The sequence below is a fragment of the Salvelinus alpinus genome, chromosome 6 (assembly GCF_045679555.1).
Source record: "Salvelinus alpinus chromosome 6, SLU_Salpinus.1, whole genome shotgun sequence".
Classification (NCBI taxonomy): Eukaryota; Metazoa; Chordata; class Actinopteri; order Salmoniformes; family Salmonidae; genus Salvelinus; species Salvelinus alpinus.
This window is the reverse complement of record NC_092091.1, coordinates 55,981,603-56,125,781: the sequence shown is the minus strand read 5'-3', so window position 1 is coordinate 56,125,781 and position 144,179 is coordinate 55,981,603. Positions and strand designations below refer to the sequence as shown.

Below are 144,179 nucleotides of genomic sequence, written 5' to 3'. Positions count from 1 at the left end.
TTCAAACTGTAGAACCCAGTTCCTATATTTGAATATAAAAATTGATTTTATCAAAAACGATGCTTTATTTTATCTCTGGGACCCTCATGATGACAAATCAGAACAAGATTACAGAAGTGAATGTATCAAACCAGTTGCCGTGATACATTTTTTGTTGTTGTTATGCACTCTCCTCAAACAATAGCGTGGTATTTTTTCACTGTAATAGCTAGTGTAAATTGGACAGCGCAGTTAGATTAACAAGAATTTAAGCTTTCTGCCCATATAAGACATGTCTATGTCCTGGGAAATTTTCTTGTTACTTACAACGTCATGCTATTATAGCACATTTTAGCTCAACCGTCCCGTGAGGGGGACACAGATCCTGTAATAACTTCCATCACAAAATTCTTCATAACTATCTTCCACAGTGTAAGAGGTGCGTATCTGGCTGCAGGGAAGTCACGCGCAGGAGAGCAGAACTGGGTAACAACCAGAGCAGTTTAATGAGAAAAAACAAACTGCACCCAGAACAACAAAATACGGGTTGAAATAAACTGTAGCAAACCAGTCTGAAGTGCACAAACACTTTACAACAAACAATTCCACACACAGACATGGAGGGAACAGAGGGTTATATGCACATCAAGTAATGAGGGAAAGTAAACCAGGTGTGCGGGAAAACAAGACAAAACAAATGGAAAATGAAAGGTGGATCGGCGATGGCTAGAAGACCGGTGACGTCGACCGCCGAACGCCGCTCGAACAAGGAGAGGAACCGACTTCGGTGGAAGTCGTGACACACAGATGCATCCCTTGGTGCATTTTCCAATAACATGCAGATTTCAGAATTGCGGCAGATGAACGTCAATGTTTCCAGAATAGGAATATATACAAACTCCCAACACTACTTCTACTGGCTCCACAACAGCCCATTTTTGGTTGAAGTACTTTGTTCTCTTGGTTTCTGTGTTAAAACTGACAAACGGGTTTTCAAAGTTCTCAAAACTATAATTTACAGCAGATAGAGGGGAGGGGTTATCCATAGGTGTAACTGACAGATTTTGTTTAATCTGGGAGTGCAGCCCAGTAGTAAGCTTTTCTAAATCACACACTACTGTTGACACAACACTATTTGCAACACCACTAGCTTGCTATTTGGCAATGATGGAGAAACACATATCTTTATCAAGACTGTCCATTCTTCTCAAAACAATCACTTTGAGTGTTATCATGTGGGACACCAATGTCGCCACCCATTTGTGGAGCTTCTGACTGGACTGGAGTATCAGCAACATGAGAGCCCTTCTAAGCTTAATGCATCAACTACTTGACTAATAACCTATCCTGAATACTATAAAACAAAATACTGAGAATGTTGAAAACTGCCATCTACAAGCATCTTGAGCACAGACCAATCTAAACTTTGTGGAGGGATAGAAGCTATGCTCAATTCTCAAATGAGATATCAATGACTGTCTGTTTCTGTGCAACGCTTGACAACAAAAGCACCGTAACATACATTTATCTAGTTAAGAAGTTTTGTCCTCAACTCTATCAAGCTAGGGGCCTCTCTTGTTTTGCCTACATCAATGTTGTAGATGGTTGTCTGCACTAATGTGCAGAAGTTGACAAGAGCATCATCATACGTCAGGTTAAAGACAAAGTGGGCTTTGAACAGTTCATCAAAAGCACTCAGAACACTAATTTCCTGGCAGGGAACAAGCCTCTTGTTCACCACGATGTAGTAGTTGCCAATCTTGCTCTGTCCTCTTCCGACGGCAAGGAGGTATGGCTGTCGACCATGGCTCCCATCAAGATGGTCTTCAATGCTGCAGCATGACTGCAACACACAAAGGGCCTTTTTAAGTCACTCTCAACATGTTAAGACAATGAAGAGAAACCCCACAATGACTGTATCATCTTACCTTATGAAAGTGTACAAGCACTGGTACTGATCTTGGTCCTCTTCCCTCCTGCTGGTGGTGGGAGATGAAGCAGCAGGGAGGACATATCATTGTCCCAGTCTGAGGGCAAGAAAAGGCAAATCACATAAAACAATATCGCTGAGTTTGAAACATTGCACTACCCATGAGAGAATCCACACACTGGTTTCGCTGTCATTCTTTGGCAGTTTTTCTGCAGACTTCAGGAAGTGACGCAATCGGTGAAAAAACAATTCAAGAGAGACCTGGTCCAACAAAGAGAGCAGCAGGGGGGAGCAAGGTTTGATACAAATAACAGACATATTGTAACAAGTTACAGACGTAGACACACCCATCATTGTTTTTTTATACGTAGACAGACATACATTTCAATTACAGAAACACACAATCGTCAGAGATAAAAAATTATATATGTACCACCGCATCAAGTCTGAATGACAATCACATTCCTTAGTAACATGTGAGTCAACCAAACGTTTAAACTCCTCCAAGGAAACAAGATCCTGGAGATTCAAGCTGGTCTGGAAAGAATTACAAATCCATGGAGCTCAGTAACCTTAAAAAGTAAATAGTGAGACCGTAACTGGTGTTTATTTCCTGACCAAAGAAGAACAGTCAAAGAAGAACAGTGACAAAGTGGCATTTTTCCCTAAACGGCCTCATAAATCATAGTATAACAATGTGTAAGCGTAGTAGAGTCCACGACGACCAGCCAACAGCACTATAGAGATCACAGTGATGTCAAAATCAATTGCCTTCAGAGTTGTGCTTGAGGTCTGTTTATAAATTACATCACTATAGTCCAAGACAGACAGGAATGTACACCGTACCAGCTCTGTTCTGGTCCCCAAAGAAAAACAAGCCTTATGCCGGTAATAAAAAACTATTCTCAACTTGATCTTCTTTACCAGGTTCTCAACATGATTAGTGAAGCTCAGCTTCTCATCCAACCAAACTCCCAGATATTTGTACAGCTTCACTTGCTCTATGGAATTTCCTTCCAAGGAAGTAATGACATGGTTTTCAGAGTATTTAGTATTGGAAAAGACTATCTATTTTGTTTTAGAGGAATTCAGAAGAAGCTTCACATCATACTGATTATGTTGAAGGATGTTAAAAGCTGTTTGAGCTTTTTCAAAAGCCAAAGTCAAACTGCTGCCACTTGAATAGAGAACAGTGTCATCCACAGAGAAATGTACTGTACATCAAATAAAATGTATTGGACACATACACATATTTAGCAGATGTTATTGCAGGTGTAGCGAAATGCTTGTGTTCCTAGCTCCAACAGTGCAGTAGTATCTAACAATTCAGAACAATGCACAGAAATCTAAAAGTAAAAAAATAATGGAATTAAGAAATATATACATTTATCACAAGCATTGACATAAAATACAGTAAAATACAGTATGAAATTTGTAAAACAGTATGTAAACATTATTAAAGTGACTAGTGTTCCATTTAAAGTGACAATCAGCTGTATCAATGTCTTCCAATGTTGTTGGGTCCATCAACAAAATGAAGAACCCTTTGGATCAAATTAAAAGTATGGCAAGTATTTAAGATGCATTTTATGGTGTCAAACTGTTGTTCTTTAAAAGGAAATGTCTGTCACATAGAGAAGCTAGATAGCAAAGCGATAGACAAGTGGTTGAGGAAACAGGCAGTGGGCTTCACGTAAAACGTCAATGTGGTCAGAGCAGTAAATGAGATGGGGAAGATGGTTGAGAATGCTGTGAATGTCTCAATAATGACACCGTTAAAGCGTGAGAAGAAAAAACCTGTGGGTTATGAGGGTGTTGCAGTTATCATAGTGTCATAGTTGAGTGTCTGAACGTGGTGAACTGTTCTTGTTCTGGTTAAAAACACTCCCGTAGAACAAGAAAAGAGACTTCTTTAGTGCCATTAGCACATCTGAATGAACTGACAACTGCTAAATGGTTTAACTAGCTAACATAACCCTCATAAAAATAGATTTCTAACCTCAAGGGTCTGTTTAAAGGATAAATAAATACAATATTTATCTCTAATTGGTAATATGTTTTTCATAAATGTGTTTTTCTAGAGATGTTGTAATGAGTCAATATAAAAACTGTTTACTGGCAACATATCCATGTTGCATTCAATGTAGCCTAGTATTTACCAACTATTCTGTATGTGAATGATTACCTTGGATGTCAAAATGATGGTGGTAATAATTTCAAGATTCAAGATTTTAAAGGTTCAAGATTTAAATGAATAGGGAAAAAAATATACTATACAATATCCCTATACTAACGTCACAAAAGTTGAGAAAACCAATCAGAATGCAGGTGAAACATGTCTGTCCAGCTAACCTTCACAAATGTGTCAGTTCAGGTGATATAAGAAGGTATTTAACGAGCTGTGAAAATGTGAAGAATAAATGAACGTGTCTGTGAGAAAGCTTATCTAGGTAAACATATTTGCTTGACATGCATATTATTTAAGAGTAACAGTAATCAATAATAATACATTTAGTTTCTTAACCTGCTTTCAATTAAAAACAATCGCAAAGTGCTAAAAAGTAAGTATATTGTTACTATTGAGTGTACAGTGTACAGTAACTGATTTTTATTTGTTATTATTAGCTTTAGGTGTTGGTGTTAGGTAGTTTTAGTTTTTACAGGCTCTGATTCAGACTAGGATAAATTTACAAAAAATTCACTTTAGTACAATTGGGGGGCTTAAGTTCATGTTAAATCAACATATCTCAAGTCTACTAAAATGTTGTTGTTGTTTTTTTACCTTTATTTAACTGTGCAAGTCAGCAACAGTTTGGTAAAATGAAATTAACAAATCATTTAAATGACTTAATACACTGCTCCAAAAAATAAAGGGAACACTTAAACAACACAATGTAACTCCAAGTCAATCACACTTCTGTGAAATCAAACTGTCCACTTAGGAAGCAACACTGATTGACAATAAATTTCACATGCTGTTGTGCAAATGGAATAGACAAAAGGTGGAAATTATAGGCAATTAGCAAGACACCCCCAATAAAGGAGTGGTTCTGCAGGTGGTGACCACAGACAACTTCTCAGTTCCTATGCTTCCTGGCTGATGTTTTGGTCACTTTTGAATGCTGGCAGTGCTTTCACTCTAGTGGTTGCATGAGACGGAGTCTACAACCCACACAAGTGGCTCAGGTAGTGCAGCTCATCCAGGATGGCACATCAATGCGAGCTGTGGCAAGAAGGTTTGCTGTGTCTGTCAGCGTAGTGTCCAGAGCATGGAGGCGCTACCAGGAGACAGGCCAGTACATCAGGAGACGTGGAGGAGGCCGTAGGAGGGCAACAACCCAGCAGCAGGACCGCTACCTCCGCCTTTGTGCAAGGAGGAGCAGGTGGAGCACTGCCAGAGCCCTGCAAAATGACCTCCAGCAGGCCACAAATGTGCATGTGTCTGCTCAAACGGTCAGAAACAGACTCCATGAGGGTGGTATGAGGGCCCGACGTCCACAGGTGGGGGTTGTGCTTACAGCCCAACACCGTGCAGGACGTTTGGCATTTGCCAGAGAACACCAAGATTGGCAAATTCGCCACTGGCGCCCTGTGCTCTTCACAGATGAAAGCAGGTTCACACTGAGCACATGAGCACATGTGACAGAGTCTGGAGACGCCGTGGAGAACGTTCTGCTGCCTGCAACATCCTCCAGCATGACCGGTTTGGCGGTGGGTCAGTCATGGTGTGGGGTGGTATTTCTTTGGGGGGCCGCACAGCCCTCCATGTGCTCGCCAGAGGTAGCCTGACTGCCATTAGGTACCGAGATGAGATCCTCAGACCCCTTGAGACCATATGCTGGTGCGGTTGGCCCTGGATTCCTCCTAATGCAAGACAATGCTAGACCTCATGTGGCTGGAGTGTGTCAGCAATTCCTGCAAGAGGAAGGAATTGATGCTATGGACTGGCCCGCCCGTTCCCCAGACCATAGGTTGATAAATTTGATTTACATTGATCATTTGTGTGTGATTTTGTTGTCAGCACATTCAACTATGTAAAGAAAAAAGTATTTAATAAGAATATTTCATTCAGATCTAGGATGTGTTATTTTAGTGTTCCCTTTATTTTTTTGAGCAGTGTATATACGCTTTTTAAAATGTTTGTTTTTTTTGATTACATTTCAATGCTGTCTGCTAGACCATAGGCTCTGTATGTCACGTTGTATAAATGATTGGAGACCAGCGCAGGAATATGTAATAGGGGACTTTAATACTCCACCCAAAGCCCAAAACAAACAAGTATACAAAACACACAGGGATGTAACCCAAACAAAAGAGCCAGGTTAAACTTCTAATAAATGCACGGGACGAGACCCGTAATAACAATTGCACGAAACGCGCAGCACGAAAGCCAAACCAACACAGGTACTCACAGGACCAACAGACATGGTAACAATAACCAACCAAACAATGGTGAACAGAGGGCATATGCATATATACACACATATACATACAATTACTAATCAGGAGGAAATATGACCCAGGTGTGCGTAATTAGACAAGACAGTCTGGGGTTGGTGGTAAAGGAACCAGTTCAGTGACACCTAGAAGCCAGTGAAGTAGAACTCCGGAACTGGTGCACTGAATGAGCGGCAGTACCGGAAGGATCCGTGACACTGTATGACTTGCATACATTTTTATGAATTATATGTTTTTTTTAAACATTTCAATTCACCCTAGAATAATTTCTTAGTGTGGCTGAGAGGGTAAAATTCCCCAAAAAGGTACCATCTTACTGCCCCTCCTGTTTCCATTGTCTAAATAAACCATTGAAAAATAAGTGGAATTCCACAAAAAAAACAGAGTTTTTATGTTTTGATGATGCCTTTTACATGCACTGATCCATAATGTCTAAATACACATTATATATATATAGTACCAGTCATAAGTTTGGACACACCTACCTATTCAAGGGTTTTTCTTTATTTTTATTATTTTCTACATTGTAGAATAATAGTGAAGACATCAAAACTATGAAATAACACTTATGGAATCAGGTAGTAACCAAAAAAGTGTTAAACAAATCCAAATATATTTGAGATTCTTCAAAGTAGCCATCTTCTGCCTTGATGACAGCTTTGCACATTCTAGTAACCTTCATTGTAAATGTACATAAAACCCCTTCAGTAACCTTCATTGTAAATGTACATAATACCCCTTCAGTAACCTTCATTGTAAATGTACATAATACCCCTTCAGTAACCTTCATTGTAAATGTACATAATACCCCTTCAGTAACCTTCATTGTAAATGTACATAATACCCCTTCAGTAACCTTCATTGTAATCTACATAATACCCTGGCCTGATACCCTGGTCTTCAGGCAGTTTTCCTTTCTATCTAATGCATCATATTTCATAGGCTGATTGAAAATATGATGCAGTAGATAAGCAGCAGGTGATGGCTTTATCAATCTGTCATCTAGAGATACACTGGAATAACCTGTTCTGCCATCAAAACACCATGATATCATATTCAATGTAAACACATTAGATCAACCACAACAACTTACAGTGTAATTATAGTGGTATGAGCTCAGAGCTGATTGCAATAATGGATTATATGATTTCTCACACCTACGTCTTCTCCAAGTCCTCCATCTCCACAGGGTTGTTTGATGTTGATGGTGATGATGTGATTACTGACAGGGTTGGCAGCAACACCACTGTAGATGGAGTTGTAATCGTATCGCTCTACCTGCTGAGGGTAAGACAGGCTGGTGATGAGATCGGGTGTAATCATTAGTCCAAACAGTTACAACTAAAACATCAGGTTCTATTGAACCTCTCTGTTGCAAAAGATTTCTGAAACAGAAGCGAACAGAGGGCTGCTGGTCTGGTTGAGTATATTCTCTCCTCTGTACAAGGACAAGGTCACATATTTCCGGTTCTTCACAGTGCAAACCACTGAACAGCTCAAGCTTTAGAGCAATGAACCATTTCTTCGGATTTAGAAGTCTTGCCAGACTGACGTTCATGCTGCTATATTTTGTCATTGAAGGTATGTTTCTTTAGTTGTTCCTGATTTGCTGCACTAACCAAAAGTGTATGTGGTTATGCTGCTCTGTTTCAAGATGACTTTCAAAAAGCGTGGGACAAAAAAAAGCGGTGGTTTTTAGGGTGTAAGTGTCTCGCTTGAATGTCTTAACTTCTTTGGGGTAGGGGGCAGTATTTTCACATCCAGATGAAAAGCGTGCCCAGAGTAAACTGCCTGCTACTCAAGCCCAGATGCTAGGATATGCATATTATTAGTAGATTTGGATAGAAAACACTCTGAAGTTTCTAATACGGTTTGAATGATGTCTGTGAGTATAACAGAACTCATATGGCAGGCAAAAACCTGAGAAAAAATCCAACCAGGAAGTGGGAAATCTGAGGTTTGTAGGTTTTCAAGTCTTACCCTATCCAATATACAGTGTCTGTGGGGTCATCTTGCACTTCCCAAGGCTTTCACTAGATGTCAACAGTCTTTAGAACCTTGTTGCAGGCTTCTACTGTGAAGTGGGAGAGAATGAGAGCTGATTGAGTCATGGGTCTGCCAGAAGGCCATGTGCTCAGTCAGGCGCACGCCGGTGAGAGTTAGCTCCGTTTCCTTTCATTTCTAAAGACAATGGAATTCTCCGGTTGAAACATTATTGAAGATTTATGATAAAAACATCCGAAAGATTGATTATATACATCGTTTGACATGTTTCTACGAACTGTAATACGACTTTTTTGACTTTGTCTGGACCTAGTGCCTGCGCATTTGGATTACTGTACTAAATGCACGGACAAAAAGGAGGTATTTGGACATAAATGATGGACTTTAACGAACAAAACTAACATTTATTGTGGAACTGGGATTCCTGGGAGTGCATTCTGATGAAGATCATCAAAGGTAAGTGAATATTTATAATGCTATTTCTGACTTTTGTTGACTCCATAACATGGCGGGTATCTGTTTTGGTCTCTGAGCGCTGTACTCAGATTATTCCATGGTGTGCTTTTTCCATAAAGCTTTTTTGAAATCTGACACAGCGGTTGCATCACCCTCCCGGATCCGGGATCCTCCTCATCAAAAAAGCTGACTAGCATAGCCTAGCCTAACGGGACAGGGATATCATGTAATATAATTTTCATGAAATCACAAGTCCAATACAGCAAATGAAAGATAAACATCTTGTGAATCCAGCCATCATTTCCGATTTTTAAAATGTTTTACAGCGAAAACACAATATGTATTTCTATTAGCTAACCACAATAGCCAAACACACAACCGCATATTTTCACCATGTTTCCACCGCATAGGTAGCTTTAACAAAATTAGTCACTAACCAATAAACAACTTCATCAGATGACAGTCTTATAACATGTTATACAATACATTTCTGTTTTGTTCGAAAATGTGCATATTTGAGGTATAAATCATAGTTTTACATTGCAGCCACCATCAAAAATAGCACCAAAGCAGCCAGAATAATTACAGAGAGCAACGTGAAATACATAAATACTCATCATAAAACATTTATGAAAAATACATGGTGTACAGCAAATGAAAGATAAACATATTGTGAATCCAGCCAATATTTCCGATTTTTTTAAGTGTTTTACAGCGAAAACACAATATAGAATTATATTAGCTTACCACAATAGCCAAACACACAAACACATTTATTCACCGCAATCGTAGCTTTCGCAAAAACCAGCAATAGATATAAAATTAATCACTAAACTTTGGACAACTTCATCAGATGACAGTCTTATAACATCATGTTATACAATACATTTATGTTTTGTTTGAAAATGTGCATATTTAGAGCTGCAAATCGTGGTTATACATTGTGAATACGTAGCAACATTTCCCCAGAATGTCCGAAGATATTTTGGACACTCACCTAATCTGACCAAAGAACTCATCATAAACTTTACATAAAAATACTTGTTGTATGTCAAATGAAAGATACACTGGTTCTTAATGCAACCGCTGTGTTAGATTTTTAAAAATAACTTTACCACAACATACAGCTTGGGTTATTGTGAGACAGCGCTCACCAACACGGCGGAAAATAGGCATCAACATATTACAATGAAATACGAAATAACATCATAAATGTTGTCTTACTTTTGCTGATCTTCCATCAGAATGTTGTACAAGGAGTCCTATTTCCAGAATAAATCGTTGTTTGGTTTTAGAATGTCCATTTCTTCTGTCGAATTCGCGCCACAATGCTAGCCAAGGTTGCTAACATTCCCATCCTCTCTTGGCGCAAAGAACAGAAAACTCCAAAAGTCCCAATAAACATTGAATAAACTGATAAAACTCTCTTATAAAATGGGTTAAAGTTATGTATAGTAACCCTAGGTGTAAAATAGTAAATAATGGCTACAACTCAGAAAGTTTTCAACTATCTAGAGGAGTTTACAAGGTTGTCCACTATCGGCATATCTATTTATTATTGCCATCAAAATGTTAGCTGTTAAAATTAGATCAAACAATAATATTAAGGGATTAGAAATCTGTGGCTTAAAAACTAAGGTGTCATTGTACGCTGACGATTCATGCTTTCTTTTAAAACCACAATTATAATCTCTCCACGGCCTCAGAGGTTCTAGATACTTTTGCTATCCTCTCTGGATTAAAACCAAATTATGTTAAGTGTACTATATTACGTATTGGATCACTAAAAAAATGCAAATTTTACATTACCGTGTAGTTTAACAATTAAATGGTCTGAGAGAACCCGAAAGCAAGTCACAAGGACAACAAATCCTCAGCACCGCAATACTGGTAGCACCCAGGTTGGTACACTGTCACAAGTAATAAAAACAAGGACACAACTCAAACGATGGCACAAGCGACACCTAGCGGGGGGACAGCAGAGCACCCTGATGGAGGCTAGCTTGCTTGCTGCTCCAAGCTATTGAATAGATGCCGGTAGCCTATACTTCTGCGCTAACATTGAGCTCTTACCAAGTGAGCCCTTCCTGGAATGTGCAGGAAAAAAAGGAAGAAGTGGAAGAAGTGCAGCGGCTGCTATTTACCAGGTGCGCATTTTTAAAAAGGTTTTTAATGCCTTTAGGGGGTTGTGAAGGAGTGAGGTAGGGGGAGGTGCATCTGCAACGGCCGAAAGTCAGACACTAATGTAGTTTTCCAACCACAAACCTCAACTCAACGTGGCAGGTTGCCATTGTTTATAAATACATTTTTTGGGGGGGAGGACGACTGGCGCCGCGGTCTAAGGTGTCACTACAGACCCAGGTTCGATCCCGACTGATCGGGAGTCCCTTAAGAACAAATTCTTATTGACAATGACGGCCTAGGAACAGTGGGTCAACTGCCTTGTTCAGGGGCAGAACAACTGAGTTTTAACCTTGTCAGCTCTTGGATTCAATCTAGCAACCTTCTGATCTGGCAACCTTCTGATCTAGCAACCCAACATACCCTTGCGCAGTTTTCAAATTTTGCCTCCTTAATTAAAAATAAAAAAATCACTGATCTACACAACCTACAACACATTTTCAAACTAACAATTGTAGAAATGTGACAATACTTTCCGTCCCCTAAATTAAGGGAACTATGTACAAGAAGTGCTGTAATTCCTAAACGGTTCACCCAATGTGGATCAAAATAGACAGCTGACTGTCTGCACACACAGACACTAAACACATTACGCCCTGTTCAAATCGATCATTATTGTGTCACCTGGTCAAATTGTTCACAAAGCAGGATGGTAAATCCTTCACAAACATACAATATCCTTTAAATAAATTCACATCCCTACACCCGCAATAATATCTTCTAAATATGTGCATGTGACCAATAAAATGTAATTTTATTTTATGTAATAAAAAAGAAAAAGGTTAAATCAAGAATGATTAGAGTGTGTTCCTGGCTGTTTTCTCTCTCTCCTCCCCTCTCTCTCCCCCACCCCCTCTCTCTCTCTCTCTCTCTCTCTCTCTCTCTCTCCCCCTTCTCTCGCTCTCCCCCTTCTCTCTCGCTCTCCCCCTTCTCTCGCTCTCCCCCTCCTCTCGCTCTCCCCCTCTCGCTCTCCCCCTTCTCTCTCTCTCTCCCCCCTCTCTCTCCCCCCTCTCTCGCTCTCCCCCTCTCTCTCGCCCCCTTCTCTCGCTCTCCCCCTTCTCTCTCTCTCTGTTCTCTGCTTCAAAATGGAATGCTCATCCACCATCACTCAACATTCAACAATTATCTGGGCTAGAAAGAATGAACACAGGATAAGTTCATCTATAACAGTCTTTTGAGAGACAAATGAACAGGTGTTACCTTTGATGTGGTTTCATCATATTGAAAAACAATGCAAAGACTCCTGGGTACACCACCAAGGCTGCTGCTCAGATAACAGGATAATATCTCCCTCCGTGCCCCTCCTCTTTTTTGTGTTGTGTGTGAAAAGCAAATACAGCTGTAGATGGAGTGGTAGTGGTTTCAAACTCCGCCCACCCGGCCCCTGGGACAGCTTCAACTAACAAACTCAATGTCTGGGCGCTCTTGTCGAGTATCTCAGACTATGTCATGTTATTTCTAGATGATGTAGTGGAACCAGTTGGATGGACTGTAGGCTACAATGCTGTTTTCTAAAAGAAAAAAACTGAAGGTGACGCTACTGCATCTCTTCGGTATGTGCCCCTTGATTATTGTGACTGTGGTTGTAGAGACTGGAGACTAGAGACAGCTGTGTGTAATCTCATTTGTGACACCTTTAGACATTTTTCCATGTGATACAGAAATGTCAAATATATATATATATATATATATATATATATAGGTAAGCTGTACATGTAGGCTTATTAGTCTTATTAGTTATGTTCCCAAATGTAAATACTATATCTACAGGCTAGGCTACCTGATGCTTTATACAATTTTATGGGACTTCCACTGTTGTTCCAGACGTAGCGTACACCTTCAAGTTACACAACTGATATAAAAAGGAGGCATTTACCCATTTGATAATGTTGTAGGGAGATATTATGTACAAAAGCAATTAGACAAGTATAGCCGCAGAAAGCAGTTTGATGGTGGGGGCCGGGTGCTGTTTTTGTTAGTTTTTTCCCTTCTTTTTTAATTTTTCAGGGGGTGCTATAGCACCCCAATTTTGCGTGGCTATGATCACAAGTGTTGATGGCTACACCTAACAACAGTTGTGTGATAAAAAATTGTGCAGACAAACTCTGTTGTATCTCATAGAGAAAGCGAAGTTGATCAACGTGAGTAACTCATTTTAACAGGTAGATGACTTTGTTATCTATTTCTCTGGGACTAATGATCTGACTGCAACCAATGTGCCTCTTATTTGAATGTTGGGCTTGAATGTGAGCTCACACAAGTCATTCCCCTCTGTGTTCAGGATGGAGAAGAGAGAGCATTTCCTCTTGGTAACAAGATTTTATCAACTCACTGCATTAGATGTTTGTCCAACTTGCCTAAAGCGCTGCTCTTGAACAACTTCCCTTTTCTGAAACTGTAATATGAACAACTGTGTTAATGATTTGTATGACATTTTAAAACATTATTGTCATGATAAGAACTAGAGTTGGGAATCTCCTCCATGGTGTTGTATCATTGAATGACAATGAGCCCAGGTCCATCAACAAAATGAAGAACCCCGTTTATCAACTGTTTCCTGGACACAGATTAAGCCCTGGACTAAAAAGTATGCACAATGTAGAATCTTCTTTAAAATAGGCTTTTAGTCCAGGACTAGGCCTAATATGTGTCTGGGAAACAAGCCCTCAAAGTATTTAAGATGTAGTGTGAGAAGGAAAAGATGTGGGTTTTCAGGTTTTGGTTTTGTCTGTCAGATCTATCTTGAGTTTCTTGACTGAGGCGCTTGTGAACTGAAGGGGCAGTATTGAGTAGCTTGGATGAAAGGTGCCCATTTCAAAACACCCTGCTCCTCAGTCATAGTTCCTAATATTTGCATATTATTATTAGTATTGGATAGAAAACACTCCAAAGTTTCTAAAACTGTTTGAATGATGTCTGTGAGATTAACAGAACTCATATTGGCAGGCAAAATTCTGAGTTGAAATCGAAACAGGAAGTCAGAAATCTGAGCTTGTCTGTATTCACCGGAGTCCCTTAAGAAATCCAATTGAGTTAGGAATGATGTTGCACTGCCTAGGGGTTCCACTAGATGTCAGCAATCAATAGAAATTCCAATGAGACTTCTATGACGTTGTGGGAGAGAATGAGAGCAGAATCAGTCAGGTGTCCATCAAGCAGCCATGCCCTGATCATGCCTTTTATTCATGCAAGGCACTGACGTTCCATTGCTCACGCAGACAAGAAGGAATACTCCGGTTGGAACTTTATTGAAGCTATATGTTAAAAACATCCTAATGATTGATTCAGTACTTAGTTAGAAATGTTTCTTCGACCGGTAATATCACATTTTGAAGTTTTTGTCCGATATAACGCTGACCAGAATTAGCGTTTAGATATGTAAACCAGACGCGCTAACAAAAGAAGGTATTTGGACATAAATAACGGATTTTTTCGAACAAAACAAACATTTATTGTGGACCTGGGATTCCTGGTGTGCTTTCTGATCTAGATCAACAAAGGTAATGGAATATTTATCATGTATTTTATTGTTTATAGTGACGCCATCTTTGCAGCTGTGGTATGCTACTATTGAGCGCCGTCTCAGATTATAGCGTGCAATTATTTTTCCGTAAAGTTTTTTTGAAATCTGACACAGCGGTTGCATTAAGGAGAGGTATATCTATAATTACATGTGTATAACTTGTATTATCATCTATATTTATGATGAGTATTTCTGTTGAAACGATGTGGCTATGCAAAGTCTTGATGTTTTTGCAACTAGTGAATCTAGTCGCCTCAATGTAAACTCAGATTTTTTGATATAAATATGAATTTAATCAAACAAAACATGCATGTATTGTGTAACATGAAGTCCTATGAGTGTCATCTGATGAAAATAATCGAAGGTTAGTGATTCATTTTATCTCTATTCTGGTTTTTGTGAAGCTATCTTTAGCTGGGAAAATAGGCTGTGATTATTTTTGGTTTTGTGGTGACCTAACATAATCGTTTGTAGTGCTTTCGCTGAAAAGCCTATTTGAAATCGGACACTTTGGTGGGATTAACAACAAGATTACCTTTAAAATGATATAAGACACATGAATGTCTGAGGAATTTTAATTATGAGATTTCTGGTTTTTGAATTTGGCGCCCTGTACTTGGACTGGCTGTTGTCATATCAGTCCCGATATCGGGACTCCAGCCATAAGAGTTTTTTAAGGGACTGTAAGTTATTTATAATGAGGGATACCTGGAGAAAATCGGACCTCTCTGAAATTAATATGGATGACCCTTCAGAAAAATATATTGTTACACTCCCTGACTGCTTGAAAAAAGACAAGTGACCCTCCTCTGTACCCAAAATGAAACGAAGTGGATAGCAGAGAACATGCCTACCGTTTACCCTCAATACCAGGACAGACCAGAGCCTTTAGATATGTAGTTTTAGAAACTGGTCTTCATTTTGTAAGCATTAGCCTACATGCCAAAGTTGTCAGAAGGTTGTAGATTCACATTCCACGCGGACAACAGTAGGGGGGAAAAGATCTCCATTATAATAAAATCACTGCATGAATCTATCATCTTATTTGAATTCTGAGAATACATTGCCTTTTTTAAACACATTTATGCAATTCTACTTCATTTTACATGACTGGAGACAAGCAGAATCTTTTAATATCACACCAGAGCAAGACAATGAATGAGCGCCTGCTGCAGCACCAGAGAGGTTGTGATTTCAATACAGGCTGTTAAAAAAGAGGATTAGGAACAGTGCTAACAGTGTAAAAAGGAACCAGTTACATCTGAAGTATGTAATCGTCGTATTTGAGGAAAATACATTTGTTTTAACACAGAGCCGCATATCATCAGGTAGGCCTACAGTATATGCACTTGTAACTTTTTTTACACTCTGGAAACTATCTACAAATGTATTATATTCCATGATATTGTTGTTACAAAATAGATTTGTGTTGACTTTGGTCATGGGAATATAAGAGCATCTGCTATGCTAAAATAACAAACTGCATGCATAGCTCACCACGTGATACTCAAACCAAAGACTGGCCAAACTCGTGTTTCTTAAAGTTAATTCAAAGGCACGGTAGAGATTAATAAAGCATTTTTTTGTGTCATTATTGTTTAATTCTAAGTAATTGTTATTGGAAATGTATATTTATACAGCCTAAATGCAAAATGCATAGGCATGTTGCTAAGGATTGATTTTCTCCTGCAATGGAATACCCAAATCTAACTGCCTATAGCTCAGGACCTGAAGCAAGGATATGCATATTCTTGTTACCATTTCTTGTTACCAAATAAACACTTTGACGTTTGTGGAAATGTGAAAGTAATGTAGGAGAATGTAACACATTAGATCTGGTAAAAGATAATACAATCAAAAAACCATGCAAGGTCATACATTGAGATATGACTCTATGTGTAATTTAGATGTTGTCTTCAACATGCCAGCAGTGTGTGTGCAAAGTTTCAGACTGATCCAGTGAAGAATTACATCACTACACAAAATGTGGCATCAAGTTTGCTAGGAGTTGCCGTGATAAAAGTTTGCCGTGATAGCTACTGTAAATTGGACACTGCAGTTAGGTTAACTTCTTACGGCTGAGATCCCGTTAACGGGATTGATATGAAAACAGCCAGTGAAAGTGCAGAGCGCCAGATTCAAAACAACAGAAATCTCATAATTAAAATTCCTCAGACATACAAGTATTTTACACCATTTTAACTTCTCTGGGGCAGGTGGGACGCACTCAATCGTCCCACTGGCCAATAGCCAGGGAAAATACAGCGCGCCATATTCAAATAAAATTATATAAATATCAAACTTTCATTAAATCACACATGTAAGATACCAAATTAAAGCTACACTCGTTGTGAATCCATACATAAACCATCATGTCCTTAGCCAAAGTGGGCCACCAGTACTTCCAACTCAGACAGCGCACCGTCCGACCAATGCATGGATGACCATAGGAAGATGACGTGTGGGCCCAATAGATCAGCCGGTCATGGACAGCAGACGGAACGTACAGATGCCCAGCGGGACACTGGAGAGGAGTGGGCTCTGCACGTAACGTCTGCTCAATGTCCGCGTCCAGCTCCCACACTACCGGTGCCACCAGGCAGGAGGCCGGGAGTATGGGGGTGGGATCCATGGGACGCTCTTCTGTGTCATACAGCCGGGACAGTGCGTCTGCCTTCACGTTCTGGGAACCTGATCTGTACGAAAGGGTGAAAACAAAACGGGTGAAAAACATGGCCCACCTGGCCTGGCGAGGGTTCAGTATCCTCGCTGCCCGGATGTACTCTAGATTGCGGTGATCAGTCCAGTTGAGAAAAGGGTGTTTAGGCCCCTCAAGCCAATGTCTCCCCGCCTTCAGAGCCTTGACGACAGCCAACAGCTCCCGGTCCCCCACGTCATAGTTTCACTCCGCCGGGCTGAGCTTCTTCAAGTAGAAGGCACAGGGGCGGAGCTTCAGTGGCGTACCCGAGCGCTAAGAGAGCACGGTTCCAATCCCAGCCTCGGATGCGTCCACCTCCACTATGAACGCCAAAGAGGGATCCGGATGGACCAGCACGGGAGCCGAGGTAAACAGAGCCCTCAGGTAACCAAAAGCCCTGTCCGCCTCAGCCGACCACTGCAAACGTACCGGTCCCCCCTTCATCAATGAGGTAATGGGAGCCGCTACCTGACCAAAACCCCGGATAAACCTCCGGTAGTAATTGGCAAACCCTAGAAATCGCTACACCTCCTTTACCGTGGTGGAAGTCGAAATACGCACGGCTGAAATGCGGTCACTCTCCATCTCCAACCCCGAGGTGGAAATGTGGCACCCTAGGAAGGAGACGGACTGTTGGAAGAACAGGCATTTCTCAGCCTTGACGTGCAGGTCATGCTCCAACAGTCGACCAAGCACCCTGCGCGCCAGGGACACATGCTCGGCGCGTGTAGCGGAGTATATCAGAATGTCATCAATATACACCACTACACCCTGCCCGTGCAGGACCGTGAAAATCTCATCTAAAAAGGCTTGGAAGACTGATGGAGCATTCATCAACCCTTACGGCATGACGAGGTTCTCATAGTGCCCTGAGGTGGTACTGAACGCCGTCTTCCACTCGTCTCCCTCCCGGATACGCACCAGGTTGTAAGCGCTCCTGAGATCTAATTTGGTGAAGAAGCGCGCCCTGTGCATTGACTCAATCGCAGTGGAGATAAGAGGTAGCGGATAACTGTACCTCACAGTGATCTGTTTAGGCCTCGGTAGTCATTACACGGGCGCAGACCTCCCTCCTTCTTCTTCACAACAAATAAACTTGAGGAGGCGGTTGAAGTGGAGGACCGAATGTACCCCTGACGCAGGGATTCGGTGACATATGTTTCCACCTGTGTTCCATATGTTTCCAACTCTGACAGGGGATACACGTGGCTCCTGGGAAGTGCGACGTCTACCAGGAGATTTATCGCACAATCCCCCCGTTCTTCTTTTTAGAGAAGGCGAGAGCCAAATCGGCATATTCGGGGGGAATGCTCAAGGTGGAGACCTGGTCTGGAATTTCCACCATAGTAGCACCAACGGAAACCCCTAAACACCTCCCTGAGCACTCTCGCGACCACCCCGTGAGAGCCCTTTGTTGCCATGAAATGGTGGGGTGATGACGAGCTAACCAGGGAAGGCCTAGTACCACGGGAAACGCAGGAGAGTCAATGAGGAAGAGACTGATTCTCTCCTCGTGACCCCCCTGCGTCACCATGCCCAGGGGAATGGTAACCTCTCTAATCAACCCAACCCAAGGCGACTCAAGCACAACACTATTATTCATTGCTTCCACACAAAATGCAAATGCTCAGCACATTTTTGCAAAACAGTAAACACAACTCACTAAAAAAGACGGAAAACATTTGGTGACAGCCGATACAAATTACTCTCATGAATGTGAACTTCTTCTGCATGCGTGCACACTTTACACAGTTGTTCACTGAGCAATCAGTCCTTATTCATGGATTAAAGAGGTCACTCACCTCTGAGTTGCTATTTGCAAGAATGGACCAAGTAAGAGGCAGAGGGCAAGGACAAAGGAGAGGTAGAGGGGCCCATAGACGAAGAGTGGTTCAGATGTGTGGAGGTGGAAAGTTTATGATTACCGTCCACATGACCAGATGTCCCTCCTAGAGACAATGAATGTCAGTTGTATGGCAATCACTGCAGAGGACTGCCAAGTGTGGATGTGCCATGCAAGGAGATGTTTTCCTCGCTGCATTGCAAGGGAAAACATCCAGTGTGATGTTGATGAAAACATGTGGCCTAATCGACATAAACGAATAGACTGAATGTAGTGTATACTGTATTGGTGTGGCCTTTTTTACATTTCTTTGTTTTTGCAGTGATTTGTTAGCTTGGTGTATTTTATTTGTTTTCTCTATATATACTGTACAGCATCACTGAATATTGTAAAGGACAACATGGAAAAAGGTGAAATAAAGCCTTTTTGTTTCTAGATATTCATGTGCTTGAGTGACATTCTTTCTGCATCGGTCATCTTTGGCCAAATTATTTTAGGAAAAAAGAATACAGCCCATGCTCTTGTATGTTTAGTTGTCTTTTATGGTGCATACTATAATTATAGTATCAACAAATGGCACAGAAATATAAAAGAGGGTTAACCATGTTTGGGTATATTGATAGTTGTAGTTAGTATTTATTGTGCCATTTGAAAAAACTTTTCAAAAACGTTTCATTAGTTAACAAGTTATATGTTTTGATGGAGGTAGTTGATTTTATGTCATGTGTTTAATGTTTTGAGACATACTGCATTTGAAATGTGTCATTTTGGCCGACGTGTTTCAGTTTGGGTCTACATGTTAATTGTTTAGAAAAAGTTAATTCTGTTTGGACACATTCTCAAGAAATCGGGAAACTGTAATTTGCTACATTGCTATGTTATTAGAGAAGAACTATGATATTTAAATCCATGCGTTGATATTAAGTCTCTCTTTCTCTCCACAGTTCTCTGCTCAGCACAGCATTCAGCCCAACCTGAGACTTGGCAGGTGAAAGGCATCGTGGGAAAGTCTCTCTCTTTTCCAGTGGTGGTGTTGAAGTCTGGCAGTTTACTTTATGGAGACCTTGGCAGTATTGCACACGTGCACCCTGGTAAACAAAGTAATACCAACCTTGTGAAGAAATTTAAAAACCGCATTCACTGGAACAATGTTACTGGATTCTTCACTTTGTCAGACCTACAAATAGATGATTCTGGGGTTTATACTGTGGAGAATACAGATGGAGGTGAAGAGAAGACGACACGTATATTTCAGCTGACTGTGTACTGTAAGTGTGTGTGTGTGTGTGTGTGTGTGTGTGTGTGTGTGTGTGTGTGTGTGTGTGTGTGTGTGTGTGTGTGTGTGTGTCAGCAGTAGAAATCAGCAGTAGAAACAATACTAAAGTGGTCACTTTATTGGTTCGGGAAAAAGCTGAGTGATTGGGCTGGAGAAATGTAACCACTCAAATTCATAGACAGAGCTATGCATGCAAGGACTGATCAACCATTATATAACAATTATAGTTCTAACCATGTTTTTAGACTATATAGTGTTTGTTTACAATTTATTTGTTTACAAACACTGGATTAAAACAAGCTGATGGGTTTTCTGACGGGGACTAAGCTCATGAGGCATTTACAGTTGAAGTCGGAAGTTTACATACACTTAGGTTGGAGTCATTAAAACTCGTTTTTCAACCACTCCACAAATTTCTTGTTAACAAACTATAGTTTTTGGCAAGTCGGTAAGGATATCTACTTTGTGCAAGATTATTTCACTTATAATTCACTGTATCACAATTCCAGTGGATCAGATGTTTACATACACTAAGTTGACTGTGCATTTAAACAGCTTGGAACATTCCAGAAAATGATGTCATGGCTTTAGAAGCTTCTGATAGGCTATTTGACAACATTTGAGTCAATTGGAGGTGTACTTGTGGATGTATTTCAAAGCCTACCTTCAAACGCAGTGCCTCTTTGCTTGACATCATGGGAAAATCATAAATCATAATCAGCCAAGACTTCAGAAAAATAATTGTAGTCCTCCACAAGTCTGGTTCATCCTTGGGAGCAATTTCCAAATGCCTGAAGGTACCACATTCATCTCTACAAACAATGGTACGCAGGTATAAACACCATGGGTACTTTGGTGCAAAAAGTGCAAATCAATCCCAGAACAACAGCAAAGGACCTTGTGACGATGCTAGAGGAAACAGGTACAAAAGTATCTATATCCACAGTAAAACAAGTCCTGTATCGACATAACATGAAAGGCCGCTCAGCAAGGAAAAAGCCACTGCTCCAAAACCGCCAGAAAAAATAGCCAGAAAATGGTTTGCAACTGCACATCGGGACAAAAATCATACTTTTTGGAGGAATGCCCTCTGATTTGATGAAACAAAAATAGAACTGTTTGGCCATACTGACCATTGTTATGTTTGGAAGAAGAAGGGGTAGGCTTGCAAGCCAAAGAACACCATCCCAACCGTGGAGCACGGGGGTGGCAGCATCATGTTGTGGGTGCTTTGCTGCAGGAGGGACTGGTGCACTTCACAAAATAGATGGCATCATGAAGCAGGAAAACTATGTGGATATATTGAAGCAACATCTCAAGACATCAGTCAGGAACTTGAAGCTTGGTCGCAAATGGGTCTTCCAAATGGACACTGACCCCAAGCATACTTCCAAAGTTGTGGCAAAATGGCTTAAGGACAACAAAGTCAAGGTATTGGAGTGGCCATCACAAAGCCCTGACCTCAATCCTATAGAAACTTTGTGGGCAGAACTGAAAAAGCGTGTGCGAGCAAGGAGGCCTACAAACCTGACTCACTGACAGGGAATTTTTATTAGGGATAAATCTCAGGAGTTGTGAAAGACTGAGTTTAAATGTATTTGGCTAAGCTTTATGTAATCTTCTGACTTCAACTGTTTAAGTTATATTCTTCAAGAATCAATGGCTGCAAATCATTAATGTATAAGTCCAAAAATGGATGTAGCAACTGCTCTTTTCCAAAGATAAGTACCATTTCACCAATTCCCATGTATTCATTATTTTTCTTCCAGTTTTGTCCAAACCTCAAGTGACAGTCCATGACAACATCTCCTGTAGCGTGGTGTGTTCTGTGGAGAATGGGAGAGATGTGACCCTGTCCTGGTACAGAGTGGAGATACTCAACCAGACCAGCAGCCCTGACCTCAACCTCACCCTCTCTCTACCTCTCAAGGTGGATGTACAGACCAGAGACTCTTACAGATGTGAGGCTGCCAACCCAGTCAGCAAGGAGACAGCTGTTATTCCACATTCCTGTATAGAGAGTGATCCCTCCAAGGTGGCAGGTAAAAACATGTACAGTAGCAATGTTAAATTGCTGATATCCAGACAATACCAACTTGTATATGAAGCAATAAGTATGGTAGAGCTCATTTTATGAATCCCAATGTTTAAATTAAAATATTGTTTGCTCTCTTTTTACGTTAGATGGTAATGAGAGGACTCGAGGTTCTCTTATTGCTGTAACCTGCGTTTTGGTTGCTTCAGGACTTGTTGGACTTGCAATATATCTTAAGAGGAGGAGAAACGGACACTTACATACAGGTATTAATCTTGTAGGTGGGTGAGGTAATACTCCTTGTGCACAACCTTTTTTAATTATCAAGGATCGTGTTTTGGAATAGGTAGGAAATGTTTGCCTGAACAACGGATGCAGGTCAAATGAAGTGGCGTATCTTCCACACTTCCTCTGCTTGGTCAGACAGTTGCATTAACTCAGACCACTTCTCTAAATGTTGAAAATGCAGAAGGCACATACACACAAGCACACTCTGACAATATGTATAGCTTCTCTGGTGCAAAAAGAGTCCTTAGTGTTTGTAGAACCTGTCTTGGGCGTGAGCATTTGTACATATCTGTCAGTTACTCCCACCCACACTGTATGTTTAATTTACTTTATTTGCCTTTATAGATTCACCTGAAAGAAAGCAAGATGTCATTCAGTATGCAGAGATAACTCACATTAAACCAACAGATAACCAGGTTAGTAATAATACTACAGGCTGATAAACATAGGAGATGTAATACAGCAGCTTTGGCAGCCTCATGGCTACAACTGTTGGCTTTAGCTCTGTGTCAGTGGGTTAATGTGGTATTGAGTTGCACAGACCACTTGAGTTTGATAACCGGCCTGATGTCACTGCAACCAGTTTTGCCCATATGATATGGTTGGGTTGCACAATGAGAAGCCACACTTCATATTGTACATACAGTACCAGTCAAACGTTTGGACACACCTACCCATTCAACCGGCCTCACAACTGCAGACCACATGTAACCATACCAGCCAGGACCACCACATCAGGCTTCTTCACCTGCAGGTCATCTGGGAGTGGTGGGAGGGTTGGGCCTGGCTCCCAAGTGGGTGGACCTATGCCCTCTCTGGCCTACCCATTGCTGCGCCCTTGCCCAGTCATGTGAAATCCATAGATTGGAGCCTATTGAATTAATTTCAATTATTGATGTCCTTTTATGAACTGTAATTCAGTAAAATCTTTGAAATTGTTGCATGTTGCATTCATATTTTTGTTCAGTATAGTAATGCCTTTGATCTTCCTGTGTCTTTAACAGTATTTGTCAAGTCAGTGGACTTTTAAGCTTGGCTTCTTGGTTCCTCCCACTAGATTTAGGAATGGTTCTAGATGTGTTGACTGTTGAGGTACATAATGCAGAACAATGAGAATAGGCAAGAGAGCATCAGACGTGTCTTGTTTCCTTCCTCTGGTACAAAGTATCTAATAACGAAACACATTATTTTTCTTAAACTTTTTTGCTACACCTTTTCTTCCCCACGTCTCTGCCCCTCTTTCCTTGTTCCTCTCAATCCTTCCCTCCCTACCTCTTTCCCTCTCCCTGTCTAGGAGGAGCGAAGAGGTATACCAGAACTGGATCTGCTTAGAGACAACCCTAACCTGACATTAGTTTATTATACACTCCAGTTACATCACATCGCTGCCAGCGAGGATGTTAACACAGCATGAAGGAGAGAGAGAACAGCAAGTTACTGAGGGTGACATGATCATTCACATCCAAGAGAAGGCATTACATCTTACAGTGGACTTTGAGACAAAATTATAGTAAATATTCATATTCATAAAACAAATGGAACCTCTTTTAATACAATCAATTAGTGTGCTTACTATACTACTGCTGTGCCAAAGCTTCTTTCCAGTATTGTCTGTTCTGTTGTTTAAATGTAGGTGCCTCCCCTGTATATTTTTTTATAACTGGTCATTATTTAGCTTGCCAGTGGATAGCAGCTGTGAACATAAAAAGCAGATGTTTGGTGAGATAAAGCCACCTACTCCTCAGCACAATGGCTATTAGTGTAATGGCTTTCGTTGGTGGAAGAGAGGAGGACCAAAATGCAGCATGGTACGTATCCATAATATCAATTAATCGAGAATGAATACAAAATACAAAAGAACAAGAGAACAAATGAAAACCGAAACAGTACCGATTGGTACTAACAAAACACAATAGAAAACAGGCTACCTAAATATGGCTCCCAATCAGAGACAACGACTGACACCTGCCTCTGATTGAGAACCATACTAGGCCAAACACATAGAAATCTAACATACAGAACAAAACATAGAAAAACAACATAGAATGCCCACCCCAACTCACGCCCTGACCAAACTAAAATAAAGACATAAATAAGGAACTAAGGTCAGAACGTGACAATTAGGCTACGTTGGAAACCACCATATAAATTCTGTTGAAACATTTCTGAGTGGTAGATCTTGATTTGCCTTTTGACTCAGAAAGTGATCTTTGGTGACATTTTACTCTTATTGCTTTTCACAAAATGCAGACATGATTAAGTGTAGTTCAGATCTTGCTTTGACAATAACTGTGTTCATGCAGTTTGAATGTACGTTTCAATGTTTTGTGTGGACCCCAGGAAGAGTTTTGTGCTCTGAGCCAGTGTACACCAATTTGTACTCTGAGCCAGTGTACTGTATATTGTAAGTGTAACTTAAATCATGTGTCAGCTAAATGTTCTCAAACCGTTCTATGCTTTTACGTTTGGACTGTGGTCATGCATTATTGTGCCAATTTATGTTTTATATAAAAACATGTCTTGTAAATTATTCCATGCCAAGTATAATTTTAATCACATTTGGTCAGAAATGTATCATTTATCATTCTGTGATTTATCATTTATGTGATGTATTTTTCTACAAAGTTCAGATTGTGCAATATTGTGACTCCAGTGTTTTGTTACAGGAAATTAGCAACATTACTGTATAAAAAACAGATTAGCCATACACTCTTTCAGTCTGCACAGCATGTACAAGGTAGCGAGTACCTTTACATTTTAACTTTGATTCCTGATCTTTAGCATTATGGTCAGTGTGAAGAGCTGTCTTTGCCTCCTCCTAAAACAGATGTTTCTGCAGCCCACACTGACAACCCCTCCTTCGGTGCACAGTTGTCAGGGTGTTGAACTTTTTCACCAGAAACCAGCATATATGTATAACTAATTAAGTGTATAAAATATATGTAGTGACAAAGTGAAAACCAAATTAAATAGAGTCTATATGTTGTGATAAATGTTAAATAAACATTTCATCTTAATATTGATTAATTGAATGAAGGCACTGTGCAAATAGTTTTCTAACATGTATATTTAAAAATACTTTACAATAAAGTGGTCTGACATAACATCACCATCTTTTCAAATCTCTGATCAAGGTCGATAATGCTTGTTTAGCCAGCTACACCTGTGCAATGTTGCCCTTCATAAATTAACTGCCCACTTCCAAAACTTGCTCTTTCACTTGCTGAGTTTCAGACTGGGCTGAATGCTGGGCTTCACAGAGTAGATAGCTTAGATATCTCAGTATCAACACACTTGTCACAAAGTACAGTATATATTATATACGTAAGCTACAAAATTTAGAGTCTGTTTTTTACAGTTCAGACCCCCAAAAACGGCAGTCTTTTTTTGCTCATGCTGCAACACTTCTCTTGAAACTAACTGCAGCATTTTCACCCATCTCACTTCTCTGCCCATGATCTATTTAATAAAGCACATGCCCTGTTCCTCAACCACTCGTCTTTCACTCTACCATCTGGCCTCTACATGACAGATAGACACTGACCACGTAATCACAGGAAACCACCAACATTTACTGTTTAGAGTCGAGCAGTCTAACTAACCTTTAACATGCCTACTTTGGATAAAACTCATGAATGAAAAGCTGATCGGTATTACATTTGAATATATTGGTTGGGCACATCCTCTATAGATAGTTACATCATCATAGAAGGAATTGTCCTCAAACTTCATTGAAATTGGAAACTCACAAGGATTTTCAATCCCAACGATGATAACCATCACTATAGCTTTGGCCAATTCCCCCTAGGTTGTAAAGCTTGGGTTAATGAGAATTAGGCAAAGACTCAGATTCTGCAAAAGGTCCATTATAGTTTATTCATGAGAGCTCTAAAGTCCACCAAAATGTGAGCAGTCTTTATAACCCCCTATACACACACAGAAACACACACACACATAGAGACAGTTTTATCACTTTTCTACCAGCCTTGGCAGTTTCTCGCCGTTCTTTTCCTCCCCAGATAAAAGAGGCCTTGGAAGGGCCCTCCTGTTGTCAGCTTTGTCAGAGTTATCATGTGTAGTCTACCAGCCTCTGTTTTCTCCACATATTTCTCCCTCTTAACTTGTCCCACACATGTATTATTGGAATATAGTCTTATACGTTTCAGGGTGGAATTCTTTAGTCATTACCTTAAACATATAAATTCCCTTATCAGAAACACAAACAAGTCTATACTGTTCCTGTATTAGTATGAGAAAAGTAGGAAAGTCATCTTTCAGAGGAAAATACCCTTTAATTAACTCAGATCAATTCTAACGAGAGATGAATCAATTAACAGACACAGACACTTGTAAATGTGGAGTTTATAATCATTGTTCCACATGTCTTATGAATCAAAACAACCAATCAAGTGTTGGCATACTCGGTAGTTATGGACTCAATCGACAGATGTTTGGTATTTTATGTAAATCTTTTCACCTCCAATAAGTAGTATTGATTACAAAAACAGAAGGTTACTTAAGACAAAAAAAATAGGAGTGAGGTTGGTTGGGGAGGATGGGTAGGGTGTATATCGCGACCGTCTAGCAATCCAAAGGTTGTGTGTTCAAGTTGCATCAGGGTGAACTGTAGCATTTTAGCTTACCCTTCCCCTAACCATTATTCTAACCTTATCCCAATTCGCGTAACTTTTTACGTAAATTATTCTAAGCTTTGTTGTTTCTTTTCTTAACCGCTAACGTAAATTCTCCACATAATTCTTCTTTGTTGTTACAACACAACAAGCAACCTGGTCTCAGAGAAAGACGTATAATACTATACAGTGCATTCTGAAAGTATTCAGACCCCTTCCCCTTTCATTACATTACATTACAGCCTCATTTTAAAATGGATTAATGTACATGTTTTCCTCATCAATCTACAAACAATAACCCATAATGACTAAGTGAAAACACGTTTTTTTTACATTTAAATTCTTTATCTAAATAAGTTTTCAGACCTTTTGCTATGAGACTCAAAATTGATCCTGTTTTCATTGATCATCCTTCAGACATTTCTACAACTTGATTGGAGTCCACCTGTGGTAAATTCAATTGATTGGACATGATTTGGAAAAGAACACACCTGTCTATATAAGGTCTCACAGTTGACAGTGCATGTCAGAACAAAAACCAAGCCATGAGGTCGAAGGAATTATCCACAGAGCTCAGAGACAGGATTGTGTTGAGGCACAGCTCAGGGGAAGGGTACCAAAACAATTCTGCAACATTGAAGGTCCCCAAGAACACAGGGCCCTCTCTCATTCTTTAGTGGAAGAAGTTTGGAATCACCAAGACTCTTCCTAAGAATGGCTGACCAGCCAAACTGAGCAATTGGGGAAGAAGGGCCTTAGTCAGGGAGGTGACCAAGAACCCGAGGTCACTCTGACCGAGCTCCAGAATTCCTCTGTGGAGATGGGAGAAACTTCCAGAAGGGCAACCATCTATGCAGCACTACACCAATCAGGTCTTTATGGCAGAGTGGCCAGACGGAAGCCACTCCTCAGTAAAAGGCACATGAAGCCCGCTTGGAGTTTGACAAAAGGCACCTAAAGGACTCTCAGACCTTGAGAAACAAGATCGAACTCTTTGGCCTGAATGCCGAGGAAACTTGGCACCATCCATACCGTGAAGCATGGTCGTGGCAGCATCATGATGTGGGGATGTTTTTCAGCAGAGGAGACTGAGAAACTAGTCAGGATTGAGGGAAAGATGAATGGAACAAAGTACAAAGAGATCCTTGATGAAAACCTGCTCCTGAGCGCTCAGAACCTCACACTGGGGAAAAGATTCACCTTCCATCAGGACAACGAGCACACAACCAAGACAACGCAGGAGTGTCTTCAGTACAAGTCTCTGACTGTCCTTGAGTGACCCAGCCAGAGCCCGGACTTGAACCCGATCAAACATCTCTGGAAAGATCTGAAAATAGCTGTGCAGTGACGGTCCCATTTTCAACTTGACAGAGCTTGAGAGGATCTGCAGAAAAATTTGGAGAAACTCCCCAAATACAGGTGTGCCAAGCTTGTAGAATCATACCCAAGAAGACTCAGGGCTTTTATCGCAGCCAAAGGTGCTTCAACAAAGTACTGAGTAAAGGGTCCGAATACTTGTGATATTTCGTTTCTTTACATTTGCAAAAATGTCTCAACTTATTTTTGCTTTGTCATTGTGGGGTATTGTTTGTCGATAGATTTTTTTAAATCAATTCTAAAATAAGGCTGTAACATAACAACATTTGGAAAAAGTCAAGTGGTCTGCATGCTTTCCAAATGCATTGTGCGTCCCCCAAAATGTATGATAAGTTACATCATCCGATTCGGATGAACTATGATACCGTCCTCTAATTCGTGTGATAATGTGCACACGCTATTCCATTCATAATGTAACCTAACAGAAAGTAATGTATCATACTAAATGGTGGGGAACATAAAATCAGCAAAAAAAGAAACGTCCTCTCACTGTCAACTGCGTTAACATGTGTAAATATTTGTCCAAATCAAAAGTAACAGTCAGTATCTGGTGTGGCCACCAGCTTAATTAAGTACTGCAGTGCATCTCCTCCTCATGGACTTCATCAGATTTGCCAGTTCTTGCTGTGAGATGTTACCCCACTCTTCCACCAAGGCACCTTCAAGTTCCCGGACATGTCTGGGGGGAATGGCCCTAGCCCTCACCCTCCGATGCAACATGTCCCAGATGTGCTCAATGGGATTGAGATCCGGGCTCTTCACTGGCCATGGCAGAACACTGACATTCCTGTCTTGCAGGAAATCATGCACAAAACGAGCAGTATGGCTGGTGGCATTGTCATGCTGGAGGGTCATGTCAGGATGAGCCTGCAGGAAGGGTACCACATGAGGGAGGAGGATGTCTTACCTGTAACACACAGCGTTGAGATTGCCTGCAATGACAACAAGCTCAGTCCGATGATGCTGAGACACGCAGCACCAGACCATGACAGACCCTCCACCTCCAAATCGATCCCGCTCCAGAGTACAGGGCTCAGTGTAATGCTCATTTCTTCGATGATAAACACGAATCCGACCATCACCCCTGGTGAGACAAAACCGCAACTCGTCAGTGAAGAGCACTTTTTGCCAGTCCTGTCTGGTCCAGCGACGGTGGGTTTGTGCCCATAGGTGACGTTGTTGCCGGTGATGTCTGGTGAGGACCTGCCTTACAACAGGCCTACAAGCCCTCAGTCCAGCCTCTCTCAGCCTATTGCAGACAATCTGAGCACTGATGGAGGGATTGTGCGTTCCTGGTGTAACTCGGGCAGTTGTTGTTGCCATCCTGTACCTGTCAAGCGAGTGTGATGTTTGGATGTACCGATCCTGTGCAGGTGTTGTTACACGTGGTCTGCCACTGCGAGTACTATCAGCTGTCCGTCCTGTCTCCCTGTAGTGCTGTCTTGGGCGTCTCACAGTACGGACATTGCAATTTATTGCCCTCGTCACATCTGCATTCCTCATGCCTCCTTGCAGCATGCCTAAGGCACATTCACGCAGATGAGCAGGGACCCTGGGCATCTTTCTTTTGGTGTTTTTCAGATTCAGTAGAAAAGGCCTCTTTAGTGTCCTAAGTTTTCATAACTGTGACCTTAATTGCCTACCGTCTGTAAGCTGTTAGTGTCTTAATGACCGTTCCACAGGTGCATGTTCATTAATTGTTTATGGTTCATTGAACAAGGATGGGAAACAGTGCTTAAACCCTTTACAATGAAGATCTGTGAATTTATTTGGATTTTTACGAATTATCTTTGAATGACATGGTCCTGAAAAAGGGACGTTTCTTTTTAGCTGAGTTTATTTATATAGTAGTCTTACGAATTCCCCTGAGGCCATGTTAGAGACATTGTGCAGACCACAACCTGTAGTAGCTTCCTTCTCCCATGAAAAAGCTCTATGCACTAACCTATTCAACTCTCTATCTTTCTCTCTCTCCAACAGAAGTAAAGACAGGAATGGCATGCAGTGATGCAAATAAAACACATTGTTTCAAAACAACAAACCAACAACCTATAGTTAAAATAGAAGGAAACGTTAATGACGTAATGAAATGAATTCCCCTATCGGGACTACCCCAATCAATAAATCATCCATATCAAGGGCCTATGCAATGTGCTTTCATTTTAATTATACTATTAGGACATACAGGATTACACTTAAGGTTTAGATGTAGCGGTAAAATAAGCTACTGGTATGTTCAGCACAAATAGTTTCTCTAACATAATTCCCACCATGTTAGGCTGCAATCAATAAACCAAATGCACATCATTTAAGTAAATAAAGGTAAACATAGGCCGACATACCAACAAGACATAACAGCCTCAACTTAAGTTTAGCCCTCCAAGCATGTCTTAATGGTTAGGACCTTAAAGGTGCATGTGAGATCTCAACAGACCTGATCTCACAACCAAAATAACCTCTGATTCCCTCTGGAGGTAGAGAGAGAACATTACAACTCCATTTACAGCTGGTTAGCTGCCAGCCCTGTTAGTAACCAGACCGTCACTGTCAACATCACTACACCCTGTAAAGATTGAGGCCTTGGAGATGAGCAAGGTAAAATAAATCATTATCCTTTATTGCCATCAGCTCTGAGCTCAATACACTATTGTATAAATCTCTCTTGAGACGAGGGGTTAATAGACTTGTTGTATTGGCACTCACGAGAGGCGCAGTGGTCTAAGACACAGCATTTCAGACTGCATCACATCCGGCTGTGATTGGGAGTCCCATAGGGTGGCGCACAATTGGCCCAGTGTCGTCCGGGTTTGGCCGGGGTAAGCCATCATTGTAAATAAGAGTTTGTTTGTAAATGACTAGCCTCGTTAAATAAAAGTTACATTTAAAAACAATTAAATTGCCATTAACATTAGATTGGAGAACATTTTGAATTTCACTGTGAACTTATACAATTATATACTTGCGCTTGTGGACCCCAGGAAGAATATCTGCTGATTCTTCAACAGCTAATGGGGATCCGAATAAAATCAAATCAAAACTGTTTGCAAATTGCAATACCTTGTATGCTTCTGTGTTCTATTTATGTGAGGTACACTATGTATGTAATGTATTGTATTTGTTTTTCACCCACACAAAGATGAGAGGCATGGATGAACATACTCTTATCCCAGCAGCAGCCTTTGTGGTGTACTCAGAAATCTTTGCAGTGTTCTTCAAAAGACAATTTTAAAACCGTCCCTGCACTCCTGCGGTGTCTACAGACATCCCCCAAATCAGGGTTTGTCATCTAGGTTTGGCCCTGGGCCAAATTGTGTCGGAGCCAAAAGTCGTCGGGCCAGAACATAAGTTGTAATATAATATTAGCACAATTCATTGGCCTACACTACAATTTGAACAACATGTTTAACACATCTGATTAGTACATAATGAATCCATAAATATGCTCACAAAATCACATCTCTATTCAATACTATTTTTGTCTATTTCTCTGTGCGTTAATTGGTGGGAAAAACAGGTCTATGTAGCCTACTGTAGGCTACAATTCTTTGTTATACTTCAACATTTGTTCAGAACAATTAGTTGGATAGCAAGAGAAAAGTATCAAAAGAAAGGTGGATAATAAAAATCGAAGTTTCAGGGAAGATTGTACAGAGATAGGTTCATCTTTCCATATTTTCTAAATCCCGAGCCAATGTGTCTTATTTGCAATGAAAATATCCCTGTTTACAAATAATTCAATCTCAGACGTCATTAAAAATCCAAGCATATAACTTTCAAAGTGGCCTTCCCGCCCCAGACAGAGGCCGGAGCAGAAACATTGAAGCGTTAATAACTGCAAGCTACACACAAGGCTTTTTTGGCGGACATATTATGTCACTTACACGGGTTTAATCTGCAGTTTTTACTAGGCATCTTGAGTAGTTCGATTTGGACTTGTCATCTGGAAGGCTGCTGCATTTCAGCACACTGAAGAAACGACAGGAAGAGGGACTGTAACGGCAGTCTAAGTCGTCCTCCTCATCGGACGAGGAGAGGCGAGAAGGATCGGAGGACCAATATGCAGAGTGGTAAGTTTCCATGGTAATTTAATGAACACGAAAACAATACACGATACAAAACAATAAACGAACATACCGTAACAGTCCCGTGTGGCGAAACACTAACACAGGAACAAACACCCACAAAGCATATGTGAAACCCCGGCTGCCTAAGTATGATTCTCAATCAGGGACAACGATTGACAGCTGCCTCTGATTGAGAATCATACCAGTCCGAACACAAAATACCAACATAGAAAAACACACATAGACAACCCACCCCAACTCACGCCCTGACCATACTAAATAAATACAAAACAAGGGAAAACAGGTCAGGAACGTGACAGAACCCCCCCCTCAAGGTGCGAACTCCGGGCGCACCACCTACAACTCTAGGGGAGGGTCTGGGTGGGCGTCTGTCCGCGGTGGCGGCTCTGGCGCGGGACGTGGACCCCACTTCAACAATGTTTTTGTCCGCCTCCTTAATTGCCCCCGTGGCCTCTTCCTCTCCGCCGACCTTGGCCTGGGGACCCTAGCTATGGGTCCCGAATGGACAGGATACTCCGGCAGCACCGGAGTGAAAGACGACTCCGGCAGCGCCGGAAAAAAGGCAATTCCGGCATCGCCGGCTTGACAGGCAGCTCTGGCAGATCCTGGCTGACTGACAGCTCCGGCAGGTCCTGGCTAACTGACAGCTCCGGCAGGTCCTGGCTGACTGACAGCTCCGGCAGGTCCTGGCTGGCTGGCTCTGGCAGGTCCTGGCTGACTGACAGCTCTGACAGGTCCTGGCTGGCTGGCTCTGGCAGCTCCTGGCTGACTGGCTCTGGCAGCTCCTGGCTGGCTGTCTCTGGCAGCTCCTGGCTGGCTGGCTCTGGCAGCTCCTGGCTGGCTGGCTCTGGCAGCTCCTGGCTGACTGACGGCTCTGGCAGGTCCTGGCTGACTGACGGCTCTGGCAGGTCCTTGCTGACTGACGGCTCTCGCAGGTCCCGGCTGACTGGCGGCTCTGGCAGCTCCTGGCTGGCTGGCTCTGGCAGCTCCTGGCTAGCTGGCTCTGGCAGGTCCTGGCTGGCTGGCTCTGGCAGGTCCTGGCTGACTGACGGCTCTGGCAGGTCCTGGCTGACTGACGACTCTGGCAGGTCCTGGCTGACTGGCGGCTCTGGCAGCTCCTGACTGACGGACGGCTCTAGCGGCTCCTGACTGACGGACGGCTCTAGCGGCTCGGGACAAACGGGCGGCTCTGACGGCTCGGGACAGACGGGCGGCTCTGACGGCTCGGGACAGACGGGCGGCTCTGACGGCTCGGGACAGACGGGCGGCTCAGATGACGCTGGGCAGGCAGGCAGCTCAGACAGCGCTGGGCAGGCAGGCAGCTCAGACAGCGCTGGGCAGGCAGGCAGCTCAGACAGCGCTGGGCAGGCAGACAGCTCTGGGCAGGCAGGCAGCTCAGACAGCTCTGGGCAGATGAGAGACTCTGGCTACGCTGGAGAAGAGGAAGGCTCTGACAGCGCTGGACAGGCAGGAGCAACTTTAGAGAGAACCCGAAGAGACAGCCTGGTGCGGGGGGCTGCCACCGGAGGACTGGTACGTGGAGGTGGCACCGGATATACCGGACCGTGAAGGAGTACAACAGCTCTTGAGCACCGAGCCTGCCCAACCTTACCCGGTTGAATGTTCCCCGTAGCCCTGCCAGTGCGCCGAGGTGGAATAGCCCGCACTGGACTATGCTGGCGAACCGAGTACACCATTTGTAAGGCTGGTGGCATGTACGCCGGCCCGAGGAGACGCACTGGAGACCAGATGCGTTGGGCCGGCTTCATGGCACCCGGCTCGATGCCCAAACCAGCCCGGCCAGTGCGGCGAGGTGGAATAGCCCGCACTGGGCTAAGCACGCGTACTGGGGACACCGTGCGCTCCACCGCATAACACGGTGTCTGACCAGTACGACGTCCTCTCACTCCACGGTAAGCACGGGGAGTTGGCTCAGGTCTACTACCCGGCTTAGCCATACCCCGCGTGTGCCCCCCCCCCCCCCCAATACATTTTTGGGTCTTACTCTCGGGCTTCCAACCGCGTCGCCGCGCTGCCTCCTCATACCAGCGCCTCTCTGCCTTCGCTGCCTCCAACTCTGCCTTGGGACGGCGATATTCCCCTGGCTGAGCCCAGGGTCCCTTGCCGTCCAGGATCTCCTCCCAAGTCCATGAGTCCTGTGTCTTTCTCCGCTGCTGCTGCTGTCCTTTCCCACTCTGCTTGGTCCTTTGGTGGTGGGTGTTTCTGTAACGGCAGTCTAAGTCGTCCTCCTCATCGGACAAGGAGAGGCGAGAAGGATCGGAGGACCAATTTGCAGAGTGGTAAGTTTCCATGTTAATTTAATGAACACGAAAACAATACACGATACAAAACAATAAACGAACATACCGTAACAGTCCCGTGTGGCGAAACACTAACACAGGAACAAACACCCACAAACCACACGTGAAACCCCGGCTGCGTAAGTATGATTCTCAATCAGGGACAACGATTGACAGCTGCCTCTGATTGAGAATCATACCAGGCCGAACACAAAATACCAACATAGAAAAACACACATAGACAACCCACCCCAACTCACGCCCTGACCATACTAAATAAATACAAAACAAGGGAAAACAGGTCAAGAACGTGCCAGGGACCAGGCATTGTCACAGAGGTGATGGAAGATTTCACCAAGCAGCTGAGGGACAACTTCTCCACCAGATGGGAAGACTACAGCATGCCCAAGGATATCATTGCGTTTTTACGTGTTCCTCTCACAGTCCGCCCAGGTTGAGAATTATCCTCCCTTGCTAAGAAAACGACACCCTTGCTGGATTAGGCCGCAATTCAATTCAAACTGAGCTGATTTGAATTCCAGGCATCGAGCCAAATCAGGAATGAGCTCAGGAGTGCCGAATCCTTGTCTGCGTTTTGGGTGGCATGCTCAGAATACAGCACAATAAATAACCTTGCATTTTATGTGCTAGCAATGTTTGGATCGACTTACACCTGCGAGTCCTCATTTTCCTCTATGAATGCAATATAGACTCACCACAGGATCCGGGTTTCACATAAGTTAATTGTGGACTGCCTGCGCTTCTCTCACCCGACATCCACAAGATCGTGTCCGAGGGGAAATTCAACCTTTCCCATTGAGTAAGTAACTTAGTGGCCTATATAACTGTATTTAGTAAATACTAACATTATTGTGAGTGCTTATCCAGGGATATTTAGGTATCAAGTTGACAGTATTTTCTGTGTTCCGTTATTACAAGAGCAGGCTATCCCGATACAGACATTCGGACACAAATGTCACCTTTTTTTCTTTAAATGATTGTTTTTTGAAGGATGCTACATTTTTGGCCAGTTGCAATTGTAATTAGGCCTAATATAAAAATGTCACTTCTATTAGGTCATGTATTCTTTCTATTGTGAAAGATTCTGTTAAGCCTCATAGCCTACCTCAGCCATTAAAGGTATTGTCACGGCAGTCTAAGTCGTCCTACTCCTCAGACGAGGAGAGGCGAGAAGGATCTGAGGACCAATGTGCAGCGTGGAAATTTTCCATGATTTAATTAACACAAAACAAGACACTATACAAAATGACAACACAAACTAACCGTCACAGTCCTATCTGGTGCAGACCACAAACACAGAGAAAGGAAACAACCACCCACAATCCCCAACACAAAACAAGCCACCTATACATGATTCTCAATCAGGGACAACGATTGACAGCTGCCTCTGATTGAGAACCATATTAGGCTGGACACAGAAACAGACAAACTAGACACACAACATAGAATTCCCACCCAGCTCACGTCCTGACCAACACTAAACAAGCAAAACACATAAGAACTCTGGTCAGGACGTTACAGGTATATTTTATATAGGCCTAGGCTTGGCAGAAATAGACTCCAATTAAGCCATCTTGTTGTTTGCGAAATCAAAATAAGATTATTGTTGAAATGAATTACTCGAATGGGGTATGATTTCTCTATTTATTGCTGTGCAACACTTGCATAGAAAGTTAGCTATATTTTCAGCACCAGGCGCTGTTCAGCTGTTGCATCTGTTCGTTTCAGCACCACAAAATGGTCAACTGCATGCTTCATTAGTTGACTGCCTCCTGCATTCTCTCTCCTGATGAATGACGTTGGCTGACATATCCCAGTAATACATAATAAGGGAGAATGTGAGAATCTCTGGTAATTGAACATATTTCTTAAGATATTTTTGCAAATGCAATATTGCCTAAAGGACGCAAAATTGCTGGGACCGTGGCTGGCAAGTAAGCTGCATCACATACACCTAAAATAATATTGCGGTTGGGTTTAGGAGTCAGACAGAAAGCCAGCTGGTGCGCAGACCTCTACTGTGCACCATGACAGTGAAGCCTGTAATGTTACAGCTTTTTATTACTGTGTCAGTGTGAAAAGTAGGGAATTAGCTTGGGAAACTGACAGATCAATAACATTACATTGCCATAATGACTAATAAAATTCACATTGCAGTGAAAAAACTTCAGACTATCAATCTTTGGCAGATGGTTTCATCATTTGATTCAGGTCTTGTGTGATTGAAGCTAAAATAATAGATAACATTAGCCATCTTTTGGCCAGCTTTCTCTCTAACGGTACATCAACTGGCGAACGCTAACCAAGTTAATTTACATCTAAAACGGGACAAAACAAAGACTACAAAACATTTCCGTAAAAACAACAGCTGTTAGACAGCTATTATTACTATCTGACAGATAACTAGAAGCTAGAGCTGACCTGGCTGAGGTAGCTACTGTAGCTTATAAATTCACCTCAGTCGAGGGGATGAAACATTAGCTAACGTTACATTTCAGTTACAATACTAGCGCAGCACTACGAATAAACAGTAGTTTTAAAAAATTATGTTAATTTAAACAGTAGTTACCTTGCCAGCTACATCAGTCAAATAAAGAGTAGGCAGTTTCTGCTCTGCTTGCTTTTACAACTTGGTGAAAGATTGCAACTCATACACACTGAATTATGCTCAAGTCTCAGCTTTGCCTTCACACAGCCTGTCAGCCCACTCTGTGGTGTGCCCTTGGTCCTAAATCCAGCGGTGCTAAATCCAGCCAGCTGAACACGCCAAACAGCCCGACCGCTCGGAGGCGTCCGCAAGGTCCTAAAGCACACCGTTGCATTTTTTTGTATCACATTGCAATTATAAAACTGGGGGGGACAAAAATGCAATTTCAGAATGTGCAGGGGACATAACCCCTATCCACAGTGAAATTTGCACCACTGGTATAAAGTATGCTGAAATATAAAAACATTCAACCACTAGATGGGTAACCTAACATAGCGCTAGTTGGGGAAAAGACATCGGAAGAAAGGCCCAACATTTATCAAAACAATGCTTGCAATTTTATAGGATTTTTTAAATAATAAGTTAAACATTTACTGTTTACAGTCATTATTGTTTTTAAATGTTTTAATGTAAAGCTGCATGTCATGCAAATGTCACACACTTAAACTCAATAAATAGAGAAACACTTGAAATTCACCAAATAATACCCTGGAAGCATAGGCTACAGTATCTCCTGGTCGCTGAGCCTAGCCTACTGTCTCCTGTTCGCTGAGACAGTGAGAGGTTGCCAAGCCTATTGTGATTAGTACTGTTATTTCAGGGCATTGTGCTCTTGTCTCATTGTCTATTAATTATAGAGTTGATCATAGTTCAGTGTGTATGTGTTGCACTCTTTCACCGAGTTGTAAAAGCAAGCAGAGCAGAAACTGACTACCATTTTATAGACAGGGTTCTCCAAATGGCTACCCGTCGGCCAAATCTGTCCCGCCAGCAATATTATTTGCCACCCAAGGCCCCCCAAATGAATTATGCAATGTCCCAAGAAGGAAGTTACCTTACCTAAATAATACAAAGTTACATTTGAACTTAATTCATGAGGAGAGAGAATGCAAGCCAAACCTTCATATCATAACCGCTAAATGCTACACACTGCCTACATTGTTTTCACCATATTAGCTAGCGTCAAGTCAACATAGCTACTAGAACTAATGCGTTAGTAAACCCATTACGATCGTGCAGTACAGTGTACAGTTAGCAAGCAGTTTAGCAGTTACAATTTAGCAGTTAGACCGGCGGGCCCCTGTTCAATTATCGTCTTTCTCTCTCTTTGAGTCAATTACTTAGCACATTTTATCCAATGCAGTGCTAGCTAGCTGCATCTCATGCTTTCAGTACTAGATTCATATTCTGATCCTTTGATTTTAGGTGGACAACATGTCAGTTTATGCTGCAAGAGCTCTAACAAGTTGGAGAACGTCCTCCGGAAGTTGTCATAATTACTGTGTAAGTCTATGGAAGGGGGTGAGAATCACGAGCCTCCTAGGTTTTGTGTTGAAGTAATTGTACCCAGAAGAGGACAGAAACTAGCTGTCCTCCTGCTACACCATGGTGCTACCCTACAGAGTGCTGTTGAGGTTACTATAGACCTTCATTGCAAAACAGTGTGTTTTCATTAATTATTTGGTGACGGGAATATATTAAGTATAGTTTTATCTAAAATGGATAACTTTTTTAATGTTTCACTATATTTATTTCCATAAAATTCACTGAGGAGGACAGTCCTCCCCTTCCTCCTCCGAGGAGCTTCCACTGGGAGGTTGACCTGCAAGAATTTGGGATTTTGCTTCTTGCTTCTTTCATTGAAAATCCTATTTCTTCTTCTTCTTCTTCTTCTTCTTAGAGATTTGGTTGGTGGATCGCATCCAACTTTTAGGTGCATACAACGCCACCTTCTGTACTGGTGTGTGAGGTCACTCATCACCTACCTACATTATATTATTTGATATGACAATACAAAATTGGGAAATTTGCCGTGCCAACTCCAAACAAAATACGACTCATTCCACTATTGAACCCTATCCAGTCCTACTCCAGACCAACAGTCTGAGAGGACATAACACTACCACTCAACACCTCCTGCAGCTGTCTGCAATTAATCCTTGCAATCTCAAATACTCTGCCTCTGCCACCACAACCTCTATTTTCTGTGACTTTCAATCCATTTCTGCAGTATAATTGACAACCATGGCTATAAATGCTAAAAATTCCACCTTACTGAAGCTCATGTTCTTCCCATCACTCTCTCTTGGTCTCTGCCTACTCACAATAATCCTCTCAGGATCCCTCACCCTGTACACATCATCCTCTACCACTCTCTTCACTGCTTTGGCATAATACATTTTCTGTACTACTCCAACCCTGGCAACCTCAGTCTCCCTTTCGCTCACTGGACACCTCCGATCTCCAGCCCCCACAGTTAACACACAGAACACTTTCTCCACCGGTACCACACAATCCTTCACATTGACAATTCTGGATGTGGGAATGGGTGCTGTCCTCATTGAACATTAATCTGCCTGATGGTTTCATCATGGTCCATTACACCATTGCAAGGCACTCTTCATATAATTTATCAAAATGTTTTTATTTGTATGGCATGTTCAATGGAAACAAAGATTACAAACTTTGGCTGCATGGCCTTCGTCAGGGAGTACAAAGATACAATAATACAATTTCCTCTTTAGAACAGCATTTTCCAATCAATCCTGATTTGAAGAGGGAGTGGTTACAGAATTCAATGGACAACACCTTGTAAGCAATACTATACACATTAAAAAATAAAATGCTGTAGATATGTTTTCAAAGTGCTAATCAAGGCTAGAACCATCAGAACCCCAAGAAAAACAAAGTTCTAACCTTGAATATGACTGGGAAAAGTGGTAAGAATAGGAGAGACATCTATTTTATAGTACACTAGACCACAGCAGTCTAAACATAGCTGAGGGCAATAAAGCAATATGTCCACTAGATGACAGCAAAGGGACCTCTCACAACTCTACAGGAAAGTTGAGAAATCCATATCTTCATTTAAACCAGGATACTTAACTTAGTGACCTGTAGTATGTAAATCCCAAAACTTTCCCTTCGGTTTAGCTGTTTAGGGTGGTCCCCTTTTCTAATTGAGGCCGGAACATGATCCATACCCATAGCTCGTATGGAGGCAGGGTCGCCATGGTGTAAATACTTGTAGTGCCTTGTCATAGGGTAGTCTTCATAGCCTCCCTATATGGTGTACTTGTGTTCCGCTAAGCGGTCTCGAAGGCGTTTCTATGTCCGTCAAATGTAGAATACCTTGCACTGTGGACATTCCAATCGGTAAATGACATGAGTGCTGTTATAGTTAATGAAATGCTACCCTGATACTCCGTTTTAGAAGCTGTGTCAACAAAATATGTTTTATGTGCAATGTTTCTGCAATGGTTGCACTGGTTGCATTTTAAAAAGCCCCTGGGTTTGTGGTGTAGCCAAGATTTTTGAGAGTCACCTGAGCCACGGCATGTTCACCCTGCTACCATCTTGAAGGTTCAGACAGTACAAGTGCATCAAAGCTGTGAATGAGAGAATGAAAAACAACTTCTGTCTCCAGGTCATCAGACTGTTAAATAGACACCACTAGCTGCCCTCCACCCTGAACTTAGTCACTGTTACTAGCCGGCTACCACCCTGTACCTACCCTGCACTTTAGAGACTGCAGCTCGTGTCGCACTTCATATGCATGTACTGTGATCTGTGCCATAGATACCAGTGATACTGCATATGCTGTTTATAAATCTCAACAGACCATTATATACATATATATTTATAGTTCCAGACTCATAACATTGTTCGTTCTCATATACATTATTCCTCTCTCTAAATTGTGTTATATTCCTGTATATTGTTTTAATTAGGAGGTATTATATTATACAGTCATGTTACACTGTTCTGTATGTATAAGTGGGTAACCTGTGCAAGTGTGAGGTGTGTAATGAAAATGTGTAATTGTTGCATGTCTCACTCCCCCTGAGACACTCTGACAGAGGGGAGTCACAGATAGGTGGTGAGCCACAGATTGACATGCGACCCTGGAGCAATCAGGAATTGAACCGCCGATGCTTCAGTGGGAAGAGGGGTGAGATGTGTAAGCCAGGTGCGTTACTGGCTCAACGGTTCAAACCGCCAGGCTACCTACAGTATTGCTCTGTTGGAGCTAGAAACATAAGCATTTCACTGCACCTGTGATAACGTCTGTAACGTATGTGTATGCTGTCGATAATACTTCGATTCATGCTCAGATTAATTTGATTAGTAGAGCGGCTACTGTCGCGTCCTGACCGTAGAGAGTCCTTGGTGTTCTCTATGGTGAAGTAGGTACCGAGCTTGACTAGGCCGGCCTGTTTCTAGTACGTATATTTCTATGTTGGTGTGAATATGGTTCCCAATTAGAGGCAGCTGATTATCGTTGCCTCTAATTGAAGATCATTCTCAATGTAGACCTCTTCCACCTGCATTTGTCGGATATATGTTTTGGCTTCAGTTAGTGCCTTAGTGCGCTCATGTACTGGACGTTCGTTGATTCTTTGTTGATTTTGTGATGCTGCACTTTTGCAATAAAGCATGTGGAACCCCATTCAAGCTGCGCCTTGTTCCGCACCATTCTACTGAACGTGACAACTACTCCATGGTTTCATTCCACGACCGATGCTGTTTCAGAGCACTTTCTTATTTCACAATGTAGTGTTCGCAAAGCAGCTGTCCACTGGGATCTATACTGTATACGACTCCACAATGGGCAAGACACCAGATCATCGAGCTTACTTCCTGCCCTCAAAAGGTCACATCATATACAGCTAACACTACTATATTTGGCATTAGTCACTAGGAAGGCCACACGTTAAGACCTATCAAGGATCTAGGATCAAGTTTGAACAGGTTTTTGGTGCTTGTCACCTTGGCCATGTGGTTGATGATATCAGTCAGAGATGGTGTTTTTCTCCAAGCCCCCGTATTCTATAATCTCTGTTTCTCTGCAGCCCCACCACTTCCTGTCTAGCTTAGAGACAGAGACCCTCACTGCACGTCTCCATAAAGAGAAATAAACATCATTTATCATACTCCTTGTATCTTCAATCAATCAAATTGATTTAGAAAGGCCTTTTTACATCAGAAGATGTCAAAGTGCTAATACAGAAACCTTAAAATGTTCTTATTAGCATTTAATCCAACTAAGATGCTATTGATGAGTTTGTGGTTGTGTATTTCACAGCAAGAGGAAGAGTTTAAATCCTGAACAAATCTCAAACACCAAAACCCCGTCCCTCTTGCCCTGCTATCTGTGCAAGGCAACCACACTTTCCAGTTCCGACTAAGCCTGGCAAGTCATTATTACCACACGATTCAAGTACTTAACTCTTTTCCCCAATGGCTAATGCATTTTTTATTATCATGATTGTCTCCATATAGCAATTTTTCTTACTGCACTCTGTATTGCCTTACTGATAGTGCTCTATATCTGACTAGATGCTTCAGAACTCTATAACCACTCTTGTGAAAAACAAAATGACTCCAGCTGTCCATCACTACTGTAAATAAAAACACAGAATATCTAATGCATTCATGAATTAAATTAATTTAGCCGACATGTTGCGGTTCATCTGATGAAGGTGTATATGGGACTATTTATATAATGAATATGAAATCGGAGGGCAGAAATGATTAGTGATTAATTGTATCTATATTTCTGCTTCTTGTGACTCCACTCTTTGGCTGGAAAAATGGCTGTGTTTTTCTGTGATTTGGCGGTGACCTAACATAATCGCTTGTGGTGTTTTTGCTGTAAAGCCTTTTTGAAATCGGATACTGTGGTGGGATTAACAACAGGATTACCTTTAAAATGGTATAAGATACTTGTATGTTTGAGGAATTTTAATTATGAGATTTCTGTTGTTTTGAATTTGGCGCCCTGCAATTTCACTGGCTGTTGGCGAGGTGGGACGCTAGCATCCCGAACGATCCCAGAGAGGCTAAATGGCCGCACAAACCGCGGACCCAGCTTCCGGCGGGGCAGGCGGAGGGGCAGGTTTCGGGTCGAGAGGCAGACTCGGTCCCGTGGTGCGAACACCGGAGCCTCACTGCAGTGGCGGTCTGCGTTCTCTTTCTGGCGCAGGTGAACACGGACAGCCTCCCATGTCTCCTCTGCGCGCTTGAACCAGTCGTCCACCACTGGAGCCTCGGTCTGGCTCTGATGCCAAAGCGCCAGAACCGGCTGGTACCCCAGTACGCAGAGAGGTTAGTGGAGGAGTGCCGAAGCGAGTTCTGTGCCATCTCGGCCCAGGGCAAGAATGCCGCCCACTCCCCCAGTCGGTCCTGGCAATAGGACCACAGAAACCTGCCCACATCCTGGTTTACTCTCTCCACCTGCCCATTACTCTTGGGGTGAAACCCTGAAGTAAGGCTGATCGAGACCCCCAGACGTTCCATGAACGCCGTCCAGACCCTAGATGTGAACTGGGACCTCGATCAGACACTATATCCTCAGGCATCCCGTAGTGCTGAAAGACGTGCGTAAAGAAGGCCTCCGCAGTCTGAAGGGCCGTAGGGAGACCGGGCAGGAGGAGATGACAGGACTTAGAGAAACGATCCACAACGACCAGGATAGCGGTGTTACCCTGTGAGGGTGGAAGATCAGTCAGAAACTCCATCGACAGGTTCGACCAAGGCCGTTGTGGAACGGGTAAGGGGTGTAGCTTACCTCTGGGCAGGTGCCTAGGAGCCTTACACTGGGCGCACAACGAGCAGGAGGAAACATAAACCCTCATGTCCTTAGCCAAGGTAGGCCACCAGTACCTCCCGCTCAAACAGTGCACTGTCTGACCGATCCCAGGTTGACTAGAGGAGGGTGACGTATGGGCCCAATAGATCAACTGGTCACGAACAGCAGACGGGACGTACAGACGCCCAGCGGGACACTGGACGGGAGCGGGCTCTGCACGTAAAGCCTGCTCAATGTCCGTGTCCAGCTCCCACACTACCGGCCCCACCAGGCAGGAGGCGGGGAGTATGGGAGTGGGATCCATGGGCCACTCCTCTGTGTCATACAGAGGAAACAACCCCGGCACCGATCGGCAGTGTGACCTCCGCGGCCACAGATGGTGCACGAGCTGGAACCCCCTCCGGTCTCCCTGCGCACCGCCCCTCCCAGCTCCATGGGTAACGGAGAGGGGGTGCGGGGGGATGGAACCAACAGACGCGGATCTGAACGTCCGCGGGTAGCCAGCAGGTTGTCCAGCCGGATGGACAGGTCCACCAGCTGGTAGAACGTGAGGGTGGTGTCTTTGCAGGCCAACTCCCGACGGACGTCATCGCGCAGACTGCAGCGATAACGGTCGATCAAGGCCCTGTCTTTCCATCCCGCGCTGGCAGCCAGGGTCTTAACTCCAGGGCGAATTCCTGGGCGCTCCTCGTCCCTGTCACGAGAATCTTTATCTCTATGTTCTAACTGAACTTTCTTTATACTCCATCTGTATCTTAGAGGTTGTAAAGCTCTACGTTTTAATAAACAGACAATGTCCCATCATACAAAGGTTCAATACTTTATTCAGAGAGCGCTCTGCCCCGAAAAACAGAGCCAGTCTTTTATACACACACAAATCCTTATCTTAGGCTACTCCCTGTTCAAACAAACAGTATTTTCCCACTGACCACAGAATAGAGAAAAAACTATCAATCTTGTCACGTTCTTCAAGTCTTTCACTTCTCCTCCCCCGTTGGTTGAAAAACCTCTAATGGTTTTCTGTTTTCTGTTTTACAACTGCACCCTGCCTGCATATCTATAAAATAATATAATGCCCTAGTTCTAGAATTCTAACAGAGCTACACACATTCTCAGATTATATTCTTATGATTCTAACACATTTCACACAGTTATACAATTCTGGGTGGAATCCTTTAGTCATTACCATTAAACATTCAAATGATTATATCAGTCCCATGCCTCAGATGGAAGAGGCATTCACCTCTAGGTGAACACCTCAAACTGGTCCAACGCCGCATCTCCCTCTCTCCACACAGAGTTGGCCCATTCCAGGGCTTTCCCGGTGAGGCACGAGATGAGGGCGGACACCCTTTCACGGCCCGAAGGAGCCGGGTGGACGGTGGCCAGGTATAGATCCAGCTGCAAAAGAAACCCCTGGCAGTTCGCAGCCTACCCATCATATTCCTGGGGCAGGGAGAGACGAATCCCACTGGAACCAGGAGAAGGGGGGGCGCTTAGTCGAGACCCCGGTTGTGCTGATGGAGGCGCTGGGAGAACTCCCTATCTCTCCCAGCAGTCCATTGTCTGGACAATGCGGTCCATGGCGGTGCCAAGATGGTGGATCATTGCTGCGTGCTCCCGGACACACTCCTCCACCCCTATACCCGGGACACCTGCTCCTGCTGACTCCATAGAGTGGTCCGGAATTCTGTAATAGGGTGCGTACTAGCGGTAGAGAAGTCAGGCGCAGGAGAGCAAAAACTGACTTACAATGGTGTCTTTTAAAACCTTTCAGTGATACCCATCCCGGATCCGGGATCCTCCTCATCAAAAATCTGACTAGCATAGCCTAGCCTAACGGGACAGGGATATCATATAATATAATTTTCATGAAATCACAAGTGCAATACAGCAAATGAAAGATAAACATCTTGTGAATCCAGCCATCATTTCCGATTTTTTAAATGTTTTACTGTGAAAACACTATGTATTTCTATTAGCTAACCACATTAGCCAAACACACAACTGCATATTTTCACCATGTTTCTACCGCATAGGTAGCTTTCACAAAACAGACAAAATAGAGATAAAATTAGTCACTAACCAAGAAACAACTTCATCAGATGACAGTCTTATAACATGTTATACAATACATTTATGTTTTGTTCGAAAATTTGCATATTTGAGGTATAAATCATAGTTTTACATTGCAGCTACCATCAAAAATATCCCCAAAGCAGCCAGAATAATTACAGAGAGCAACGTGAAATACCTAAATACTCATCATAAAACATTTATGAAAAATACATGGTGTACAGCAAATGAAAGATAAACATCTTGTGAATCCAGCCAATATTTCCGATTTTTTAAGTGTTTTACAGCGAAAACACAATATAGAATTATATTAGCTTACCACAATAGCCAAACACACAAACGCATTTATTCACCGCAAAAGGTAGCTTTCGCAAAAACCAGCAAAAGATATCAAATTAATCACTAACCTTGAACAATTTCATCAGATGACAGTCTTATAACATCATGTTATACAATACAATTATGTTTTGTTCGAAAATGTGCATATTTAGAGCTACAAATCCTGATTATACATTGTGAATACGTAGCATCGATTCACCAGAATCTCCGGAGATATTTTGGACACTCACCTAATCTAACCAAAGAACTCATCATAAACTTTACATAAAAATACTTTTATGGCAAATGAAAGATACACTGGTTCTTAATGCAACCGCTGTGTTAGATTTTTTTAAATAACTTTACCATAACATACAGCTTGCGTTATTGCGAGACAGCGCTCACCAAAACGGCGGAGAATAGGACTCAACATTTTACACAGAAATACGAAATAACATCATAAATGTTTTCTTACTTTTGTTGAGCTTCCATCAGAATGTTGTACAAGGAGTCCTTGGTCCAGAATAAATCGTTGTTTGGTTTTAGAATGTCCATTTCTTCTGTCGAATTAGCAACCTTGTCTAGCCATGTGGCGCGAACATGCCCATCAACTCTTGGTGCAAAGAACGTAAAATTCCAAAAGTCCCAAAAAACGTTGAATAAACTAATAAAACTCGGTTGAAAAAACCTACTTTATGATGTTATTATCACATGTATCAAATAAAATCAGAGCCGGAGATATTCGCCGTGTATACGTAACGCTTTTCAGAAGCCAATGTCGAGCTCCGCGGCGCGCCTTGGTAGACAAAGAAAATTCCTGACCTGCCACTCCAAAAGCTCTTGTTCGGCCTCAGATCAAGTTTAATAAACATAAAACCACCGTAAACAGAACAATGGGTCAAACAAAAACCGGTATACACCAGCATAACGTGCACAAGCCCTACAACAAACAATTCCGGACAAGGACATGTAGGGGAACAGAGAGTTAAATACATAACATGTAATTGATGGAATTGGAACCAGGTGTTAGGGAAGACAAGACAAAACCAATGGAAAATGAAAGGTGGATCGGCGATGGCTAGAAAGCCGGCGACGTCGACCGACGAACTCCATCCGAACAAGGAGAGGGACTAACTTCGGCGGAAGTCGTGACAGTAAGAGTACATGGCCATAATGGCTAGATAATTTTTCAAGCTGTTCAAACATTTATAGATGACCAGCAGGGTCAAATAATATAAACAGTTGTTATAGAGGGTGCAACCAGTCAACATCTTAGGAGTAAATGTCAGTCGGCTTTTCATAGCCGAGCATTTAGAGGTCAAGACAGCAAGTGCGTGTACGTGAGCAGCGTGTGAGAGAGAGAGAGTGGATCGAAACACACACACACACACAGTAACACGTGTTAATGAGTTATGAGAGCCAATCTGTTATCCATCGATTAGTTTAATAGCCCGGCTGCTGTAGGTGTGAAAATCCCCCATATTTGCAATGTATTCGATGCTTAAGTACTCTAAAGTTTTACACAGTATCTGTTCATCAACATCTTTTTGCCTTCGTTAATAAAATAAAAAAAGACTTCCAAAATGCAGATGTTTATTTCAACTACTGTACAGTACATCTCAGCTACATTTTAATTGCACTTACCCCCAGCTCCACGACCACGGGTAAAACCTTGCTGAGGTGATCAATGTATTTGTTGCATTGTTTTATCGTCAGTTTCTTGCTTGTAGGCTTGGAAGAGTTACACATATATATTTTCACAATAAAGTTGGCTAATGAAGGCAACAAATTGTTGCTTACTGGAACACCAACAGTCATCTAATTGTTATAATAAAATTTGAAGAAATAGCCTACCCAAGTGTGGTCAACTATTTCAGCACCGTTTCGTGCTGCTCTGAGACAACCATGGGGACTGGTCTTGATAAATCAATTAGATTTTTATTTCCCCTGAATCTCTGTTTGGGTATTGGTTAGCCTACAATTATGGGGTGGAAATGTTAGGAATATTTTGCTCTTAGTAGCCTACTCCCAACCGTTCACGTTAGACAGCGCCATATGGAAACACTGAGGGTTTTGTTTTTTGTTTCTTGGAATAGAAACACCATTATTTGAGTCAAATTAATTTACTTCTCTGGGATATGTGGGGCGCTAACATCCCACTTGGCCAAAAGCCATTAAAAATGCAGAGCGCCAAATTCAAATAAATTACTATAAAAATCTAACTTTCATGAAATCACACATGCAATACACCAAATTAAAGCTACACTTGTTGTGAATCCAGCCAACATGTCAGATTTCAAATAAGCTTTTCGGCGAAAGCAAACGATGCTATTATCTGAGGATAGCACCATGGTAAACAAAGAGAGAGAAGCATATTTCAACCCTGCAGGCGCGGCACAAAACGCAGAAATAACAATATAACAATAACAATCACAAATGGTCCTTTTGTTCGAATTAATTCCGTCGATATATATCCAAAATGTCAATTTATTTGGCGCGTTTGATCCAGAAAAACACCAGTTCCAACTTGTGCAACGTGACTACAAAATATCTCAAAAGTTACCTGTAAACTTTGCCAAAACATTTCAAACTACATTTGTAATACAACTTTAGGTATTTAATGTAAAAAATCAATAAAATTGAAGACGGGATGATCTGTGTTCAATACACGATTAAAACAAACTGTAGCTAGCTTTCTGGGCATGTGCATCTATCTAACAGTACACTTCAAGTGACCCTTGTTCAAGATGGCCGTACTTCTTCATTACACAAAGGAAAAAACCTCAACCAATTTCTAAAGACTGTTGACATCCAGTGGAAGCGGTAGGAACTGCAAGAAGGTCAATTAGAAATCTGGATTCCCAATGAAAGCTCATTGAAAAGAGAGTGACCTCAAAAAAAAAATCTGAATGGTTTGTCCTTGGGGTTTCGCCTGCTAAATAAGTTATGTTATACTCACAGACATGATTCAAACAGTTTTAGAAACTTCAGAGTGTTTGCTATCCAAATCTAATAATAATATGCATATCTTATCTTCTGGGGATGAGTAGCTGGTAGTTGAATTTGGGCATGCTTTTCATCCAAACGTGAAAATGCTGCCCCCTATCCTAGAGAAGTTAACCTCTAAAGGATCGGTAGGTCCCCCGCGGGACGGTTAAGCTAATGTAGGCTAATGCGATTAGCATGAGTCTGTAAGTAACAAGAACATTTCCCAGGACATAGACATATCTGCTTTTGGCAGAAAGCTTACATTCTTGTTAATCTAACTGCACTGTCCAATTTACAGTAGCTATTACAGTGAAAGAATACCATGCTATTGTTTGAGGGGAGTGCACAGTTATGAATTTGAAAAGTTATTAATAAACCAATTAGGCACATTTGGGCAGTCTTGATACAACATTTTGAACAGAAATACAATGGTCCATTGGATCAGTCTAAAACTTTGCACATACTGTGCTGCCATGTAGTGGCCAAAATCTAAATTGCGCCTGGGCTGAAATAATACATTATGGCCTTTCTCTTGCATTTCAAAGATGATGGTACAAAAAAATACAAAACACGTTTTTTTATTTGTATTATCTTTCACCAGATCTAATGTGTTAAATTCTCCTACATTCATTTCACAGTTCCACAAACTTCAAAGTGTTTCCTTTCAAATCCTATCAAGAAAATGCATATCCTTGCTTCAGGTCCTAAACTATAGGCAGTTAGACTTGAGTTTGTCACTAGGCGAAAATTTAAAAAAAGGGGAGGATCCTTAAATTAACAACAATTTGCTGACACATGATTTAAGTTACACTTACAATATACAGTACACAGGCTCAGAGTACAAAATAGTGTGTATGTACAGTACACTGAAATATAAAAACATTCAACCACTAGATGTGTAAAATACATTAGAAGAAAAACGAATTGTTTCCTTGAAAGCAATGCTTGAACTTTAATAGGATTAGTCATCATTATTTTCAAATTAGAAATGTACAGCTGCCTGGCAATAAAAGTAACAGGAAAGAAGGTCTCAAATACACTTAAACTCACTAAATCAAGAAACACAGTTGAAAACCACCCAACAATTACAGTTGTCCCTCCAAATTTGACCCAAGAAGTAGGCTACATTTGGTATCTGGTATTTTATTAGGATCCCCATTAGCTGTTGCAAAAGCAGCAGCTACTCTTCCTCAGGTCAACACAAAACATAACATATTATACAACGGGTGGGTAGAATCCTGAATGCTGATTGGTTAAATTAACATTCCAGACGGTGTCTATTCCACAGGTTCCCTCCAGCTAAATCTATGACGTTAAAATGCCTATTTACTCTGTTCCATCTGACTGCGCAATCCACTGTCTCATCAGCCCATGCAGGGAAGTTATACATTTGATTTCTACTACAAAAAGTATCTACAGAACAGACAATACTGAAAAATAAATGTCACTAGAAAACAGCTTAAACAAATGCAGCTACTGTTGTTATTCTGTCTGCAATGTTTGACGTGACTGTAAGTTAGCCGTAGTTGGCTAGCTAGAAAGCAAGGGATAAGAACGTTGCCAGCCAGTATGGCAATGGAACATTAAGAACGAACGACTGGGTCGCGTCAATAGATACAGAATGAAAAGACTGAACGACTGGGTCGCATCTGTGACAAATGAACCAATAGAATGAACGACCAGCAACCCTAAATTTGTTTCGGGACTATACCTTGTGGAAGGATGAAATAGTATGAATAAATTCATCAAAATAACATATGAAAATATGTCAATCAATATTTGAATATGTTGGTAACCCGTTGTAAAAAAGTGATAATGCCCTCAAGCCTAACACCCGTGCAAATATATCCTCTAAACACCGGCTTTTCGGGCATTATCACTTAAAAAAACAAAAACATTAATAGACAATATAGACAGCTGAACTACATCAATGTACATCAAAAAAAGGCACATGTAGCTTACATATTAATACATACACACAAACTATCTAGATCAAACTTAAAATCCAGAATCTGGAGGTTGTGTGTTTCTGGAGAAATGTCTCTGAAGAAATGTTGCCAATCTTAAACTCTTGAATGCAGCTATGGCTGCAACGACTGACAGTTTTCAGAGGTATGTTGTAGCAGTACATTCTTAGTTTACAAAAATAAAAATGACAACAAAAATATAAACAATGGAGTAAACTTAAATAATATTTTGGGTTGTGATAAGGTAAGTGTATTTTTCAAGCATGAATGGGTGATTAACGACCACTTAATATTAGGAAATATCCCAGATTGTATACCTTACTGAAGAATGGCTCCGAAGGAGATGGCTTCCGTTTTACGATCCAGTTACCAATTGTGCTATTTTATGTTTTTTTGTGTTATTTGTAAGTTATTTTGTACTTATTTTTCCTCCACTGTCTTATGACCGAAAAGAGCTTCTAGATATCAGGACAACGATTACTCACCCCATACTGGAGGAATACTTTTTCTTCAACGAGTCGGACGGGGGGGGATTTACATCAGACGCTCGACAGGGCACTCATCCCCGTCATTCGCAGGAGAACGGGATGGAGGTATCGTGGACGAAGATCCGGGTGCCTTGTTAGGATATGTCGCCGAGAGGGTAATCTACCTTTACAAAACGGTCCTTTTAGCCAACGTACAATCAATCGATAATAAAATAGACAAACTACGATCATGTATATCCTACCAATGGGACATTAAAAACTAATATCTTATGTTTCACCGAGTCGTGGTTGAACGACGACATGAATAACATACAAATGGCGGGTTTTAAGCTTTTTCGGCAGGGTAGAACAGGCCTCTGGTAAGACAAGGGCTGGCGATCTATGTATATTTGTAAACAGCAGCTGGTGCACAAAATCTAAGGAACATTCAAAGTTTTGCTCACTTGAAGTAGAATATCTTATAAGAAATACCGCAATGCCCTTAGACAAACCATCAAACAGGCAAAGTGTCAATACAGGACAAAGATTGAATCGTACTAAACCGACTCCGACGCTCGTCGGATGTGGCAGGGCTTGCAAACTATTACAGACTACAAAGGGAAGCACAGCCGTGAGCTTCCCAGTGACAAGAGCCTACCAGACGAGCTAAATTACTTCTATGCTCGCTTCGAGGCAAGTAACACTGAAGCATGAATGAGAGATTTAGCTGTTCCGGACGACTGTGTGATCACGCTCTCCGTAGCCAATGTGAGTAAGACCTTTAAACAGGTCAACATTCACAAGGCCGCAGGGCCAGATGGATTACCAGAATGAGTACTCTGAGCATGCGCTGACCAACTGGCAATTGTCTACACAGACATGTTCAACTTCTCCCTGTCTGTGTCTGTAATACCAACATGTTTTAAGCAGACCACCATAGTGCTTGTGCCCAAGAACACTAAGGTAACCTGCTTAAATTACTACCGACCCGTAGCACTCACGTCTGTAGCCATGAAGTGCTTTGAAAGGCTCGTCATGGCTCAAATCAACACCATTTTTCCAGAAACCCTGGACCCACTCCAATTTCCATACCGCCCCAACAGATCCACAGATGATGCAATCTCTATTGCACTCCACACTGCCCTTTCCCACTTTGACAAAAGGAACATCTATGTGAGAATGCTATTCATTGACTACAGCTCAGCGTTCAACACCATAGTGCCCTCAAAGCTCATCACTAAGCTAAGGACCCTGGGACTAAACACCTCCCTCTGCAACTGGATCCTGGACTTCCTGACGGGCCACCCCCAGGTGGTAAGGGTAGGTAACAACACATCTGACACGCTGAGTGCTAAGTCCCCTCCAGTACTCCCTGTTCATTCATGACTGCCCGGCCAGGGACGACTCCAACACCATCATTAAGTTTCCCGATGACACAACAGTGGTAGGCCTGATCACCGACAATGATGAGACAGCCTATAGGGAGGAGGTCAGAGACCTAGCCGTGTAGTGCCAGGACAACAACCTCTCCCTCAATGTGATCAAGACAAAGGAGATGATTGTGGACTACAGGAAAAGGAGGACCGAGCAAGCCCCAATTCTCACTGACGGGGCTGTAGTGGAGCAGGTTGGGCGCTTCAAGTTCCTTGGTGTCCACATCACCAACAAACTGACATTGTCCAAGGACACCAAGACAGTCATGAAGAGGTCACGACAAAACCTATTCTACCTCAGGAGACTGAAAAGATTTGGCATGGGTCCTCAGATCCTCAAAAGGTTCAACAGCTGCACCATCAAGAGCATCCTGTCTGGTATGGCCTACTGCTCAGCCTCCGACAACAAGGCACAACAGCGGGTAGTGCGTACGGCTCTGTACATCACTGGGGCCAAGCTTCCTGCCATCCAGGACCTCTATACCAGGCGCTGTCAGAGGAAGGCCCTAAAGATGGTCCAAGACTCCAGCCACCCTAGTCATAGACTGTTATCTCTGCTACCACATGGTAAGCGGTACCGGAGCACCAGGTCTAGGTCCAAGAGGCTTCTAAACAGCTTCTACACCCAAGCCATAAGACTCCTGAACATCTAATCAAATGGCTACACAGACTATTTGCATTGCCCCACCCTGCCCCCTTTTACACTGCTGCTACTCTGTTATTATCTATGCATTGTCACTTTAATAACTCTACCTACATGTACCTAAAACCTCAATTACCTAGACTAACATTGACTCTGTACCGGTGCCCCCTGTATATAGCCTCGCTAATGTTATTTTACTGCATTTCTTTAATTATTTGTTATTTCTTATTCATATATTTTCTTATGTATTTTTTTGTTATTAGAATTTTTTTCTTAACTGCATTGTTGGTTAGGGCTTGTAAGTAAGCATTTCACTGTTGTATTCGGCGCATGTAACAAATAAAATAAGATTTGATTTGAACTTCACTTAATCACGTCTGCATTTTGCGAAAAGCAATATGAGTAAAATGTCACCAAAGATAATTTTCTGAGTCAAAAGGCAAAAAGATCTATCCCTCTACATGGTGAAAGGAAAAATTTCCATGTGGACTTTGTTTCCAACGTAACCTAATAGCCATCGCTTCTAAGGTGTAGGTGGATTTATCTCACCAAACATCTGCTTTTTTATGTACACAGCTGCTATCCACTGACAAGCTAAACAATGACCAGCTATAAAAGATACAGGGGAGGCACCAACATGCAAACAGAACAGACAGAACTGAAAAGAAGCTTTGGACCAGCAGTAGCATAGCAAACACACTAGTGAATTGTATTAAAAGAGGTTCCATTTGCTTTAACCTATAAATTGGGACAATGGGCACTTGAAAAGAGGGATCATCCTACTAATAACCCTAGGCATAGTTATTGAATTTGTCTGCATCAGTGAATCTCATCGAGGCCCCAATTCAACAAAAGACTGTGATAACGACCAACAAAGGAAGTCTGAAATGATAACAGCACAATGGTTAAATGGGAACTTTTCAAGATGAATATTTACTATAATTTTGTCTCCGCTTTCACTATAGGATGTAACGCCTTCTCTTGGATGTGAATTATCATGTCACCCTCTCAGTAACTTGCTGTTCTCTATCCTTCATGCTGTGTCAACATCCTCGCTGGCAGCCATGCGATGTAACTGGAGTGTATCATAAACTAATGTCAGGTTTGTGTTGTCTCTAAGGACATCCAGCTCTGGTATACCTCTTCGCTCCTCCTAGACAGGGAGAGGGAAAAAGGTAGGGAGGGAAGGATTGAGAGGGACAAGGAAAGAGGAGCAGAGAGGGGGGGCGAGAAGAGGTGTAGGAAAGCACAAAAATAAATAAAAGTAAAAGGATCATGTTTCGTTATTAGATACTTTGCACCAGAGGAAGGAAACAACACAAGTCTGATGCTCTTGTCCATTTTCATTGTTCTGAACTAGGGAACTCAGTCAACACATCTTGGACCATTCCTAAGTCTAGTGGGAGGAACCACGAAGCCAAGTTTTATAAAGTCCACAGACTTGGAAAATACTGTTAAAAACATGGGAAGATCAAAGGCATTACTATACTGAACAAAAATATAAATGCAACTTGCAACAATTTCTAAGATTTTACTGTGTTACAGTTCAAATAAGGAAATCAGTCAATTGAAATAAATTCATTAGGCTCTAATCAATGGATTTGACTTGACTGGGCAAGGGCGCAGCAATGGGTGGGCCTGGGGGGCATAGGTCCACCCACTTGGAAGATAGGCCCACCCACGCGGGAGCCAGGCCCAGACAATCAGAATGAGTTTCCACACAAAAGGGCTTTATTACAGACATATATACTCCTCAGGGCATAGGTCCACCCATTGCTGCACCCTTGCCCAGTCATGTGAATTCCTTACATGAACTGTAACTCAGTAAAATCTTAGAAATTGTTGCAAGTTGCATTTATATTTTTGTTCAGTATAGTAATGTCTTTGATCTTCCTGTGGCTTTTACAGTATTTGCCAAGTCTGTGGACTTTATAAAACTTGGCTTTGTGGTTCCTCCCAATAGATTTGGAAATGGTCCTAGATGTGATGACTTGAGTTACTTCCTGCAGAACAATGAGAATAGACAAGAGAGCGTCAGACTTGTCTTGTTTCCTTCCTCTGGTACAAAGTATCTAATAATGAAATGTGATCCTTTTTCTTCTTCTTTGCTTTCCTACTGGCACAAAGATAAATGCTACAGTTGTAGCCATGAGGGCTGCTAAAGCTGCTGTATTACATCTCCTATGTTCATCAGCCTGTAGTATTATTACTAACCTGTTTTTTTGTTGGTTTAATGTGAGTTATCTCTGCATAGTGAATGACATCTTGCTCTCTTTCAGGTGAATCTATAAAGGCAAATAAAGTAAATGAAATATACAGTGTGGGTGAGAGTAACTGACAGATATGTACAAATGCTCACCCCCATGACAGGTTCTACAAACACTAAGGACTCATGTTACTATGGGTACCTGTGTCTGTGCTAGAGGTCTTTTTGGCACCAGAGAAGCTATAATGTAAATATTGTCAGGGTGTGCTTGTGTGTGTGTGTGCCTTCTGCTTTTTCAACATTTAGAGAAGTGGTCTGAGACAATGCAACTGTCTGACCAAGCAGAGGAAAGGGGAAAGGGAATACCTAGTCAGTTGTACAACTGAATGCATTCAACTGAAATGGGTCTTCCGCATTTAACCCAACATGAAGTGTGAAAGATAGACCACATCATTTGACCTGCATCTGTTGTTCAGGCAAACATGTCCTACCTATTCCAAAACACGATCCTTGATAATTAAAAAAGGTTGTGCACAAGGAGAATGACCTCACCCACCTACAAGATTAATACCTGTTTTTGAGTGTCCGTTTCTCCTCTTCTTACGATAGATTGCAAGTCCAACAAGTCCTGAAGCAACCAAAACGCAGATTACAGCAATAATAAGAGAACCTCGAGTCCTCTCATCACCATCTGAAGTAAAAAGAGAGAAAAAAATATTGGGATTCATAAAATGAGCTCTACCATACGTATTGCTTCATATATAAGTTGGTATTGTCTGGATATCTGCAATGTAACATTGCTACTGTACATGTTTTTACCTGTCACCTTGGAGGGATCACTCTCTATACAGGGATTTGGAACAACAGCTGTCTCCTTGCTGACTGGGTTGGCAGCCTCACATCTGTAAGAGTCTCTGGTCTGTACATCCACCTTGAGAGGTAGAGAGAGGGTGATGTTGAGGTCAGGGCTGCTCGTCTGGTTGAGTTTCTCCTCTCCTCGGTACCAGGACAAGTTCACATCTCTCCCGTTCTCCACAGAACACACCACACTACAGGAGCTGCTGTCATGGACTGTCACTTGAGGTTTGGACAGAACTGGAAGACAAATAATAAATACATGGGAATTGGTGAAATGGTACTTTGGCAAAGAGCAGTTGCTACATCCATTTTTGATCTTATACATTAATGATTTGCAGCCATTGATTCTTGAAGAATATAACTTAAACTGTTGAAGTCAGAAGATTACATAAAGCTTAGCCAAATACATTTAAACTCAGTCTTTCACAATTTCTGAGATTTAATCCAAATAAAAATTCCCTGTCAGTGAGTCAGGTTTGTAGGCCTCCTTGCTCGCACACGCTTTTTCAGTTCTGCCCACAAATGTTCTATAGGATTGAGGTCAGAGCTTTGTGATGGCCACTCCAATACCTTGACTTTGTTGTCCTTAAGCCATTTTGCCACAACTTTGGAAGTATGCTTGGGGTCATTGTCCATTTGGAAGACCCATTTGCGACCAAGCTTCAACTTCCTGACTGATGTATTGAGATGTTGCTTCAATATATCCACATAGTTTTCCTGCTTCATGATGCCATCTATTTTGTGAAGTGCACCAGTCCCTCCTGCAGCAAAGCACCCCCACAACATGATGCTGCCACCCCCGTGCTTCACGGTTGGGATGGTGTTCTTTGGCTTGCAAGCCTCCCCCTTTTTCCTCCAAACATAACAATGGTCATTATGGCCAAGCAGTTCTATTTTTTTTTTATCAAATCAGAGAGCATTTCTCCAAAAAGTATGATCTTTGTCCCCACGTGCAGTTGCAAACCATTTTCAGGCTTTTTTTATGGCGGTTTTGGAGCAGTGGCTTTTTCCTTGCTGAGCGGCCTTTCATGTTATGTCGATATAGGACTCGTTTTACTGTGGATATAGATACTTTTGTACCTGTTTCCTCTAGCATCTTCACAAGGTCCTTTGCTGTTGTTCTGGGATTGATTTGCATTTTTTGCACCAAAGTACCCATGGTGTTTAAACTTGCGTACTATTGTTTGTAGAGATGAATGTGTTACCTTCAGGCATTTGGAAATTGCTCCCAAGGATGAACCAGACTTGTGGAGGTCTACAATTATTTTTCTGAAGTCTTGGCTGATTTCTTATGATTTTCCCATGATATCCAGCAAAGAGGCACTGCGTTTGAAGGTAGGCTTTGAAATACATCCACAGGTACACCTCCAATTGACTCAAATGTTGTCAATTAGCCTATCAGAAGCTTCTAAAGCCATGACATCATTTTCTGGAATGTTCCAAGCTATTTAAATGCACAGTCAACTTAGTGTATGTAAACTTCTGATCCACTGGAATTGTGATACAGTGAAATATAAGTGAAATAATCTTGCACAAAGTAGATATCCTTACCGACTTGCCAAAATGGCTGCAGGAGCAGTATTGAGTAGCTTGGATGAAAGGTGCACAGAGGTGCCCAGAGTAAACGGCCTGCTCCTATGTCATAGTTGCTAGTATATGCATATTATTATTAGTATTGGATAGAAAACACTCTGAAGTTTCTAAAACTGTTTGAATTATGTCTGTGAGTATAACAGAACTCATATGGCAGGAAAATACCTGAGAACTTCCACTTCCTGTTTGGATTTTTTCTGTGGGTGCCAGATTTTCAACCAAGCTCTCATTGAAATTACAGCGAGTTTCCACTTCCTACGGCTTCCACTAGATGTCAACAGTCAATAGAACTTTGTCTGATGACTCTAATGTGAAGGGGGGCCGAAGGAGACAGGAATTAGTGACCAAAGCCACGAGTTGGTCACGCATTGAAGAGGCGCGTTCACGTGTTCTCCGTTCCATCGGTCAACTGAAGTCAATGTAATTCTCCGGTTGGAACGTTATTCAAGATGTATGTTAACAACATTCTAAAGATTGATTCAGTACATCGTTTGACATGTTTCTACTGACTGTAACGGAACCTTTGGACATTTCGTCACGTTATAGTGGACGCGCTTTGTGACTTTGGGTTGGGCGTTTGGTAAACAATTCCAAAGTAGCTAATTGGACATAAATAACGGACATTATCGAACAAATCAAGCATTTATTGTGGACCTGGGATTCCTATGAATTCTGATGAATTCATCAAAGGTAAGGAAACATTTATCATGTATTTTCTGGTTTCTGTTGAGTCCAACATGGCGGATAATTTGGCTATTGTTCTGAGCTCCGTCTCAGATTATTGCATGGTTTATTTTTCCGTAAAGTTTTTTTGAAATCTGACACAGCGGTTGCATTAAGGAGAGGTATATCTATAATTCCATGTGTATAACTTGTATTATCATCTACATTTATGATGAGTATTTCTGTTGAAACGATGTGGCTATGCAAAATCACTTGATGTTTTTGGAACTAGTGAATCTAATGCGCCAATGTAAACTTAGATTTTTTTATATAAATATGAACTTAATCAAACAAAACATGCATGTATTGTGTAACATGAAGTCCTATGAGTGTCGTCTGATGAAGATAATCAAAGGTTAGTGATAAATTTTCTCTATTTCTGGTTTTTGTGAAAGCTATCTTTCGCTGGAAAAATGGCTGTGCTTATTGTGGTTTTGTGGTAACCTAACATAATCGTTTGTAGTGCTTTCGCTGAAAAGCATATATGAAATCGGACACTTTGGTGGGATTAACAACAACACATGTACAGTGGGGCAAAAAAGTATTTAGTCAGCCACCAATTGTGCAAGTTCTCCCACTTAAAAAGATGAGAGAGGCCTGTAATTTTCATCATAGGTACACTTCAACTATGACAGACAAAATGAGAAAAAAAAATCCAGACAATCACATTGTAGGATTTTTTATTTATTTATTTGCAAATTATGGTGGAAAATAAGTATTTGGTCACCTACAAACAAGCAAGATTTCTGGCACTCACAGACCTGTAACTTCTTCTTTAAGAGGCTCCTCTGTCCTCCACTCGTTACCTGTGTTAATGGCACCTGCTTGAACTTGTTATCAGTATAAAAGACACCTGTCCACAACCTCAAACAGTCAAACTCCAAACTCCACTATGGCCAAGACCAAAGAGCTGTCAAAGGACACCAGAAACTAAATTGTAGACCTGCACCAGGCTGGGAAGACGGAATCTGCAATAGGTAAGCAGCTTGGTTTGAAGAAATCAACTTTGGGAGCAATTATTAGGAAATGGAAGACATACAAGACCACTGATAATCTCCCTCGATCTGGGGCTCCACGCAAGATCTCACCCCGTGGGGTCAAAATGATCACAAGAACGGTGAGCAAAAATCCCAGAACCACACGGGGGACCTAGTGAATGAAAGTTTTGAATCCGGCGTTGTTTTGCGTATCAATTCATAAACCATGTGCCATGGAATGGGTACATCGAAAATCTCTTCCCAACTATTTTGCAATTTATATGGCACCGCTGTCAGTTTTTTGGTCCTTAAATGAAATTGGTATATGTTTTTATTTATCACACTTTTCTTTAACCATTTATGTTCTTTAATATAGGGCCGACATACAAGTTCCTTACTTTTTTCCCCTTCTACTTGCCTCTTCCATTTTTGTGGTAATACTGCAATTAATTGGTTGTAATTTTGGGTAGAGCAGACATTTCCATATGTCTGTGTTAGCTGCATGTGTGACATAACTCCACCAGTCCTATTTATGACATCATTCACAAAAATTACACCTTTTTTAAACATTTCTTCGATAAATACAGTTTTTTTTATCAATTACTATATTTGAATTTAACCACAATATTTGTTGTACTATTTGTTCCGTCCTTTCAGGTGGATTAAACTGAAATTGCAACCAACTGCCTCATGAGCTTAGTTCCCGTCAGAAAACCCATCAGCTTGTTTTACTCCAGTGTTTGTAAACAAAGAAATTGTAAACAAACACTATATAGTCTAAAAACATGGTTACAACTATAATTGTTATATAATGGTTGATCAGTCTTTGCATGCACAGCTCTGTCTATGAATTTGAATGGTTACATTTCTCCAGCCCCATCACTCAGCTTTTTTCCGAACCAATAGTGACCACTTTAGTATTGTTTCTACTGCTGATTTCTACTGCTGACAATCACACACACACACACACACACACACACACACACACACACACACACACACACACACACACACACACACACACACACACACACACACACACACACACACACACACACACACACCCACACACACACACACTTACAGTACACTGTCAGCTGAAATATACGTGTCGTCTTCTCTTCATCTCCATCTACATTCTCCACAGTATAAACCCCAGAATCATCTATTTGTAGGTCTGTCAAAGTGAAGAATCCAGTATCATTGTTCCATTGAAGGCGGTTTTTAAATCTCTTCACAAGGTTGGTATTACTTTGTTTAACAGGGTACACCTGTGCAATGTTGCCAAGGTGTCCATACATTAAATTGCCAGACTTCAACACCTTCTCTGGAAAAGAGAGAGACTTTCCCACGATGCCTTTCACCTGCCAAGTCTCAGGTTGGGCTGAATGCTGGGCTGAGCAGAGTACTGTGGAGAGAAAGAGAGACTTAATATCAACGCATTGACTTAAATATAATAGTTCTTCTCTAAAAACATAGCAATGTAGCAATTTACAGTTTCTCGATTTCTTGAGAAAATGTGTCAAAACTGAATTAACTTTTTCTAAACAATTAACATGTAGACCCAAACTGAAACACGCTGGACAAAATGACACATTTCAAATGCAGTATGTCTCAAAACATTAAACACATGACATAAAATCAACTACCTCCATCAAAACATACAACTTGTTATCTAATGAAAAGTTTTTTGAAAAGTTATTTCAAATGGCACAATAAATACTAACAACTATCAATATACCCTAACAGGGTTAACCCTCTTTTATATTTCTGTGCCATTTGTTGATACTATAATTATAGTATGCACTATAAAAGACAACTAAACATACAACAGCATGGGCTGTATTCTTTTTTCCTGAAATAATTTGACCAAAGATGACCGATGCAGAAAGAATGTCACTCAAGCACATGAATATCCAGAAACAAAAGGCTTTATTTCACCTTTTTCCATGTTGTTCTTTACAATATTCAGTGATGCTGTACAGTATATATAGAGAATACAAATAAAATACACCAAGCTAACAAATCACTGCAAGAACAAAGAAATGTAAAAAAGGCCACACCAATACAGTATACACTACATTCAGTCCATTCACTCTTGTCAGTCAGGCCACATGTTTTCATCAACATCACACTGGATGTTTTCCCTTGCAATGCAGCGAGGAAAACATCTCCTTGCATGGCACATCCACACTTGGCAGTTCTCTGCAGTAATTGCCATACAACTGACATTCATTGTCTCTAGGAGGGACATCTGGTCATGTGGACGGTAATCATAAACTTTCCACCTCCACTCATCTGAACCACTCTTCCTCTATGGGCCCATCTACCTCTCCTTTCTCCTTGCCCTCGGCCTCTTACTTGGTCCATTCTTGCAAATAGCAACTCAGAGGTGAGTGACCTCTTTAATCCATGAATAAGGACTGATTGCTCAGTGAACAATTGTGTAAAGTGTGCACGCATGCAGAAGAAGTTCACATTCATGGGAGTAATTTGTATCAGCTGTCACCAAATGTTTTGCGTCTTTTGTAGTGAGTTGTGTTTACTGTTTTGCAAAAATGTGCTTAGCATTTGCATTTTGTGTGGAAGCAATGAATAATACTGTTGTGCTCATTAGATTATGATCTAATGAGTCCGGGTTAGGTTGATTAGAGAGGTTACCATTCCCCTGGGCATGGTGACGCAGGGGGGTCACGAGGAGAGAATCAGTCTCTTCCTCATTGACTCTCCTGCATTTCCCGTGGTACTAGGCCTTCCCGGGTTAGCTCGTCATCACCCCACCATTTCATGGCAACAAAGGGCTCTCACGGGGTGGTCGCGAGAGTGCTCAGGGAGGTGTTTAGGGGTTTCCGTTGGTGCTACTACGGTGGAAAGTCCAGACCAGGTCTCCACCTTGAGCATTCCCCCCGAATATGCCGATTTGGCTCTCGCCTTCTCCAAAAAGAAGGAGACTCAATTACCACCCCATCGACGGGGGGATTGTGCAATAAATCTCCTGGTAGACGTCGCACTTCCCAGGAGTAACGTGTATCCCCTGTCACAGGCAGAGACGGCAGGTATGGAAACATATGTCTCCAAATCCTTGCATCAGGGGTAGATTTGGTCCTCCACTTCAACCTCCTCCTCGAGTTTATTTTTTGTGAAGAAGGAGGGAGGTCTGTGCCCATGTAATGCCTACCGAGGCCTAAATCAGATCACTGTGAGGTACAGTTTCCCGCTACCTCTTATCGCCACTGTGATTGAGTCAATGCACGGGGCGCGCTTCTTCACCAAATTAGATCTCAGGAGCGCTTACAACCTGGTGCGTATCCGGGAGGGAGACGAGTGGAAGACGGCGTTCAGTACCACCTCAGGGCACTATGAGTACCTCGTCATGCCGTACAGGTTGATGAATGCTCCATTAGTATTCCAAGCCTTTGTAGACGAGATTTTCAGGGTCCTGCACGGGCCGGGTTTAGTGGTGTATATTGATGACATTCTGTTATACTCCGCTACACGCGCCGAGCATGTGTCCTTGGTGCGCAGGGTGCTTGGTCGACTTTTGGAGCATGACCTGTACGTCAAGGCTGAGAAATGTATTTTCTTCCAACAGTCCTTCTCCTTCCTAGGGTGCCACATTTCCACCTCGGGGGTGGAGATGGAGAGTGACCGCATTTCAGCCGTGCGTATTTGGCCGACTTCCACCACGGTAAAGGAGGTGTAGCGGTTTCTAGGGTTTGCCAATTACTACCGGAGGTTTATCCGGGGTTTTGGTCAGGTAGCGGCTGCCATTACCTCACTGATGAAGGGGGGACCGGTACGTTTGCAGTGGTCGGCTGAGGCGGACAGGACTTTTGGTCACCTGAGGGCTCTGTTTACCTCGGCTCCCGTGCTGGCCCATCCGTATCCCTCTTTGGCGTTGATAGTGGAGGTGGACGTGTCCAAGGCTGGGATTGGAGCGTGCTCTCTCAGCGCTCAGGTACGCCACCGAAGCTCCGCCCCTGTGCCTTCTTCTCGAGGAAGCTCAGCCCGGCGGAGCGAAACTATGACGTGGGGGACCGGGAGCTGTTGGCTGTCGTCAAGGCTCTAACGGCGTGGAGACATTGGCTTGAGGGGGCTAAACACCCTTTTCTCAACTGGACTGATCACCGCAATCTAGAGTACATCCGGGCAGCGAGGATACTGAACCCTCGCCAGCCCAGATGGGCCATGTTTTTCACCCGTTTTGTTTTCACCCTTTCGTACAGGCCAGGTTCCCAGAACGTGAAGGCAGATGCACTGTCCCGGCTGTATGACACAGAGGAGCGGCCCATGGATCCCACCCCCCTACTCCCGGCCTCCTGCCTGGTGTCACCGGTAGTGTTGGAGCTGGACGCGGACATTGAGCAGGCGTTACGTGCAGAGCCCACTCCTCTCCAGTGTCCCGCTGGGCATCTGTACGTTCCGTCTGCTGTCCATGACCGGCTGATCTATTGGGCCCACACGTCACCTTCCTATGGTCATCCAGGCATCGGTCGGACGGTGCGCTGTCTGAGTGGGAAGTACTGGTGGCCCACTTTGATTAAGGACGTGATGGTTTATGTTTCCTCTTGCTCGGTGTGCGCGCAGTGTAAAGCTCCTAGGCACCTACCCAGAGGTAAGTTACACCCCTTACCCGTTCCACAATGGCCATGGTCGCACCTGTCGATCGATTTCCTGACCGATCTCCCCCATCACAGGGAAACACCACGATCCTGGTTGTTGTGAATTGTTTCTCTAAGTCCTGCCATCTCCTTCCTCTGCCCGGTCTCCCTACGGCCCTACAGACTGCGGAGGCCTTGTTTACGCACGTCTTCCGGCACTACGTGGTGCCTGAGGATATAGTGTCTGATCAGGTTTCTCAGTTCACTTCGAGGGTCTGGAGGGCGTTCATGGAACGTCTGGGGGTCTCGATCAGCCTTACCTCAGGTTTTCACCCTGAGAGTAAGGGGCAGGTGGAGAGAGTTAACCAGGATGTGGGTAGGTTTCTGCGGTCTTATTGCCAGGACCGGCCAGGGGAGTGGGCGGCGTTCGTGCCCTGGGCAGAGATGGCCCAGAACTCGCTTCGCCACTCCTCCACTAACCTCTGCCCCTTCCAGTGCATACTGGGGTACCAGCCGGTTCTGGCTCCTTGGCATCAGAGTCAGACCGAAGCTCCTGCGGTGGACGACTGGTTTCGGCGCACGGAGGAGACATGGGACGCCGCCCATGTTCACCTTCAGCGCGCCGTGCTGTGTCAGAAAGCCAGCGCAGACCATCACCGCAGTGAGGCACCGGGTCTGGCTCTCGACCCGAAACCTGCCCCTCCGCCTGCCCTGCCGGCTGCTGGGTCCACGGTTTGTGGGGCCGTTCAAAGTCCTGAGGAGACTGAACAAGATGTATTACAGGTTACAGCTCCCCCCGATTACCGTATTAACCCCTCGTTCCATGTGTCTCTCCTCAGGCCGGTGGTGGCTGGTCCGCTCCAGGAGTCTGAGGTGCGGGAGGTTCCTCCGCCCCCTCTGGACATCGAGGGGGCCCCGGCGTACACCGTTCGCTCCATACTGGATTCGAAGCATTGTGCGAGGGGCCTTCAGTACCTCGTGGAGTGGGAGGGGTACGGTCCGGAGGAGAGATGCTGGGTTTCGGTGGAGGTTATGTTGGACCCTTCAATGCTGCGGGAGTTCCACCGTCTCCGTCCGGACCGCCCTGCACCTCGCCCTCCTGGTCGTCCCTGAGGCCGGTGACGGCGCGCTGCTGGAGCCGCGCATCAAGGGGGGGTACTCTCATGACTTAAGTCGAAGTCGGTTCCTCTCCTTGTTCGGGCAGAGTTCAGCGGTCGACGTCAGCAGCTTTCTAGCCATCACCGATCCACCTTTTATTTTTCCATTTGTCTTGTCTTGTTTTTCTACACACCTGGTTTCAATTCCCTCAGTATTAGATGTGTATATTACCCTCTGTTCCCCCCATGTCTGTGTGTGGAATTGTTTGTTGTTTTGTGTATGTGCATGCTAGACTGGTTTGCGCTGGGTTATGTCAACCCATTTTGTGTTTAGTGTTCTTAGTGCCGTGTGTTTTGTTCGCCAAAATAAAAGTCTCCTTTGGCTACCCAACTTCTGCTCTCCTGCGCCTGACTCCCTTACAGCCAGTTACGCATACCTAACACTTACCAAGAGAACATCCCTGGTCATCCATACTGCCTCTGATCTGATGACTCACTAAACACATGCTTCCTTTGTAAATTATGTCTGAGTGTTGGTGCGTGCCCCTGGCTATCCATAAATTTAAATAAACAAGAATATTATGCTGTCTGCTTTGCTAAATATAAGGAATTAGAAATGATTTAGACTTTTACTTTTGATACTTAAGTATATTTTGGAAATTACCTTTACTTTTGATACTTAAGTATATTTCAAACCAAATACTTTTAGACTTTTACTCAAGTAGTACTTTACTGGGTGACTTTCAATTTTACTTAATTAATTTTCTATTAAGGTATCTGTACTTTTACTCAAGTGATGACAATTCGGTACCTTTTCCACCCCTGCTTAATTTAAAACCAGTGATGCTGCCGAGATGGTGCTATGCCTTGGTCTGAAGCCTGACTGATGCTCATTTAGAATATATTTTGTAGCTAGCAAAGGTCTAAGGTGACAGTTGATTAGAGATTCAACAATTTTGTCAAACTGGTCCTTGACTAAAAAACACTTTCAATTAAAATGTTCATTCTTAATTTGTATCTGGGAAACCAGCCCTAAATGTCTACATTGACGTGGCGCTCTGTGTTTTTCTATGTCTATTTGTTTTCCTGCTCATCCAGGATAAGCAAACACTGACATACAAAAACAAAGGTTCAACTGTTCAATAAAGTGTTAAAACACATGTATTTTGTAAAAAAAACTATTGCATCTATCTGCCACAATTTTGTTAGTGTCGGAAACAGCTCAAACTGTTATGTTAGGCTATAGAACTATTTAACAATTAACAAATCACAAAAATACGTGTGTGTGTGTATTATAACGTTCAGAATATACAGTAGGCCTATAACAAAATAGAGAAACACATTAATCTTAGTCAAAATGGACCAGGACAAAAGAGGAAAAAAGATCTTTGCATGCATGACTTGTTAAACCAAACTGTAACTTCAGAACTGGCCTCAATATATTTTCTACTGGCTAAAGCCAGCGGCATGATTTTATATTGTTTATATAGTGCACTGAGGATAGGAAACTCTGTCACCACTGATAAATCCACTATAATTGAGAATTTCAATAAGCATTTTTCTACGGCTGGCCATGCTTTCCACCTGGCCACCCCTACTCCGGTCAACAGCACTGCACCCCCCACAGCAACTCGCCCAAGCCTTCCCCATTTCTCCTTCTCCCAAATCCAGTCAGCTGATGTTCTGAAAGAGCTGCAAAATCTGGACCACCACAAATCAGCCGGGCTAGATAATCTGGACCCTTTCTAAAATTATCTGCCGAAATTGTTGCAACTCCTATTACTAGCCTGTTCAACCTCTCTTTCGTGTCGTCTGAGATTCCCAAAGATTGGAAAGCAGCTGCGGTCATCCCCCTCTTCAAAGGGGGGGACACTCTTGACCCAAACTGCTACAGACCTATATCTATCCTACCCTGCCTTTCTAAGGTCTTCGAAAGCCAAGTTAACAAACAGATCACCGACCATTTCGAATCCCACCGTACCTTCTCCGCTATGCAATCTGGTTTCAGAGCTGGTCATGGGTGCACCTCAGCCACGCTCAAGGTCCTAAACGATATCTTAACCGCCATCGATAAGAAACAATACTATGCAGCCGTATTCATTGACCTGGCCAAGGCTTTCGACTCTGTCAATCACCACATTCTTATTGGCAGACTCAACAGCCTTGGCTTCTCAAATGATTGCCTCGCCTGGTTCACCAACTACTTCTCTGATAGAGTTCAGTGTGTCAAATCTGAGGGCCTGTTGTCCGGGCCTCTGGCAGTCTCTATGGGGGTGCCACAGGGTTCAATTCTTGGGCTGACTCTCTTCTCTGTATAAATCAATGATGTCGCTCTTGCTGCTGGTGAGTCTCTGATCCACCTCTACGCAGACGACACCATTCTGTATACTTCTGGCCCTTCTTTGGACACTGTGTTAACTTCTTTGGGACTGGGGGGCAGTATTGAGTAGCTTGGATAATAAGGTGCCCAAAGTAAACTGCCTAGTACTCAGGCCCAAAAGCTAATATATGCATATTATTATTACCGTTTGAATGATATCTGTGAGTATAACAGAACTCATATGGCAGGCAAAACTCTGAGAAAAAATCCAAACAGGAAGTGAGAATTCTGAGACTGGTCGATGTTAATGTCATCGCCTATTCAATTCCCTGTAATATATGGATATGTTTGCACTTCCTACGCCTTCCACTAGATGTCAACAGTCTAGAACGCTGAATGAAGCCTCAATTGTGATGTGGGGCCGGATGGGAAGTGTTTCAGTCATTGGTCTGGCAGATTGCCAGTTCTTGCTCACGCGCTTTCCTCATGAAAACGCCTTGCGTTCCATTACTTATACATACATGAAGGAATATCTTCTCTCTCAAGAAACCAACACTCGACCCCTCTGATGTCAATCTACAGACCGGTATCCCTTTATTTTCTTTCCAAAACACTTCAGCGTGCGGTCTCTGACAAACTCTCTTGTTATCTCTCTCAGAACGATCTTCTTGACCCTAACCAGATGACTCTCTCTCTCATCCCACTAGATCTATCCTCTGCCTTCGCCAACGTGGACCATCAGATCCTCCTCTCCACCCTCTCAGGGTTAGGCGTCTCAGGCTCCTGGATTGCATCCTACCTGGCAGGTCGCTCCTACCAGGTGGCGTGGAGAGGATCTGTGTCTGAACCACGTCCACTCACTACTGGTGTCCCACAGGGTTCGGTTCTCTCCTCTTTTCTCTTTACACAAAGTCACTCGGCTCTGTCATATCCTCACATGGTCTCTCCTATCATTGCTATGCGTATGACACACAACTGCTCTTTTCCTTCCAACTTGTGACACCCAAGTGGCAACATGCATCTCTGTGTGCCTGTCAGACATCTAGGCTTAGATGTCGGCCAACCACCTCAAGCTCAACCTTGACAAAACGGAGTAGATCTTCCTTCCGGGAAAGGCCTTTGCGTGACACTGTAAACATCAAAGAAGTCCTAAATAAATGAATTATTTAGGCTATATTCATATTATTTCAAGGCTATAGCCTGCCATTTGAGAAACTAATTGTGAAGCATTTGTGACACTACAGGAAGGCAGGAGCGCTCAGCATTTCAATAACACATCAACAACAGCACTTTAAAACCTCTACGGCACATATGTCAGAGTCAAGGCCCGCGGGCCACATCCGGCCCGCGAGAAGGTTTTTTACGGCCCCTGGGATGATCTTGATTTATTATTAGAACCGGCCCGCAGACCGCAGCAAGCCGGCAGCCCGCAGATCTTTTACACGCACCAATACTACATTTCCCACAATGCAACGGTGACGCACCGAGCAGTAGGCTGCTTCATTTCAATATTTATTGGCGCCATCACGGTTGACAACTCCATTGTGTCCTCCTCCCAGAGCGCTAAGAACCTTGGCGTGATCCTGGACAACACCCTGTCGTTCTCAACTCACATCAAGGCGGTGACCCGTTCCTGTAGGTTCATGCTCTACAACATTCGCAGAGTACGACCCTGCCTCACACAGGAAGCGGCGCAGGTCCTAATCCAGGCACTTGTCATCTCCCGTCTGGATTACTGCAACTCGCTGTTGGCTGGGCTCCCTGCCTGTGCCATTAAACCCCTACAACTCATCCAGAACGCCGCAGTCATCGTCTGGTGTGTACAGTACAGTGAAGGCATTCAAAACCAAGCTGACTCTGTGGGAGACGCAGATGCGGAAAGAAAATTTGAGCCACTTTCCCAGCTGCCAGACCATGAAAGAGAAGCTCTCTACCACTGGCGTTCCAGTCGAAGCGCGCAGTCGGCTGACAAGACCATAGGTATGCTTGCCGCTGACTTTCGACGCCGATTTGCTGACTTTGAGGCACGAAAAAGCAGGCTGGAACTGCTCCGTAACCCATTCAGGCTGCTGACGTGGCAGGCTCACCACCAAACCTCCAAACGGAGTTGATTGACCTCCAATGCGATGATGCACTGAGGGCAAAACATGCGGCAGTGGGTGCTGCGGAGTTCGCCCGTTTCCTCCCCGACACAATGCCCCAGCTGCGCATCCAGGCTACTCAAACGTTGTCCATGCTTGGCAGCACATACCTGTGTGAACAACTGTTTTCTTTGATGAACCTGAACAAAACATCACACAGAAGTCGGCTTACTGCTGAACACCTCCACTCAATTCTGAGGATTTCCTCAGCTCAGAGCCTTACCCCGAACATTGATGAACTTGTGGAAAAGATGGGACACCACCAAGTATCACCCTCAACCTCAAACAAGTGAACATTACTGTGCAATCACATATTTAGAGTTTTTACTCAGTTCAAGTTTAAAAGTTAAAGTTTAATATTTGTTTTCACTGCATGTTACTTCTCCTTAAACAAAGTGTTGTTTTTGATTAATAGATTTTTGCACTTTATTTTATTGTATTTCAATCCAATTATATTTTAAAAATATTTCAGTTGAGTGGATGATAGAAAATTGCTATTATTGTTTTTTTCTTTGAAGTAAATTTAGCCCACTTTTGCTAAAATAGAAAATATAGGCTACTGATGGTGCCTTGAATACCGGTTTCTTTCATTTAATGTTCATGTTATGGGGATTTTTATATAAAGGAAATTTGTCTTTTGTGTCTGTTGAAAATTAAAGATTACTGACAGAGCCATAAGAAAATATTGCTTTATTTATCTGATCATATTGGAATATATTTGTTAGGTTTTCAGTAGGTTCAATTAGGTTCACTAGACTATATGCGTCATTTAAAAAATTTTCAATGAACATTCGAACAGTCCGGCCCTCGGCTTGTAGCTAAATTTTTTATTTGGCCCTCCGTCCATTTGACTTTGACACCCCTGCTCTACGGGATCGGTGTGCCTAAACCGGGACAGTTGTTGTTCAATTCGCGATAATGTGATTAGAATGAAGTTGTAAACAACAGCCAACTTTCTGGGACATAGACATGTCTTATATGGGCAGGAAGCTTACATTCTTGTTAACCTAACTGCAGTGTCCAATTTACGGTAGCTATCACGGCAAACTTTTATCAAGGCAACTCCTTGCAGACTTGATGCAACATTTTGTGTAGTGATGTAATTCTTCACTGGATCAGTCTGAAACTTTGCACACATACTGCTGCCATGTTGAAGACAACATTGAAATTACAAATAGAGTCATATCTCAATGTATGGCCTTGCATGTTTTTTTGATTGTATTATCTTTTACAGATCTAATGTGTTACATTCTCCTACATTAATTTCACATTTCCACAAACGTCAAAGTGTTTCTTTTCAAATGGTAACAAGAATATTAATATCCTTGCTTTAGGTCCTGAGCTATAGGCAGTTAGATTTGGGTATGCCATTGGAGGAGAAAATCGATCCTTAGCAACATGCCTATGTATTTTGCATTTAGACATAATAAATATACATTTCCAATAACAATTACTTAGAATTAAACAACAATACAAAAAAAAATGCTTTATTAAGCTATACAGTCATTCTACAGTGCCTTTGAATTAACTTTAAGAAACACGAGTTTGTCCAGTCTTTGGTTTGAGTATCATGTGGTGAGCTATGCATGCCTAATTTGTTAATTTAGCATAGCAGATGCTCTTATATTCCCATGTCCTCGGTCAACACAAATCTATTTTGTAACAACAATATCATGGAATAAAATATAATAAATTAGTAGATAGTTTCCTAGGTGTAAAAAAAGTTACAAGGTCATATACTGTAGGCATACCTGATGATAGGCGGCTCTGTGTTAAAACACATTTATTTTTCTCAAATTCGACGATTAGATACTTCAGATGTAACTGGTTCCTTTTTACACTGTTAGCACTGTTCCTAATCCTCTTTTTTAACAACCTGTATTGAAATCACAACCTCTCTGGTGCTGCAGCAGGCGCTCATTCATTGTCTTGCTCTGGTGTGATATTAAAAGATTCTGCTTGTCTCCAGTCATGTAATATGAAGTAGAATTGCATAAATGTGTTTAAAAAAGGCAATATCTTCTCAGAATTCAAATAAGATGATAGATTCATGCAGTGCTTTTGTTATAATGGAGATCTTTTCCCCCCTACTCTTGTCCGCGGTGGAATGTGAATCCACAACCGTCTGACAACTTTGGGATGTAGGCTAATGCTTACAAAATGAAGAACAGTTTCTATAACTACATATCTAAAGGCTCTGGTCTGTCCTGGTATTGAGGGTAAACGGTAGGCATGTTCTCTGCTATCCACTTTGTTTCATTTTGGGTACAGAGGAGGGTCACTTGTCTTTTTTCAATATATTTTACTGAAGGGTCATCCATTTTCATTTCAGAGTGGTCCGATTTTCTTACAGAGAGGTCCGATGAACTTACAGTCCCTTAACAGTTCACAAGCACCTCAGTCAAGGAACTGAAGATAGATCTGACAGACAAAACCAAAACCTGAAAACCCACATCATTTCCTTCTCACACTACATCTTAAATACTTTGAGGGCTTGTTTCCCAGGCACATATTAGGCCTTGTCCTGGACTAAAACCCTATTTTAATGAAGATTCTACATTGTGCATACTTTTTAGTCCAGGGCTTAATCTGTATCCAGGAAACAGGCCCTGAACATTTGATAAACAGGGTTCTTCATTTTGTTGATGGACCTATGCTCATTGTCATTCAATGATACAACACCATGGAGGAGATTCCCAACTCTAGTTCTTATCATGCCAATAATGTTTTAAAACATCATACAAATCATTAACACATTTGTTCATGTTACAGTTTCAGAAAAGGGAAGTTGTTCAAGAGCAGCGCTTTAGGCAAGTTGGACAAACATCTAATGCAGTGAGTTGATAAAATCTTGTTACCAAGAGGAAATGCTCTCTCTTCTCCATCCTGAACACAGAGGGGAATGACGTGTGTGAGCTCACGTTCAAGCCCAACATTCAAATAAGAGGCAAATTGGTTGCGGTCAGATCACTAGTCCCAGAGAAACAGATAACAAAGTCACCTTGAGTTACTCAAGTTGATCAACTTCGCTTTCTCTATGAGATACAACAGAGAGTTTGTCTGCACAATTTTATTTACACAACTGTTGTTAGGTGTAGCCATCAACGCTTGTGAACATAGCCACGCAAAATAGGGGTGCTATAGAACCCCCTGAAAAATGAAAAAGGGAAAAAACTAACAAAAAACAGCGCCCAGCGCCCACCATCCTACTGCTTTCTGCGGCTATACTTGTGTAATTGCTTTTGCACATAAAATCTCCCTACAACCTTATCAAATGGGTCGATGCCTCCTTTTATATCAGTTGTGTAACTTGAGGGTGTACGCTACGCCTGGAACAACAGTGGAAGTCCCATAACATTGTATAAAGCATCAGGTAGCCTAGCCTGCAGATATAGTAATTACATTTGGGAACATAACTAATAAGGCTAATAAGTCTACATGTACAGCTTACCTATATATATTTGACATTTCTGTATCGCATGGAAAAATGTCTAAAGGTGTCACAAATGAGTTTAAACACAGCTGTCTCTAGTCTCCAGTCTCTACAACCACAGTCACAATAATCAAGGGGCACATACCGAAGAGATGCAGTAGCGTCACCTTCAGTTTTTTTCTTTGAGAAAACAGCATTGTAGCCTACAGTCCATACAATCATCCAACTGGTTCCACTCAATCAACTACAAATAACGTGACATAGTCTGAGATACTCAACAAGAACGCCCAGACATTGAGTTTGTTAGTTTAAGCTGTCCCAGGGGCCGGGTGGGCGGAGTTTGAAACAACTACCACTCCATCTACAGCTGTATTTGCTTTTCACACACAACACAAAAAAGAGGAGGGGCATGGAAGGAGATATTATCCTGTGATCAGAGGGGCAACGTTGGTGGTGTACCCAGGAATCTTTGCAGTGTTTTTCAATATGATGAAACCGCATCAAAGGTAATACCTGTAAATTTGTCTCTCAAAAGACTGTTAAAGATGAACTCATCCTGTGTGCATTCTTTCTAGCCCAGATAATTGTTGAATGTTGAGTGATGGTGGATGAGCATTCCATTTCGAGGCAGAGAACAGAGAGAGAGAGTAGGGGGAGAGCGAGAGAAGGGGGGAGCGAGAGAAGGGGGGGAGAGAGAGATGGGAGAGACAGAGGGGGGGAGAGCGAGAGAGGGGGGAGAGAGAGAGAGGGGGGGAGAGAGAGAGAGAGAGAGAGAGGGGAGGAGAGAGAGAACAGCCAGGAACACTCTAATCATTCTTGATTAAAAAAAAAAAATAATTACATCAAATAAAATGACATTTTTATTGGTCACATGCACATATTTAGCAGATATATTTGTGGGTGTAGCGACGTGCATTTATTTAAAGGATATTGTATGTTTGTGAAGGATTCACCATCCTGCTTTGGAAACAATTTGACCAGGTGACACAATAATGATCGATTTGAACAGGGCGTAATGTGTTTAGTGTCTGTGAGTGAAGACAGTCAGCTGTCTATTTTGATCCACATTGGGTGAACCGTTTAGGAATTACATCACTTCTTGTACATAGTTCCCCCAATTTAGGGGACCAAAAGTGTTGTCACATTTCTACATTTGTTCTTTTAGTTTGAAAATGTGTTGTAGGTTGTTTAAAAAATCCCAATTGAATCCCTTTTAATATTTTTATTTAAGGCAGCAAAATGTGAAAACTGCGCAAGGGTATGTTGGGTTGCTAGATCGAAAGGTTGCTAGATCGAAAGGTTTCTAGATTGAATCGCCAGGCTGACAAGGTAAAAATCAGTTGTTCTGCCCCTGAACAAGGCAGTTAACCCACTGTTCCTAGGCATCATTGTCAATAAGAATTTGTTCTTAACTGGCTTGCATAGTTAAATAAAGGTTAAAAAAATATAATACACATTTCAGTAGGCAATGGGGACCCTATTCAGACTTGAGATAAGTTGATTTAACATGGACTTAAGCCCCCCAAAATGTATTTAAGTGAATTTTTTGTCAATTTATCTCTGTCTGAATCAGAGTCTGTAAAAACTAAAACTACCTAACCCAACACCTAAAGCTAATAATAGCAAATTAAAATCAGTTACTTGTACACTCAATAGTAACAATATACTTACTTTTTAGCACTTTGAGATTATTTTTAATTGAAAGCAGGTTAAGAAACAAAATGTATTATTATTGATTACTGTTACTCTTAATTAATATGCATGTCAATCAAATATGTCTACCTAGATAAGCTTTGTCACAGACATGTTCATTTATTCTTCAGTTCCTCATAGCTCATTAAATACATTCTTATATTAAATACATTCTGAACTGACACATTTGTGAAGGTTAGCTGGACAGACATGTTTCACCTGCATTCTGATTGGTTTTCTCAACTTTTGTGACATTAGTATAGGGATATTGTATAGTATATTTTTTCCCCTATTCATTTTGGAGAAGAGCCTGTAGTTTGTGATTTATGAGGGATTGTGGAGTAGATGCCTTGGAATCAGGACAAGACCGAGGTAAGACAACAATGGACACATTTCTGTAATAGGGTGGACAGTGGTGGCTGCTGAGCTGTATGAGATGGGTCTTTAATGGTCATGGGACAGACGGCACAAGCTGTGGTGTTGGACAGACTCCAGTGGGAGAAGATTGTTGCGGCTTAATGTCCCACACAGGAATAATAGGACTGAGTGAGTTCAACTTTTAACGCTAAGAAATATTGTAAATCTTGAACCTTTAAAATCTTGAATCTTGAAATTAATACCACCATCATTTTGACATCCAAGGCAGTCGTTCACATACAGGATAGTTGGTAAATACTAGGCTACATTGAATGGAACATGGATATGTTGCCAGTAAACAGTTTTTATACTGACTCATTACAACATCTCTAGAAAAACACATTTATGAAAAAAATATTACCAATTAGAGATAAATATTGTGTTTATTTATCCTTTAAACAGACCCTTGAGGTTAGAAACCTATTTTGAGAGGGTTATGTTAGCTAGTTAAACCAGTTAGCAGTTGTCAGTTAATTCAGATGCACTAATGGCACTAAAGAAGTCTCTTTTCTTGTTCTACGGGAGTGTTTTTAACCAGAACAAGAACAGTTCACCACGTTCAGACACTCAACTATGACACTATGATAACTGCAACACCCTCATAACCCACAGGTTTTTTCTTCTCACGCTTTAACAGTGTCATTATTGAGACATACACAGTATTCTCAACCATCTTCCCCATCTCATTTACTGTTCTGACCACATTGACACTTTTACGTGAAGCCCACTGCCTGTTTCCACAACCACTTGTCTATCGCTCTGCTATCTAGTTTCTCTATGTGACAGACATTTCCTTTTAAAGAACAGTTTAATACCATTAAAGGCATCTTAAATACTTGCCATACTTTGAATTTGATCCAAAGGGTTCTTCATTTTGTTGGTGGACCCAACAACATTGGAAGACATTGATACAGCTGATGGTCACTTTAAATGGAACACTAGTCACTTTAATAATGTTGACATACTGTTTTACTCATTTCATATGTATATACTGTATTTTACTGTATTTTTTTGTCAATGCCACTCAGGCAATGCTTGTCACAATATTTATATATTTCTTAATTCCATTATTTTACTTTTAGATTTGTGTGTATTGTTCTGAATTGTTAGATACTACGGCACTGTTGGAACACAAGCATTTCACTACACCTGCAATAACATCTGCTAAATATGTGTATGTGTCCAATACATTTGATTTGATGTACAGTACATTTCTATGTGGATGACACTGTTCTCTATTCAAGTGGCAGCAGTTTGACTTTGGCTTTTGAAAAAGCTCAAACAGCTTTTAACATCCTTCAACAGAATCAGTATGATGTGAAGCTTCTTCTGAATTCCTCTAAAACAAAATACATTTCCAATACTTTTCCAATATTAAACACTCTGAAAACCATGTCATTTACTACCTTGGAAGGACATTCCAAACAGCAAGTGAAGCTGAGTTTCCTTAATCATGTTGAGAACCTGGTAAAGACGATCAAGTTGAGAATAGTTTTTTTATTACCGGCATAAGGGTTGTTTTTCTTTGGGGACCAGAAAAGAGCTGGTACTGTGTACATTCCTGTCTGTCTTGGACTATAGTGACGTAATTTACATACAGACCTCAAGCACAACCCTGAAGGTAATTGATTTTGTGTATCATGCAGCTCTTAGGTTTATTAGCAACCCAAAGTATCTGACACATCACAGTGATCTCTATAGTGTTGTTGGCTGTTCGTCGTTGACTCTACTTAGGCTTACACATTGTTATACTATGATTTAAAAGGGCATTTTGGGAAAACTGCAACTTTATCGCTGTTCTTCTTTGATAAGGTCAGAAATAAACAACAGTTACGGTCTCACTACTTACTTTTAACGGTTACTAAAATCAGAACGGATCATAGCAAAATGTGTTTTAGCAACTAATTCCCATGGTTTTGTAATTCTGTCCAGAACAGCATGAATCTCCAGGATCTTGTTTCCTTGGAGTTTGAATGTTTGGTTGGCTCACATGTCACTAAGGAATGTGATTGTCATTCGGACTTGATGCTGTGGTACATATGATATATTTTTTATCTAAGACGATTGTATGTTTCTGTAATTGAAATGTATGTCTGTCTATGTAAATGTTCATTTTTTATGGTGTGTCTATGTCTCCAAGTTGTTACAGTATGTCTGATATTTGTATCAAACATTGCTCCCCCCTGCTGCTATCTCTGTTATACAAGGTCTCTTTTGAAAAATGTATTTTCTCAATGAGACTAACCTGGATAAACAAAGGCTAAATAAAACAATGATACATATTGGGGGCGTTTCCCAACTCAATGTTCCTGTTACAGTGTCATAAAAAGTTCAAGAGGAAGTGCGAGCTCTGTCAGTTGGCCAATATTCAAAACAGAGGCAAATGGCTACCACGTGGTGCAGCAGTCTAAGCATCTTAGTGCCAGAGATGTCACGATAGTACCTGGTTCAAATCCAGGCTGTATCACATCTGGCCATGATTGGTGCACAATTGTCCCTGTGTTGTCAGGGTTTGGCCGGAGCAGGCCGTCATTGTAAATGAGAGTTTGTTCTTAACTGACTTGCCTAGTTAAATAAAAAATTGTAATGGTGAAGCTGTAGAACCTTTTGAGGATCTGAAGGCACATGCCAAATCCTTTAAATCTCCTGAGCGAGATTTGTCGTGCCCTCTTCACAACTGTCTTGGTGTGGTTGGACCAATATAGTTTGTTGGTGATGTGGACACCAAGGAACTTGAAGCTCTCAACCTGCTCCACTACAGCCCCGTCAATGAGAATGGGGGCTTGCTTGGTCCTCCTTTTCCTGTAGTCCACAATCATCTCCTTTGTCTTGATCAAGTTGAGGGAGAGGTTGTTATCCTGGCACCACACGGCCAGGTCTCTGACCTCCTCCCTATTGGCTGTCTCATCATTGTCGGTGATCAGGCCTACCACTATTGTGTCGTCGGCAAACTTAATGATAGTGTGTCGTGCTTGGCCATGCAGTCATGGGTGAACAGGGAGTACAGGAGGGGACTGAGCACCCACCCCTGAGGGGCCCCAGTGTTGAGGATCAGCGTGGCAGATGTTATGTTACCTACCCTTACCACCTGGGGGCGGCCCATCAGGAAGTCCAGGATTCAGTTGCAGAGAGAAGTGTTTAGTTCCAGGGTCCTTAGCTTAGTGATCAAATCAAATCAAATCGAATGTATTTATATAGCCCTTCGTACATCAGCTAATATCTCGAAGTGCTGTACAGAAACCCAGCCTAAAACCCCAAACAGCAAGCAATGCAGGTGTAGAAGCACGGTGGCTAGGAAAAACTCCCTAGAAAGGCCAAAACCTAGGAAGAAACCTAGAGAAGAACCAGGCTATGAGGGGTGACCAGTCCTCTTCTGGCTGTGCCGGGTGGAGATTATAACAGAACATGGCCAAGATGTTCAAATGTTCATAAATGACCAGCATGGTCAAATAATAATAATCACAGTAGTTATCGAGGGTGTAGCAAGTCAGCACCTCAGGAGTAAATGTCAGTTGGCTTTTCATAGCCGATCATTAAGAGTATCTCTACCGCTCCTGCGGTCTCTGGAGATTTGAAAACAGCAGGTCTGGGACAGGTAGCACGTCCGGTGGACAGGTCAGGGTTCCATAGCCGCAGGCAGAACAGTTGAAACTGGAACAGCAGCAAGGCCAGGTGGACTGGGGACAGCAAGGAGTCATCATGCCCGGTTGTCCTGACGCATGGTCCTAGCGCTCAGGTCCCCCGAGAGAGAGAAAGAAAGAGAGAAGGAGAGAATTAGAGAGAGCATACTTAAATTCACACAGGACACCGTATAAGACAGGAGAAGTACTCCAGATATAACAAACTGACCCTAGCCCCCCGACACATAAACTACTGCAGCATAAATACTGGAGGCTGAGACAGGAGGGGTCAGGAGACACTGTGGCCCCATCCGATGATACCCCCGGACAGGGCAAAACAGGAAGGATATAACCCCACCCACTTTGCCAAAGCACAGCCCCCGCACCACTAGAGGGATATCTTCAACCCCCAACTTACAATCCTGAGACAAGGCCGAGTATAGCCCACAAAGATCTCCGCCATGGCACAAACCAAGGGGGGGGGGGCGCCAACCCAGACAGGAAGATCACGTCAGTGACTCAACCCACTCAAGTTACGCACCCCTCCTAGGGACGGCATGAAAGAGCACCAGTAAGCCAGTGACTCAGCCCCTGTAATAGGGTTAGAGGTAGAGAATCCCAGTGGATAGAGGGGAACCGGCCAGGCAGAGACAGCAAGGGCGGTTCGTTGCTCCAGAGCCTTTCCGTTCACCTTCACACTCCTGGGCCAGACTACACTCAATCATATGACCTACTGAAGAGATAAGTCTTCAGTAAAGACTTAAAGGTTGAGACCGAGTCTGCGTCTCTCACATGGGTAGGCAGACCATTCCATAAAAATGGAGATCTATAGGAGAAAGCCCTGCCTCCAAATTCTAGGGACAATTATTAGGAGGCCTGCATCTTGTGACTGTAGCGTACGAGTAGGTATGTACGGCAGGACCAACTCGGAAAGATAGGTAGGAGCAAGCCCATGTAACGCTTTATAGGTTAACAGTAAAACCTTGAAATCAGCCCTTGCCTTAGCAGGAAGCCAGTGTAGGGAAGCTAGCACTGGAGTAATATGATCAAATTTTGGGGTTCAAGTCAGGAATCTAGCAGCCGTATTTAGCACTAACTGAAGTTTATTTAGTGCTTTATCCGGGTAGCCGGAAAGTAGAGCATTGCAGTAGTCTAACCTAGAAGTAACAAAAGCATGGATTAATTTTTCTGCATCATTTTTGGACAGAAAATTTCAGATTTTTGCAATGTTACGTAGATGGAAAAAAGCTGTCCTTGAAACAGTCTTGATATGTTCGTCAAAAGAGAGATCAGGGTCCAGAGTAACGCCAGGGGTCCTTCACAGTTTTATTTGAGACGACTTTACAACCATCAAGATTAATTGTCAGATTCAACAGAAGATCCCTTTGTTTCTTGGGACCTAGAACAAGCATCTCTGTTTTGTCCGAGTTTAAGAGTAGAAAGATTTCGTCCATCCACTTATGTCTGAAACACAGGCTTCTAGGGAGGGCAATTTTGGGGCTTCACCATGTTTCATTGAAATGTCAGCTGTGTGTCATCCGCATAGCAGTGAAAGTTAACATTATGTTTTCGAATGACATCCCCAAGAGGTAAAATATATAGTGAAAACAATAGTGGTCCTAAAATGGAACCTTGAGGAACACCGAAGTGTACAGTTGATTTGTCAGAGGACAAACCATTCACAGAGACAAACTGATATCTTTCCGACAGATAAGATCTAAACCAGGCCAGAACTTGTCCGTGTAGACCAATTTGGGTTTCCAATCTCTCCAAAAGAATGTGGTGATCGATGGTATCAAAGGCAGCACTAAGGTCTAGTAGCACAAGGACAGATGCAGAGCCTCGGTCTGACGTCATTAAAAGGTCATTTACCACCTTCACAAGTGCAGTCTCAGTGCTATGATGGGGTCTAAAACCAGACTGAAGCATTTCGTATACATTGTTTGTCTTTAGGGAGGCAGTGAGTTGCTGCACAACAGCTTTTTCATAAAAAATTGAGAGGAATGGAAGATTCGATTTAGGCCGATAATTTTTTATATTTTCTGAGTCAGGGTTTGGCTTTTTCAAGAGAGGCTTTATTACTGCTACTTTTAGTGAGTTTGGTACACATCCGGTGGATAGAGAGCCGTTTATTATGTTCAACATAGGAGGGCCAAGCACATGATGAGTGATGAGCTTTGAGGGCACTATGGTGTTGAACGCTGAGCTGTAGTCAATGAATAGCATTCTCAAGTAGGTGTTCCTTTTGTCCAGATGGGAAAGGGAAGTGTGGGGTGCAATAGAGATTGCATCCTCTGTGTATCTGTTGGGAAGGTATGCAAATTGGATTGGGTCAAGGGTTTCTGGGATAATGGTCACACCCCAAGCCAGTTTAGAGGGTAACAAACTAGGAGGCCCACGGCAGTCCAAGCACACACAGGTTCCACCGGCTCCAAAAAGCTGCACAACTAATTTAATTCAGATATCCATACCACAAGAGATCCATATGGCATGCAATATCTTGAAATGACATCCAGCCGTGTATCGCGTCCTTTCTTTCTTTTACTCCGTTTTTTTCCTCTCTTGCGGCTGCTTTTCACACAACAAGCCCGGCCCGGCCACTCAACCAGCACAATTCCTCCTCCTCGCTGTAATATTTACTATAAGTTTGCATGCTGTTCTGTTACGTCAAATGCAGTCAACGGATGGTTGCAAACAAGAATGATGCTGCTTTCCACTTTGCTTCTAAATATACATCATTTACATTTACATTTAAGTCATTTAGCAGACGCTCTTATCCAGAGCGACTTACAAATTGGTGCATTCACCTTATGATATCCAGTGGAACAACCACTTTACAATAGTGCATCTAACTCTTTTAAGGGGGGGGGGGTTAGAAGGATTACTTTATCCTATCCTAGGTATTCCTTAAAGAGGTGGGGTTTCAGGTGTCTCCGGAAGGTGGTGATTGACTCCGCTGACCTGGCGTCGTGAGGGAGTTTGTTCCACCATTGGGGTGCCAGAGCAGCGAACAGTTTTGACTGGGCTGAGCGGGAACTGTACTTCCTCAGAGGTAGGGAGGCGAGCAGGCCAGAGGTGGATGAACGCAGTGCCCTTGTTTGGGTGTAGGGCCTGATCAGAGCCTGAAGGTACGGAGGTGCCGTTCCCCTCACAGCTCCGTAGGCAAGCACCATGGTCTTGTAGCGGATGCGAGCTTCAACTGGAAGCCAGTGGAGAGAGCGGAGGAGCGGGGTGACGTGAGAAAACTTGGGAAGGTTGAACACCAGACGGGCTGCGGCGTTCTGGATGAGTTGTAGGGGTTTAATGGCACAGGCAGGGAGCCAGGCCAACAGCGAGTTGCAGTAATCCAGACGGGAGATGACAAGTGCCTGGATTAGGACCTGCGCCGCTTCCTGTGTGAGGCAGGGTCGTACTCTGCGAATGTTGTAGAGCGGGTCACAGGAACGGGTCACCGCCTTGATGTTAGTTGAGAACGACAGGGTGTTGTCCAGGATCACGCCAAGGTTCTTAGCACTCTGGGAGGAGGACACAATGGAGTTGTCAACCGTGATGGCGAGATCATGGAACGGGCAGTCCTTCCCCGGGAGGAAGAGCAGCTCCGTCTTGCCGAGGTTCAGCTTGAGGTGGTGATCCGTCATCCACACTGATATGTCTGCCAGACATGCAGAGATGCGATTCGCCACCTGGTTATCAGAAGGGGGAAAGGAGAAGATTAATTGTGTGTCGTCTGCATAGCAATGATAGGAGAGACCATGTGAGGATATGACAGAGCCAAGTGACTTGGTGTATAGCGAGAATAGGAGAGGGCCTAGAACAGAGCCCTGGGGGACACCAGTGGTGAGAGCACGTGGTGCGGAGACAGATTCTCGCCACGCCACCTGGTAGGAGCGACCTGTCAGGTAGGACGCGATCCAAGCGTGAGCCGCGCCGGAGATGCCCAACTCGGAGAGGGTGGAGAGGAGGATCTGATGGTTCACAGTATCAAAGGCAGCCGATAGGTCTAGAAGGATGAGAGCAGAGGAGAGAGAGTTAGCTTTAGCAGTGCGGAGCGCCTCCGTGACACAGAGAAGAACAGTCTCAGTTGAATGACTAGTTTTGAAACCTGACTGATTTGGATCAAGAAGGTCATTCTGAGAGAGATAGCAGGAGAGCTGGCCAAGGACGGCACGTTCAAGAGTTTTGGAGAGAAAAGAAAGAAGGGATACTGGTCTGTAGTTGTTGACATCGGAGGGATCGAATGTAGGTTTTTTCAGAAGGGGTGCAACTCTCGCTTTCTTGATGACGGAAGGGACGTAGCCAGCGGTCAAGGATGAGTTGATGAGCGAGGTGAGGTAAGGGAGAAGGTCTCCGGAAATGGTCTGGAGAAGAGAGGAGGGGATAGGGTCAAGCGGGCAGGTTGTTGGGCGGCCGGCCGTCACAAGACGCGAGATTTCATCTGGAGAGAGAGGGGAGAAAGAGGTCAAAGCACAGGGTAGGGCAGTGTGAGCAGAACCAGCGGTGTCGTTTGACTTAGCAAACGAGGATCGGATGTCGTCGACCTTCTTTCCAAAATGGTTGACGAAGTCATCCGCAGAGAGGGAGGAGGGGGCGGAGGGGGAGGAGGATTCAGGAGGGAGGAGAAGGTGGCAAAGAGCTTCCTAGGGTTAGAGGCAGATGCTTGGAATTTAGAGTGGTAGAAAGTGGCTTTAGCAGCAGAGACAGAAGAGGAGAATGTAGAGAGGAGGGAGTGAAAGGATGCCAGGTCCGCAGGGAGGCGAGTTTTCCTCCATTTCCGCTCGGCTGCCCGGAGCCCTGTTCTGTGAGCTCGCAATGAGTCGTCGAGCCACGGAGCAGGAGGGGAGGACCGAGCCGGCCTGGAGGATAGGGGACATAGAGAGTCAAAGGATGCAGAAAGGGAGGAGAGGAGGGTTGAGGAGGCAGAATCAGGAGATAGGTTGGAGAAGGTTTGAGCAGAGAGAAGAGATGATAGGATGGAAGAGGAGAGAGTAGCGGGGGAGAGAGAGCGAAGGTTGGGACGGCGCGATACCATCCGAGTAGGGGCATCCTCCCACATTCCACTGAAAAGGCAGAGCGGCAAATAAAAATAAAAAAGAATTTGAAATATTTAACTTTCACACATTAACAAGTCCAATACAGCATTTGAAAGATAAACATCTTGTGAATCCAGCCAACATGTCCGATTTTTAAAATGTTTTACAGAGAAAACACCACATATATTTATGTTAGCTCACCACCAAATACAAAAGACAGACAGACATTTTTCACAGCAACGGTAGCATGCAGGTAGCATGCACAAGCCAACCTAACTAACCTAGAACCAACCTAAATAACCTAGAAAAAACTCCCTCAGATGACAGTCCTATAACATGTTACACAATAAATCTATGTTTTGTTCAAAAAATGTGCATATTTTAGCAATAAATCAGTTTTACATTACTGCTACCATCATAGCTACAGTCAGAAATCGCACGGTAGTAGCCAGAGTAAATACAGACACCAACGTCAACTACCTAATTACACATCATAAAACATTTCAGAAAAATATATGGTGGATAGCAAATGAAAGACAAAGATCTTGTGAATACAGCCAATATTTCCGAATTTTAAAATGTTTTACAGCGAAAACACCACATATATTTATGTTAGCTCACCACCAAATACAAAAGACAGACAGACATTTTTCACAGCAACGGTAGCATGCAGGTAGCATGCACAAGCCAACCTAACTAACCTAGAACCAACCTAAATAACCTAGAAAAAACTCCCTCAGATGACAGTCCTATAACATGTTACACAATAAATCTATGTTTTGTTCGAAAAATGTGCATATTTTAGCTATAAATCAGTTTTAAATTACTGCTACCATCATAGCTACCATCATAGCTACAGTCAGAAATCGCACGGGAGTAGCCAGAGTAAATACAGACACCAACGTCAACTACCTAATTACTCATCATAAAACATTTCAGAAAAATATATGGTGGATAGCTAATGAAAGACAAAGATCTTGTGAATACAGCCAATATTTCCGATTTTTGAAGTGTTTTACAGCGAAAACACAATATATCGTTATATTAGCTTACTACCATAGCTAACACACAGCAGCATTGATTCTAGTCAAACGGTAGCGATAGCACAGTTCGACAGATATATGAAATAGTATCCCAAATTGGGTCCTTATCTTTGTTGATCTTCCATCAGAATGTTCTCCAAGGGGTCCTTTGTTCAGAACCGTCTTTATTTGGATCCAGAACCAACTATTTCCCTCTTGAATTAGCAAGCACACTGGCCGTGCGGTGCTAACCTCTCCTTCTTGAACAAATTCTTGCGACGCATCACGTCTAAAGTCCAGAATAAATTTCAATAATATAATTAAACTATATTGAAAAAACATACTTTAGGATGATATTGTGACATGTATCAAATAAAATCGAAGCCGGAGATCATATTCACCTATAACGACGGTTTTCCAGGAGGCGATTCCAGATCCAACTTCGCGCCCTCGAAAATAAATAAATGGCGCACCTATCACTCCAAGAGGTTGTATTCAATCCCTGAACGAGATAATCAAGTCATTTCTGCTCTCACTTCCGCATGACACCCAGGGGAAGGTGTATGACGTGTTTCTACAGTCATAAGTGACATGCCCTTTTATAGACAAGCTCTTGAAGAGAGACTTCGCTTTTGGAAATCTCACTTCCGGATAGGAAATAGTCTGTAAAAAGAGTTCTATTTCACTTAGAGAAATAATTCAAACGGTTTTAGAAACTAGAGAGTGTTTTCTATCCAATAGTAATAATAATATGCATATTGTACGAGCAAGAATTGAGTACGAGGCCGTTTAAATATCATACGATTTTCCCCAAAAGTGAAAATAGCACCCCCTATCTTAAGAACAGATAGCGTGCCAGGTTTAGGAGAGAGAGAGACCACATCCCCCCAGCCTGTTGATAGACCTTACCAGCACATACTGGCCCTCCAACATCTGAACAAAAAACCTCAGCTATAGCAAAACTGTCTGTAGCTCTAAGGAATTAATATGCAGCATCCTTTGCGCTGTTTACCAAATCCCTCTTTCTGAGTAGCGCTCCATATCCCAGTAAGGATGCTTCGGTCATGATGACCCTGCAGTCACTACCCAGCACATGAGAACCCCACCTCCATGTTCCTGAACTTCTTGTCAATATGGTGGCGCTGTTTCCACTTTGGAAAAAATCGTGCCCAAATTAAACTGCCTCGTACTCTATTCTAGATCGTACAATATGCATATTATTATTACTATTGGATAGAAAACACTCTCAAGTTTCTAAAACTGTTTGAATTTTATCTGTGAGTAAAACATAACTAATTTTGCAGCAAACTTCCAGACAGGAAGTGACAAATCTGAAAACGATGCTCTGTTCCAGGGCCTGCCTATTGAATTGCCTTATATTTATGGATATGCATGCACTGCATACGCCTTCCACTAGATGTCAACAGGCAGTGGAAGGTATAATGGGGTGTCTAGCTTGATCTGAGGTCGAATAAGAGCTCTTGGAATGACGTGTCCACAATCTCCTTTCTCTACCTAGGCGCGGGAAGCACCTCCCTATTGTCTTATGATAAGCGTTCGGTATACACGGCTAATATCTCCGGCTTTGTTTTTATTTGATACATATTAGAAAAACATCATAAAGTAGTTTTTTTCAACCGAGTTTCATCAGTTTATTCAACGTTTAATGGGACTTTTGGAGTTTTCCGTTATATGCGTCAAGAGAAGATGGGCATGTTCGCGCCACATGGCTAGCCTTGTGGAGCGAATTCGACAGGAGAGAAGGACATTCTAAAACCAAACAACGATTTATTCTGGACCTAGGACTCCTTGTACAAGATTCTGATGGAAACTCAGCAAAAGTAAGAACAATGTATGATGTCATTTCGTATTTCTGTGGAAAATGTTTAGTCCTATTATCCGCCCTTTTTGCGGGCGCTGTCTCGCTATAACGTAAGCTGTTTGTTATGGTAAAGTTATTTTAAAAAATCTAACACGGCGGTTGCATTAAGAACTAGTGTATCTTTCATTTGCTGTCCAATATGTATTTTTTAGTGAAGTTTATGATGAGTTCTTTGGTCAGATTAGGTGAGTGTCCAAAATAGCTCCGGACAATTTGGTGAATTGATGCTACATATTCACAATGTATAACCACGGTTTGCAGCTCTAAATATGCACATTTTCGAACAAAACATAAGTGTATTGTATAACATGATGTTATAAGACTGTCATCTGATGAAGTTGGTCAAGGTTAGGGATTAATTTTATATCTTTTGCTGGTTTTTGCGATCGCTACCTTTTGCTGCTAATAAATGCATTTGTGTGTTTGGCTATTGTGGTAAGCTAATATAATGCTATATTGTGTTTTCGCTGTAAAACACTTAAAAAATCGGAAATATTGGCTGGATTCACAAGATGTTTATCTTTCATTTGCTGTACACCATGTATTTTTCATAAATGTTTTATGATGAGTATTTGGGTATTTCACGTTGCTCTCTGTAATTATTCTGGCTGCTTTGGTGATATTTTTGATGTTAGCTGCAATGTAAAACGATGATTTATACCTCAAATATGTACATTATTGTATAACATGTTATAAGACTGTCATCTGATGAAGTTGTTTCTTGGTTAGTGACTAATTATATCTCTATTTGGTCGGTTTTGTGATAGCTACCCATGCAGTAGAAAAATTGTGAAAATATGCGGTTGAGTCTTTTGCTATTTTTTATTAATTTTTTTATTTCACCTTTATTTAACCAGGTAGGCTAGTTGAGAACAAGTTCTCATTTGCAACTGCGACCTGGCCAAGATAAAGCATAGCAGTGTGAACAGACAACAACACAGAGTTACACATGGAGTAAACAATAAACAAGTCAATAACATGGTAGAAAAAAAAGAGAATCTATATACAATGTGTGCAAAAGGCATGAGGAGGTAGGCAATAAATCGAATAAATTACAATTTAGCAGATTAACTTCTTGCGACTACAGGGGGTGCTGTTCCGAATTAGCATTTTGTCGTCTCCAAATTAAACTGCCTAGTACTCAATTCTTGCTCGTACAATATGCATATTATTAATTATATTGGATAGAAAACACCTTCTAGTTTCATACAACGTTGAAATTATGTCTGTGGGTGACCCAGAACACTTTCTACAGCGAAATCCATGACAGACAGTGAAAGGTCTGAGAGCGAAGCTCTGGTTTCAGATCAGTTTTTAAGGTCTCTGTCTATCCTATGGAACGACACGAACTGCACCCGCCTTCCCCTGGATGTCAGTAACCAATGAGAAGTGGAATGGGCCTTCTAGGTAGCTCTCAGAGGTTATAAAACACCAAGGAGTGAGAGTAGCCCCCCTTTCGACGCTCGCCCTTACGCAGGATGGGACCTCCGGACGCCATTTTCACAGGCTCGGTTATCAACTTGAAATGTATCCGTCTGTAATTTAATTCGATATAGGACTTAGAAACATCATAAGGTAGTTAATTTAAACCGTTTTATAGCAATTTATATCCGTTTAGTGCGATTTTGAGGAATTTCTTTGTTGTGCACTCTGAAACTTTGGACACGTTTTGTGGTCCCGTTCGATCGTTAGTGGATATTTCGAAGGACAGAGGACATCTATCGACCAAAAGACGTTTATAACATAGAAAGGATACATTGCCCAAGAATATGATGGAAGAACAGCTCAAAGTAAGCAATATTTAATATGATAAATTGTTGTTCTGTCGAAATATTTTAAACGCATATTTCGCCATTTTGTTTGGTATAGCTTTGGTATAGCTTCACTTGGCGAACCCTGTATTGAAAAGTAAGGATAATTTTAAAAATGTAAATCAGCGGTTGCATTAAGAACTAATTTGTCTTTCGATTCCTGTCAACCCTGTATTTTTTAGTCAAGTATATGATTAGCTTTTAATTAAACTAGATCACTCTGATAGATGACGTCAGACATATTGAGGCTTGATTTCCTAGTATTTTTATTGTGTAACCACGGTTTTGTATGGCTAAATATGCACCTTTTCGAACAAACTGTATATGTATGTTGTAAAATGATGTTACAGGAGTGTCATCGGAAGAATTCTGAGAAGGTTAGTGAAAAAATTAATATCTTTTGGCGGTGGTTACGTTATAGCGCTCTTTGGCTGGAATCGATGCTCTGGTAACGTTTGCACATGTAGTATGCTAACTTATCGATTTATTGTGTTTTCGCTGAAAAACGCTTAGAAAATCTGAAATATGGTCTGAAATCACAAGAACTGGGTCTTTCCATTGCTATGCTTTGTCTATTTTTATGAAATGTTTTATGATGAGTAAATTGGTCATACACGTTGCTCTATCTAGTAATTCTAGTCGATTTGTGATGGTGGGTGCAATTGTAAACTGTGATTTCTACCTGAAATATGCACTTTTTTCTAACAAAAACTATCCTATACCATGAATATGTTATCAGACTGTCATCTGAAGAGGTTTTTTCTTGGTTAGTGGATATCAATATCTTAGTTGAGCCGAATTGGTGATAGCACCTGAAGGAGTAAGAAACTGATGGAGTTAGAATAGTGGTGTATTTTGCTAACGTGTTTAGCTAATAGATTTACATATTTTGTCTTCCCTGTAAAACATTTTAAAAATCTGAAATGGTGGCTTTATTCACAAGATCTGTATCTTTCATCTGGTGTCTTGGACTTGTGATTTAATGATATTTAGATGCTACTATCTACTTCTGAAGCTATGCTAGCTATGCTAATCAGTGTGTGGGGGGTGGGGGGTGCTCCCGGATCCGGGTTTCTGAGGCAGTAAAAGTTAACACTGGAGTGATAAATCATCAGATGATCATGTGCAAGTAGAGATACTGGTGTGCAAAAGAGCAGAAAAGTAAATAAATAAAAGCAGTATGGGGGGTGAGGTAGGTAAATTGGGTGGGTAGTTTACAGATGGACTATGTACAGCTGCAGCGATCGGTTAGCTGCTCGGATAGCAGATGTTTAAAGTTGTTGAGGGAGATAAAAGTCTCCAACTTCAGAGATTTTTGCAATTCGTTCCAGTCGCAGGCAGCAGAGAACTGGAAGGAAAGGCGTCCAAATGAGGTTTTGGCTTTAGGGATGATCAGTGAGATACACCTGCTGGAGCGCGTGCTACGGGTGGGTGTAGCCATCGTGACCAGTGAACTGAGATAAGGCGGCACTTTACCTAGCATAGCCTTGTAGATGACCTGGAGCCAGTGGGTCTGACGACGAACATGTAGCGAGGACCAGCCGACTAGGGCATACAGGTCGCAGTGGTGGGTCGTATAAGGTGCTTTAGTAACAAAACGGATGGCACTGTGATAAACTGCATCCAGTTTGCTGAGTAGAGTATTGGAAGCTATTTTGTAGATGACATCGCCGAAGTCGAGGATCGGTAGGATAGTCAGTTTTACTAGGGTAAGTTTGGCGGCGTGAGTGAAGGAGGCTTTGTTGCGAAATATTGTGGTTAGCTAATAGAAATACATATTGTGTTTTCGCTGTAAAACATTTTAAAAATCGGAAATGATGGCTGGATTCACAAGATGTTTATCTTTCATTTGCTGTATTGGACTTATGATTTCATGAAAATTATATTATATGATATCCCTGTCGCGTTAGGCTAGGCTATGCTAGTCAGCTTTTTTGATTAGGAGGATCCCGGATCCGGGAGAGAGAAGCGGTAGAGGTTTTAAACTCTTGCAGCAAATCGATATGATACTTCTATAGCATTGCAACCACATTCAACAACCGGTCCGCGACACCCGCAGCTTGGTACTCTCTGTCCAGCTGATGCTCTGAGAATCGGCACTGTTTATTCGGAATCACCGAGCTAGGATTATCCCCCTTTTTAGCATCTTGAGCAAAGTAACTCGCCAGCTTTCCATCCATCAGCAGTGTGCAAATCTCCCAGCCTCCTCCCATACCCTCTACTGGGCTCCTGAGTGCCACAGCAGTCTAAGGCACTGCATCTCAGTCCCTGGTTTGAATCCAGACTGTATCACATCTGGCCGTGATTGGGAGTCCCAAAGGGCGGCACATCACTTCACCAGCTTGGTCGAAAGAGAGGTATCACAGCTCGCCTTTAGCTCATCGGTAAAATCTTTAAAGAGGGGTAAGCGACACTTCACCACTGCAGGGACAGGAGATAAATACATTCCCCCAAAGCTGGTGGAACTCCACTGCAGTGGAGAAGACCAATAGTTCACTCTCCCCCGTCGAAATCCAAAGCCGGGACTTTAGGTTCCACCAGACTGAGTTAATCCTATTCAAACTCTGAAAATCCTCCAGAGCCAACCAGGGATAGTATATCATCCCAGAATCTGTACTCTAAACACTGCCAGAGAAATCGGCTCTGCTCTCTTCATGCTTCAGACTTCCCCATTCCTGAGGTCGCTTCACCGGAAGACCCTTTGGGGCCCCAATTTCTCTCACAAAGTCAGCCCAACACTAAATGGAAGTTGAACACAGCCAGAGACAATGGTCACACAAACTGGTACGATCCAAAGCCTCCTGAGTGTGTTTCCACCCCAGACAAACAGGACAGCACTCCTGAGTATCTTTCATTTGCATTGTGAAACTACATGCCCTAGGGTATGGCCGGAAGTTTAAACTCGGCTGGTTAGCCTTTGTGAACTTAATCTTACCACTGGCCATCTTACTCAAGCGAGGAAGAATTAGCTACACAGGCAGAGCAGAAAATAGTTGGCTTTTAGCAAATACAAAGACCGATACCAAGACCCAAAACTGACAACATCTAGGGGCACCAGTACTCTCGACCCACTATCATAGACCTAAGTCACAGCTGAATTTGGTAGTCTTTGTGTGATTGAACATTTTGTAAATTCCTTGACACATTCTTCCTTCAGGTGATCTGAAGAGCAAAGAATTGAAGAAATGAATGTGTGCTTCGGTATTAGCACCAGGAAGACGGGCTTTCGAGTGCGGGCTAGGCATCCTGATTTCTTCAGGTAAATATGATTGGTCGTTAACTCCGCATAGTATGTTATACCGAGTGACCGACTGAAAGAGAACAGATAGAAAATATGTAGAAATGATAATGGACCTATATATTTTTAAATAACTGTCCTTTTTCTGGACTGCAAACAGCTTTTAAAGAACAAATCGGTCAGGAAAAGTATTATCAGCTAGCATTTTCATTCTGATTCATTCACTTAAAAGAACCGGCTCTGAACTGCCCTTCATTCAGCAACCATGATTGTGTTAAATAGACATGGGCGGGTGCCTCAGACATGGCCTCTGCCTGGGGCCTCTAAATCACCACACACACCACCACCCTTGCACTCACACACCACCATCCATGCTCTCTCTCACCCGCCGTCTCTACCTCCTCTGTAAATATTTGTGTAATAAAATGCCATAGACAGGCCTATGCTCAGATAGGATAAACAAGAGGATGTCTCTATAACAGCAGTGGAAAGAGAAATTAATCTGCTGATAGGCAAGCAACCGGTAGCCTACCCCATGATGGCTAGTCTACTCCATTACCGTCCAAGATCTTTATATTTTATGTCCAGAATTGAACTGGCTCTTGCAGCCAAAACAGTCTGCGAGTCTTGATTAATACATTTATATTTTCAGTTCAACACTTTTCTGGCTTCCCTCTTCTGTTACACACAGGTGTTCTGAGATGCTGGATAGCTCTTTCTGTTCCATGAACAAGCACACACAGAGTTGGTGTAATATGGAAATATGGCCGTGGGATCCTTTTTGTTTTTAAAAATGATTTCTCGATGATTTGAAAGTAACGTTTCAAAGGTTTCCAAAACCGTATTGCAACTGAGGATTATTAAAGTTTACACGGAGCGTCGTCGGGACTGCTGTATAATTGTAACACCTGAATCTTGTTAGGCCTATCTGAAAAGACATACATTTTGAAGTCTTAAATTGACAACACATGCATTGATCTTGAAATATTGATGGCTATTCAGAGAGTAGGCTGAGCCATCTTCGAATAAGCCATCCCTTAGCTACAAATATATTGCAGTGCAGTAGGAATGTATATATTGCAGTTATTACAAACCTACTGCAATACTGCAATACAGCTCTGGGAGGGTTTCACAACACGCAAGACAAAATATAGCATAGTCTCTCATCAGGGATTTCATTTATATTGGGCGATTGCAAAATACGACCTTTTCATTCAATGCAGTAGAAAAATATTGTTTCAGTTGATAATAAACCTGTTTGTTTTGTTACTTTTTCATCAACTTATTTCTGTAACTTTCTAGCAAGTCATGCTAGCGTACAGAGCATCTAACTAGCTAGCTAAAAGCTACGCTAAATTCTAGCTTGCGACCTGTTTTTAATTATCATCAAAAACAAACATCAGTACATTTACAATAAAGTAAAATGGGAGGTAACAGTCATAAAAATAGTACCCACTTATAGGAATGGGTAATTATTTACAAGTTGCTAGCTATCCCATAAACCCATTGTCGAAAACCACAGATTTTTATCTACTTCTGTGTTTTGGTAACTTCCTGTTCAATGACGGACTCTGGCCGGACTGAAGAACACGCATGGTTTCGATCCTTCAACCACAACAGATGTATTGTGGTATTGTGTACATTTACAATGAAGGTTACTGAATGTTAATGTCCATTGTGAGAGAATGGAAAATGGTCGTAAATGTGTCAAGAGAAAACAGCGCAGTACAAAAGAAAATGGAATAAATACGTCCAGAACTGCATTTTGAAAATAACTGAAAAACAAATTGCATTTGTAGAAATATAAATGTTTGAGTTGTCAGATGCTATATATTTTCAAAGCTATGCATGATTTAAAAATACTATATTTGAAAGTTATCCAGGATTCTGCAGCTACCATCAGAGTTGCGTGTCTCTTTCTATGACTGTGGTGTAGTTATTTTATTTACATATGATCAGAAGCATAGCTGAAATGAATGTGTTCTACAGAATATAGGCCTACACAGACGACTTCTGATCTTCTGTACATCACTGTTCTATTTGCAAGGTTCTTTGAATAAGCCCCTGACGTTAGTCTAATAACAAAACCCACAAATGGAGTGTGGTAGATGCTTCTGGTTGCTCAATTAAGACTACAAATACACATGTATCAAAATGAACATGTCAACCCACATGGATTCCATCAACCCCTTCATCATCCCCAGAGTATGGTGGTTGCGTGAATATACATGTGTGCTTGTGCGATTGCATTGCATGCTATGTAGAAATGAGCTTCTTTCTCACTATAGCGTGTGGTTATCGCTTTTCTGTCTGTTCTCACTGTAGTCAGTAGCCTATATGGGTCAGTCACTCTCATTCTCACTTGCTTATAGGAGCGATGTGGTACCTTCCTCCAGCACTGTACAGCTTCTTACGCAATACAGCTCACACCACAAACCATGCTCTCAATCTCCTTTACCCTCAACTCCTCATTTCTATTTCAGGTCTGGATGTGACTTTCTCAGACTTTAAGAGTAATGGGTCACAGTGTATTTTCACCTCCATCTTGGCTTTGCTGTGCCTGTGTCACACTAGGTTTACAATACAGCTCACACCACAAACCATGCTCTCAATCTCCTTTACCCTCAACTCCTCATTTCTATTTCAGGTCTGGATGTGACTTTCTCAGACTTTAAGAGTAATTGGTCACAGTGTATTTTCACCTCCATCGTGGCTTTGCTGTGCCTGTGTCACACTAGGTTTAACTGTTGCTAACCTCACCTGATAAAACATCCCTCTGCCCTCTGTCAAAGGAGAATATAATAAAACATGTATGCAAAGTCAAATAAGACTGCCTCACTACAGGAATACTGTATGCACAATATGGTTGATATTTTACTAATAGTGTCTTATATGGAATTTATTATCTTGCTGTCTTGGGTTATACGGGGACACACCATATTGGATCAATAAAAAAGCATTAGCCTTCAAAGTGCTTTATGTGTTGCCTGGCACCATGTGGTAATGATGGGCAGGGCTTGACCGCAATTTGAAAGTGTGAATTAGGGGTGGTTGGCATGCACTAAATGTCTTTCATTTGCTGAGAAATAGACAACAACAAGCTGAACAACAGCATCTTAATAAATAAATAAAAAATACTTTTTTAACTAGACAAGCCAGTTCGAACCCGGGTCTGTAGTGACACCACTAACACTGCGATGCAGTGCATTAGACCACTGCGCCACTCTGTCCCCTAAATGAAACATTACCTGCAACAGCCTTATTCTAAAATTGATTAAACCATTTTTTCCCCCTCATCAATCTACACACAATACCACATAATCACAAAGTAAAAAATGAAATATAAAATTTACATAAGTATTCTGACCCTTTACTCAGTACTTTGTTGAAGTTCCTTTGCCAGCGATTACAGCCTTCTTCTTTGGTATGATGCTACAGGCTTGCATTCTTAATTTGGGGGATTTTCTCCTATTCTTCTCTGCAGATCCTCTCAAGCTCTGTCAGGTTGGATGGGGAGCATCACTGCACAGCGATGTTCAGGTATCTCTAGAGATGTTCAGTTGGGTTCAAGTCCTGGCAATGGTTGGGCAACTCAAGGACATTCAGTCCCGAAGCCACTCCTGCGTTGTCTTGGCTGTGTGGACACCTCCAGGACACCTACACCACCCGATGTCACAGGAAGGCCATAAAGATCATCAAGGACAACAACCACCCGAGCCACTGCCTGTTCACCCCGCTATCATCCAGAAGGCGAGGTCAGTACAGGTGCATCAAAGCAGGGACCGAGAGACTGAAAAACAGCTTCTATCTCAAGGCCATCAGACTGTTTAACAGCCACCACTAACATTGAGTGGCTGCTGCCAACATACTGACTCAACTCCAGCCACTTTAATAATGGGAATTGATAAAAAATGTATCACTAGCCACTTTATACAATGGCACTTAATATAATGTATATATTGTACTCTATATCATCTACTGCATCTTGCCATCTTTATGTAATACATGTATCACTAGCCACTTTAAACTATGCACTTTTATTTTTACATACCCTACATTACTCATCTCATATGTAAAAACCTTACTCGATACCATCTTGCCTATGCCGTTCTGTACCATCACTCATTCATATATCTTTATGTACATATTCTTTATCCCTTTACACTTGTGTGTATAAGGTAGTAGTTGTGGAATTGTTAGGTTAGATTACTCGTTGGTTATTATTGCATTGTCAGAACTAGAAGCACAAGCATTTCGCTACACTCGCATTAACATCTGCTAACCATGTGTATGTGACAAATAAAATTTGATTTGATTTGGGTCATTGTTCTGTTGGAAGGTGAACCTTCACCCCAGTTCCTGAGCGCTCTAGAGCAGATTTTCATCAAGGATCTCTCTGTACTTTGCTCCGTTCATTTTCTTTCTTCGATCCAGACTAGTCTCCCTGCTGCTGGAAAACATCCCCACAGCCACAACCATGCTTCACCGTAAGGATGGTGCCAGGTTTCCTCCAGTTGTGACGCTTTGCAGCCAGGCCAAAGAGTTCAATCTTGGTTTCATCAGACCAGAGAACCTTGTTTTTCATGGTCTGAGAGTCCTTTAGGTGCCTTTGCCAAACTCCAAGTGGGCTGTCAAATGCATTTTACTGAGGAGTGGCTTCCGTCTGGCCACTCTACCATAAAGGCCTGATTGGTGGAGTGCTGCAGAGATGGTTGTCCTTCTGGAAGGTTCTCCCATCTCCACAGAGGAGCTCTGGAGCTCTGTCAGAGTGGCCATTGGGTTCTTGGTCACCTCCCTGACCAAGGCCCTTCTACCCTGATTGGTCAGTTTGGTTGGTGGTTCCCAACTTCTTCCATTTAAGAATGATGGAGGCCCCTGTATTCTTGGGGACCTTCAATGCTGCAGAAATGTTGTGGTACCCTTTCCCAGATCTGTGCCTCAACACAGTTCTGTCTCGGAGCTTTACGGACAATTCTTTTGATATCATGGCTTGGTTTCTGCTCTGACATGAACTGTCAACTGGGGGCCTTAAACAGACAGGTACAGTATGTGTCTTTCCAAATCATGTCCAATCAATTGAATTTACAATCAAATTGTAGAAACATCTCAAGGACGATCAATGGAAGCAGGATACACCTGAGCTCAATTTCGAGTCTCGTAAGAAAGGGTTAGAATACTTATGTAAATGTGATATTTCCGTTTTTTGCAAACATTTCTAACAAACAGTTTTTGCTCCGTCATTATGGGGTGTGGATTGATGTAGATGCATGAGGGGAAAATGCATTTAATCCATTGTAGAATAAGGCTGTAACGTAACTAAATGTGGAAAATAGGAAGGGGTCTGAATACTTTCGGAATGCATTGTACAGTGAAGGGACAATCAAAAATATTTACAGCTGTTCTCATTCTCAATTCAATTATTGATACAATTAATGATAATATAGAGACAAACAGAGAACACAGACAAACAGAGAACACAGGTGAAAGGTGCCATTTCACATATGTAGTCACTGGTGTCATGGTGCTGGGGATAATGAATATGGGTTTGGAGCCAGACCTGAACTACGCTTTATCACGTGTGCATTTTGCGAAGAATAAAATGTCACCTGAGATCACTTTCTAAGTCGAAATGGAAATCAATATCTACCTCTCAGAAATGTTTCAACAGAATCTACATGGTGAAAGGAAAACTGAACCACGAAGCCAAGCTTCAAATGTCCACAGACTTTGCAAATACTGTAACAACTATATGAAAATAACAAAGGCATTACTTTATACTACATGAGCTGTGTGGCTTCTCATTGTGTTGCTACAGTTGTAGCCATGAGGGCTGCATAGTAAATGTCAACTTGCACTCTTTAGATGAAGTACAAATAAAGGAAAGTAAATATATGGCTAGGGAGGATGTGACTAACTGACAGAGATACACAGATGCTCGCCTCCAGGAAAGGTTCTGCAAACACTCAGGAGTCATTTGTTACTATGTGTACTAACTGTGTCTGTGCTTGTAGTCTTTTTGGCGTCAGAGAAGTCCAGCTACTCAAGTAATCATTGTTAGAGAGTGTGTGTGTGTGTGTGTGTGTGTGTGTGTGTGTGTGTGTGTGTGTGTGTGTGTGTGTGTGTGTGTGTGTGTGTGTGTGTGTGTGTGTGTGTTACTTCTGCTTTTTCAACATTTAGAGAAGTGAATCAGACAGGTAAAAAAAAATGCAACTGCCTGACCAAGCAGAGGAAGTGACACTTTATTTGACCTGCATCCTGTGTCCGAACGTGTCTTTTTTGGGCTAAAATGTCCTGGTACTGTAAAGTTCACAATGCCGTTGACCACAATGCCGTTCACAATGCCCCATAACATCAAAGATCCACCACCATATTTTACAGTAGGGATGAGGTATTTTCTGCATATGCATTGTTCTTTCATAGGCAGAACCCACCGCTGGCATGTGTGGCCAACAAGCTCTAACTTCAGGTCATATGACCATTGTCCTAGTTCCAATCCAGGTGCTAATGCCATTTATCAAACTCCAGGCAGGGATATGGTCAGATGTCATGAAAATAGAGGTCTTTGACCACGCACACCAATGGTGTGAATTATTTATATTTTTTGCTAACCTTTATCAAGGCATCCAATAATTGCAGACTCCACTGTACATATGCGACTGTGTCTCTGCTTGTGACCACAGACTCCTTTCCTTTCCCATCAGTCTGTCACATTGTGTGGTCAGCGCTTTTCTAGCACATGTTACTAGTGGTTTGACCCCACTGAGAAGCAGCCTCACACAGTCTTCTCTGCGTACAGGAGTCCCGTCTGACACGCAGGCCTATGTGGTGAAATACCACTGCTATGAATACATTCCACTGCAGCGAACAAAATAGTTCTCATTTATATTTAAGGTCTACTCATAGTTTTTGTCGGATCCATGTAGGCCTTAGGATTTCTAAAAGTGAAAGTGTTACACTGGAAACAGGAGGGCAATTCTGCATGGGTAGGTAGGTCTGGGAGTGTAACTTTACAGTGCTTCTCTACAACATTGTTTTGACATGATCTAAGTGAACGAGGTATGCAAATCGGTGATGATTCCAGCGTACATACTCCAGGCACTTGAGAATAAAGTATGCAGACGGTATAAGCCTAATATCTTTCTGTGTTTATGTCTCACCCACACAAACTCACATACCAAACTCATGTTCTTCTAAAATGGTTTAGGATCCTATACACTTGAATTATCCACCAGCATTTTCCACTAGAATTTATTTTATTTTAAATGAATTATACTTCACTAAAACTTCAAGAGTTTTCACCCCATAGGACTTGCATTAGAGAAAACAACAATTTCTCCACCTCTAAACATTTTATTTGGAAATTATTTTTGTGGTTTGTGTTTTATATTTCAGTTGCGTATATTACATTTATTTGATTTGATGACGTTATGATTTCATCTCATCTCTATAGAGCTTCTGCCTATGCTGTCTGCCAAAATCACTGTTTTAGTAGATCCGTGTCTGACACACACTAACCGGCATAGGTGGTGGAACAAACCAAGATGCAGTACCTGCTTTAGTTTTTGAGATGATCGATCTCTATCGAGGAAGGAGCTGATTTTTTTGGCGTGTTATTTTCATATTTTTATATATATATATATTGTTTTACCCTTTTTCTGCCCAATTTCGAGATATCCAATTGGTGGTTACAGTCTTGTCTCATCGCTGCAACTCCCGTACGGACTCGGGAGAGGAGAAGAGCCGTGCGTCCACCGAAACACGACCCCTCCGAGCCGCACTGCTTCTTGACACAATGCTTGCTTGGAGGAAACACTGAACAGCTGGCAACCAAAGTCAGCATGTATATTTGTTTAACTCATTTACTTTTGTTGGCAATGTCAATTCTTGCTTTTTTTTCCAAATACTTAATTTTATATTCGCTAGCTGGACAGGCAAACGCCGCCGAGTACTGTCCATGGTACTATTGCTGCTGATCATGTCTGCCAATCACATTATCTGTATCTAAGGAAGCAGACAGCTGGTGATGACCGCTCGCGAGAGTTCTCTGTCCGACAAACTGCTATGAGGTAAAGTTTTTAACATTTATTTGTAAACTAACTATTTAGTTACACTGTAAGACTTTTCTGTAATTTCAATAGTAAAACACTGTAGGATGCACAGTATAATAACATGCAAGTGTTTTACAGCATTAATGCTGTAGATTGCACTGCATTATGGGTAAAATGATGAAAAATACAGTTATTAAACCTTTCTTTGGTTTTACATTTGGACTGTGGCCATGCATTATTGTGCCAATTTATATTTTATTTAAAAACATGTCTTGTAAATTATGCCATGCCAATTATATTTTTAATCACATTTGGTCAGAAAATATGAGTGCCTCATTTATCATTCTGTGTATTTGCCCACAAAGTTCAGATTGCGCAATATGGTGACGGCAGTGTTTTGTTACAGGAAATGAGTAACATTACTGTATAAAACACAGACTAGCCATACCCTCTTTCAGTTTTTCTGATGCAGAGGTCTCTGAGTGTTTAACTTTTTCACTAGACACCAGCCTATATGTAGGCCTAATATAGGAGAGTTGGCAGAATGATTGTCCAGTACTGAAATGTAAATGTTTCATCTTAATATTGATTAATTGAATGAAGGTACAGTGTAAATAATTTGTAATTTGTATGTAAAAAAAACTTTACGATAAAGTGGTCAAAACACACACGCTCAAATTTACGGCTTCTCCTCTCTCCATCTGTATTCTCCACAGTATAAACCCCAGAATCTTCTATCTGAAAGTCTGACACAGTTAAGTATCCTGTAACATTGTCCCAGTGTGGGTGGTTTTCTAATCTCTTATCAAGGTTGATAATGCTTTGTTTAGCAGGGTACACCTGTGCAATATTGCCCTTCATAAATGTAACTGCCCACTTCCAACACCTGCTCTGGAAAAAAGAAAGACTTTCCCACGATCTCTTTCACCTACTCTGCAGTTATTGAGCCAGATTGGACTCGGTGGACAGACGTTTGGTATTTTACGTAAATCTTTGCCCCTCCAATAAGTAGTATTGATTATAAAGACAGAAGTTTACTTATTAATTAAGACAGAAATTATAGGAGGGAGGTTGGTCAGTGAGGATGGGTAGGACATATATCACGACCGTCTAGCAATCCAAATGTTGTGTGTTTAAGTATCATCAGGGTCAACTGTAGCATTTTAGCTTCCCCTTCCCCTAACCATTATTCTAACCTTCACCCAATTCACCTAACTTTTTATGTAAATTATCCTAACCTTTGTCGTTAGTTCTCCGAACCACTAACGTAAATTCTCCCCATAATTCTAATTGTTGTTACAACACAACAAGCATCCTGGTCTCAGAGAAACACGTGTAATACGACACATCCTCCAAGATGTATGATAGGTTACGTCATCCAATCCGTAAGGACTGTGATGCCGTCCTCTAATTCGTGTGATATTGTACGACCGTTATTCCATTCATAATGTAACCTAACCTAAAGTAATGTATCATACTAAATGGTGGGGAACATATTTATATAGTAGTCTTACGAATTCCCCTGAGACCATGTTAGAGATATTGTGCAGACCACAACCTGTAAGAGCTTCCTTCTCCCATGAAAGAGCTCAATTTACTACCCTATTTACCTCTCTCTCTCTCCAACAGAAGTAAAGAGTGGAATGGTTTGCAGTGAGATAAATAAAACACATTGTTTCAATACAACAAACCAACCTATAAATCATCCATACCGTAGGCCTATGCAATGTCCTTTCATTTAAATTATATTATTAGGACATACAGGATTACACTTAAGGTTTAGGTGTAGCTGTAAAATAGGCTGCTGGTATGTTCAGTACAAATAGTTGCTCTAACATAATTCCCACCATGTTAGGCTGCAATCAATAAACCAAATGCACATAATTTAAGCAAATAAAGGTAAACATAGGCCGACATACCAACAAGACATAACAGCCTCAAATTAAGTTTAACCCTCCATGTCCTAATGGTTAGGACCTTACAGGTGCAGGTGAGATCTCAACAGACCTGATCTCACCACCAACCTAACCTCTTACTCCCTCTGGAGGTAGAGAGAGAACATTACAACACAATTTACTGCTGTGTAGCTGCCAACCCTGTTAGTAACCAGACCATCACAGTCAACATCACTACACCCTGTGAAGATGGAGGCCCGGAGATGAGCAAGGTAAGATAAATCATTATCCTTTATTGCCATCAGCTCTGAGCTCAATACACTATTGTATAAATCTCTCTTGAGACGAGGGCTTGGTAGACTTGTTGTATTGTGATGAACCTGAGCTTAGATTGGTCAAGAGCACCTTCTATTGGAGAAAATTTAGAATTTCATTGTGAACTTATACAATTATATACTTGAAATTGTGGACCCCAGGAAGAATAACTGCTGCTTCTTCAACTGTTTGCAGTTTACATTACCTTGTATGCTTCTGTGTTGTATTATGTGAGGTACACTAAGTATGTAATGTATTGTATTTGTTTTTCACCCACACAACACCACACAACAAAGATGAGAGGCATGGTAGAAAATACTATACTCTTATCCCAGCAGCCTTTGTGGTGTACCCAGGAATCTTTGCAGTGTTCTTCAAAGGACCAAAGGCCATTTTAAAACCGTCCCGCAACTCCTGCCGTTTCCACAGACATCCCCCAAATAATCAAAAAACGACTCTCGGGAAATGAATGCTCCAGAGGAGGCTGGTGGAAAGAGCTGTAGGAGGAGGGGCCCATGAAATGGAATGGTACCAAACACACCAAGCACATGGAAACAACGTGTTGGACTCCGTTCCACTAATTCCATCCCAGCATTTACAATGAGCCCGTCCTCCTATAGCTCCTCCCAAAACCTCCTCTGGAGTGCACAACTGGTAAATAGTCGCATATAGATATGTCAGTCAGTCAGGTGGCTAGCTGCTTCCAGATACTTGTATTGCAGTAATGTTGAAGGGCTCTGGCTAGTATTACTTAGCCAGCAGGATGAAGTAAGAAGCTAACATTAAACTGAGTCTACCTCAGCAGGAGCAAAAAAATACCCTACTAAGTTTTAATAACTTTGCTTTACAGAGAGTAGAATACTGAGACAAACATTGATGTAGCGCTCAGCGGTGAGGCTGAGGCAGGCTGCAATGCATGCAGGAGGAAGCAGAGGACACAGAGAGAGAGAGAGGAAGTTAGCAGAGAGAAGTTAGTACATTGGTTCCCAAACTTGGGGTCGGGGCTCTATGTAATACGCCGCTGATGCTACGTGTCAGTGTGAATCATTTCTCATATTTCCCTCCTTTCAGAGGTATAACAGAGATAGTAGGCTAGGCTCAGGGACCAGGAGATAATAGGCTAGGCTAGACTCAGCAACCAAGAGATAGTAGACTAGGCTCAGCAACCAGGAGATGGCAGGCTAGGCTAAGCGGCCTAGGCTAGGGGGCTAAGCGGCCTAGGCTATACTTGCTGAGAGTGTCATAAATACATTTACTTTTTTAATTACTTAGCATTTTTAAAGTTATGTCCACCTCGTTCTTGACCTTTCCTAAATTTAGTCTAACACACTATCATGGTTAGAATCTTAATATCACAAACAGAACTTGTGTTATGAACAGTTTGACGAGGAAATTTCTTTTTTTGGGGGGGGATGATGCCCCATCGAAACTACATTGAAACTAATTTCTCACATATAATAATAGAGTCAGCCTAAAGACAATATTAAATTGACAATAGTCTGATGGATGATAATATTATCAATTGTTAAAATGTATATGAAGAATCTGATTAACAGTGCAGCTTGGAATTGACACAAAGGCAGAGAAATTAAATGGAGTACCAAAAAGTGAATTTCCTCTACAAGCAGATAAGATGTTTTGATGTCTATATAGTATCAGAAAGATCAGAATCTGACCCCTTGAGCTCTATTTCAACATTCTGGGCAGAATTAGTGTGTTACACATGCTCGCCACATGCACTTGCAACACTCAAAGCACAGTAATTTAAACTCAAAATATGCCATTCTGTTGTTTTGAAAATACTTTTCTTAAGACCTGCTCTTAACAAATGAATAATTCATTATATTTGTTATGGTGTTTATTTAATGGATTCTCACACTTGAGTTGTGGTGTTGTAGTGGTTTTTACTTTGTACGTACAGCCTACAGTTACATAAACTAATGGAAATACTATTGTGTTCTTTGAAATACATTTTCTTTCGTATTATAATGTTACTGTCACGTTCGTCGTAATGAGTAGACACAGGCGCAGCGTGAGTAGATTTCCACATATTTTTAATAAATCGAAACTCAGCAAAACAAAACAAACACAAACGAAACGTGAAGCTACTGGTGCACACAGGCAACTATCCGTAGACAAGATCCCACAAACATAAATGAGGAAATGGCTACCTAAATATGATCCCCAATCAGAGACAACGATAAACAGCTGTCTCTGATTGGGAAACATATCAGGCCAACATAGACATACAAAAAACCTAGATGACCCACCCTAGTCACTATCCCGCCCCAACCAACATAGAGAATAAACAGCTTACTATGGTCAGGGCATGACAGTTACCTAAGACCTTCATAAACACAACCAAATTATAATTTTTACGATAGCATAAATTAAATGTATTTATTAGACTGCTAGAATGTTGAATTTCAACAGACACGTCATTGGTCCGAAGGGAGGTCCAACGAGGCCTGACTTTTCTAGTGTTAATCAATAGCACAGACGCCAATCAAAGTAGATCAGGTGTGCATTAGGTTACATGCTGGATATTATTCAAGCTTGCTGTTAGATAGCTAGCTAACATTACGTGTATGAAATGTGTGTAGTGATGTTATCTCAGAATGCCATTTCGCATCTATTGTATAATAATGCTAACATATTTGTATCTGGAATTTGCGATTCAGCATCAGTAGAACACGCCTGACTCTCCTCCACCAGTCATACGAGGACAATGGTCTAATGCCTCCCATCAAAAAGAGAGCTGGCCCAAGCAAGCAAAGGAAGCAGCGCAGTCATCAACTAAATGCACCATTTCTTCAACAACTACAGAGTTGGGGAAACACCTGTGGACCTGAATTGTGATAACTGCAGTGGCCAAAACAAGAACAAGTTTGTGCTCCGGTATTGTGCCTGGCGGACCATGCACAAGCTCCACCACAGTATGGACCTTCACTTCCTGATCACAGGCCACACCCCCGACTAGTGCTTGGGCCTCATCAAGCAGCGCTTCAGAAAGACCAGAGTGAACACTTTGTCTGAGATTGCTGGTGTTGTGAAGGACAGCACTGTGACAGGGTTCAACATCCCACAGCTGGTTGGACTGGAGGATGGTACGGTGCTGGTGGAAAGCTATGGCTGGCAACAACACCTGACCGATCATGCAGTACCAGCACTTCAGGTGAAAATAATTTTCATTGAATAAGGTTATTCTTATCTAAATTTGGGAGGTGATGTTGTAATGTCTTCTGATTTTTTGTTGTTGTTGTTGTTCCCTGTTTTACAGCTTCGATGCTCTGGAGCCTGGTGTTGTTGTCGCCAAGGAGCATTCCGGCTGTCGGGACCAAGTTTCTGCTACGCAACGCTGACATCCTTCCTCCCATAGATGGTCTGCCTGTACGAGCACCACCTGGACTGGACACAGCTAGACAAACATATATTTTTGAGAAGATCAGGGAGTTTTACGACGAAGAGGCTATGGACATCACTTGCCCTGCACCAAAGTCAAGGGCAAGACAGAAACAGGCTCTCCAAATACAGAGTCCCTTGTCCATGCGTGTTTCGGATGGACCAGTCATCAGCACTATCTGCAGTGCCTCTATTCAAATGACTCTCTCTTAACACACGTTGCTGCTACAAAAAATGTTATCCTGCTGCTCAGCCACTTTACCCCTGATTTATATCATTATTGATATTGTTCTTGTACATACTGTATATTCTTTTACGTATATTGACACTATCTTTTTCTGATATTGCTACTATGCAAGTAACCATTTGGCTATACCGTTTCCACCTTCTGTAGAGACCCATCCACTTGGCAAGATGTGGCTGGGGGTTTTAGCATTTCTTTCACATGACCCATCAATTTAGACAAGTGTGTCTGGGTAAGCGTCATCTAATATTTATTAAATATTTTTTATCTGGACACTTTCTGTTAAACCTGGATTGTTTCCTTATTGTAGGCTACTACCACTTTTAGTCTCAATCTTTACTACACTACTCACTGTTTAGCACATGATCTCATGTGAATCCTTCAAGAGATGGGTGGGGCTGGCTTAAGAGGTTGTTAACAATGCTGAATGGGTGTAGACAAAGGAGGGCTCTCCAGTAGGTACCAAAACATTCAAAGGCCCTTTTCTCAAAAGTGAGTTTACAAGTGTATCAACTTTCAAAAGAGAATTACTTTCCCATTGTTCCTCAAAAATGCTCTGTACTGTATGATATACCATTTTGTGACTCTGAGTCTCTACTTTTATCCAATGTAAAAACATATGTAATTTAAATGTTGATACATAAATCCCAATCCAGGTGGTGAGTCACATATGATGAGATTATTATAGACAGTGCAGGATTATTTTAATTTGTCAAATGTCAGCCAAGCATCGATCATCATGTAACCAGAATAAAATCCTTGATATTTATTAACCTTTCTAGCCCAGGGGTTCCACTAGCGAAACACCCACAACATTCCTCTGAAAAGGCAGCGCGCGAAATTCAATTTTTTGGGGGGGAAATATGTAACTTTCACACATTAACAAGTCCAATACAGCAAATGAAAGATAAACATCTTGTTAATCTACCCATCGTGTCCGATTTTTAAAATGTTTTACACCACCAAATCCCAAAAAACACACAGCCATTTTCCCCAGCCAAAGATAGTCACACAAAAGCAGAAATAGAGATAAAATGAATCACTAACCTTTGATAATCTTCATCAGATGACACTCATAGGACATCATGTTACACAATACATTTATGTTTTGTTCGATAATGTGCATATTTATATCCACAAATCTCGGTTTACATTGGCGCCATGTTCAGAAATGGCTCCAAAATATCCGGAGTAATTACAGAGAGCCACGTCAAATAACAGAAATCCTCATCATAAATTTTGATGAAAGATTACAGATAATTAAAGTTTTACAGATAATTAAAGATTAAAGACACTGGTTCTTAATGCAACCGCTGTGTCAGATTTTTTTTTTACTTTTGGAAAAAGCATACCATGCAATAATCTGAGACGGCGCTCAGAAATACACAACATTTCTCCGCCATGTTGGAGTCAACAGAAATACGAAATTACATCATAAATATTTCCTTACCTTTGATGATCTTTCATCAGAATGCAGTGCCAGGAATCCTAGTTCCACAATAAATCGTTGTTTTGTTCGATAATGTCCATTACTAGTGTCCAATTAGCTAATTTTGCTAGCACGTTTAGTTCACGTGTCCAAACGCTGGCGCCGGTCCAGGCGAACTCTGACGAAAACTTCAAAAAGTTATATTCCTCGTCGAATAAACTGGTCAAATTAAGTAGAGAATCAATCTTCAGGATGTTGTTATCATATATATCCAATAACGTTCCAACCGGAGCATTTCTTCATGTCTGTATAAGTAATGGAACACATGGCCATTTCATGACTAGCGCGCATGACCAGGAACTAGCATTCTGCCAGACCACTGACTCAAATAGCTGCCATCCGGCCCCACATCACACTAGAGGCTTCATTCCACGTTCTACAGACTGTTGATATCTAGTGGAAGGCGTAGGAAGTGCAAACAGATCCATATATTACAGGGAATTGAATAGGCGATGACTTTAACATCGACCCTTCTCAGAATTCTCACTTCCTGTTTGGAAGTTTGCCTGCCATATGAGTTCTGTTATACTCACAGACATAATTCAAACTGTTTTAGAAACTTCAGAGTGTTTTCTATCCAATAGTAATATGCATATATTAGCATCTGGGACAGAGTAGGAGGCAGTTTACTATGGGCACCAATTCAGAATACTTTTCAAGCTGGTCCATGCTGGTCAGTGCTGGTTGGATGCTGGTCAAGCTGGTCTGACCAACATGGTCTAGCTGGTCAAGATCTTATGTAACTATACACAATATACCTTGAAATAGTAAGAATATGTTTTGCTAACTATTTCATGGGTTGTTGTTGTTATGTTTAATGTGCATTTATAGACTCTACAAGGTGTCAAAAGCTTCCACAGGGTTGCTGGCCCATGTTGACTCAAATGCTTCCCACAGTTTTATCAAGTTGGCTGGATGTCCTTTGGATGGTGGACCATTCTTGATACACACAGGACACTGTTGAGTTTGAAAACCCCAGCAGCGTTGCAGTTCTTGACACAAACCAGTGTGCCTGGCACCTTCTACCATAACCCATTCAAAGGCACTTCAATATTTGTTCTCGCCCATTCACCCTCTGAATGGCACACATACAAAATCCCTGTCTCAATTGTCTCAAGGCTTAATAATCCTTATTTAACATGTCTCCTTCCCTTCGTCTACAATGATTGAAGTAGATTAAACAACTGACATCTATAAGGGATCATCGCTTTCATCTGGATTCACTTGGTCAGTCTGTCATGGAAAGAGCAGGGGTTCTTAAAGTTTTGTATACTCGGTGTACATACAATTTGATGGTTTTATATGCTAGACAGAATACCTTGTGCATTACTTGTAAGTAAATATGCTTTATTTTGGTACAGATACTAATTCATTGAATAGCAACAGCTGTCTGTACTGTTAAAGATATTGAATATAGAATATGAAAGTATGTGAATCAGGGGTCGGAACCAGTTCAGGGAACAAAACCGTAAAATAATGACATTTTTCAAAGAACTGAAAGGAAACTGGTACGAAAGTGATCCAGAACCGTTATTTTTTTAAACATGGGAACCGGTTAATAATGTCATTTTACATTCCAGGCATTTTTTTCTAGTCACACAACAAAATACAACAAAGCGCCTAAGCAAAGCCCTCACTCTGTCACTCAGAAACGTAATCTAGTGTCTACCTGCACTCTGAAATCTTGGCCTGTATGTGTTTAAAACTAAACCTGTCCCTCCACCCCTTTAAAGGCTAATGTACTTACATTACAAGCTTGATTTGACATTACAAGATTGATTCAGATTTTGTTTTAATGTATTTCACCTTTATTTAACCAAGTAGGCTAGTTGAGAACAAGTTCTCATTTACAACTGCTACATGGTCAAGATAAAGCAAAGCAGTTCGACACATACAACAACACAGAGTCACACATGGAATAAACAAACATACAGTCAATAATTCAGTAGAAAAAGTATATATACAGTGTGTGCAAATGAGGTAAGATAAGGGAGGTAAGGCAATAAATAGGCCATGGTGGCGAAGTAATTACAATATAGCAATTAAACACCGTAGTGATAGATGTGCAGAAGATGAATGTGCAAGTAGAGATACTGGGGTGCAAAGGAGCAAGATAAATAAATAAATACAGTATGGGGATGAGGTAGTTGGATGGGCTATTTACAGATGGGCTATGTACAGGGAGCAGTGATCTGTGAGCTGCTCTGACAGCTGGTGCTTAAAGCTAGTGAGGGAGATATGAGTCTCCAGCTTCAGTGATTTTTGCAGATAGGAAGATAGGGAGAGATAATTTGAATTGTTTAGAGAACAATGGATTAACTTTTTCAATGCTCGTTAAGTATACTATAGGCCTAGATTTCACGTTTCACGTTGGATTTACAAAAAGGTAAGACTTGGTGCCGCTCAGCACACACAAAGTTGTTAGCTAGATAGCTCAAACTTGTTAGCTAGTTAGCTCAAAGGACATTCAAAGTTCCTCCACCTAGGTATTATTCTGTGGACCTAATTCATATAATGCATGTCATAACAAGACCAATTGGGGTCGGCCCGTCAGGAAGTCCAGGATCCAGTTACAGAGGGAGGTGTTTCGTCCAGGGTCCTTAGCTTATAATTTGATGAGCTTTGAGAGCTTTGTACGCGTCTCTGTGTGTGGAATAAAGGTGGTCTGGAGTTTTGTCCCTCTGGTTGCACATTTAACATGCTGATAGAAATTTGGTAAAACAGATTTAAGTTTCCCTGCATTAAAGTCCCCGGCCACTAAGAGCACCGCCTTTGGATGAGTGTTTTCCTGTTTGCTTATGGTGGAATACAGCACATTGTGTGCGGTCTTAGTGCCAGTATCGATCTATGGTGGTATGTAGACAGCTACAAAAAATACAGATGAAAACTCTCTAGGTAGATAGTGTGGTCTACAGCTTATCATGAGATACTCTACCTCAGGTGAGCATAACTTTCTTAAATATCGTGCACCAGCTGTTGTTTACATATATGCAGAGTCTGCCACTCCTTGTCATACCAGACGGCGCTGTTCCATCCTGCCGATACAGCGTATAACCAGCCTGATGTTTATTGATAATGTCGTTGTTCAGCCACGACTCTGTGAAGTATAAGACATTACAGTTTTTAATGTCCCGTTGGTAGGTTAATCTTCCTCATAGGTCATCGGTTTGATTTTCCAATGATTGCACGTTAGCTAGTAGAACGGAAGGCACTGGGGGTTTATTCAATCTCCTACAAATTCTCAGAAGGCAGAGCGACCTCCGTCTTTTTCTCCGTCGTCTCTTCACGTAAATGACGGGGATTTGGGCCTGTTCCCGGGAAAGCAGTATGTCGTTCACGTCGGGCTCGTCGGACTCGTAAAAAAAAAAAAAAAAACAATTCTGCCAGTTCGTGGTGAGTAATCACTGTTCTGATGTCCAGAAGTTATTTTCGGTCATTAGAGACGGTAGCAGCAACATTATGTACAAAATAAGCTAAAAAATAAGTCACAAACAATGCAAAAAAACGGACATAAAAATAGAATCGTTTAGGAGCACGTAGAACGTTAGCCATCTTCTCAGGCGCCGCCTTCGCTTTGCATATGTACAGTGTGTACAGTAGCTTTGATTGGACTGATCATGTCAACATCTTACTTTCAAAGTCTGAGCTAGCGGTCATCATCATGAATCAAGTCAACAATCTACTGGCAAATCCTTTTTAATCCTTGTCATATGAAGAGAAATAATGAAGAGAAACTATAGATAAAACATATCGATGCTTATCGGCCATTGTACATAAAGATTAGACAACAAGTTGGAAATCGCAAATTCAACAATGAGTCGTTTGGAAGGAATCAGTGGCTAACTGCAAGCATTGCAAAGCAACTACTAATGTTAGCCTGCTATTCAATGGAGTGGCTATGTGTTTTTTGTTTTCATGTTCCCACCATAAATCCAGAGAATGGCAGACTTTGATAACAAAGTTTAATTACAAAATTTGCCCACAAAGGACGGCTGCGCAACCTTCTCAAGGTGGGTCCAAAAATGTCTTGTATGCTGCTGCATAAATTATGTAATATGCAAGGGAGATATGTAATTATATAATAGAATTGTGTTATTTGGCGTGTCAATTATAAGCATTTACGTATCTTTAAAGACACGTAAAGAACCAAACGGCATTCAATGTGCCTCACCCTAATAATTTGGTTTATTTTCACCTCTTGATTTCGCCTTCTGTTCTAACTTGGTGGGCACATGTTGCCTTTAACCTTTTTTAGAGAAATGTAATCATTGACTATTGTAAGGGCTTTCATTGTCTGTTTATATGCCCCCTTTATTTATCCTATGGTTCTGACTTGTTGTACAGGGAGTACACTGTAAGAACGGCCCATGTTCTGAATTCTGTCGCTGTACATTTCAAAAGTGCTGAACAAATAGTTAAATTGACTACGTCCATCATCGCTTGCTCATTAATGTCTTAATCGAAATTACGGATTGCCTCTCATCCGCTTGTCGTCCCCTTATGCCATAGTTTGTACATCTCAATTGTCAATAGAAACCACATTTGTTCAGCAAGTCAGCCATATCAACTACGTTTTTTTTAAAGGCAGTAAACGAGGCTGAATGAACTGTTTAGCTGCCAGACAAGGCTCCGCTGAAAGCCAGGTGTAGCAGTGGTAAGGCTTTGTAATTCTGCTGTTGGAACTCTGCTGTTGGGACAACTTTATGTAGGCCCTAAAAGCTTGTGGGCACCATTTGTTACCGTTTTAGTACCATTAATGAACTGTTTAGTGTTGTGTTGTGTAGTGGCTTTGCTGGCATGCATCCTAAATAAAACGTTTTGCCCCACCAAAATGTACATGCTAAAATCGCCACTGTACGTGAATAACCTTTTTGTGTACATGCTGTACATGTATAGTAGCTGCGAAATATACCAAGATTTAAAGTTCAGTTCCTGAGAAGAGTGATTACAAGGCAAAATACAAAGCACATGCAAAACATTTTTTAAATATTGGTCAAAATAAATGCAGTATGTGCATAATGGGCTGTATTCTGATTTCAGAGCTAAACTTTTTTTTGTGCACGGGGGCTTTCTCATGCTGAAACAGGAAAGGGCCTTCCTCAAAATGTTTGCCACAAAGTTGGAAGTACAGAATCCTCTAGAATGTAATGTTATGCTGATTTGATTTGAGATTTAGTGGCGGCGAGCTTTACACCACTCCAGCTGACATTTAGCATTGCGCATGGTGATCTTAGGCTTGTGTGCAGCTGCTCGACCATGGACACCCATTTAATGAAGCTCCCAACAAACAGTTATTGTGCTGACATTGCTTCCAGAGACAATTTGGAACACTGTAGTGAGTGTTGCATCTGAGGACAAGTGATCTCTCCAAATACAGGTGTGCTAAGCTTGTAGTGTCATGCCCAAGAAGACTCAAGGCTGTAATCACTGCCAAAGGTTCTTCAACGAAGTACCGAGTAAATGGTCTGAATACTTTATGTGAATGTCATATTTCATTTATTTTTTTATACATTTGCAAAAAAAACTATACATCTTTTTTTGTGTAGATTGATGAGGGAAAACATATTTAATCAATTTGAGAATAAGGCTGTAACGTAACAAAATATGGAAAAAGTCAAGAGGTCTGAATACTTTCCGAAAGCACTGTACATATATTGACCCTTGACAGTTTACCATCTATGGCAATGCGCAGTAATTTAGTGTCCTCAACTTGTTCAACAGCCACACCATTCATTACCAGATTTAGCTGAGGTCTAGAACTTAAGGAATGATTTGTACCTAATACAATGCTCTTAGTTTAACACATGTTCAGGACCAGTTTATTACTGGCCACCATTTCCAAAACAGACTGCAACTCTTTGTTAAGGCTTTCAGTCACTTCATTAGCTCTGGTTGCTGATAGGTATATGGTTGAGTCATCAGCATACATGGACACACATGCTTTGTTTATGCCCGTGGCAGGTAATTGAAAAGAGTATAGGGCTTAGGGAGCTACCCTGAGGTAGACCACACTTTCAAAGTTTGACATTAGAGAAGCTTCCATTAAAGAAAAACATTTGAGTGCTATTAGATAGATAGCTCTGAATCCACAATATGGCAGAGTTTGAATAGCCATTACACATACGTTTTTTTCAACAACAGGTTATGGTCAATAATATCAAATCTAACACTACAGCTCCCACAATCTTCGTATTATCAATTTCTTTCAACCAATCATCAGTCATTTGTGTCAGTGCAGTACATGTTGAGTGGCCTTCTCCATAAGCATGCTGAATGTCTGTTGTTAATTTGTTTACAGACAAATAGCATTGTATTTGATCATAGACCATTTTTTCCAACAGTTTGCTAAGAGCTGGCAGCAAGCTGATAGGTCTGCTGTTAAAAGCTTTAATGGGTAGCTAAATTACTTTGGCTTCCCTCCAGGCCAGAGGACAGACTTTCCTCTAGGCTCAGATTAAAGATATGACAGATAGGAGTAGCTATAGAGTAAGCTACCGTCCTCAGTAGCTTTCCATCTAAGTTGTCAATGTCAGGAGGGTTGTCATTATTGATCGATAACAGTAATTTTTCCTTCTCTCAGACACTAGCTTTATAAAATTCTAACTTCCAATGCTTTTCTTTCATTATTCCTTTTTTTATGCATGAATATGATGGCTCACTGTTCGATGCCCACTTCGCCAGTGAAGTAGTCATTAAAATAACTGCTAACATCAAATGGTTTTGTGATGAATAAGACATCTTCCCATAATTTAAAGTACTCCAAAGTTTTTTGACATCATTCTTTTTATCATTGATCTTGGCTTCATAATACAGTTTCTTCTTCTTTTTGTTGAGTTTAGTCACATAATTTCAGTAAGTCAGCCAATCAGACGTGCAGCCAGACTTATCAGCCACTCCTTTTGCCCCATCTATTTCAATCATACACTTTTTCAATTCCTCATCAATTAGAATTAACAGTTCTAACAGTCAGTGTCTTAACAGGTGCATGTTTATCAATAATTGGAAGAAGCAATTTTATAAATTCATCAAGTGCAGCGTCTGGATGCTCCTTATTAATCACATCAGACCAACAAATACACATCAGAGTCACAGAAAAATATTTTGTATGATCTCTTATACACTATTTTAGGCCCAGCTTTTGGAACTTTGGCTTTCCTGGATATAGCCACTATATTGTGATCACTGCATCCAATGGGTATGGATACAGCTTTAGAACAAAGTTCTACAGTATTAGTAAAAATGTGATCGATAAATGTGGATCATCTTGTTCATGTAGTGTTTGTAAACACCCTGGTAGGTTGATTAATAACCTGAACCAGATTGAAGGCACTGGTTACAGTGAGAAGCTTCCTCTTGAGTGGACAGCTTGATGAAAACCAGTCAATTTTTAAGTCCCCAAGAAAGTAGACCTCTCTGTTTACATCAAATACACTATCAAGCATTTAACACATATTATTTAGATACTGACTATTAGCACCTGGTGGCTTATAGCAACACCCCAAAAGAAAATGCTTTAGATGTGACAAGTGAAGCTGAAACTACACCACTTCAATAACACTTCATATAAGATATTCTCTAAACATTACAGGGATATGGCTCTGAATATATAGAGCAACACCTCTCCATAAGCATTTCTGTCTCTTCTATAGATGTTATATCCTTGTATTGCTACTGCTGTATCATCAAGTGAATTATCTAAGTGAGTCTCAGAAATGGCTAATATGTAAATGTTATATGATGTTAGTATCTCTGAATATAGACCTGGCTCTCAAGAGAAGACATGCTATGTGCACAGTGCCCACAGAATGAGGTGGAAACTGAGCTGCACTTCCTAACCTCCTGCCAAATGTATGACCATATTAGAGACACATATTTCCTTCAGATTACACAGACCCACAAAGAATTCAAAACATATCCAATTTTGTTAAACTCCCATGTCTATTGGGTGAAATACCACAGTGTGCCATGTAAAATGGTGCCGGAGAAGAAGGCAGACGTTTTACGTTCCACCAAACGATTGTGTTTTTTTGTTCATTTATCTGTGTTGTTTGTAACTTGTTTTTTTACAAATGTTGTACATAATGTTGCCGCTACTGTCTCTTATGACCGAAAAAAACTTCTAGATATCAGGACTGCGATTACTCACCAAGGACTAGCACAATCCTTTTTCTTCTTTCACGACTCTAACGAGCCCGAGGCAGAGGATATATACGGCTCCCTCGGGAACAGGCCCCGACCCCCGTGATCTGCTTGAAGAAGAGGCAGATAAAGAGAAGCCGGAGAGCGGGCTGAGAATTCAAAGACGATCGAATAAACCCCCACTTCCCTCAATTCTGCTAGCAAACGTGCAATCTTCGGACAATAAAATTGACGAGTTACGGGGAGGACTAAACTACCAACGGGACATTAAAAACTGTAACATCTAGTGCTTCACGGAGTCGTGGCTGAACGACGACAATATCAACATACAGATGGCTGGTTATACGATGTACCCGCAGGATAGAACAGCAGCGTCTGGTAAGACAAGGGGCGGCGGGCTATGTAAGTTTATAAACAACAGCTGGTACACTATATCTAAGGAAGTCTTGAGCTATTGAGGTTGAATATATCATGATAAGCTGTAGACCACACTACCTACTGAGAGAGTTCTCATCTGTATTCTTCATAGCTCAGTGCCAGTCAGAGGTTGGCACTAAGATAGCATTAAATGAGCTATATTCCGCCATAAGCAAACAAGAAAACGCTCACCCAGAGGTGGCGCTCCTAGTAACCAGGGATTTTAATGCAGGGAAACTTAAATCAGTTTTACCAAATTTCTATCAGCATGTTAACTTCTCTAGGGTAGTGGGCAGCATTCGGAATTTTGGATGAAATACATGCCCAAATTAAATGGCCTGTTTCTCGTGCCCAGAAGATATGATATGCATATAACTGGTAGATTTGGATAGAAAACACTCTAAAGTTTCCAAAACTGTTAAAATAGTGACTGTGAGTTTAACAGAACTGATTTGGCAGGCGAAAACCTGAGAAAAATCCATTCAGGAAGTAGTTTTTTTTTCTATTTTTTTTTCTATTCAATGCCATTACAGTATCCCTTGACTTAGGACTCAACTTGCTGTTTCTATGCCTTCCACTAGATGTCAACAGTCTTTAGTGTTTCAGTCTTGTATTCTGAAAAATGAGGAAGTAAGAGCAGTCTGAATGAGTGGACCCTAAAGTTTCACGGAGCTTTTTCTTGCGCACAACCGAGAGAGTGCGTTTCTTGTTTACATTTTATATTGACGACGTTAATTTTATCTCTATTTCTAAATTGTGTAACTGTTCTATCTGGCTGGCTACTGTTTGTAATTATTTGTCTTGTGGGCTATGTTCTCATAATCGTAATGTATGCTTTCGCCGTAAAGCATTTTTTAAATCTGACACCGTGGTTGGATTCACAAGAAGTTCATCTTTAAACCTTTGTAAAATATGTTTTGTTTTCTGAATTTTTATAATGAGTATTTCTGTATTTAAATTTGGCGCCCAGCAGTTTCACTGGCTGTTGAAGAGGTGGGACGCTACCGTCTCACGTGCCCAAGGGAGGTTAAATGTGCAACCAGAGGGAAAAGAACTCTGGACCACCTATACTCCACACACAGAGACGCATCAAAGCTCTCCCTCGCCCTCCATTTGGCAAATCTGTCCATAATTCCATCTTCATGATTCCTGCTTACAAGCAAAAATTAAAGTAGGAAGCACCAGTGACTAGATCAATAAAAAGTGGTAAGATGAAGCAGATGCTAAGCTACAGGACTGTTTTGCTAGCACAGACTGGAATATGTTCTGGGATTCCTCCAATGGCATTGAGGACTACTCCACATCTGTCACTGGCTTCATCAATAAGTGTGTCGATGACGTCGTCACCAAAGTGACCATACGTACATACCCCAACCAGAAGCCATGGATTAAAAGCAGCATCCACACTGAGCTAAAGGCTAGAGCTGCCGCTTTCAAGGAGCGGGACTCTAACCTGGAAGCTTATAAGAAAACCCGCTATGCCCTCTGACGAACCATCAAACAGGCAAAGCGTCAACACAGGACTTAGATCGCGTCGTACTCCATCGGCTCTGACACTAGTCAGATGTGGCAGGGCTTGCAAACCATTACAGACTACAAAGGGAAGCACAGCCAAGAGCTGCCAAGTGACACGAGCCTACCAGACGAGCTAAGCCACTTTTATGCTCGCTTCGAGGCAAATAACACTGAAACATGCATGAGAGCACCAGCTGTACCGGAAGACTGTGTGATCACGCTCTCCACAGCCGATGTGAGTAAGAGCATTAGACAGGTCAACATTCACAAGGCCGCAGGGCCAGACGGATTACCAGGACGTGTACTGCGAGCATGCCCTGACCAACTATCATGTGTCTTCACTGACATTTTCAACCTCTCCCTGTCAGAGTCTGTAATACCAGCATGTTTTAAGCAGACCACCATAGTGCCTGTGCCCAAGAACACTAAGGTAACCTGCCTAAATGACTACCGACCCATAGCACTCACGTCTGTTGCCATGAAGTGCTTTGAAAGGCTAGTCATGGCTCACATCAACACCTTCATCTCAGAAACCCTAGACCCACTTCAATTTGCATACCGCCAATATGCATACAGATCCACAAATGATGCAATCTCTATTGCATTACACACTGACCTTTCCCACCTGGACAAAAGGAACACCTATGTGAGAATGCTATTCATTGACTACAGCTCAGCGTTCAACACCGTAGTGCCCTCAAAGCTCATAAATAAGCTAAGGACCCTGGGACTAAACACCTCCCTCTGCAACTGGATCCTGGACTTCCTGATGGGCCGCCCCAAGGTGGTAAGGATAGGTAACAGCACATGGCAACTCAGGGGTGCCTGCTCAGCCCCCTCCTGTACTCCCTGTTCACTCATGACTGCACGGCCAGGCACGACTCCAACACCATCATTAAATTTGCCAATGACACACCAGAGGTATCCCTGATCACTGAGACTTGGATATGTGGTGCCAGGACAACAACCTCTCCCTCAACATGATCAAGACAAAGGAGATGATTGTGGACTACAGGAAAAAGAGGACCTAGCAAGCCCCCATTCTCATCGACGGGGCTGCAGTGGATCAAGTTGAGAGCTTCAAGTTCCTTGGTGTCCACATCACCAACAAGCTAACATGGTCCAAGCACACCAAGACAGTCGTGAAGCGATTAAACCTATTCCCCCTCAAGTGACTGAAAAGATTTGGCATGGGTCCTCAGATCCTCAAAAGGTTCTACAGCTGCACCATCGAGAGCATCCTGACTGGTTGCATCACGGCCTGGTATGGCAACTGCTCAGCCTCCGACCGCAAGGCACTACAGAGGGCAGTGCAAACGTCCAGTACATCACTGAGGCCAAGCTTCCTGCCATCCAGGACCTCTATACCAGGCGGTGTCAGCGGAAGGCCCTAAAAATTGTCAAAGACTCCAGCCACCCTAGTCATAGACTGTTCTCTCTGCTACTGCACGGCAAGCGGTACCGGAGCACCAGGTCTAGGTCCAAGAGGCTTCTAAACAGCTTCTACACCCAAGCCATAAGACTCCTGAACATCTAATCAAACGGCTACACAGACTATTTGCATTGCCCCCCCCCCCCCCCCTGCCCCTTTTACACTGCTGCTACTCTATTATTATCTATGCATAGTCACTTTAATAACTCTACCTACATGTACCTAAAACCTCAATTACCTAGACTAACATTGACTCTGTACCGGTGCCCCCTGTATATAGCCTCGCTATTGTTATTTTTTTTTGTTATTATAATTTTTTTCTCAACTGCATTGTTGGTTAAGGGCTTGTAAGTAAGCATTTCACTGTTGTATTCGGCGCATGTAACAAATAAAATAAGATTTGATTTGAACTTCACTTAATCACGTCTGAATTTTGCGAAAAGCAATATGAGTAAAATGTCACCAAAGATAATTTTCTGAGTCAAAAGGCAAAAGGATCTATCCCTCTACATGGTGAAAGGAAAAATGTACATGTGGACTTTGTTTCCACCGTAACCTACTAGCCATCGCTTCAAAGGTGTAGGTGGATTTATCTCACCAAACATCTGCTTTTTTATGTACACAGCTGCTATCCACTGGCACTAAACAAACTAAACAATGACCAGCTATAAAAAGATACAGGGGAGGCACCTACATGCAAACAGAACAGACAGAACTGAAAAGAAGCTTTGGCACTACCTCAACAAACCGGTGTCCTCGCACATTGATTCTGTACCGGCACCCCCCTGTAAATATAGTTTTTTTTTTTTACTGCTGCTCTTTAATTACTTGTTAATTTTATCTCTTATTCTTGTCCATATTTTTTTTAACTACACTGTTGGTTAGGGGCTCATAAGTAAGCATTTCACTGTAAGGTACCTGTGGTATTCGGCGCATGTGACTAATACAATTTTATTTTATTTGATAGCAGCAAGATTGTGAAGAACCAACACCATTGTAAATACAACCCATATTTATGTTTGTACTTCAACTATTTAAACATCGTTACAACGTTGTATATAGGAATACTGTGACATTTTAAATGTAACTTTTGTGAGTGTAATGTTTACTGTTTATTTTTGTTGTTTATATCACTTTGATTATTATCTATTTCACTTGCTTTGGCAATGTAAACATGTTTCCCATGCCAATAAAGCCCTTTGAATTTAATTTAATTCACAAAAAATACAGGAAGGGACACACCCCACTTTCTCTAACATGTTTTCCTGAAAGAGAGAGAGACAGCGCACACAATGTGTGAAAGATATTAAGAGGAATAGAGAGCCTGGGCACACAATCCATGTGAGAGAGAGAGTGTGTGAGTGAGTGAGTGAGTGAGTGAGTGAGTGAGTGAGTGAGTGAGTGAGTGAGTGAGTGAGTGAGTGAGTGAGTGAGTGAGTGAGTGAGTGAGAAGGAGAGAGAGAGAAGGAGAGAGAGAGAAGGAGAGAGAGAGAAGGAGAGAGAGAGAGACACAGACAGACATGTCGAGCAATGGGTGGGAGACAGTAGAGTGCTGGCGAAAAATTGATCTTTTGAATTACACTTAGTCTGAACACCCTATTGGTAAGAAAAATGATACAATCCGTTCTCTGGATATTACTCTTGCTCGAAAGTGGTAAGTCTGCCTTGTCAAACTGAGAGTCAATTACAAAAGTAGGCTACTATCACGTTACATGACTCTTGTGTAATTGATGTGAATGCGCTATACTATTGCAAAAGTGCTGTGGCAGATGCTGCAGAAAAAAATGCTGTTATAATTTCACTATCGCTTTTTGGTCATGTATTGTAAAAGAGAAAATGTGTTCTCGATGACTTACTGGTTAAATCAGGGCTGCCAATGTTTGGAGTGAGATTTGCAATGTGAATTTCATTGCCCCCTGGCATAGACAAAAATTGTACTGTTTTAAAGCTAATTTCTTGCAATTCTATGTATTTTGACATGACTTAGGCGTATGACCAGGGTTAAAAAAAACACACAAAAAACATGTCAGTTGTATTCAGAATGATTTGAACATGAAATTAACACTCAAAATTCGACAAGGTTGTTACTTTGAGATTTTTGGGGGATGTAATGTACAGTACATTTTTAATATTCATGGTTGATGGCAGTGGAGAACCAAATCATAGATTGCAGTCTCCTTATCCATAGACTGCTCTCAAGGTAATGACAAAAACATTTTGTAATTTGGGTGAACTCTCTCTTTAAAATAGGCCTGGAAGAAAATCCAGCTTACTTGGTTGGCCTCCCCTGAAGTGCTGGGTGTTTGAAAATGTTCTTGTTATAACAATTAATTTCTCAAAATCACCCAACCTTCAAGCATCCCGGAGTCATCTCTTCACTGTTAACGTTGAGACTGGTGTTTTGCGGGCACTATTTAATGAAGCTGCCAGTTGAGGACTTGTGATGCATCTGTTTCTCAAACTAGACACTCAAATGTACTTGTCCGCTTGCTCATTTGTGAACCGGGGCCTCCCACTCCTCTTTCTATTCCAGTTTGCGCTGTTCGGTGAAGGAAGTAGTACAGTTTTGTACGAGATCTTCAGTTTCTTGGCAATTTCTCACATGGAATAGCATTCATTTCTCAGAACAAGAAAAGACTGACGAGTTTCAGAAGATATTTCTTTGTTTCTGCCATTTTGAGCCTGTAATCAAACCCACAAATGCTGATGCTCCAGATACTCAACTAGTCTAATGATGGCCAGTTTTATTGCTTCTTTAATCAGTACAAAACTTTTCAGTTGTGCTAACATAATTGCAAAAGGGTTTTCTAATGATCAATTAGCCTTTTAAAATGATAAACTTGGATTAGCTAACACAACGTGCCATTGGAACACAGGAGTGATGGTTGCTGATAATTGGCCTCTGTACGCCTATGTAGATATTCCATTAAAAATCAGCCGGTTCCAACTACAGTAGTCATTTACAACGTTAACAATGTCTACACTGTATTTCTGATGCATTTGATGTTATTTTAATGGGCAATTTTTTTAATTTTCTTTTTAAAAACAAGGACATTTCTAAGTGACCCCAAACTTTTGAATGGTAGTGTGTGTATATACAGTATATATATATATTCCAGATTCTGACGTTACTTGTTCTGATATTTCTTAATTCCATTATTTTTATGTTGGGGATTTAAGTGTATTGTTATAATTAGGGGGTAGTTTTACAGTCATGTTACACTGTATGTACAAGTGGGTAACCTGTACAAGTGTGAGGTGTGAAATGGAAATTTGTTTTGTATTTATATCCCACTCCCCCTGAGACTCTCTCATCGAGTGGGGTTTTGGCCAAGGATCAGCCAATACCCCTGGCGCAATTAGGGTTAATTGCCTTGCTCATGGGTAGAAAGACAGATTTGACTTTTCGTTTACTGGCCCAACGCTCTAAACTGCCAGGTTGTCTGCTGGCCCACTATTACAGTATTCCTCTGTTGGAGCTAGAAACATTTCGCTGGGCCTGCAATAACATCCGCAAAGTATGTGTATGTGACCAATAACGTTTGATTTGAACGTATTTTTGATTAGGGGCAATACTTTCCATGGTTTCATTACACACCCATGCTGTTTTGAGACTTTCCACTTTAACAGTGTAGTTTCACACAGCAGCCGTCCGTAATCTTTGCTAAGACTCCACCGTGGGGAAGAGACAAATAAAGCACTTACCATATCCTCAAAAGGTCAAATTCTATACAATTAACACAACTTTATTTGGCATTAGCCCTACTCTGAATCCCACATTTTAATAATTTCAATAAATCTAGTTTGAACAGGTTTTTGCTACTTGTCACCTTGGCCGTGTGGTTGATGCTGTCAGTCAGAGATGGTGCATTTCTTCCTGCCCCCATTATCTATCATCTCTGATTCTCTGCAGCGCCACCACATCCTGTCTAGCTTAGAGACCCTAACTAGACATCTCCATAAACAGAAATAAACATAATTCATCATACCCTTTGAATCTTAAATGGATCTTATGAGCAATTAATCCAATGAAAATGCTATTGGTGAGCTATTGGTTGTGTATTTCACAGCAAGAGGAATACAGGTTAAAACCTAAACACATCTCAAACACTAAAACCCTGTGTCTCTTGCCCTCCTGTCTGTGCATGGCAACCACAGCTACAAGCCTGGCATATCATTATTACCACACGATTCAATTACTTTCAAATGTCTTCCAATGGTTAGTACATTTTAGATGATCATGATTGTGTCTCTACATAGCGACGTTTCCTACTGCATTCTGAAATGTCTTACTGATGGAGCTCTCTCTCTGACTCTCTCTCTCCATCTTGAGTGTCTCTCTATCTGACTCTGTCTCTCTCGGTCTCTCTCTCTCCCTCGTATTGTATGCCTGTCTCTCTTTCCTCCCTCTTTCTTTCTGTCTCTCTCCTCTGGACGTGAGAGGAGGGGCCATATAATGTTAAAATGTCAGCACGCACCTAGAAAGTCTATTCAGTATACATTGTAAAATCTATATGTAATTTAGCAGACACTTTTATCCAAAGTGACTTACAGTCATGTGTGCATATATTTTACATACAGGTGGTCACAGGAATCAAACCCACTATCCTGGGGTTGCAAGGGCCACACTGTACCAATGAGCTATGGAAGGCTATGCTCCCCTGAGAACTAACAGAGGGACACTATGATAACTGGTCACAGTTGGAAGCTGTCCTTTTGCCGTCATTATCTGTTCTGTTCATTTAAAACTAAGTTGAGATTAAAGGTTAGGCAAAGGAGTCCTTAATTTGACTAGCTTACTAGCACAGATCTGACTTGCACAGAATTGGCTGACAGAGGTTATTTTGAAATGATTGTGATACTGTATGTGGATTTATCTTACCTACTTTAGTTGAATGCACTTATTGTAAGTCACTCTTGATAAGAGTGTCTGCTAAATGTAGGTGCAGGGGACTAAGAGCATGGTTTGTGGTGTCAGTTCTCTTGTTTGAGAGAAGCTGTTCAGAGTCAGAGGGAGGTACCACATCTCCCCTATAAGAGGAATGACATATAGGCTACTGATCTCAGAGAGAACAAATAAGCGATAACCACACGCTGTAATAGATGGCGATAGAGAAGTGTACATGCACACTCACACACATACAGAGAATATGGGGGTGTTGTGGGGTTGGCTGAATTCAAGTATGTTGACACTCGTTCATTTTTATACATTTATTTGTGTAGTTTTACTTGAGCTAAAGCAACCAGGTTAACTTATGAAGGGAATGAGAGAGTCAGAGACCGGTACAGCTTTATGCAAATATGATAAATTCATCACTATATGTCTGATTTATGTCTAAATTATTACTTTAACTTCTTAGCGCTAGGGGTCAGAATTTGTTTTGTTTTTTAAAAATTGCCCAGCGTAAACTGACATTTTCTCTGGCCCAGATCGTAGAATATGCATATAATTTACAGATTAGGATAGAAAACACTATAAAGTTTCCAAACCTGTCAAAATATTGTCTATGAGTATAACAATACTTATTCTGCAAGCGAAACCCTGAGAAAATGTAACCCGGAATTGATATATATATATTTTTTTAACTGTGTTCCCTGGCCCGTCTAACCTCCATTTAAAGGGGAATCAACCAGATTCCTTTTCCAATGGCTTCCTCAGGCTGTGACCAGGCTTTAGACATAGTTTCAGGCTTTTATTTTGAAAAATGAGCGACATTTTTCAAAAGTAGTCAAGTGTCCTCTGAATATTTCCTGCGCGCGACAGAGGGGCTCACCATTTTCCGTTTCTCTCTTCAAGAATAGGTTATGGTCCGTTTGAAATATTATCGATTATGTTTGTTAAAAACAACCTGAGGATTGATTATAAAAAACATTTGACATGTTTCTACGACCATTATGGATACTTTTTGGAATTTGTCAAACGGAACACGGCTTTTGTTTTCTCAACATAATGCGCAGCCCAAATGGCGTTTTTTTTGTGATAAAAGTAATATTTATCGAACAAAAGAAGATTTGTTGTGTAACTGGGAGTCTCGTGAGTGGAAACATCCGAAGATTATCAAAGGTAAGCGATTAATTTCATTGCTTTTCTTACTTTCGTGACCATGCTAATTTGGGGCTAGCTGTTGTAGCATTGAAAGCTACACTCACAAAAGCTTGGATTTCTTTCGCTGTAGAATATATTTTCAAAATCTGACACGATAGGTGGATTAACAACAAGCTAAGCTGTGTTTTGGTATATTTCACTTGTGATTGCATGATTATAAATATTTTTAGTAATATTTATGCATTTGGCGCCCTGCAATTCTAGCAGTTGTTTAGGAAAGTGATCCCGTAAAAGGGATCCGTAGCGCAGAGAAGTTAAACACTAAAGCAGTTGATGAGCTCTTTGCCATGGCAAATTTCCGCCCCTCTCACAGCTTGTTTATCCCACCCACCCCTACTAAGTACAATCGAATAGGTTTAACCTGGCTGAGTTAGCCCAAGCAACACACCCACACAGATCTCTGGTTACCCCACACAGGCCCCCATCCCTCCCACAATCTGGCTGCTCTTCCAAAATGTATTCCTGAGGCATATGTCTGTATTCAGTCACCTGCAGCCCAGCCTTTACCCCTGTGTGGTGTTCATGTTTTTTTGTTCATATTTTTTATATGTATTTTTTATTTTACCTTTATTTAACTAGGCAAGTCAGTTAAGAACAAATTCTTATTTACAATGACGGCTAGGGACATTGGGTTAACTGCCTTGTCCAGGGCCAGAATTACAGATGTTTTACCTTGTCAGCTCGCGGATTCAGTTACTGGCCCAATGTTCGCAGGTCTGATGGACCCACAATATTATTGGATTTTTAATAACTTCTTAGGGCTGAGATCCTGCTAACGGGATCGATATGACAACAGCCATTGATCGTGCAGGGCGCCAAATTCAAAACAACAGAAATCTCATAATTAAAATTACTCAAATGTAGAAGTATTTCACACCATTTTAAAGATACACTTCTTGTTAATCCCACCACAGTGTCCGATTTCAAATAGGCTTTACGGAGAAAGCACCACAAATGATTATGTTAGGTCGAGCCAAGTCACAGAAAAACACAGCCATTTTTTCCAGTCAAAGAGAGGAGTCACAAAAATCAGAAATAGAGATAGAATTAATAACTAACCTTTGATGATCTTCATCAGATGACACTCATAGGACTTCATGTTACACAATACATGTATGTTTTGTTCGATAAAGTTCATATTTATATAAAAAAATCTCAGTATACATTGGCGCGTTATGTTCAGTAGTTCCAAAAACATCCGGTGATTTTGCAGAGAGCCAAATCAATTTACAGAAATACTCATAATAAATGTTGATGAAAATACAAGTGTTATGCATGGAACTTTAGATACACTTCTCCTTAATGCAACCGCTGTGTCAGATTTCAAAAAAGCTTTACGGAAAAAGCTAATCATGCAATAATCTGAGTACAGCGCTCAGAGACCAAACAAGCCAAAAAGATATCCGCCATATTGTGGAGTCAACAGAAGTCAGAAATAACATAAATATTCACTTACCTTTGATGATCTTCATCAGAATGCACTCCCAGGAATCCCAGTTCCACAATAAATGTTTGTTTTGTTCGATAATGTCCATCACCAAAAAAAAAAAAAAATGTATGTCCAAATAGCTTTTGTTAGCGCGTTTTGTAAACAAATCCAAAGTCACGAAGCGCGTTCACTAGGAGCAGACGAAATGTCAAAAAGTTCCGTTACAGTCCGTAGAAACATGTCAAAGGATGTATAGAATCAATCTTTAGGATGTTTTTAACATAAATCTTCAATAATGTTCCAACCGGAGAATTCCTTTGTCTGTAGAAAAGCAATGGAATGCGAGCTACCACTCACATGAACGAGCGTCACGAGCTTGTGGCACTCTGCCAGACCACTGAGTCAAAGAGCCCTTATGAGCCCCTCCATTACAGTAGAAGCCTCAAACAAGTTTCTAAAGACTGTTGACATCTAGTGGAAGCCTTAGGAAGTGCAACATGAACAATATCCCACTGTATCTTCAATAGGGAATGAATTGACCAACCTCAGATTTCCCACTTCCTGGTTGGATGTTTTTCTCAGGTTTTTGCCTGCCATATGAGTTCTGTTTTACTCACAGACATCATTCAAACAGTTTTAGAAACTTCAGAGTGTTTTCTATCCAAATATACTAATAATCTGCATATATTAGCAACTGGGACTGAGTAGCAGGCAGTTTACTCTGGGCACCTCTGGCACCTTATTCATCCAAGCTACTCAATACTGCCCCCAGCCATAACAATACAGCCATAACAATTTACGTAAAAATACTTAATACTTAATACTTAGATGTTGACTTATAATATAGACAGCATACATTGTTAATATTTGCCATTTACCTCAGCTAGATCACATTTATCAATAAAAGCGCTGTTCGTTTTATTTATAAAATTAGATTTGTGTAAACAAAAATCAATTATAATCAAGACATGAGTGGAATAAATCATGTTAATCTTGAACAAATATACATTTTAAAAGGTTGTCACGACTTCTGCCGACGTCGTTGCCTCTCCTTGTTCGGCGGTCGACGTCACCGGTCTTCTAGCCATCATTGATCTATTTTTCATTTTCCATTGGTTTTGTCTTGTCTTCCCACACACCTGGTTTCAATCCCATTCATTACCTGTTGTGTATTTAACCCTCTGTTTCCCCTCATGTCTTTGTCAGAGATTGTTTTATGTCAGTGTTGTTTCTTGTTGAATAGGTGCGCGACGGGTCCTCGTATCCATGTTTATTTTTATGTATGTACATTTTAGTGTTTGGAGCATGTTAATAAGTGGACATATATTAAAAGACTCCATTTACACTCCGTTTGACTCTCCTGCGCCTGACTTCCCTGCCACCTATACACACGACTCTGACAAAGGTTTTCATCACTATTGATGTTTATTGCTTTGAAATAAACAAATTGGAAGGACAAATTTTACATACATTATTTTTTGGAAATGATAAATGAGCCCGATTGAACTCAAATTAAGTCTGGTCTACACACCACATGAGGGACAGAGTTTCACTCTGTGTGTGTTACAAATGTATTTCTTGCACTTGATGCATGTGTACTGTGTCTTCCTGTCCTTCTTGGGTCCACACGCATCACAGCGCTTCTTCTTGTTGCTACCAGCTGCAATCTAGAATGACGAAAACACTTAGTTCAGGAATTTTACTAACATCTCACTCATTCACTTATATAGTTACAGCAGGCCAAGGTATAAGAGTCAGACACACACACATGCAACAACATCACTCACACTTACTTCAGGTATTGGAGTTGTTGGTTCTGTGGGTCAGGCAGATGGGGCACCAGCATCCTCCTCCTGAATGCTCCTCAAAATTGCTGCAGAAGATGGGGTCCTTGGGATATGTTTCCTCCTCTGGATTTGTATTCTTACCAATACCTTGCCCAGCTCCTCGAGAAAAAGCTGTCTCCTCTGGAGCTTCCCTCTGTTCCAAACTGAGTTCAACGCCATCCAGATGACAAACGCGTTGTATACCGAGATGTCCAAGATGTTGAAGAATATCACAAGTGGCCAGCGTAGGGTTTTTCTTTTGCAGCTGTAGCCAGTCACAGGCTTGTCTAAATTGTCCACCCCTCCTTTTGGATAAAACTGGGGATGGATCAACAACATTGTAGTTAATTTAATCAACAATACTAACCTAAATGACAGAGTGAAAAGAAGGAAGCCAAGACAGAATAAAAATATTCCAAAACACGGATCCTGTTTGCAATAAAGAAGACTGAAAAAATGTGCCAAAAATGAATGAATACAAAACGTTATGTTTGGGGCAAATCCAACACATCACTGAGTACCGCTATTAATTTTTTCAAGCATGGTGGTGGCTGCATCATGTTATGGGTATGCTTGTCATTGGCAAGGACTTGGGAGTTTTTTCAGATACAAATAAATGGAATAGAGCTAAGCACAGGCAAAATACTGGTTCAGTCTGCTATCCAAAAGACTGGGAGACAAATTCACCTTTCAGAAAGACACCAACCTAAAACAAAAGGCCAAATATACACTGACAAAGATGCTTCTACAATGTATTGACTCAGCGGTGTGAAGAATTATGTAGATAGTTGAGATATTTATGTATTTCATTTTCAATAAATGTGCAAACATTTCTAAAAACATATTTTCACTTTGTTATTATGAGGTATTGTGTGTAGATAGGTGAAGGAAAAACATATATTTCATCTATTTTGAATTTAGGCTGTAAAATGTGGAATAAATCAATTGGTATCAATACTTTCTGAATGCATTGAGTTCACAAAGCATTAGGAACACCTTCCTAATTTACATTTACATTTAAGTCATTTAGCAGACGCTCTTATCCAGAGCGACTTACAAGTTGGTGCATTCACCTTATGATATCCAGTGGAACAACCACTTTACAATAGTGCATCTAACTCTTTTAAGGGGGGGGGGGGGGGGTTAGAAGGATTACTTTATCCTATCCTAGGTATTCCTTAAAGAGGTGGTGTTTCAGGTGTTTCCGGAAGGTGGTGATTGACTCCGCTGACCTGGCGTCGTGGGGGAGTTTGTTCCACCATTGGGGTGCCAGAGCAGCGAACAGTTTTGACTGTGCTGAGCGGGAGCTGTACTTCCTCAGAGGTAGGGAGGCGAGCAGGCCAGAGGTGAAAGAACGCAGTGCCCTTGTTTGGGTGTAGGGCCTGATCAGAGCCTGAAGGTACGGAGGTGCCGTTCCCCTCACAGCTCCGTAGGCAAGCACCATGGTCTTGTAGCGGATGCGAGCTTCAACTGGAAGCCAGTGGAGAGAGCGGAGGAGCGGGGTGACGTGAGAGAACTTGGGAAGGTTGAACACCAGACGGGCTGCGGCGTTCTGGATGAGTTGTAGGGGTTTAATGGCACAGGCAGGGAGCCCAGCCAACAGCGAGTTGCAGTAGTCCAGACGGGAGATGACAAGTGCCTGGATTAGGACCTGCGCCGCTTCCTGTGTGAGGCAGGGTCGTACTCTGCGAATGTTGTAGAGCATGAACCTACAGGAACGGGTCACCGCCTTGATGTTAGTTGAGAACGACAGCGTGTTGTCCAGGATCACGCCAAGGTTCTTAGCACTCTGGGAGGAGGACACAATGGAGTTGTCATAATATTGAGATGCACCCGCGTTTTCCCTCAGAAGAGCCTCAATTCTCCGGGGTATGGACTCTACAAGGTGTCGAACGAGTTCCACAGGGATGCTGGCCATGTGGACTCCAGTGCTTCCCACAGTTGTGTCAAGTTGGCTGGATGTCCTTTGGGGGGTGGACCATTCTTGATACACACCGTGAAACTGTTGAGTGTGAAAAACCTAGCAGCATTGCAGTTCTTGACACACTCAAATATCTCCTCCCCTTCATCTACACTGATTGAAGTGGATTAACAGTGACCTCAATAAGGGATTATGGCATTCACCTGGATTCACCTGGTCAGTCTATGCCATGGAAAGAGCAGGTGTTCCTAATGTTTTGTGCACTCAGTGTTCATACCTCACATAATAGAACACAGGCTACCATACAAGATTAAAGTGCAAACCATTCACAGTGAAATTCTCTATTTTCTCCACTAGAAGGTGTGCTTTAACAACATACACTTTGGTTCGTCACTACACAACAAGTCTACTAACCTGGTCCCCCTATCTCAAGAGGGATGGGCATTATAGTGTATTGAGCTCAGACCTGATGGCAATAATCGATTATATGATTTCTCACACATGCGTCTTCTCCAAGGCCTCCATCTCCACAGGGTGCTGTGATGTTGAAGGTGATGATGTGATTACTGACAGGGTTGTCAGCTACACCACTGTAGATGGAGTTGTAATCTTCTCTCTCAACCTCCAGAGGGTGAGACAGGTTGGTGGTGATATTAGGTGTGTAATCATTAATCCAAACAGTTGCAGCTAGAACTAGAGTTTCTATTGGACAAATTCAGGTAGGTCCCTACCTGTTCCGTTTGCTTACATTTTAAGTAAGGTTTTGGCAACAGAATATGCGTAATGAATACACCCCAGACAGCTGTTGGTCTGGTTGAGTCTATTATCTCCTCTGTACTTGGACAAGGTCACATCTTGCACACAACTGAAGAGCTTGAGCTTTAGAGCAATGAACCATTTGTTTGGATGGACAAGGCTCATGCTGCTATATTTCGTAATTGATGGTATGTTTCTTTTGTTGTTACTGATTTGCTTCACTAACATAAAGTATTCAATGTTTTAATTGGTAACTTTTGATCTATCATATGTTTGTACGCTTGTTGTGTTTCTTGACAAGGGAGCCTGGACTAGGACTGTAGTGTGTGGAGCACAGACCGAATGGGACTATTTACATTTAAGCGATAGATACAGACAGAGGCTAGTTTCTAAAACAGAGCTCTTTCATGGGATGAAAGAGGTGTAGGCTATAAAGGTTTGCAATCTATACACCAACTACAGAGTACGCCAATATTTTATTGATTCATAAACTAATTTAGATGAGAGATTAATCATCTTTTGGAAACAACAGGCAGACAACCTTTTATAATTCACTGAGACTGTAGCTTGTCATTTGAAATGAACTCAGCTAACAGGCTCACTGTGTTAAGGCTCACAGTGCCTGCCCAATGATGTTTAAAAAGACTAATGACTATGGATGTGACAATAAAACATACACCTTTATGGTGTTGGAACTTGGCTATTCCCTCAACCATGTTGAATCATTACAGGACAATGGATATGGCTTCATGCACAAAATGAACAAATCTATATCTAAAAGAGTTTAGGTAAAACTAACACTCAAAGTGGTATTGAAGCTACATTCGAATGGTACATTTGATGAGTAGCTGTTTCATACCATGGGACAAAAAAGCTATGGTTTTTAGGGTGTGCATGTCTCACTTGAACATCTTAACTGAGAATGAAGACATTCAAGAGCAATAAGAGCTACGACGCAAATATCTGAACAAACTCTTCAGAATTATGTTCTGAGGGTGTCAACAAGTAGGCTGATTACCCATTTCAAGGATCCACAATCCAGATGTAATACTTAGGGAGTTAGGGCCCTGCATTTTGTTCTAGAAATGGAGACATTGTACTTTTACCAGTTTTTCAACCATTAACCACCAGTGTTGCTGCAGGAAGAACATTCTAGAACATTTTCTGTAATTGACACAAGCTGTCTCCAATCAATCAATTTCTGGTTGTGCATGTGTGTTTGTTGGGGGGTCGCCTGAGCCAGGGGAGGCATAGCTTTTCAAATCTTAGGGGGCTTTCACAACAAATTGGTTTGGAGTGTTTTATACGAACTCTAGCGCATTTCCCCTTATTTCGTATCGTTGAACTGGTGTATCCCAGAGTCAGGAGCGCATTAACTTAACAACAATCAAAACAATCAATCCATAATACATGAATTGCTCCACTCAAATAGTTGTTAACATACTCAAACTTTACTCAAATCAATCAGTCAGTTAACTTCTCACGAGTCAGCAACCCTGATCCGGTAGCACCCCCCAACTCACCCCACTGATTAGCACAGATAGCATAGCGTCACAAGTAACTTGTAGCATCTAAATATCATTAAATCACAAGTCCAAGACACCAGATGAAAGATACAGGTCTTGTGAATAAAGCCACCATTTCAGATTTTTAAAATGTTTTACAGGGAAGACAGAATATGATTCCGTTACGAAAAAATATAATTCCGTTACGAATCATGATTAAACCCCAATTCATTATTCAACCCAAATTTTGAATGACAATGCTTAGTGTTTCACATTAGTTAAGCTATCACTTAAAGACAAAACCCTCAACTTAACGCACACCGACTCTGGCACAATGTACATTTAACATACAGTATAATTATCCATAATTCTAGTATAACTTCCTAATCCTGATCATAATTACAAATCAGTTTCACAATGCATTCTTGGTCTAAATTACTATACATTTAGCAGTGTAAACCTCCACAATCAACCTGATACCCCAAATTACAATTTTGGACAGTCCTAAATCAATTACAACCATTCGATACATAAACAGTATTAAAATATAATATCGTAATTTCAACCATAAGCCCTATTCTAAAATGTATGATTTCCCCCGTCATCAATCTACACACAATGCCCTATAATGACGAAGCAAAAACTTTTTTTTAAACATTTTTGCAAATGAATTAAGTCATCTTGTTTTCCATGTAAAATAGTCTTTGGGCCTCAAAAACATTATCCACATTAAGGATGTTTAAATAAAATGTTTAGAACTGGAGAAATTGTTGTTTTCTCTCTTGAAAGTCAAATGGAGTGGAATCTTAAGGTTAACTATTAATAATTTGAAGTAAATTATATTCTAGTGTAAAATTCTTGTGAATAAGATCCTAAACCATTTTAGATGAAAATATGTTAGGTATGTGAGTTTGTGTGGGTGAGACATAAACACAGATAGATATTAGGCTTATACCGTATGCATACTTTATTATCATGTGCCTGGAGTATGTACACTGGAGGCTCCCTTAGTATGCAAATCGGTGATGATGAAGATCATGTTAATCTTGACCAATTTGCATATCTCATATCGCTTAGAAAATGTGAAAACAATGTTTCACAAAAGCACTGTACAGTTACACTCTCAGGCCTACACAGCCCATGCAGAACAGTCCTCCTTTTTCCTGTGTAAAACTTTCACTTCCAAAGACACCTATAAGACACCTATAGGCCGACATGGATCCTACAAACTGTAAAAATTATAAATAAAAATCAAATCAAATTGTATTAGTCACATGCGCCGAATACAACAGGTGAAGACCTTACAGTGAATTGCTTACTTATGAGCCCCTAAAAAACAATGCAGTTTAAAAAAATACAGATAAGAATAACAAATAAAAGTAACAAGTAATTAAAGAACAGTAGTAAAATAACAATAGCGAGACTATATACAGAGGGGTACCAGTAAAGAGTCTATGTGCGGGGGCATCGGTTATATGTACATTTACATTTACATTTAAGTCATTTAGCAGACGCTCTTATCCAGAGCGACTTGTACATGTAGGTAGAGTTATTAAAGTGACTATGCATAGATGATAACAACAGAGAGTAGCGGGGCGGGGGGTGCAATGCAAATGGTCTGGATAGCCCTTTGATTAGATGTTCAGCAGTCTTATGGCTTGGGGGTAGAAGCTGTTTAGATGCCTCTTTGACCTAGGCTTGGCGCTCCAGTACTGCTTGCCATGCGGTAGCAGAGAGAACAGTCTATGACTAGGGTCTTTGACTATTTTTAGGGCCTTCCTCTGACACCGCCTGGTATAGAGGTCCAGGAAGCTTGGCCCCAGTGATGTACTGGGACGTTCGCACTACCCTCTATAGTGCCTTGCGGTAGGAGGCCGAGCAGTGTCCATACCAGGCAGTGATGCAATCAGTCAGGATGCTCTCGATGGTGCAGCTGTAGAACCTTTTGAAGATCTGAGGACTCATACTAAATCTTTTCAGTCACCTGAGGGGGAATAGGTTTTGTCATGCCCTCTTCATGACTGTCTTGGTGTGCTTGGACCATGTTAGTTTGTTGGTGATGTGGAGACTAAGGAACTTGTAGCTCTCAACCACTGCAGCCCCGTTGATGAAAATGGGGGCATGCTCAGTCCTCTTTCTCCTGAAGTCCACAAACATCTCCTTTGTCTTGATCACGTTGAGGGAAAGGTTGTTGTCCTGGCACCACGCAGCCAGGTCTCTGACCTCCTCCCTATAGACTGTCTGGTCGTTGTCGGTGATCAGACCTACCACTGTTGTGTCATCTGCAAACTTAATGATGGTGTTGGAGTCGTGCCTGGCCGTGACATCATGAGTGAACAGGGAGTACAGAAGGGGACTGAGCATGCACCCTTGAGGGGCCCCTGTGTTGAGGATCAGTGTGGCGGATGTGTTGTTACCTACCCTTACCACCTGGGGGCAGCCTGTCAAGAAGTCCATGATCCAGTTGCAGAGGGAGCTGTTTGCCAGTTGGTCAGCGCAGTACACGTTCTGGTAATCTGTCTGGCCCTCCGGGCTTGTGGATGTTTACCTGTTTAAAGGTCTTACTCACATCGGCTGCGGCGGGCATGATCACACAGTCTTCCAGAACAGCTGGTGCTCTCACGCATGTTTTAGTGTTATTTGCCTCGAAACGGGCATAGAAGGAGTTTAGCTCGTCTGGTTAGCTCGCGTCACTGGGCAGCTCTCGGCTGTGCTTCCCTTTGTAGTCTTTAATGGTTTGCAAGCCCTGCCAGACGAGCGTCAGAGCCGGTGTAGTATGATTCGATCTTAGTCCTGTATTGATGCTTTGACCATTTGATGGTTTGTCGGAGGGCATAGCAGGATTTCTTATAAGTTTACAAATTACTATACGCTCCTTGAATGCGGCAGCTCTAGCCTTTAGCTCAGTGCGGATGTTGTCTGTAATCCATGGCTTCTGGTTGGGGTACGTACGGTCACTGTGGGGACAACGTCATCGATGCACTTATTGATGAAACCAATGACTGATGTGGTGTACTCCTCAATGCCATCGGAGGAATCCCCGAACATATTCCAGTCTGTGCTAGCAAAACAGTCCTGTAGCTTAGCATCTGCTTCATCTGACCACTTTTTTATTGATCTAGTCACTGGTGCTTCCTGCTTTAATTTTAGCTTGTAAGCAGGAATCGGGAGGATAGAATTATGGTCAGATTTGCCTAATAGAGGGCGAGGGAGAGCTTTGTATGCGTCTCTGTGTGTGGAGTAGAGGTGGTCCAGAGTTTTTTTACTATAAATATTTAATTTTCATAAAATCACAAGTGCAATACATCAAAATAAAGCTTAACTTGTTGTTAATCCAGCCGCTGTGACAGATTTCAAAAAGGCTTTACGACGAAAGCAAACCATGCGATTATCTGAGGACAGCGCTCAGCACACAAAACATCACAAACAGTTAGCAGCCAAGTAGATGTAACGGCTGTCTAATTCCTCCTCCTCGGATGAGGAGAGGCGAGAAGGGTCGGACCAATACGCAACGTAGTTTGAATCCATAATGACATTTATTCAACCAGACGAACACGTAACACACTTGAGAATTTACAAAATAACAAAACGAACTAAACAGACCTGAACATGAGAACTTACATAAACACGAAGAACGCACGAACAGGAACAGACTACATACATGAACGAAACCGAAACAGTCCCGTGTGGTGCGACATACACAGACACAGGAAACAATCACCCACAAACAAACAGTATGAACAGCCTACCTTAATATGGTTCTCAATCAGAGGAAACGTCAACCACCTGCCTCTAATTGAGAACCATATCAGGCAACACATTTAACCCAACATAGAAACACATAACATAGAATGCGCACCACAACTCACGTCCTGACCAACTAAACAGAGTTAAACAAAGGAAAATAAGGTCAGGAACGTGACAGTAGATTAGTCACGAAACTCAGAAATAACAATAAAATTAATCACTTACCTTTGATGATCTTCATATGGTTGCACTCACAAGACTCCCAGTTACACAATAAATGTTTGTTTTGTTCGATAAAGTCCCTCTTTATATCTAAAAACCTCAGTTTTGTTGGCACGTTTTGTTCAGTAATCCAATGGCTCAAATGCCGTCAAGAGAGGCAGACGAAAATTCCAAATAGTATCCGTAAAGTTCGTAGAAACATGTCAAACGATGTTTATAATCAATCCTCAGGTTGTTTTTAGCCTAAATAATCTATAATATTTCAACCGGACAATAGCGTCTTTAATATAAAAGATAAACAACGAAAGGTGCGCTCTCGCGATTGCGCACCAAACAGGTTGGGGAATTTCCACTGGCCTCTCATTGAAACTGCTCATTCTCCCTCTGTTTCAGGCCTTTATTCTGAAAAATATGTTCAAAGACTGTTCACAGCTAGTGGAAGCCATAGGGAACCATCCCATCCCTTTAAATGGTGGATAGGATTTCAATGGAAAAACACCCATTTCAAAATAATAGCACTTCCTGGATGGATTTTCCTCAGGCTTTTGCCTGCCATTTCAGTTATGTTATACTCACTGACATTATTTTAACAGTTTTGGAAACTGTATAGTGTTTTATATCCAAATATACCAAATGTATGCATATCCTAGCTTCTGGGCCTGAGTAGCAGGCAGTTTACTTTGGGCACGCTTTTCAATTCCGAATGCAAAAAAGTTAAACAAAATCTCTTACTCTGAACAATTGTATTTCTATAAAATAATATTTTTTTTAATTATTGGAGTATACAATATAGTTCAGTATATAGTATTTTTTGCTCATCCCTATCATGTGATCCAATAATTTCCGACCACACTGTACATACAATTTATACACTTCACTATAGAAGGACATATACATTATGTACATTGAGCTAATAACCTGGGCAACCTAATTGCTTATTGAGCCCACATGCCACATACAGTAAGCCTATGTCTCTTCAGAGGATGTGACAATGAAACCAGTGCTTAATTTGAAAATAGGATCAGGCACCTCTCAGTTTCGGACTGTTTCATTCCGAAACCTATTTTCCAGGATCCGGTACCTCTTGTGGCACGAACAGTGGCTACCTGTCATTCAGGGCAGGTCAGGCACAGTTTATAGCCTCACCTGTTTAGCAAGTGGAAATGTGTTAAATATCCCTCTATCATGTGCTTTTCAGTGATCCTTGATTTTTTTATTTTAGAAAGAAAAGAAAACAGTCAATTGGTGGAAGATTTTCCCTTGCTCAGAGAATGTATTTCCATGTGAACTCAATTTCAGACAAAATATTCAACTACCAGTCCTAAAACTTTGTTTCCTGACCTTCACCATCACATCAGACCTGTTATTAGCTAAGAGGAACTGTGATACTCAAGTCAATAGTGTGGTTCCAGGCTACTACATTGTAGACGTGCTGCACAAATCAACTAATTATTGAATGTCATTGTTATCTTCTTGCATCAGATTGCAATATCATATGGATGCAGTTACTGACATGTTAAACACTTATCCAGGTATTGTCAGATTTATTGTGCGACTGTTTTGCAGACCTCCTGGAATACTGTTATTGTGTTGACATTGAGTCTCTCTCTGTCCACAGTACTCTGTGCTTCCCAGCAAACAGTCAAGTCTGAGACTCAGCAGGTGAAAGGCATCATGGGAAAGTCTTTATCTTTTCCAGAGAGAGTGTTTAAAACTGGATATTTAAGGTATGGAGAAGACACTAATGCAATTGTGCTCAATGGACAAAGACAAATAATTCCAGAAGACAGATTTAAAAATCGCCTTCACTGGGACAATGTGACAGGATTATTCAGTCTGTCAGACCTACAGATAGAAGATGCTGGGGTTTATTCTGTGCAGAATAAAGATGGAAAGAAGAGGACACCTAAATTTAACCTCACTCTTTACTGTAAGTGAGTGAGTGAGTGAGTGAGTGAGTGAGTGAGTGAGTGAGTGAGTGAGTGAGTGAGTGAGTGAGTGAGTGAGTGAGTGACTGAGTGAGTGAGTGAGTGAGTGAGTGAGTGAGTGAGTGAGTGAGTGAGTGAGTGAGTGAGTGAGTGAGTGAGTGAGTGAATATAAATATAAGTTCCATTCCTCCAATGTATTTACTATTTGTCTTCCAGATTTTGTTTCCAAACCTCAGGTGACGGAGTGTGACAGCAGCTCCTGTAGTGTGGTGTGTTCTGTGGACAACGAAAAAGAGGTGACCTTGACCTTGTACAGAGGAGAGGAAATACTAAACCAGACCAGCAGTCCTGACCTCACCACTGATCTATCTCTCCGTTTGGAGGTAGAGGGAAAGAACTACAACTCCACCTACAGCTGTGTGGCTGGCAACCCTGTCAGCAAGGAGACAGTTCATGTTCCAAAATGTTGCAGTGAAGATGGTCGTCCCAAGGAGACAGGTAAGAGCATCAATTCTGAATTAAAGCCATCCAGAAAAAGCAACTACCAAAACAATTAAGTGAAACTATTAGTTTAGCCCATTTAAAACATACTGCCAAAGCCTTGCGATATTTTACACTAATCATTTCCTTGTGTTTTATTTATTTCAGACAGTGATGAGATGACTCGGGGTATGCTTATTATTGCTGTAATCTGCGTTTTGGTTGCCTCAGGGCTGGTTGGACTTGCAATCTATCGAAAGAAGAGGGGAAATGAACACTCACAAGGCAGGTATTCATCTTTTAGAGGTCTGAGGTCAGTCAAAACATGTCATAATCAGCCTTTTTTATTATCAAGAATAGTCTTTTGGAAAAGGTAGGAACTGTTTACTTGAACACAAGATGTAGGTCAAATAAAGTGGCACACTTCCTCTGCTTGGTCAAACAGTATTATTATCATCTCAGACCTTCCTGATACACCTCTCTAAATGTATAAAAAGCAGAAGACACTCACACAAACACACTCTGACAATCATTACTTTAAGATTGGCTTCTATGGTGCCAAAAATACCGCCAGCAGAGAGACAGGTACCCATCGTAACAGTAGTCCTGAGGGTTTACAGAACCTGTCCAGGAGATCTGTATGTCTGTATGTCTCTGTCAGTTAGTCGCCCTTATATCTCATTGACTTTATTTGTCTTCATAGATTCATCCGAAAGAGTGCAAGTTGACCTTGAGTATGCAACGATTACTTACATAGAACAAACAGATAACCAGGTTAGTAATAATGCTACAGGCTGATAGACAATAAACCAGCTTTTGCAGCCCTCATGGCTACAAGCTGTAAGCTTTAGCGCTATGCAAGCATCTTCTACCTGTAGGCCTGAAAGACTGAATAATCCTGTCATATTGTCCAAGGCAAGTCTTGAGTTGCACAGACCACCTGAGTTTGATACCCGGCCTGATGTCACTGCAACCAGTTTTGCCCATATGATACCGTTGGGTTGCACAATGAGAAGCCACACAGCACATATGGTATACAGTAATGCCTTTGATCTTCCCATTGTCTTTTAGAGTGTGTGCAAAAAGTCGGTGGACTTTTCAAGTTAGGCTTTGTGTTTCCTCCCACTAGTTTTGGGAAAGATCCTACATGTGTTGTGATGACAGTTGAGTTACCAGCTGCAGAACAATGAGTGTAGACAAGAGAGCGTCAGATGTGTCTTGTTTCCTTCCTCTGCTACGAAGTATCGAATAATGAAACATATTATTCTTTTTTTTGTTGGTGCTTTCCTACCCTGCCCCTCTTTCCCTGTCCCTTTTTCCCTGTACATCTCATTCCTTCCCTCCCTCCCTACCTCCCTTTCCATGTTTAGGAGGAGCGAAGAGGTGTACCAGAACTGGAGTCGCGTAGAGACAACCCTGAAATGGCATCAGTTTATTATACACTCCAGTTACATCGCATGGCTGCCAGCGAGGATGTTAACACAGCATGAAGGAGTAAAACAGGAAGGTTCTGAGAGGGAGACGCGATAATTCCCATCCAAGAGAAGGCGTTACATCCTAAAGAGGACGTTAAGACAAAATTATAGTCAATATTCATTTTAGAAAACTTAATGGAGGCACAGTTGTTCCTGGAGAAGATTTCCATTTAACCATTGCGCTGTTGTTATCATTCAGACTTCCTTTGTTGGTCATTCTCACAGTCGTTTGTTGAATTGGGGGCTCGATGAGATTCACTGATGCAGACAAATTCAATAACTATGCCTAGTGTTATTAGTAGGATGGTCCCTCTTTTCAAGTGCCCATTGTCCCAATTTATAGGTTAAAACAAATGGAACCTCTTTTAAATACAATTCACTAGTGTGTTTTCTATGCTATCGCTGTGCCAAAGCTTATTTTCAGTTCTGTCTGTTCTGTTTAACATGTAAGTGCCTCCCCTGTATGTTTTTATAGCTGGTCATTATTTAGCTTGCCAGTGGATAGCAGCTGTGTACATAAAAAGCAGATGTTTGGTGAGAAAGCCACCTACTCCTCAGCACAATGGCTATTAGGCTACGTTGGAAACCACCATATAAATTCTGTTGAAACATTTCTGAGTGGTAGATCTTGATTTGCCTTTTGACTCAGAAAGTGATATTTGGTGACATTTTACTCTTACTGCTTTTGGCAAAATGCAGACATAATTAAGTGTAGTTCAGATCTTGCTTTGGCAACAACTGTGTTCACGCAGTTTGAATGTATGAAAGTATCAGTTTATTATGATGGACCATTTATTGCTTGTCCTTATCTACACAGTATCATATCTTAAGAATACAATCACTCGGGCCTCACGAGTGGCGCAGTAGTCTAAGGCACTGCATCGCGGTGAGATCCTCCACTAGAGATCCTGGTTTGAGTCCAGGCTCTGTCACAGCCGGCCGCGACCAGGATACCCATGGTGCACAGTTGTCTGGGGAGGGGGAGGGTTTAGCCGGCAGGGATGTTCTCGTCCCATCGCGCTCTAGCGACTCCTGTGGCGGGCCAGGTGCAATGTACGCTGACGCGGTCGCCATGCGTACAGTGTTTCCTCTTACAATTTGGTGCGGCTGGCTTCCGGGTTAAGCGGGCATTGTGTCAATGTGACTTGGCTGGGTTGTGTTTCAGATGACACACGTCCCTTGACCTTCGTCTCTCCCGAGTCCGTACGGGAGTTGCAGTGATGGGACAAAACTGTAACTACCAATTGGATACCGCGAAATTAGGGGGTACATTTTTTGACAAATAAAATAGATTACAAATCACGCCCTCCTGCACAAACCTGCAGACATTCCTTCTATTAGAGCATTTTGTGTTCCACCTACATTAGCCCACATACAGTATATAACTGAAAAAATACCAAATCTACTGATACCATCGTGAGTTTTTGCACTGGAGGCCATTTCATTTTTAGAGATTTCTATTTCAGAGTAGTTATTGAGACTGAATATTAAGATAATATAATTCACATTTCACTGTTATAAAATAAGCTTATGACTTATTCAAACTGATAAAGATTTGTGTACTGAGCTCCTTCTTTTTTTTACCTGAGCTTCAATATATTAAGTCAGACTTACCTATACCTTTCATTTAAAGTTATACAATCTTTGATATTTCCTATTGTTATATAGTCATCAATCCCCCATACATGCTTGAAAAATATACTTACCTTATCACAACCCACAATATGATTTAAGTTTACTCCATTGTTTATATTTTTGTTGTCATTTTTGTTTTTGTAAACAAAGATTGTACTGCTACAACATACCTGTGAAAAATGTCAGTCGTTGCAGCCACAGCAATTTTCAAGAGTTTGAGATTGGCAACGTTTCTCCAGAGACACACAACCTCTAGATTCTGGTTTTAATGTTTGACCTAGATAGTTTGTGTGTACGTATTGATATGTAGGCTACGTATGCCTTTTTTTATTGATGTAGTTCTGTCCTTGAGCTGTTCTCGTCTATTAATGTTCTGTATTATGTCATATTTTGTGTGGACACCAGGAAGAGTATTCTGCTGCTTTTGCAACAGCTAATGGGGATCCTAATAAAATGCCAAATGTAGCCGACTTCTAGGGTCTAGGAGGGACCACTGTAATTGTTTGGTGGTTTTCAAGTGTGTTTCTCTATTTATTGAGTTTAAGTGTATTTGGGACATTTTGTCCTGTTACTTTTAATGCCAGGCAGCTGTACATTTTATTTGAAAACAATTATGACTAATCCTATTACATTTCAAGCATTGCTATCAAGGAAACCGTGTGCTTTTCTTCTAATGTATTTTCCTCATCTAGTGGTTGAATGTTTTTATATTTCAGCATACTGTACTGTACATACACACTATTTTGTACTCTGAGCCTGTGTACTGTATATTGTAAGTGTAACTTAAATCATGTGTCAGCAAAATGTTCTCAGTGTTCCCTTTCTATGCTTTTACATTTGGACTGTGGTCATGCATTATTGTGCCAAATTATATTTTCTATAAAAACATGTCTTGTAACTTAATGTTTTATCACATTTTGGTCAGAAAACATGAGTGCTTCATTTATCATTCTGTGTATTTATGTGATGTATTTTTCCACAAAGGTCAGATTGCGCAATGTTGTGACTCCAGTGTTTTGTTACAGGAAATGAGTAACATTACTGTATAAAAAAAGATTAGCCGTACACTCTTTCAGTCTGCAGCAGCATAGACAAGGTAGCGAGTACCTTTACATTTTAACTTTGATTCCTGATCTTTAGCATTATGGTCAGTGTGAAGAACTGTCTTTGCCTCCACTAAAACAGATGTCTCTGCAGCCCACACTGACAATCCCTCCTTCTAATGCAGAGGTGTCTGCGTGTTTCACCAGAAACCAGCCTATATGTATTATTACGTGTATAAAAAATATGTAGTGAACAAAGTGAAAACCAAATTA

General features: G+C 41.7%; 2 protein-coding genes and 4 long non-coding RNA genes across 7 annotated transcripts; 4 read left to right on the top strand and 2 right to left on the bottom strand.

Moving 5' to 3' along the window:
• Positions 1 to 462: 462 nt before the first annotated feature.
• Positions 463 to 2,924, bottom strand: LOC139578921 (uncharacterized). The gene is made up of 2 exons (XR_011675645.1): positions 1,908 to 2,924; positions 463 to 1,822 (listed from the first exon to the last, which is right to left on the bottom strand). It is a non-coding gene; the product is annotated as an uncharacterized lncRNA (long non-coding RNA).
• Positions 2,925 to 12,424: 9,500 nt separating this feature from the next.
• LOC139578923 (SLAM family member 5-like) lies at positions 12,425 to 26,100 on the top strand. Its single transcript, XM_071407054.1, has 6 exons — positions 12,425 to 12,561; positions 20,017 to 20,340; positions 22,118 to 22,390; positions 22,533 to 22,649; positions 23,017 to 23,087; positions 23,966 to 26,100. Exons 1-6 carry the CDS (start codon positions 12,510 to 12,512, stop codon positions 24,083 to 24,085), a joined length of 957 nt encoding a protein of 318 aa, XP_071263155.1. The 5' UTR covers positions 12,425 to 12,509; the 3' UTR covers positions 24,086 to 26,100.
• A 24,663-nt stretch (positions 26,101 to 50,763) lies between these two features.
• Positions 50,764 to 74,566, bottom strand: LOC139578935 (SLAM family member 5-like). Its single transcript, XM_071407084.1, has 6 exons — positions 74,371 to 74,566; positions 61,718 to 62,041; positions 57,302 to 57,577; positions 57,054 to 57,173; positions 56,491 to 56,561; positions 50,764 to 55,429 (listed from the first exon to the last, which is right to left on the bottom strand). Exons 1-6 carry the CDS (start codon positions 74,420 to 74,422, stop codon positions 55,310 to 55,312), a joined length of 963 nt encoding a protein of 320 aa, XP_071263185.1. The 5' UTR covers positions 74,423 to 74,566; the 3' UTR covers positions 50,764 to 55,309.
• Positions 74,567 to 74,569: 3 nt separating this feature from the next.
• Positions 74,570 to 97,257, top strand: LOC139578945 (uncharacterized). Of its 2 annotated transcripts, XR_011675653.1 has the most exons (3): positions 74,596 to 74,731; positions 92,857 to 92,958; positions 96,422 to 97,257. It is a non-coding gene; the product is annotated as an uncharacterized lncRNA (long non-coding RNA). The 2 variants fall into 2 exon arrangements; XR_011675654.1 differs by lacking the exon at positions 92,857 to 92,958 and having other exon boundaries at positions 74,570 to 74,731.
• Positions 97,258 to 97,967: 710 nt separating this feature from the next.
• LOC139578920 (uncharacterized) lies at positions 97,968 to 107,114 on the top strand. Its single transcript, XR_011675644.1, has 2 exons — positions 97,968 to 106,370; positions 106,476 to 107,114. It is a non-coding gene; the product is annotated as an uncharacterized lncRNA (long non-coding RNA).
• Positions 107,115 to 131,927: 24,813 nt separating this feature from the next.
• LOC139577868 (uncharacterized) lies at positions 131,928 to 139,765 on the top strand. The gene is made up of 3 exons (XR_011675449.1): positions 131,928 to 132,059; positions 138,964 to 139,275; positions 139,490 to 139,765. It is a non-coding gene; the product is annotated as an uncharacterized lncRNA (long non-coding RNA).
• The last annotated feature ends 4,414 nt before the right edge of the window (positions 139,766 to 144,179 follow it).

Bases quoted from the DNA above. Each gene is read 5' to 3' on its own strand.
- LOC139578923 (XM_071407054.1), top strand. From the start codon at position 12,510: ATGCTGTTTTCTAAAAGAAAAAAACTGAAGGTGACGCTACTGCATCTC. The intron at 12,562-20,016 runs GTATGTGCCCCT...TTCTCTCCACAG, and splicing joins GACGCTACTGCATCTCTTCG to TTCTCTGCTCAGCACAGCAT. The intron at 20,341-22,117 runs GTAAGTGTGTGT...TTTTTCTTCCAG, and splicing joins ATTTCAGCTGACTGTGTACT to TTTTGTCCAAACCTCAAGTG.
- LOC139578935 (XM_071407084.1), bottom strand. From the start codon at position 74,422: ATGCTGTTTTCTCAAAGAAAAAAACTGAAGGTGACGCTACTGCATCTC. The intron at 57,578-61,717 runs GTAAGTGTGTGT...TTTGTCTTCCAG, and splicing joins ATTTCAGCTGACAGTGTACT to TTCTGTCCAAACCTCAAGTG. The intron at 57,174-57,301 runs GTAAAAACATGT...TTTTTACTTCAG, and splicing joins TGATCCCTCCAAGGTGACAG to ATGGTGATGAGAGGACTCGA.